The sequence below is a fragment of the Megalobrama amblycephala genome, linkage group LG1 (assembly GCF_018812025.1).
Source record: "Megalobrama amblycephala isolate DHTTF-2021 linkage group LG1, ASM1881202v1, whole genome shotgun sequence".
NCBI classification, from domain to species: Eukaryota; Metazoa; Chordata; class Actinopteri; order Cypriniformes; family Xenocyprididae; genus Megalobrama; species Megalobrama amblycephala.
This window is the reverse complement of record NC_063044.1, coordinates 10,684,231-10,787,788: the sequence shown is the minus strand read 5'-3', so window position 1 is coordinate 10,787,788 and position 103,558 is coordinate 10,684,231. Positions and strand designations below refer to the sequence as shown.

Genomic DNA, 103,558 nt, shown 5'->3' with positions numbered 1-103,558 from the left:
AAATGAATTTAGATATTTGAAGTAAAAATGTCTTCTTTGGCAAAGTTGCGTGTCTTTAGAGGCTTTACTCCCTTCAAACTTAAGCTGAAATGTCAAGGAAGGTTCAAAAGGTTGATATTTTTTCAGCACCAATGAAAGCAGTTTTTGAAACTCATCTTGCGATTAATCAACAGCTATATCGGACAAGAAGGAGAGAGGACCAAGACGAAGATGGAGCATGGAAGTATGTCCAGATTGTAAGTGCAAAGACAAAGTCCATATAATACCTTCTTATAAATCCTTCTTACCATTATGTCTGTTGTTTTAACACTCTGTCATGACAAATTACAAATCTTGCTTTTCATCTTCAGAAAGATCTTTCTTCCTCCCATATTGCATAAGAACTGTGACTTTCTTAATAATGTGGAACAATCTCCAAGTAGGGTTTCCATAGACCTGGCAAATTATTTTGTCTGAGATTGATACCAGTTATCTAAAAAGACATGGATAAATAAACATCTATTTTCTTAGAAAAACTAAAATCTGAAAGTTCATTGTACTGAAATCTTACTGATATGTCACTTGCATAATAATTTGGAATGTGGTGTACTGATATTAACATTGCAAAACTTCTGTCACAGCCACATTGATAATTAGCATACAGTTTGGATAGTTATGTTCTGGGCAAGAACGCTCTGCCGTCTGCCCATTCATGCAGCCCAGCATGGATAAAATCAGGGAGCGCAGCTATAACTGCCACAGACACGCCAGGTTCCAACATCACCCAATCACAGCGCACTCCCTCACCAGAGTACTGATCACACGCACATGCACTCAATCAACACTCCAGTCAGTCACCAGTTAAAAGACACTCACACACTTAGTCACTGTCCGGTCTCGTTCGCATCAAGACTTACCTTCATGCTTACCTCAAGGACTCCGTATACCACTTACCTGTCTTCAGCGTGTTTCAAGTCTCCCGTCTTTGTGCAAGTTATCCAGTGTCTTCTCTGCTCTGCTTCGCCAGCCATTCATCAGCCATCCCAGCTCACCATCACTGCAACACAAAGGACAGTATCACTAATCTACTAGTCACCATTCACCTGCATTATAACCGTTTACTCACCTGCATTCCTGTTGTCTCTGCTGGTTGTTCAATAAACACCCATTACCTGTGATCCTTTGTCTCTGACCCTTCTGTATTGTAACAATAACCCAGTGAATCTCAACCTTTTTTTGAGTAATGGACCCCCGTCATATTTAGAACCGTCCTCAAGGACCCCAGAATAATGTTGTCTCATTGGTATCATTAATGTCTATGTGACGAACAAATGCAATCAAGTATAATTTACCACTACGTAGTTGACTTGTCCAATATTCAGTGATATTGTCAGTTATATTATACATATAATATCTTCTTCTTTTATGGGAACATGTCAAATGTCAAAATATACAAATATTCATATTCAGAAATTTTACAAGGACCCCCTGGCATTATATAAATGATGAAGGAGGGGAATTAACTCCTGATCAATGCAATGAAGCAGATGAATAATACTGAATTCATCTTATATATATGGGGATGCAATTATAGGCATGGATCAGCTGATCCAAGCTTGACTGACATAATCTGCCAGAACTAATTCTACACTTGAAATCTTTGGTCCTAGTGTCTGAACTAAGAATTTGGTTATTGGGAGAGAACTGGGATGAAAAAAGCTCATTTGGAAATTTACTCTTGGAAAGAACAGCTTTTGACGAAAGTGAAATTCCTCCATGGCTTCAGCAGTGTCCTGAGAGAGCCAGAGGATGCTTTGAGACTCAACGCATATCTGTGATCATCACACCAAATCTCTTTGACAGACAGGTTCCTGAAGCCCAAAATTCTCAGGCACTGAAATGTTGTGAGGAAATGTCTGCTCCAGGTCCACACGTGCTTCTGCTGATACAGCATCCAGAGCTCACTGAGAAGAACAGATATATGTTGGAGTTTATGAATAACTTGTCAGAAGATACCATAAAACATACTATAGTTTTGTTGATGAGCCAGATGAAATTCAGCAGTGCTAAGGAGAATGAAGCTATTCAGAGCTTAAACAGAGAAGGATGGATGTACTACGAATTAAAAAACAAAGGCAGAAATTCTATGGTTGAGTTATTTCAGAAAATCAAGACCTTGGAGACAGTGGAAAAGGGAAAGCATCTCACCCTGGAAACTTACAAGTCACTACCAGATATGCCATCAATATCATTTGAACAGCCACATTATGAGACTAAAAAGATGGAAACAGCAGAACAAAGAGGAAAAGGTCAGTTAAGTTCCTTAAATAAGAGTTAAATCCTTAAATATGTGTTATGGCAAGGTATTACGTAAAGCTTCATGTTAATTATACAAATAAAGGCAATATAAACAAAGCTGAAATTCATGATTTTGAACTGTATTTTCTCCTCCAGGACCTAAGACCACACAAAAATGGTTTTCATTTATGAAACCCTCATCGCATCAGAGCGCAACAGATGCAGACAGTAAGTAATCATTGTCATGCAACCAATCCTTGAATCTCAACACAATATCCAACAACAATCGAACAATTGTTTTGTCTTTCTGTTACACAGGATTTATTCAGTTAATACATAAGATGAAAAGTGTTTAATTTTGATTAATATTAAATGATAAACTTTAGTGCTAGAAAAGTTTGTGCTACAAATCCTGCAATTTGTAAAAAATTCAAAGTAAGCCCAGTAAACAATAAAACAATATCATAAAACAACACTGTAAAAAAACTATCCTGATTTTAACAGTTACAGGCTGTAAAAATGCTATGGTAAAAACGTGTTAATTTGTTAACAGTAAGATTTTTCATGTTGCAAGAAGTAGGAAAGAAATGTTTAATGTTTTTGAACTATAGTAACAGGAGATTTACTTGTTTGTTTCAGTGCAAATCGAATTCTTTCAAAATCTCAATCTGGTGATGTTTGGAAGGAGCAGCGCTGACAAGACTTTTACAGCAAATACAATACTGCCAGGGGTGTTTAAATCTGAAACCATCCATGAATGTGTGAAGAGAGAAGGTGTATGCTACACATCTTCTTCTGGATATAAGGTCACCTTGGTTGAAATGCCGGAGCTATATAATACGTCTCTCTCTCAGAAGGATGTGCTGCGTGAGACATACTGTGCTCTGTCTCTATGTTCATTTAACATAAACACATTTCTTCTGGTCCTTCCTATCAGTCCTCTCAGTGATGATGATAAAGGAGAAATCGATGTACTCAGTGGCATATTTGACACAGCAGATGGAAAGTTCTGGGATCATCTAATGATCTTGTTCATATGGCAGGGTAACAGGATGGACAAAGTCATCAGTGATTTCATACATGGAAACAGAGATATTCAACAAATTGTTCAGAAATGTGGGAACAAATACTACACACTTAGTAGTGAGCAAAGACTTGACAGTGAGCAGCTCTCAGAACTGCTCGTTATGATTACTAGGAGGAATTCTAGCTACTCATCTGCTATATATCAGGAAGCACAGATGGAGAAGATGATTCAGCTGGAGGGCAGAATTAAGGAAATGGAGGAAGAAAACAGAGAGTTAAAAATGATCAAACAAACAGGTAAGACAAATCCTAGTACTTTAATATGTAAATATCTAAATATATATTTTCTATTTAGCTTACCATCAATACTCATGTAATGATGGGTCGACAGAATGGGGATCCATTTGCAGCTTTTATTAAGATAATGACAAAGGGCAGAGGCAAAGACAGAAACAGGGACAGGCAATGGTCGAGGCACACGGCAGGCAAACAGAGTCAAGACACAAACAGAGATCAGGGCAGGCAGCAAGCAATCACAGTCCAGTAAACAGGCAGAGATCAGGGCAGGCGGCAGAGAATCACAGGAGATAAACAGTCCTAATGGCAACAGAATAACAATCCACAGAAAAACGCTCAGAAATGATCTCCGGCGCAAATCAAGACTTCGCAATGTGTGAATGCGTGTGAGTGGCTTAAATAGTGTGAGTGTGATGTGGTGCAGGTGCTTACGCAATCAGTCCCAGGAATGAGGGCCTATGAGAAACATAGTCCGAATGAAAGAAAGTCAATATTCAGGTGACGGCTCCCTCCGGTGGTGCAGAGGAGAAGACGCGGGAGCCACATTCGTGACAGAGTGTACCTGATAAGCCTCCTCGCCTTCGATCATCAGGGGTGGGGGGTTGCGTGCTTCGGCTCCCTCCGACTCTCCCCTCGGACCACCAGAGGGTTTCAGCAGCGACACATGAAAAGTAGTAGAAACATGATAGTTAGCAGGTAAATCTAAACGAAATGACAGATGTAATTTGCTTAACAATTTGGAAAGGCGCTACAAATCTGGGACTGAGCTTTCTGCAAGGAAGTCGTAGGCAAAAGTCCCTTGTTGACAGCCAGACCCATTGTCCCATGGTGTACTCAGGATTAGGGTGATGATGCCGATTGGCCTGTTCCACTTGCCTTTTTACTGAGCGCTGTAGATGGTGATGGGCCAGATCCCAGGTCTCCTCCATTCATTGCATCCACTCTGCTACCGAGGGCAGGTTGGATGGTTCCCCGAACGAGGGAAAGAGTGGTGGTTGAAAGCCCAGAACGCATTGGAAGGGTGTTATACCAGTGGCAGGGTTTCTGCAGGAAGTTTTGCGCATATTTAGCCCACAATAGATAACGGCTCCAATCGGATTGGTTTTGTTGACAGTATGTGCGTAGGAATCTGATGAGTTCTTGGTTCATGCGTTCGGTCTGTTCATTAGATTCGGGATGATATCCTGATGTGAGGCTGATGTTCATGTTTAGCTGTTTGAAGAAAGCTGCCCATACCCGGGATGTGAACTGTGGACCTCTCTCTGATACGATGTCTTCTGGAAGGCCATAGAAATGAAACACATAGTTGCACAGGATCTCTGCTGTCTCAAAGGCAGTGGGTAGCTTGAGGAGTGGTATAAGTCGACATGCATTGGAAAAGTGGTCAATGACCATGAGAATGGTGATGTGGCCACAGGACTCAGGGAGGTCGATGACAAAGTCAATGGCTATGTGAGACCAGGGGCGTTGAGGAATGGACAGAGGCTGTAACAGACCAGCAGGTGCTTGATGAGGAGTCTTTGAGGTTTGACAGGCTGTACAGTTTTTGATGAATTGGGTGGTGTCTGTTAACATGGTGTCCCACCAAAATCGGTTTTGTACCAGATGAAGTGTGGCAGTGATACCTGGATGTCCAGAGTTGGGGAGATTTTGAATTTGGTGCAGTAACATGTTGCGGAGGTGTGCAGGTACAAACATGCAATTTGGTGGGCATTCTGGTGGTGGTGCAGTCTGTTCGTTGATCTGAGGGTTTTTGGTCATGACGTCCCACTGTACGGGAGCAACCAGAAGCTTATCAGGAATGATGTTTTCCTTCTCCGTTCTTTCTACCTCCTCTGTTTGACGAGACAGCACATCCACCTTGACGTTTCTTGAGCCTGGTTGATAAGTTACAGTGAACTGAAAACGAGTGAAGAACATGGCCCATATAGCTTGCCTAGGATTCAAACATTTAGCAGAACAGAGATATTCCAGATTCTTGTGATCCGTGAGTATGGTGAACGGGTGTTGTGCTCCTTCCGCCACTCATCCAAAGCCGCCTTCATTGCTAGTAGCTCCCGATTGCCTACATCATAGTTATGCTCTGCTGCTGATAACTTTCTGGAGTAGAATGCACATGGGAACATTTTTTCAGCCCTGATGCTGTACTGGAGGCGTCAACCTCAACAATGAAAGGGAGCTCTGGGTCTGGATGATTGAGAATGGGTGCTGTGGTTAACCATTCTTTCAATTCTTGAAAATCGTGCACAGCCTCGTTGGACCAGGAGAGGCGTGTGGAGTGCCGTTTAGTCATGGAGGTCAGTGGAGCCGCTATGCCACTGAAGTTTCATATGAACCGCCTGTAGAAGTTAGCAAACCCCAGGAATCGTTGTAGCTCTTTTAGGGTGCGGGGTTGTGGCCATTCGAGCACTGCCCTTACTTTACTATCGTCCATCGCCACCCCCTCCTGACTGATGACATACCCCAGAAAAGATGTGGAAGTATGGTGAAACTCACATTCCACAGCTTTGGCATAGAGTTTATGTTGGATGAGTCCTTGTAATACTGCCCGGAAATGTTGGACGTGCTCCTCAAAGGTATTGGAATAAATGAGAATATCGTCAATGTAGACTATGACCCAGCGATTGAGCATGTCCCAGAAGACATTGATGAAGGATTGGAATACGGAGAGACTGTTGGATAGCCCGAACGGCATAATGGCTGGTAGTGGTGGAAAAGGCAGTTTTCCATTCATCCCCTTCTCTGATGCGAATCAAGTTGTAAGCACAGCGGAGGTCCAGCTTGGTAAAGTACTTGGCCTGTCTTAACTGTTCTAGGGCTGCGGGAACCAATGGCAGAGGATAGCGAAACTTCACAGTAATGTCATTCAATCCGCGATAGTCAATGCAGGGTCAAAGGCTGCCGTCTTTCTTTTTAACGAAAAAGAAGCCTGATGCCGCCGGGGACGTAGAAGGCCGAATAAATCCCTTGGCTAATTCTTCCTCGAATGTATGCTTTCATAGCAATAGGGGATGTGTTCCTTGATGTGTTGTGTTCCTTGATGAACGTATCAGACATGAAATTGCCCGCTGCCCCAGAGTCTAAGAGAGCATGAGTGGATATGCGTTGATTGTTAACTGTTATTTGAATGGGTATTTTGAGGCTGTTAGTGGAGTAGTCGGTGGAAAGTGGGGCGACAGCGGCAAGGAACCCAAACTCCAACAGGTGGAAAACAGGTGGCAAATAGGTGTTAAAATGGAGAAATAAAAGAAGACACGGGAGCCACATTCATGACAGCTCACTTATCACATCATGTTGTTTCATGGTGCTGTAAGGTTTTTCAGATGTCTGTACGTGCAGTTGTTGCTTTAAGGCAAAACATAGGCTACAGGCTAAAATGCTGTTTTTCAATTTTGAGATTTTGGGCTTTTTGATTTTGAACATACATTTGAATAAAGCATGAAAATACAATTATTAAACACATTATAGATATGCTTATAAATCAAGAACAAAACATTTATAGCTGTATTTATAAACTGCTTAATAATGCATATTAATGTTTTATAAATGATTAATTAACTAACACTTCGTGTTGTTGGTTTATTTTGTAATCTTCAGAGTTTATCTTTTTATTATTTGTATTATTTGTTGAGTGTTACCAATGTTGTGTTTTGTATGTCTAGTATTGATGTCTGTGCATCATTAGGTGATGAAAGAAAAAAAATCTTGTGTTGCAAGATGATGTCACATCTTTTAAGGATAAATCTCAGCTGCTGCTTCACTATTGTGAAATATCAATCTGCAAAAAATTGTGAATTTGAAATAAGATATTGGTAAATCTTTATGCAGAAATAATGCTATTAATATTATAGTTTGACTTACTTAAAATCATCCAATTAACTTATTTATATTCTAGCTTGTCATTGTTTTCACAAGTGTTTTCATTTGTCACACTTTCTGACTTGGCTAGATCAGAATTTTAAATATGAATATACAAGGTCCAAGATCCCAAGCAAATGCAACACTGATCACCATAACGGTGACTTCAAGACATTACAATACTAAACAATATAATTTCTTACAGTGGCATACTTAAAGACAGGTTTATCATGTGAATTCACAGTAAAACAAGAGCAGGAAATGACTGTGATGTCAGCATAATTTTGCTGTTGATTAATGGTCATTTGTAAGAAAATTAATTTCACTGTAAATTTCTGACTACAATAATAATATTTTTCTTCCTCTCTGTTCCTCAGCTGAAAATGAGAGGCAGATAACAAGAGCAAACTGTGTAAGGATTGTACTTGTTGGGAAAACTGGAAGTGGGAAAAGTGCTACAGGGAACACTATTCTCAACAAAGAAGTCTTTAAATCATGTTGCAGTATGAAATCAGTGACATCTTCGTGTCAGAAGGAAGAGGGGTTTGTTAATGGAACTCCAGTAGCTGTTGTTGATACTCCAGGCCTATTTGACAAACATGTCCCAAATGATGTGGTGAAGGAAGAGATTCTGAAGTGCATCGGTCTCCTCTCTCCAGGACCTCACGTGTTCCTGCTGGTGATTGGAATCGGAAGATTCACAGAGGAAGAAACAAAAACTCTAAATATAATCAAGGAAACCTTTGGAAAAAATGCTGAGATGTTCAGCATTATAATATTCACACATGGTGATATGCTAAAATCTCAGACATTTGAGAGTTACCTGGAAGAGGCTGATTTAGATATGAAGATGTTAATCAGAGATTGTGGAGGAAGATGTCATGTGATTGACAACACAAAGCAAGATGATTCTCAACAAGTCAGTGACTTACTGGAAAAAATCAACAGAATGGTTGCAAAGAATGGAGAAGGATGTTACACCAATGAGATGTTCAAAGAAGCCGAAGCTGCCATAAAACAGGAAACAGAAAGAATATTGAAAGACAAAGAGAAGGAAATGGAGAGAGAGAGAAAATGTTTGCATGAAAAATACATGCAGGAGATTGCTAAAATGGAGAGGAAAATGAATGATGAGAGAGAACAAATGGAGACAGTTAGGAAGAAACGAGAGGAAGTACTCAGACTGAAGGAAGAGTTTTTGCAAAATGAACTTAAGAGAAGAGATGAACAAGAACAGAAGGAGAAGAAAGAAAGACAAGGAGCCGAAGAGCAAAGAAGAATCGAAGAGGAGAGGACACAGAATCAATGGGAAAAGGAACGGCAAGAAATAGAAGCAAAACGAATAAAATTAGAGAATGATCAAAAAAAGAGAGACCAGGAATATAGAGAGAAGTATGAGAAAGAGAGGAGCGAAATGGAGGAACTTCACAAAAAGAGACTGAAGAGAGAACATGAGGAGAAATACCAGAAAAAACTGAAAGAGGAGAGGAGTGAATGGGAGCTGAAAGAAAAGAAAATGATAGAAGAATTTGAATTGGAAAAAAGAAAAAGAGAAGAAAAAGAAAATGAGAGGATCAAAAAGGAACATGAAGAAAGAGAGAAAATAGAGAGAGAGTATGAGAACAGTAAACTAGAGATGAGAAAACAAAAAGAAAAATGGGAAACAACATGGAAGGAGGAGTGGCAGAAACGAGTGAGAGAGGAGGAGAAGAGAAGGGAAGAAGAGAAAGAGAAACTGAAAAAGCTTGAAGAGGCATTTGAACAAGAGCGTAAAGAGGAGGAGGAGAAGAGAAAGAGAGAAGATAAAGCCAGACGAGAACAGGAGGAGAAAGAACGAAAAGAGATGGAGAAAGAGTATAAAAAGAAATTAAAAGAAATGAAGAGAAAGTTTGAAGATGACGCTAGAAAACAAGCAGAAGAATTCAATGAATTCAGAGAGAAATATAGGATAGACTTTCATGCTCTCATGTTACAGCATGAGTTAGAGGTGCTGAAGCTGAAGTTAAAGCATGAAAAAGAGTGCCTTGAGAATCAAAAACAGTACAGTGTACTGAGTAAACTCTCATATCAAAAAGACAAAAATCTGAATGAACAAATGAAAGAAATGGAAGAAAAACACCAAAGAGAGATTGATGAGCTGAAGAAGAAGTATGAGGATAAATGTGTTTTACTGTAAGATAGTGAGGCTAGGGACTTCCGGCGGCAAGATGAGGAGGTAGTCGCGTTTCGTTTGCGCTCTCACATAATTTCATTTTATTTACACTAAAATACGATCAAGTATACTTTGAAATACTACCCTGGATCTCTATTAACCGATCTATTATAAAATGACAAAGCAAAAACGTGAAAAAATCGACGACAAGACAGACACGGCTTGACAGTCCCAACCTAAAGCAAGCTAGCATGGAGGCCGCTGCTAGCAACCGCGCGGAGCTATCTTTGACACCAGAAGACAATACACTTCTTCAGCTGGTTCAATCTGAACTAACATCCTCTCACAGTCAGATGTCAGACACCATCAAAACAGAGATGGCGAGCTTCCGCTCAGAGATTGGATTGATTGTCAAAAACTTTCGATCGGAGGTCAAAACCAAAATGGATGCTTTTACAACTGGAGATAACGGGGCAAATCTATTCCATTCAGACTAAGCAAACCATTATGTCTGATACTATGGAGAATATGGAAACAACCCTCAATTCCCATCACGACTCGCTAGAAGCAATGGTAACCACAGTCTCAACGTTGAAAGATCAAATTCTGAAGTTGCAAGAGCAACAACAAGACCTCAAGAATAGGATTCGTTGCCAAAACCTGCGGATAATTGGCATACCTGAAGATGCGGAGAATGGCTGGCCTACTGACTTGATGTCTGGCTTCTTCTCAGAGGTGCTAGGTGAAGATCTGCCTGATCTTCAATCAGTGGTGTTAGATTGCGCTCATCGTGCCCTCGCTCCAAAGCCTCAACAGGCACAGAGCAATGATTGTTTGTCTGAACTACTTCTCTGATAAGGCCAAAATTCTCCAAGCCTCCAGGAAACAAGGTGAGCTTACATTTCGCAGTTCATGTGTCCATATTTCCCAGATATGAGTGCCGAACTGAGCCGTAGAAGAGCTGCCTTTAAAGCCCGGGTATACTTCACTTTCCACGCCCGGACGCGTCACGTGCGCGGACGGGGTGTGCGGCCGGCCACAAGCCCTCCGCATGATGAAAATTACGTCATGCGGATGGTGCACGAACGCGGACGGCTGAAGTATACCCGGAACTTAACTCCGTGAAACTTTTTTTGGATTTCCTATGGCATCCACCATCCGGCAGATTTACGGTTCACTTATGACAACACTAGACTTTCTTTTAAGTCACCATCGGAGGCGGAGGCTTACTTCGAGCAACACATTAAACCAAAAATGGATGCATGTGTTTCTGAATAGTTTTTCAGGACTCCTCGATGTTTGATACAGCGTGTTCGGTGCTATGCGGGACATAGCAGTGCCTGTCCACTTTATGGACCTTTTTGTTAAACTGGACATTATATTCGTACTGTCATTGAGCACTACATTTTTATTATCATTTATTATTATTAGTACTGTCATTATTATGAATTTTTTTATTTTTATTTTTTTTTACCTCGACATTGGGGACACCTACTGGTTAAAGACTAGATTGTCTTATGAAACTCTTTTCAACACGATAAAAAACAATTGTGTGCTAAAGAATATTTTGTATGTTGAGCGTTTACAAGAAGTCCAATGCGTTTGGGAACGTTGAAGGTTAGTTACATGTGGGATGTATTTTTGCTGCTTGTTTGGGGAGCTGCATGGTGGGTGGGTTGGGGGTCAAGGTGTTTGTTCAACATTCAAATTTGTTCATGTACACATGTGCTATTGTGTACAATTGATAGGTAAATTTCAGAAGGAGGTTGACTCGTCAGTTTTTGTCCATTAAACAATGCTATAAAACCTAAAAACAAAAAAAAGATAGTGAGGCTAAGCGAATGCACACCTGTAGAGGTGCAAGTTGAGGGAAAAAAAATATTATTGAAGGAGAACAACTGAACACTCACTTAAGCATAGGCTTTTTATTTACCAACGTTTCGGATAGTAGCCTTTGTCAAGGTATAGTTTCACAAAATGGAGAATAGTATAAATAAAGGGGATAATTGTACACAGAGTGGTGACATCCAAATCATCCAATAATTAATAATCACTACGTTATCTACATAGCACAGCTGATTGGTTGCTGCTGTATTAGTTGTTTGTTGTTAACAGTCTGCAGAGTGCTTTCAGAAAACATCTGAAATCAGCAAGGATTTGCAGTTCACATGTAAAGTCTTTCTTTCTTTAATAAAAAATGACTAGAGATTAGATACAAGATTTTATTTTCTTCTAAAGTTAACATTGTTTTATTATACAGAATTTACAGTATAGTAGTCTGTTTAAGGTCAAGTTTGTAAAACATACTGACTCTTTCTATAGCGTAATGATTATATATTTTCACTTTGTCATGGTAATGATGCTGCCTCAGATAACTATCTTAATGTATTTTAAATAAACATTCAATTTCCTTTAAATAATATGTTTTCATATGTTTTGTCTGGTCTGTCTGGTTTTCGTCCATTGCATAATACAGAGACAGTCATGGAAACATATAGCTAACGATATGTAACGCTGTGCTCAGATTATTGTCCTGTAGCCTGACAACAGCAAAGCTAGTATTGGTCATCTAGGACTGGGTCATCTAGTTCCCAACCACATTTGATGTTATCCATTTAATCTTTCCTTTTCATATTCGTTCAGAATCAGGAACACGTGGAAACATGTAAGAGCCAAAGTGAAAATATTTATAATCAAAATATTCTTCTAAGTCATAAAGAATGAATTGGAGATCTTTCGCGTTTCTGTCAGTATTTAAGGATCAAGACCGTTTGTCTGTCACCAGATGGCGCTGTAACACTGACAGCCGAAAACACCCCACATTTCACATTTCACATTCACCCACAACAGCCCGAGATCTGGTGGTTTCACTTCGTGACTTTCATCATATTATTGTAGTGGAAAATAACAGGACACCTCAGCAACCTCAAAACTGAAAATGCTTAGACATGTGTGTAGTGTGTAAACAGTGAAACAAAACCAAAAACTCACTTCCATGTCTGTTCTGAGCAGGATTGTTATTCTCACACGTCCTTTATGATGACTAGCTTTTGCTGTCATATATTCCTCCTTTTTTGAAGTCGTACTCTTACTTTTATGTTCTGTATTTTAATTGTGTAATATGTGCACGTTGACAGTTTCACTCTGCCCCCTAGAGGAGAAACTTAACAACTTCTCCTGTAATTCATTTGTTCTTTTGCACTTCTTACATAGGGCAGCAATGTATTTTATAAGTCAATGTCATTTGCAATGCACGAGTTTAATGCGTTTCATTACCATTCTTTCATTACAGTTTACGTTTTAAGAGTAAAATTAACTGATTACTACGATTTTATGTTTTATGTTCTTAATTATTTATTTACTTGATTTTTTGCAACTGCTATTGTTGTTGTTGTTATGATCAGGTGTAACTGTGTGATATGAAGTACTAGGTGAAAGGTCGAGCTGTCTCCGGGTTTGACTGTTTGACGCGCTTCTGCTTGTTACGTGCTTACGTGACGCATCCGAGTTCCATACAATCTCGGTAACGCCCCCTTCACGCATGTGACCAGATTCCGCGCGTTTGATTGGCTGAGGCGGACCCCCTCCCCAGGGAGGATAGTGCTGCAGAAGGAACCACATGTGCAGATTCATTCACACTCAGCAGTGATCATGTAGCCTGCAGTATATACTTTAATCAAAGTAGATACTCGTCAGTATTGACTTCTTTATCTTTCGGTTTCAAGAAAGAGGAGAGACTGTGTCTCGTTATATTCTTATGCATTAACTCATCTTGAGTCATTTAGAGTCTTATCTGTAGCCTATTTAATTGTCTTTTTGTTTTCTTTTATTGTTATTATTATTATTTTTTTAAATATCTACTTCAATTGCTGGACAAGAAGAAATGGATATAAAGTCTCGTGTAGCCGGAGGTCGAAGGGTTTTGTGCTTGTTTGATGTGGACGGAACGCTCACACCCCCTAGAGAGGTATGTGTTTATATTAGGATACTCTTTTTTTTACCCACGTGATAGTTGCGAGATATCATTAAACGTTATAGATAACAATTAAGTTGTTATAAAAGATGCGTCTTCTCAGCTCTAATGGGAGTAAAAATATCAGTTATGTAACATAATGTTTCTATTTCCAGCACGGATCTGTGTGTAGGTGAAGCTTGTCTCGTGAGTGCGTGCGTGTGTGTGTGTTAATGATGAATGAGTGTGTTTATGTGTGTTTGTATGGTACACTCGTTCTGCACGTATACATCAGCTAACAGTGGTTTCCCATGCAACGTTATGGGAATGGTTAAAAAATCTACAAAATATCATTTTTAGAACCTAATTGGTTTGTAAACATTCAACAAAATGCCATACTAAAGTAAGGAACACATTCTGTGTTTTTGGGACAGTTTGTTGGAACGTTGTGTTCCGTCGGATGAGAAGTCCAATGAATAGTGAAATCTGTGGCTTAACATGCCGTTCTCCTCATAGTGTTTATTTTCATTGAGATGAATTTAGTAACCTACGGTATCGATGTCCTGTCCTCTTCAGTTACCCAGAAAGCAATTCCTGGAACGAACGTTGTAATGAAAAATAAAACTGTCACACATAAATTGACAATGTTACAACGTTAAAGTCACGTTCACACTAAGACCGATAACGATATCTAGCATAAAGTTTTTAAAATGCTAAGCGAACGTCGTTGGAATCGTTTGTAGAACGAGTTAGAATGTTGAACAACCCGTCAAAATCCTTCCTACTTCAAAGCGCGCGCTGAAATTACGTCCACAGAACGTAAATTGCCGCGCGCGCGATTAAAATACAGAATTTTCAGTTGGCTTGGACGCTGATATATTTATCAACAAGTCTGTAGCATGAGTGATGAACTGCCACACCTTCACGATACTCTTCAACTCTCATTATACGCCTGAGCTTTTCTATTAATATTCACTCCTCCTAGTGCACGCTGTTATTAGTCACAGATTACTACAACATCTGAATGTATTGTTATTGTTGTCTGCAGCGCTGACAGAGGAACACAGATCTCTGTTACGCAACCTGCCATTAAACAACAGTACTGGAGTGAATTCCCATAATAACCAACTCACTGCCATTAACGTGACTAACGTGCAATTTAAACGTCTGCTGAAAACATCAACATACAGAGCTGCTGCAGACATGATGTTTCACGAGACTAATGGTGCTCCTCCCAATGTATTGAGGCCATTTGTCTTGTGAGGCAAATATTCTGAAACAGCTGGATGTCACTGTTTAATGGACTCATAAATCAGGGCACTGAGGCCACAGGTCTCAACAGAAACCTGATGTAATACTATGTGTGTGTCTGCAGAAGATTGACCCAGAGCTGGACGAATTTTTCCAGGCCTTGAAACAGAAGGTGAAGATTGGCGTGGTGGGGGGTTCGGATTATTCCAAAATTGCAGAACAGCTCGGAGATGGAGATGAAGGTTAGAGAATGTTATTTATGACACATTTCATTATGATCATTGTGAGTCTTTAGGATCGTTATCCTCACATGTTTAAAGGGCTTTGGACATTGCATCAGCTGAAGAATGCAGAGAAACCGGTTTGACTGGATAACTGAATCAACACAAATTTAAACACAAAAGCTGATATCCCATAATTCCTTCAGTCTGGAACAGCTTGAATTTTGAGATGTTAAGTTGTTGATATTCACCCATAAAAGGTTTACCCAATTGATAAAATTAAAGGATTAGTTCACTTCCTGATAATTTATTAAACCCCGTGTCATCCAAATGTTCATGTATTTCTTTCTTCAGTCAAAATGAAATTATGGTTTTTGAGGAAAACATTCCAGGATTTTTCTCCATATAGTGGACTTCACTGGTGTTCAATGGCTCTACATGATCCCAGACGAGGAATACTTTTTGTAAAAAATAAATAAATAAATAAATAAATAAAAATTATATACTTTTTAAAAACAAATGCTCATCTACCTCTGCGATGTGCCATGTATTGCGTAATCATGTTGGAAAGGTCACACGTGACGTAGGTGGAAGTAAATGGAGTTGAGTATGGCACTGGTAATGCCAAGGTCATGGGTTTGATTCCCAAGGAAATGCAAGAACTATTCAAACATATACTTTAAATGCAAAGTAATTCGCTATGGATATAATCATCCGCCCAATGCATATATGTAAAATGTAAATATTAATTTCATTGCAGTCAAAGTTGTGATATTAAAGAGATCTCATTAGTGATTTTCTCTCACCTGTGGGTGTTCATTTCAGACCTGACTTTCTGTCTAAGTTTTATATAGATAATTGTTTGTATAGATCAGTTTCTAATGTCATCTCCAGTGTTTGATCATTGTCGTGAAGTGGCATTATATAATTGTGCAGGTCTGATTAGATTAACACTGAGATTAGTGAGATTGTGATTGAATTACAATACTGAGTTCAACACAGTTCTGAACCGAATCCATCCGCATTCACACACAATCTAGAGAAGAATCTGGATCAGATATTATGACACTGACAGATGTGATGTTGGCACGAAGCATAAAGTCATTTAGTTGATGATTAAACAGGACTGTGTGTTCTTGAATGAATCTGAACAAGCACTGAATCTCTGAGAAGGGAAAACAAGCCTTTTGTTTATGTCGATGTGTGTGTGCGTGTTGTGTAATACAGGTAAAGGTCATCAGGATGATGATAAGATGTGTTGAATCAGAGTGCTTTGATTGCGTCTCATTCTGTTGTTTTGCTCATTCTCGCTGCAGTCATTCACAAGTTTGATTACGTCTTCGCCGAAAATGGAACAGTGCAATACAAAGACGGCAAACTCATCTCCAAACAGGTGTGTCTTAAAATATTAAAGTGTCCTAAATGGTTTTAAATACCATAGAAGGTCTTGCATGTCATTCATGGAGGACTTAAATGAAGAAGCAGCTTCACACTGTGCAGTTAAAGGGTTAGTTCACCCAAAAATGAAAATTACCCCATGATTTACTCACCCTCAAGCCATCCTAGGTCTATATGACTATCTTCTTTCAGATGAACAAAATTGGATATATATTTAAAAATATCCTTGCTCTTCCAAGCTTTATAATGGTAGTGAATGGGGGGTGAGATTTTGAATTTTTGTTAAACACCACAGAAGTAGAAGATTTTAAGTAATGCTCAGGACACACCAAGCCAACAGTCAGATGTCAGGCAATGTCGGACCATTTTTGACTGTTGATCGGCTTAGTTTTTTTGGTGTGTTCCACATTGTTGGCTCTAGTCGGACATCGTCTGGGTTTTTTTTGGTCGCTTGTGCTTGTTGACAGTCACCTTTTAGTCCTTTTGGTGTGTTCAAGCACAGCTTTTTGGCCGAGACGCAGCCGACTAGAGGTGACAACACAGCCGGCTTTTGTCGACACTAGTTCTTTGATGCTGGCTTAAGACAGGGATTGTTAAAGGATTAGTTCACTTTCAAATAAAATTTTCCTGATAATTTACTCACCCCCATGTCATCCAAGATGTTTATGTCTTTATTTCTTCAGTCAAAAAGAAATTAAGTTTTTTGATGAAAATATTCCAGGATTATTCTCCTTATAGTGGACTTCAATGGACTCCAAATGGTTGAAGGTCAAAATGACAGTTTCAGTGCAGCTTCAAAGAGCTTTAAACGATACCAGACGAGGAATAAGGGTCTTATCTAGAGAAACGATCGGTCATTTTCGAGAAAAATACAACTGTATATGCTTTATAAACACAAATGATTGCCTTCTAAGTGCTTCCGTCCGTATTCTCCAAAAAGTTTATGCTGAATGTCCTACGCCTTCCCTATTCAACTTACGGAATGAACGCAGCACCAGTTCCGTTTTTTCCATAAGTAGAATAGGGAAAGCGTAGGACATACAGCATAAGCTTTTTGAAAAATACAGAAAGCGGAAGCACGTGCAAGGCGATAATTTGTGTTTATAAAGCATATACATTTACATTTTTTTTTTTTTGAAAATGACTGATGGTTTCTCTCGATAAGACCCTTATTCCTCGTCTGGTATCGTTTAAAGCTCTTTGAAGCTGCACTGAAACTGTCATTTTGACCTTCAACCATTTGGAGTCCATTGAAGTCCACTATGAGGAGAATAATCCTGGAATGTTTTCATCAAAAACCTTAATTTCCTTTTGATTGAAGAAAGAAGGACATGAACATCTTGGATGAGATGGGGGTGAGTAAATTACCCGGAAATTTTTATTTGAAAGTGAACTAATACTTTAAAGTCTAACTATTTGACTATATTTGATTTTTCAATCTCTGGATTGTTACAACATTGGTATCTTTTTGGTACATTAATTCTTTTTAGAACTTTAAAGCTTTAAATTCTTCTTTTAAGTTCAGTCTCTGTTTCTCAGGCCATTCAGAATCATCTGGGTGAGGAGTTACTGCAGGACCTCATCAACTTCTGCCTCAGCTATATGGGGCTCCTCAAACTGCCCAAGAAACGGTAACACAAACACAGAAACACACTCCAGAGATGATGATCTGTAATGTCATTACAGCACAGTAAACCAAATCTTTCTCTCTCAGAGGGACGTTCATTGAGTTTCGTAACGGCATGATCAACATCTCACCCATCGGACGCAGCTGCACGCTAGAAGAGCGAATCGAGTTCTCTGAAATCGACAAGGTATTCTCAGTTAATTCTCTAGAATTTGCCAAAAGTTGTTGATCTGTTCACACCAGACCCTATTATTTTAAATCACCAAACAGTTTGTTCATGTAAAGAGCAACAAAACAGAAAGTAAAACAATTTGCCAATGAATGGTCTACTACATGAATATAGAGTAAACCTGGAATAGTGACTGCAGTTACTTGACTTAAAGGGATAGTTCAATCCCAAAAAAAAAAATTATCCCATGATTCACTCACCCTCAAGTGAATGAATAAAAAAGTGAATGTGTTTAAAGAAATTCACTGTTTTTAAGGGGTTATTCTTGTTGTCAATAAACCTAAAAGCTCTTTGGCTGTATTAAAACAACCCAAACTCTTCTGTCCCGCAGAGAGAGAAGATACGTGAGAAGTTTGTGGCGGCTCTGCAGCAAGAGTTTGCAGGAAAAGGCCTGCGGTTTACCAGAGGTGAGCAGGAAATGACATCACAAAGCTTTCTGATGATCCAAAACAAATGATCCGTGCTGAAGCAGCGCTGTTTGTACCTGCACAGGGGATGAAACACACACACTCGCACGATATCTATGTTAAAGGTGATAAGCGCGCACTAACGGATGCACTCGTGTGTGTTTACAGACCACTGAACCGTGAGAGAGAATGAGTGTTTACTCAACAACCTGTTTGCGTTTGTCGCGTATGCACACACACACACACACACACACACACACACACACACACACACACACACACACACACGGACACGCGTTAGCTTTGACGTCTGGAGTCAATCTTCAGCGGTTTTGCCTCTCAAGTTCAGCTCAGTTTCGCACACAGTGGCTTTGTTATTTCTTTTTCTGTTTGACGGACAGTCTGAGGGGGAAGGGGAGGGGCCAGGGGGTGTGAGGTGATCAAGCTCTCTGATTGGCTGTTGCTCTAGCAACTGTTGAGTCAGTGGTGGAATGTAGCTGCAGTCCAGTGACGGGACACTAATGTATGTATGTGTGTGTGAAGATAATTAATTTTTAACAGCTGATTTCTGTCCTCCAGAGTTTCTCAATCACTCGGTGGACAATCAGTCACGCAGTTCACGTCTCTGAAGAGACACACACACACACACACACACATATATGGGTCATTACTGTGAGAATGAGCCTCAGGGCTCTTAAACTCTTTAAACTCTCTGTAACAAGATGCAGTTTCACTGCTGAGCGCGTCACTACGGCTTTAAAGGAGCTGGAAGAGGTTGGAACAGACATAAAATGTGTGTCTCTGTGACAGATTAACCTATAAAGCCTGCTGTGTTATATTTGATTTGCTTTTTTCATTCGACATGATCAAAACTTTGCTTAAAAACCTGTTGCACTACTTCATGCTTCTGTCGTCTGATTGTTTAGACTATTTTTAGCAAGTAAAGACTTTTAAGTTTAATTGTACAAACGTCCACCTTCAGCTCGTGGTTTATGTGTCTTTCTGCTGTGAAATCTGCACTGATTTATATAAAGTAAACATAAGAATAGCTTTGATATTGTTAGTAATATTTCAAAATGAACACTTACTGGACTGAAGCAACTTCAGTTTACTTGATTATTATCCATACATCATTTATTAGAAAAGTCACGAGTCTCAAATATGATCATCAGGCTTTTGAGGAAGGATCTCTTTTGAATGAAATTGTATTTCATTGCACCAAAATGTTTGTAAAACTACAGAGCTTTGATCATAAAACTATGCATTTAAATATCATCTTATTAAGACATATTATTTGACAGATATGATATTTATATGCCTTTTATGTTAGTAGTCTGTTATACTGTTATAAAGATCTCAGTGATTTACATTACAATCTTACTTTTTGTCCATATAAACATCAGAATCTTCACAAAACTGTATTTTTGCTCAGTTTGGGCCTCTGAATAAAATTAAGTTGTTTTTTCCACCATTTTCTCACTATATCAGACTAAATGAGCAATAAAAGCCTGATGTATTAAATAATGTGATCCTCAACAATTTTTTTATTTATTATTTATTATTATTATTATTAGATTTTGTCTAAATGTTCAAAAACTGATCCATTTTTCATGTCAGGCTTTACACAGTGAGCCTAAAATTAGCCTATTTTCAAAAAAAGTGGAGTGTTCCTTTAAATAACTTCAATAACTGCACAGCTCCCTGGTGAATTTAGCAAAAAAAAAAAAAAGAGTTCTTATTTTTTGCCATATAAATATCGGTATCTCTTTACCAAACTGCATATTTTTGCTCAGTTTGGCCTGCTGAATAAAACTGATGTGTTTTCCCCACCATATTCTCACTGTACAATAAAAGACTGATGCATCAAATATGATACTTCCATTTAAAGACACACTATGTACATTTTCACCACTAGAGGTCGCTTATTCAAAACAAAGGCGTAGCTTGATGACGCCTTGATTTCGCAGAATCATAGGATGTGCTGTCTTCACCTCACAGCCCGTTGGAAAGAATCAGGATGGGACTCAGGCAGAAATCCTGTTCATGGATGAGATTATTAATGTAACTGTAGTATGAAGCAGAGCAGGACCGAGTGTTGCGAGAGCAGAAACAAGGCCGCTAGAGCGATTGCTAATGGGAGACGTTTTTTTCATATGTCAGGCTAGAGGATTAATATTTTCTAAACAATAAAACTAAATCAAAGAAGAGGTCTGAATTTATTTAGCCAATCAGAAGCACTCAATAGCTGTTATTCATTTACACGGTCAGGTTTGCTGGCATCACATTGGCTGGCATGTGTTAGGAGGGGTGGGGTTTGGTATGATTGATGGGATAAAGACATTTGTAAAAGGCTGAAATCTTTCACTACACCTTTAAATTTCTTGAACATTATCTCCAAATTTTTCGCTTCTGGCATCCTAAAACTTCTGATAGTCAAAGGTTACATCAGTGTTTAATTATTCTGAATTTCCCCTTAATTGTGTGATCTCAGTCAGGAGTAAGTGTTTCTCTGTCTGCTTTCAGGGGGTTTGATCAGTTTTGACGTGTTCCCGGAAGGCTGGGACAAACGCCTCTGTCTGGATGTCCTGGAGCAAGAAGGATTGGACGCCATCTACTTTTTCGGCAATGAAACCTCATTGGTACGTAAACAAGGTTTTGCTTAACAAGAAAAAAAAAAAAGAGGGAACATTGCATGTAAGTGAATGACTGTGTATCTGTACTGCTTTCATTTATTTTTATCATTTGTTTCCTGATCAGGGAGGAAACGACTACGAGATCTTCGAGGACCCTCGTACCATTGGCTTCACCGTCTGCTCTCCTGAAGACACGGTGCGGCTCTGCAGAGAGATGTTCTTCAGCGCTCCACCCAATGAGGCGTGACGGCAGCCGCACACGCACAACAGACTGCCTGAGTGCGGTTCTCCTGCGCCCTCTGCTGGTCACTGTGGGCACTGCAGGCCGTCAGATTCAGACAAAACCAAACCAAACCCACTGCTGGCCATCAGACTAAAGGGACTGTATGTAAATATCACTGATGGACCACTCTCAGTGCGTGTTTATAGTTTTGTAATGTTCAAACATTAATTTTAAGTCTAAAGTTTTACAACTTTTCACAATTAAAAGTGTTTTACGGTGGACACGTTCACACTGCAAAGTTTCCGGAGTGACAGATGCATTAAAATACAGTGAATCCTCTGGATGATGGACAGAACGTAGGCGTCACTCCAGAAATTATGATGATTGACATGCAACATCTCACAGCTGTAAACCACATGGACGACAAAACCCCTCTGGAAGACCTGTTTTTAACCAATTAGCGATCAGTATTAATAAACCTTATTTATTAGTAAACCTTCTTCGGTAGAGGCGCACATTCTGTTTTTAACTTGCTCCGTCACATAATAGTCCTTTCTATTTAAATGGATTGAAGCTAATAGAGAAAAAGGATTATTAAGTTGGCCTGAGAAAGCCAACTTACAGAAATGCTACTTAAACTTATAGATATTATTATTCTTCTGTGACTAAAACTTCTGACTCTAACTCCTCCTAGAGTTTTAACTCTACAACCACCAATCTCAGACTAGACCTTGTGCGCTATATCTTAAGTGATAAGTGATCCAACTTAAGGTTTTCCTAAAAATGACAATTAAAACTCGGAAAAATCCCATAGACTTACTTCTTCTGATATACTGTATATTGCCTTCAAAACCATCCAACTTTAAGCTTTAAAACTTTCTGGTCAGGCTTTCTCAAGCCAACTTCAAAGTTTGTCTTGACAAACTTTTTTTATCTAGTTGTATTTACAATTTAATGTGAAGTACATAAAACTTTTTTTTTTTTTTTGATAATATGCATACTTTCACTCCTAACATCTTCAAATCTACTCTTTCTTGTCTCATTACATTAACAAATAAGCAGTACAAGAATAATATAAACACTGGAAAAAAATATTTTTCGAAGTTGTATATAAAAAGATTATTGGACTTTACAAGAAAATACTTTCTACTTCAAAATGTCATGTTTAATTCTATGCATTACTTGCCTTTTCTTTGTAATTATTTGTTAAATTTACTAGCAAGAATTAAATTTATTTCTTGAACCTTTTTTTTGTGAATGATATAATTTTATTTCAAAACCGCAAAATTTGACAAAAAGTAGTAGACGTCGAGTAATTTGTGCCCCTGAATATTACTGTCGATCATTTAACATTTCTGTCGAACAACAGTTGTCACATAAATGTTTATCTTACCTCAAGATGCGATCACATTCTTCAACCGTTAAAACTGAAGCGTCGCGTTTGAATTCCCGCTCGTGAAAATAGTAAACCCCGCCTCCTGATTTGATTGGCCATCTCAAACATTGATGAGCGTTGTAGACCGACAGACTGAAATTTAAACTTTTAAAACTTTTGTCATCCTAACGGCAAACAGAGCAGTGTGTAAGGAACTTCAGCAGAGCAGCACCAATAATGTCAGAAATGAAAAGACAATTTTGGCAATATCTGATTATTAATCAGATGACAGCGGTGTTTACGACCTTGAAGACACATCAGTTTCTCGGATGAGCCGTCGTACTCGTGTCCCAAACCAGTTAAGTGTTTCAGCTCGGTTCTGTGTCAGATAATGTTTTGAATTATTCAGGAGATCATTCGGTTGGCACTGCTGTAAATGACGGACATCTTGTGTAATGTCAATCAAACATTTATGAATGACAAAGTAATTTCAGTGTGAACGTGACCGCTGTATTCGTAATGAAACGAGTGATAAATTCCGTGTTAATCTCAGGTTTTGTGATGGTCTCGTGATCTTATTTGCGGTCACACTTGATTTCAGACTGAGTTTATCAGTGTGTCCGAGTGTTTGTGATTGAATGCATTTCGATTATTCACTCTTTGATCTCAGACTGGACTCTTGAGATACAACATCCCACATATTTATGAATGACAGAGACAAAGATTAATGTTTGTATAGTGAAGAAACATGAAATTGACACACTGATAATGAAAAAGCGGTGAGTTGATTTAAATTTTGTTGTCGAAATCCAGTTATTGTGATTGGGAGTTTTGCTGTAGAGTTTTTCTTTTTCTTTTGGTAATGCAAAGAGTGTATACGGAAGAGGATTAGGGCCAAGTAATAATAAAAAAAATAAAACCATCTCGAGATTAAAGTTAAATTTCGAGAAAACAGTCGAGATAAAATGTTGAGAATAAAGTCATTAAATTACGAGAACAAATTCGTTAAATTACAAATTTGTTCTCATAATCTAACGACTTTTTTCTCGTAATTTAATGTCTTTATTCTCAACATTTTATCTCGACTTTTTTCTCGAAATTTAACGAGTTTTTTCTCGTAATTTAATGACTTTATTCTCAACATTTTATCTCGACTTTTTTCTCGAAATTTAACGAGTTTTTTCTCGTAATTTAATGACTTTATTCTCAACATTTTATCTCGACTTTTTCTCGAAATTTAACGAGTTTTTTCTCGTAATTTAACGAGTTTATTCTCAACATTTTATCTCGACTTTTTTCTCGAAATTTAACGAGTTTTTTCTCGTAATTTAATGACTTTATTCTCAACATTTTATCTCGACTTTTTCTCGAAATTTAACGAGTTTTTTCTCGTAATTTAACGAGTTTATTCTCAACATTTTATCTCGACTTTTTTCTCGAATTAACATGGTTTTATTTTTTAATTATTGCTTAGCCCTAATCCTCTTCCGTAAGTGTAACAGTTGGGTTCTAGAAGTAAAAACTCTGTTCATTTTCTCCATAGGGAACTTATAAACCTTTTAAAGACAGTCTTACTGTAAACTACGATTGTTAATTGATAGTATTTGCTTCTGCTTATGCCGTCAGCCCACATTATTTCAACTTAGTTTTCAAATAATCATGTTTAACAGCGGGATTTTATGGTGAAAACTACATTACCCATGATGCTTACACCAATTCTACCAATCAGAGAGTTGAAACAAGCCAAAAGATCTCTTTAGCCCCACCCAATCCCATGAAGCAATCAAGTCAGTCTGACTTCATTGTCAAAATATGTGTATAGAATCAACATTTCTAAAAGCATAGTTGTATAGATATATACTTCATGGGATTGAAGTTCTTTAGCTCACTAAAGCTGTTAAGTACACAGTCCAATCTTTTTGTCAGATTTTCAAATACTTTTTTGCTTCAAATCAAGGTTTGTAATGTTGATTCACCTCGTAGCTGGTTGGCTTGGTTCATGGCTTAAAACGCTTTAATGAAGACTTTTTTTTTTTTTAAATCCCTATGAATGGAAAAAATACGGAACCAACGTCGCTGAAAAAGTGGGCGGGCACTAATGCACTCTATTTACCAATAGAATGCTGCTTGATTTGAAAATGACTTTTGTAGCTGTGCTTCATACAATGATATACTATTGACAAAAGACAATGGACCTTTTTTGCTTGCAAAATTTAATGTGACGGCACCTTAAGAATCAGTTCAGATGTGATATTCACGTGTTAATCATTCCAGAGAGAATCCACGTAATCACTGAAACACTCCTGTTGACCTCTGAAAACATGATGCTGATCTGATATCAAGGGCATTTATTAAGTTTTTAATCCAGACATCTCTGGATCAAGTGTTTCTAATTGTTTTAGATTTTAATCCAGAATATGTTGTCTGTTTGATCTCATGGTAATATGAATGTTAATGCATTAGTGTTTCATATCTGATGGCATAAATGCACTTTAATTTTAATTGATTCATTTGATAAAATGATATTGATGTTGTAAAGGGTGCTGGAGTGGCTTGTCCGCTCCTTTAGTTTCATCTGCGAGTTTGTTTTGCTGGAAAGGTCTGAATTTTGATCAAGAATTCACCTCAATTCCAACAAGCAAACTTAATCTATTACACAAACTCATTTATTGAGGATCTTTATCAGTTAATTGTTTTTGGTTACACTTTAGTAGAAAGGATGTTTTAACACTCGAAAAATGTGATTTACATGATTCAGTCTGTGTGAAAAATCCATGTGATTGCTAATAATACTAATATGTCTTGTGATGAATCATGAACATGTCTGTTTATTATAAATACACATTTTTTTTCTGATCTTTGTTTATGGATGCAGCATGTGTATTATTTGTATATGTGCAGATGTTGTGGTCAAAAGTTTTGTGCAAATATTATTTTTGTATGATTATTAACACCCTTTGCTTTGCAGTAAGACACAAACGTGCGAATCATAAATTAATTTTATTAGTCCGTCAAAGCTCACAAGGAAATGACGTCGACCACAGTGATCTTAGCTCTAAAAAGTGCAGGGAAAAAAAACGACATTTAAAAAAACAAACAACAGTTAAAACCCAACTGAGGGTCCAGAAGCTTATAGAAATCTGACAATCAAATCACAAGACAAACTCAAGAACATGCAACAGATCATGTGACCAAACATTTACCGCAACAGTGCATCACTGTCATTACCTCATCACAAACGTCGTCACATACATAATAGCAAAAATAACACAAGATCTTTGCTGTGAAAGTTTGTTTAAACTGTTTTGCTAGCCTACTGTTATTCTTCAGCTTGTCTACAAAATGCTGCTTGTTTTACCCTGAAAGACTCCCGAGAATTCTGGGGAGATGTAGTCAGTTTGGCAGTACATTTATATTTGGGGTTTCAAGTTTCAAGTGCAATATTAGTCCATGATGCTTCAGTTCCAGCATATATAACAGAGCTTAATGGACGAAGCCCTCCAAACCTGTCAAGATCATGTCCGACTCGTATTTCACTCTGAAATCAAATGAAAATATTTTGCATAATGAAAATTAAGGTTAGTTTTAGGACCATTATGATTTTTGCATTGCAACTTTAATGAGAAAGAAACATTTGCCCCCCTAAATTCTCACTACTGTAAGTAAAACATCAGTGATAATTCTCATTATTTTGGTAAAACAATGATTTTAAATTAAAATCAGTAAAATGCATTTAAATCCATAAAGTCAGTACAACAAAAGTACAATTACAATGTTTAAACATAGCTGTAAGCAGCAATTACGGGGCCAAGCACAGAGAGCACGATAAGCCATGCCAACATGGCTGGCAGCGTCAGACTAGCTGCAATAACAGGAAAGTAACATTTTAAGATGATTTTAGGCAAATTGGCTGAAAATCATGAATAAGATCAATAGAAATATGATTGAAAGGTTTATCACAGTCAACCAATTGGATGGCGCTGTGACCAAACTGATGCGGTGTGGTCAGAGTGAGGTGACAATGAAACATGCAAAGCTTGGTGTCAATATGTCAAAGCATTGCAGAGATACAGCTTCAAGAGTCGTTTTTGCATCATGCCTCAAATTTGTTGCTGTGCTATATAAAAAAGGTTTTGTCTATTGACACAAAATCCATAACTTTTTGCCGGCATGGTCTGAAGGTGATTCGACTCAAATTTGGTGAAAATCGGGATTAACAGTCTAGGAGGAGTTCGAAAAAGTATATTTTTAAAGAAAATCAAAATGGTGGGCAGCCAACTATGGCAACACTGGTATCAATGTTGTCACCATGACCCAAGGAATCTATTAAGTGTCATGACAATAGGTTCAATTACTCAAAAGCTAACAGCATTTTTAAAAAAAAATTCATTATAACATTTGACCACAAGGAGGTGCTGTCACGAAACCTTTTGAGTACCTTCAGAGGATGGTGCCAATGGCACATACTGAGTTTCGTAATGGTACACCAATGAATTCATAAAATATAGCATACTGTATTGTAGTTAATGGCAATTTCATGTTTTGTTCAATTATAGCGCCACTAAGAGGCACAATCACACCACTTTTATTATGTGTACTCAGAGTGAGCCCATACATGTGTCTCTCAAATTAGTTGAAAATATCTAATTCTGCTTTGGAGTTATATACATGTATATCTATGAGAAAATAAAAAAATGACAAATTGGCGACTTTGTTTGCGTTTTGTTGCCACTATCAATATTTTGACATTTGTTTCTGAATTTCCTACAGTGGTTTCGTCTCGATCAAACTAACGGTTTCGAAGATATTGGCGAAAGTTGTTTTAACGCTAAATCGCCACGCCGTACAAACCATGATGTGAAACCTAGCATGTTTGATATCGTTGGTCTCGGCAAGGATTTAGGTGTCCCATGAAATTAAATCAACCACACCCAAAGTTATAAGCATTTGAACATTTGATTTATCACTAGGTGGCGCTGGCTTCAAACTTCTCAGGCTCATTCAGGGCATCATGCTGATGACCCATATCGAGTTTCGTAATGATACACTAATGCGTTCATAAAATACAGTGTTTTAGCACAAAATTCAAAATGGCCGATGGCCAAAGTGGCCAATATGGGAAAACTGGATATCATTTGACTCGGCATGATGCCCTGAATCTAACAAGACCACTTTTTGGACAAACTGTTCAGAAGTTGTAAGCAAAAACAGCCATTTTTCATATCTCCGGACCAGTAGGTGGCACTGCGCCGAAACGCAGCATGTAACCTCAGGTCATGATTGTGATGACATGGACCAAGTTTGAATACGATAAAGTGTTGAGGAGATATAGCATTATGTCTATTTTCGCAAGTGCTACATACAATTAGTTTGCGCGTTTTTTGAAAATGGTTTGACTAAAATTCCATAACTTTTTGTCGCCATTTGAAGATGATCTGGTTAAAGTTTTGTGAAAATCAGAGCAATGGCCTAGGAGGAGTTACAATAGGTACACCTTCAGTGATTGGCCCCTAAATACTTTACAGTTTAAATAGCATATATGTTTTTCTGTATTCCAGTAATAAGAATTTGAGGGTAAATGTGTTTAATTGAGAACAATTTTATGCAGATTATAATTTCTGAACCTTTTGATTTTGAGGTGAATATGACGATGAAGGTTTTGTGAGCTTCGCCCTATCAATTTAATACAGAATTATCACAATTCAATTACTGCATAAATAAACAAAAATAAATATAAGAGCCAAAACTAGCCACAAGTGTAGCATTTGTGCCTCTGGATCGATGCGTTCGATTCGTTCACAGTTCAGCTTGAGGATGTTCAACCATCATTTCACAATCTCTCTCTGTCTCCACCTACAGGTAACTCGTTTAACCAGAAACACACTTTATGCAAGTGCACAAACGCACTAAAGCATTGGCAACAAACCTGAATCTGTTCAAACAGCACTGTAAATTGGCTCTGTGAGCGTCAACAATGCAACAGAAATGTGTGAAACTGAGTTTGTGTATTTGTGCACTTGCACATAGAGTCTGTTTCTAAGCGTTTCTCATAACGCAGCCTGTCGACTTTAGACGGCTGAACTCATGTTACATTCTCTGCACCCTTCAACTTTCAACAGCCTTGCTCCCATGATGCTTTGCTCTCACAACAATCCTCTCTTGCGGGCGGGTCCTAGGAGCTGATGATCTGGCCCGACCAGGTCTCGTGTTTGGTTCCTGGCTTCAGGTGCGTGATGAGCACCTCCACTGCCTGGACCTTCACGTTCTTGGGCGGGATGGGACAGACCTTGTATGTGACCTCGTCCCCCTCCATAGGAACGTACTCTCCTTCAATACTGTGAGAGAGATGCATGAGTGACTCACACAGACACACACCAGCTCAAAAACAGACGGTTTAAAGCTACTGCATCTGACAGCATTTTACAGTGATTCTTGGAGATTTCAGCAAACAAACATGACATTTACTTCTAAGTGATACATTTAAGATTATATGTAGAAACATACAAAAAAAATAAATGTCTAATTTTTATTAAAAATATAATGGAGTTTTCTGATTTTACAACAGATTTAACAAAAACCATAAGCATTTTTTTTTTTTTTTTTTTGCTATTGTACAACTTAAAAAAAACAGGAATTGCTCACATTATCTTAAAGATCTATTTCCTAAAATCACAGACAATAAAAATTTAGTGGAAAAGTATTATTGTTATTATTGTATTTTATAATACTATTAGTATTATGCTTTATATTATTGTTGTAGTTTATAATGTACTATTATATTTTAAAATGATTATTAATAATATTATTCTTTATAAAATTATTATATTTTAAAATTATTGTTACTGTTTATTAAAATTATTATTGTTATTAGTATACTTTATAAAAATATTGTCATTGTTACACTTTATAATATAATAATATACTTATTATAATTATTTTATATTAAAATTTTATTATATTTATAATAATTGTTATATTTTTAAAATTCTTATTTTATTGGTGTTTTATTATATATTTTATTTATATAAATTATATTACAATTATATATTTATTTAAATAATTATTAATATAATTATTTTTCACTAATATTCTATTTTTAAATTATTATTTTTATTTTATTATTTTTAAATTATTGTTACTGTTGCTTTTACACTTTATAAAATTATTAATATTATTACACTTTATAATATATATGTTATGATATAGACACGGAGGCAGAGATAAAAGCAATCCAGGTGAGTTTATTTGAATAATATGAGAACACAGAGAGGTTATGACTGTTATCAGGTACTTGAGAGATGAATTGAGAGTAATACTGTCCTTGTATGGCTTGTTTATCCAGGAGCTGAGATGAGATGAAGAGAGACGTTGGAGACACTCACACACACAGAAGGGTAAGCACATGAAGGGACCAGGAGACGAAGGAGATGAAGGAGATCGCTGGAGCAGGTAAGTCTGATGAAGGGGAGTCCTTAAGGTAAGCATTAACACAAGGTATTGCAAACGAGACCGGACAGTGAGTGTGTGTGAGTGTGGTGGTTTTGTAGTGCTGGTGATTGCAGAGTGAATGAGATGCAGGTGGCGGTGATTAGTATGCTGGTGATTGGGTGCGTGGGTACTGTGGTGAGGTGGAGCCTGGCGTGTCTGTGACAGTACCCCCCCTCCCACGGCCCGCTCCTGAGGGCCGCGGACCCCGACGTCGTGGTGGTCTTCCCCTGGGTCGTGGGGCAGGTCTGTCTGGATGGTTGGTATGGAAGTTCTGTAACAGAAGAGGATCAAGGATATCGTTCCTGGGAATCCATGAGCGTTCCTCGGGGCCATAGTCCTCCCAGTCCACGAGGTATTCGAGTTTACCACCACGGCGCCGGGAATCCAGGATCTCGTGGACCACGTAGGCTGTGCCGTCTTCTAGGAGAAGTGGAAGGGGGGGCTCGGCGGCTGCCACGTCAGGCTCTGTGGAGGGAACAACAGAAGGGTGGTGAGGTTTGAGTAGGGATACGTGAAATGTAGGATGGATTCTACTATACTGTGCCGGGAGTTGGAGACGATAGGTGACGGGGTTGATCTGCCGAAGGATGGTGAATGGGCCAATGAAGCGGGGACTCAGCTTCTTGCAGGGCAGACGCATCCTGATGTCCCGTGTGGACAGCCAGACCTTCTGCCCCGGCTGGTAGACAGGAGCCTCGGAGCGTCGAAGGTCGGCTGCCATTTTGCGTCTGCGCAGGGCCCTCTGCAGCTGGTGGTGAGCTGAGTCCCACACCCTCTCGCTCTCCCGGAACCAGTAATCGACTGCCGGAACGTTGGAGGGTTCCCCGTCCCAGGGGAACATCGGGGGTTGGTAGCCGAGTACGCACTGGAAGGGTGTTAGTCCAGTTGAGGCTTGGCGGAGGGAGTTCTGTGCGTACTCGGCCCAACCCAGGTACTGGTTCCAGGAGTTCTGGTGGCCGTGACAGAAGGTACGCAGGAAGCGGCCGATCTCCTGGATCTTCCGTTCCGTCTGCCCGTTCGACTGAGGATGGTATCCAGACGATAGGCTGACGGTCACACCCAGGAGGGAGAAAAAGGCTTTCCAGACGTGGGAGATAAACTGGGGTCCTCTGTCGGAGACGATGTCTTCAGGTAATCCATAATAGCGAAAGACATGATTAAACATTAGTTCTGCGGTGGCCATGGCGGTAGGTAGACCCTCCAGGGGTATTAATCGGCAGGACTTTGAGAAGCGGTCTACTACCACCAGGATGCACGTGTGACCGTCAGACTCGGGGAGGTCAGTGACGAAGTCCACTCCCAGGTGTGACCAGGGTCTCTCAGGAACGGGCAGAGGAAAGAGCTTGCCGGTGGGAAGATGGCGTGGGCTCTTGGAGATGGCGCACTCCCTGCAGCCCTGCACGTACCTCCTGACGTCGTTGGCCATGTTGGGCCACCAGAAGCGTTGTTTGAGCAACGAGAGGGTCTCCTTGACCCCCGGGTGACCAGTGCCAAGTGAAGAATGGGTGCTGTGCAGGAGTGGAGTGCGACGTGCCCGTGTGATGTACTGCAAGCCCGGTGGGCAACCCGGCGGAGTGCGTGTGGAGGCATTGGCGGAGGGAATGGTTTCTTCGGACCACTGGATAGGATTCACGAAGATGGACTCCGGCAGAATAGTATCAGGCTTTTCAGGCTTTTCCTCAGGGGCATAGAGGCGAGATAGAGCATCAGCTTTCGTATTCTTAGAACCAGGACGGTAGGAGATGGAGAAGTTGAATCTAGAGAAGAACATAGCCCAGCGAGCTTGGCGAGGGTTGAGTCTCTTAGCGGCCTTCAGATATTCGAGGTTCTTGTGATCAGTGAGAACTTGAAACGGGTGAGTAGCTCCCTCCAACCAATGCCTCCACTCCTCAAGGGCAAGCTTGACGGCCAGGAGTTCGCGGTCACCGATGTCGTAGTTGACCTCCGCCGGGTTGAGCTTGCGGGAGAAGAAGGCGCATGGATGGAGTCTACTTGGTGTCCCCTGCTGCTGTGAAAGGACCGCTCCCACTCCGGTGGTAGATGCGTCCACCTCAACTATGAATGGGAGGTCCGGGTTAGGGTGGACGAGGAGGGGAGCGGTGGTGAAGGCTTTCTTCAGGGTCTCAAAGGCGTTGGTGGCTAGTGGAGACCAGGACAGAGACTTGGGCTGGTGACGGAGTAGGTTGGTGAGTGGACTGACGATAGTGCTGTAATTCCTGATGAACCGGCGATAGAAATTGGAGAAGCCTAGGAATCTTTGGAGTTCTTTGATAGTAGTAGGAGTGGGCCAGGACTGTATGGCGGAGACCTTCCCCTCGTCCATCCGGATGCCACTGTGATCAATCACGTACCCCAGGAACTGGACGGAGGGTTGATGAAATGAGCATTTTTCAGCCTTGAGGAAGAGATGGAACTGCCGTAAGCGCTGGAGGACCTCCGCAACGTGGTGGCGATGTTCGGCCAAGCTCCGGGAGTAGATGAGGATGTCATCTATATAAACCAGAACGGACTTATGGAGAAACTCCCGGAGCACCTCGTGGATGAAATCCTGGAATACGGAGGGGGCGTTGACCAGGCCATACGGCATCACGAGGTATTCGTAGTGTCCTGTGGGCGTGACAAAGGCGGTCTTCCACTCGTCCCCCTCACGTATCCGGATGAGGTTATACGCGCTGCGGAGGTCCAACTTGGTGAACACAGTGGCACCGCGGAGATGTTCCAGGGCCGCTGGGACGAGGGGAAGTGGATAGCGGAACTTTATGGTGATCTTGTTGAGTGCACGGTAATCGATGCAGGGCCTCAAGCCTCCGTCCTTCTTTGCCACGAAGAAGAAGCTTGAAGCAGCAGGGGAAGTAGACGGGCGGATGTAACCTTGTTCGAGTGCCTCTTTGATGTATTCCTCCATGGCCTTCTCCTCCGGTATGGACAGGGGGTATATGCGTCCCCTGGGCACTGGTTCACCCGGCAGCAGATCGATGGCGCAGTCCCATGGCCGGTGTGGAGGAAGCTTGGAGGCGCGTTGCGGGCAGAAAACGTCGCTGAAGGGGGCGTAGTCAGGGGGAACATCCACGGAGCGCTTCTCAACAGGGCTCTCGATGGACGTGGCATTCACGAGAAGAGACTTGGAGAGTGGAGGTTTCGGAACAGGAAGCGCTGGGAAGCAGTCTGGGAAGCAGTGATCGCCCCACTTCAGGACTTCGCCCGTGCGCCAGGAGATGTTGGGGTTGTGTTGTTCCAGCCACGGGCGCCCTAGAACCACGTCAGCGGTGGATTCCTCCAGAACCAGCAAATGGATGTGTTCAGTGTGCAGGATACCGATGCTGAGTTGAAGTGGACCCACGCAGTGACGGATGTGTCTGCGGCTTAGGGGTTTGCCCGTGATGGAGTGGATTTGATAGCTCGTCGGTGAAGGAGAGATCTTAAGGTTGAGTTGTCTACAGAGGGTGCCTGAGATGAAGTTTCCGGCTGACCCTGAATCAAGGAGCGCCACCACTGGAACAGAGATGTTAGCAGCAGTAAGGGTTACAGTTGTAGTGAGTGGTTTCATTTTCTGAATGGAGGGAAATATTGCACTCACCACGGGTCGAGGAGGACGGATTGGGCATGTGGAGAGATTATGCCCCATAGTTCCGCAATAGAGACAGAGATTCAGGGCCAGCCTTCTTTGTCTTTCGTTTGGGGTGAGACGAGAATGATCTATTTGCATGGGCTCGTTGGCTGGTTCTGGGGAGCTGACGGGTTCGGACCGACGGAGGAGGTTGGTGGTGGATGACTGGCCCTGGTGTTCTTGAATGCACGACTGCATACGGGACCCCACGCGGATGGCGAGTTGGATGAAGCGTTCTAATCCCATGGAGTCCTCGTATGCAGCGAGATGCAGCCGCACGGAGGGTTCCAGCCCCTGACGGAACGTGGTGATGAGGGCTTGCTCGTTCCATCCGCTGGTGGCGGCTAGCGTTCGAAACTGCAAGGCATATTCGTTAACAGATAGGTTTCTTTGCTTTAGATTATAAAGTTTCTCACCAGTCGAGGAATCAGTCAGAGGTTTCCCGAATACTTCCCGGAAGTGGGAGACGAACGCCGAATAGGATTGGACGACTGGGCCTTTCTGGGTCCATAACGAATCTGCCCATTGCAGAGCCTTCCCTTGCAGTTGTGAAATAATGAACGCTATTTTAGCCGTGTCTGTGGTGTAGAGGTGCGGCTGCATCTCCAGGACCAGCTCACATTGGAGAAGGAATCCGCTGCATTCCTCCGCCGATCCAGAGTAGGGCGCCGGTTTGGCCATGGGACTGGCGGTGAATGCAGGTGAAGGAGTGGTGCTGGTGGGTGCGGAGACAGCCGTGTTGAGGGATGACGATGTTGAGGGCTGTGGTGTGAGTGCTCGACGCAGCACGTCCACGAGTTCCTGGAATGGATCGTTAGTACTCATGCCGTTAGTTGTTGGGGTCCGGTCTTCTGTTATGATATAGACACGGAGGCAGAGATAAAAGCAATCCAGGTGAGTTTATTTGAATAATATGAGAACACAGAGAGGTTATGACTGTTATCAGGTACTTGAGAGATGAATTGAGAGTAATACTGTCCTTGTATGGCTTGTTTATCCAGGAGCTGAGATGAGATGAAGAGAGACGTTGGAGACACTCACACACACAGAAGGGTAAGCACATGAAGGGACCAGGAGACGAAGGAGATGAAGGAGATCGCTGGAGCAGGTAAGTCTGATGAAGGGGAGTCCTTAAGGTAAGCATTAACACAAGGTATTGCAAACGAGACCGGACAGTGAGTGTGTGTGAGTGTGGTGGTTTTGTAGTGCTGGTGATTGCAGAGTGAATGAGATGCAGGTGGCGGTGATTAGTATGCTGGTGATTGGGTGCGTGGGTACTGTGGTGAGGTGGAGCCTGGCGTGTCTGTGACAATATACTAAATATAATTATTTTAGTATTATATTATAGAATATATAATTTATTATCATTATATTTAAGAATTATTATTGTTATTGTTACTGTTATACTTCATAAATTATTATAATTACTATTGTTGATATTTTTAATATGCTTTATATTATAAAGTATATTTAGTATACTTTTTACTTTATAAAAATAATAATATAATATTTTTTAAATATATTTAATATTTCTTGTATTGTTGTTTTATTATTATATATTATATTTATATAATTCATAATTATTATTACTAATATTGTTATAATTTTATTATTGTTGTTTTTGTTGTTATTTTACCTTTTAACAAGTATTATTAATAATTGTAATAATAATAATTGTAATATTATTAATTATTGGATTTAGAACTATTATTAATTGTTTCTGTATGTAAAATACAAGCTGATTTCTTGTATTTTGACTCTTGATTTTGAGATGTGTTGTAGACCTGATTCAGAAGATCACAGCATCAGTCTGAGCAGATACTCGTGAACTCTGACTCACTCTGAGATGTGAACGAAGATGTCCTCTCCGCCGTGAGCCGGTCTGATGTAGCCGTGACCCTGCGAGCGTGAGAAGTTTTTACACACGCCTTTAAAGACAGGACCCGCGTTAGCGCGCACAGTCCTGCGGACACACAGACACAACAAAACAATCTCATGGCAATTCATAGCTATTTTACATTTGTCAAATCGGTGGCAAATTCATATGAATTCGTACCATCATCATTCTTATGATTAAAGAAACCGAAACTAACACAGAGCGTTCAGACAGGGGGTAAAAACAGGTGCTGCAACAATGTAATTATAGAAAAAAAACATTAAATCAATTTTTTACATTAAATCATATAAACATAACATAACATATAAACATTGTAAATGAGCATAATATGACCACTTTAAGTTTTTCCTTGAGTTCCACTTTTTTTCCGAATACTATGGAAGGCCATTTCCACAAATGAAAAAAAAAAAAACTGGAGGGTGTGGCACTTGCAATACCAAGGTAATGGGTTCGATCCCTATGCAGGGAACACACTTACTGATGTATATTTTGAATCCAAGTGTCCATTCACACAGAACATGTTTTTGCATTTCACTGTGCTGCTTTTCCATTGTTTTTCTAAGTAAACACGCTTTAATCCCAAACTGTACTTCAGCCACCTGCGTTCCGCAATGGTCCACGCACAGTCTGTGTGACGTAACTTTTTGTCATCAGGAGGGTCTGCGGCAGTGTTGCCAAAATCTGAGGTTTTACCGCAGAATTGGACTACTTTAACACTGTTGCCGCCGATTGTTTTTCATGTCCGCGGGTTAAAGCAACCCCAAATAACATGATATTTAGTCCCTGGAAAGCAAATTTTACCAGGGGGGAACCCCACCAAAAAGCTAATTTTAAACCCCCAGAACACGATTTTTACCGGGGGACCCCTCCAAAATGTGATTTGGCTAGTTTTGGGCTACTAATTTGGCAGATTTGGTTGTGAAAAACTGGCAACACTGGTCAGCAGAAATCCACACACAGCCCAATTTTTGTGTCCATACAGTCGGTGGATGTACAATGGTGCATGTGCAAGTGATTTGAGCACTTGAAAACAAACATCCACTACATAGTGCTCATGGTAATTGTTTACTTTGAAAGGCGCTCGCACTCAACTGTGCATGAGATGGAGCGGAACGCAGAAAATGAAGTATAACCGGGGCTTTTCTGTGTCCGCTGATATTGAGACAGAAGAGACCACTAGGTGGCAATACGAGAGTGCAGAAAGAACGATACGAAACAACACTCTGTTCCAAGAACAGTGAATAAAGCAGCATAGCCTTCTCCATTTTTTTTGGTTCTTGTTCTAAACTTTGCACGCAATGGTGAATCCACTGCTTTTCTTCTTCTATCCTTCCGAGCAAATGTCCTGTAAATGACATGACTCAGTGCTGCCCTCTGACGTCTGGTAGAGTATAGAAAAGCAATTGTACTGTGCATGTGTCAAACTTGTTCATCGGCAGTTGAGTTCTCTTTGAAATCTGTGTGGGCAAGACTGTTTGTGAGACGGAGCTGAACGTGGAAAATGAGGTATACCCAGGTCTTAAAGCAGAAAGTATACTTCTTTTTTTTTTTTTTTTTTTACACGTATGCTAGTGCACAGTCAAACACACAGCCTTGCAAAGTATACTTGACTTGTACAATTCCAATACCTCTATGAGTTACAACCCATATAAACATCTTTGTATTCTTTCATGCTAGAGTTGTACAAATGAGGGTAGTTTCTAACCTCTTAACACAATCTCTCTTCTATGTAGGCCTCCATTGTCGCTGTAGCTTGCATGTGTTCTGCTCTGTTTTGTTTATGCACTTTTTCTTTGACTACCTTGTGAATTGACGCCCCAAGGCATGGTTGCCACCTTGTGGATACAATAATTACTGCAAAAAATTTAAATGCGCAATGTGCGACCAAAAATTTGGTTGTAAAAATCTGGTGGTGAAAAAAACACGTTATGTGTGAACCTGAGGGAGGAGGTTCTAGCAGACCAATCACAGCGCTTGCGGTCCGCATAGAATTGCCGCGTTAAGGCTGATTTGCATCGGACTTACGCCGGAGCCTCTGCGGCGTAGATTATGCGTCTGTTTTTATTTATACTTCTGCGTCGTTGTCTGCGTCGACATGCATGCAGAGACCGCTAGCAGGCAGTGTCTGCAGTCATGTTGATTATCAAGGCAAAAGCCGAAGAAGAAGTAGCTTGTCACGTACGTTGTCAGAGAAGCTTCAGAAGTGATGGCGGCAAATAGACGACTTTTGTTGCAGTTTGATGGCGCGTGTCCCCTGAACCAGAGCGTTTTTTCATTCCTATAAAATAGAAAACACTCGCTCTTCTCCGCTTGCTCCGCGCTAGTTTTTTGACATGAGGGAGAGGTTCTACCAGACCAATCACAGCGCTTGCGGGCTGCGTAGAATTGACGCGTTGTTACGCTTGATGAGGTGCAGGTCAGGCTACGCGTGCTACACACAGCCTACGTCGTAGCTATGTACACTTGATGCAGAAGTATAAATCAACCTTAATCGAGCTCAATGTTTGTCCAGCATGTAAACAGGCGTAGGGTTCAGGTCGTGGCTCGTGCGTGTTTGACTTACGCGGAGTACGTGCGGGTGCGTTTGGTGGGTAGAGGGCTCGGCAACTCCCCGGGCTGCAGCGCGGCTCTCTCCCAGATGCGGCTGCCCTCGCGCAGGAATGGGAAGGACAGCGAAAGTGGCGCAGAGCGCGGAGACCGCAGGGACGGGTCCGCAGGGGACGACAGCTCCGGTTCTGCCATGATCAAGTCTGTTTGCTCTCTGACCTCCAGAAGCTTGCAGAAGACAACCTGCTGTGGGAGAAACACTAAACTCACACATCCATTGCTGCTTTTCCCAGTGACGCACATGTTAAACAGTGTATTTATTGACAAAGGCTCTGTGTGCGTACTTTGCTCTGTTTTTTATTTGCAGGGGCAGATTTTTCTGCAAGTAGAGACGTGCAGTAACACAGCTTTTGAACTGATATTTACTCTGTCCTCCACAAAGGCTCTATGTGTGTGTGTTTGTGTTTGAGTTTACATGCAAGACAGTTTGTGCCCGGGGCGCGAGGGGTGCGTGCCCAGCTCCTCGCGCACAAAACCCTGCATTGTGTTCAAAGAGGCCTTTAAGAACACAAGGAACCATTCCGAGATCAGCTCATCACTTGTGTATATTTATCACATCTACATTAAAAGGCTGTGTTCACAATAGCATACTACCATACTATATCTGCAGTAGCCTACACGTGTATTGTGTGTGTGCAAGGTTAGATAATGTATCCCACAATGCAATGCAGTGTAAAAAAATGAAAATCATACATTATATTTAACATGTCTATTTTGATTACATAATTGCAGTTTTTATAAAATTGGATTAAAAACGCAAAATAAATATTTTTTTCTGAGATAGATTACTGAATTAAACATGCAATATAATTAGGTCATGCAACAATCTACAGTTTGAAAAGTTAAGAGATGACCCTAACATATTTTTTAATATTAAGCATACAGTAGTTGTGCCCCAAATTACATAATATACTTAAAGGATTAGTTCACTTTCAAATTAACATTTTCCTGATAATTTACTCACCCCCATGTCATCCAATATGTTCATGTCCTTCTTTCTTCAGTCAAAAATAAATTAAGGTTTTTGATGAAAACATTCCAGGATTATTCTCCATATAGTTGACTTCAATGGCCTCCAAACGGTTGAAGGTCAAAATTACAGTTTCATTGCAGCTTTAAAGCGTTGGAAATTTCTGTGTGAACACACTATTTATATGCCATAAAAAATAGGTCATATGTACACAAATTGAGGTTAATAAGTTGTAGCAGTAGATACATATTATTATAGGAAAGCACACTGAGATCAGACCAAACTGTACATCAGTTATCACATTATTTATGATTTCTTGGTTTCTGTATGGTTCGCGCGCAGTGACGCGAAATCTGGCATCGTGACGTCAGAGCCGCGCTGCTGGTTCTGCTGTTATTATGCAACACGCGACTTTAGCGTCATCACGTACTATTAAATTCAGCGCAAGAAACATCATAGTAGGCTACACTACATAAGATCCACAATCACTGTCCTGCTTTTGGCTAAAACTGGACCAAATTCTCAATGACATCACTTAAAATAAGAATAAGAGACAGTGTTTACAATATGACGCGATGGAATTCTGGCCCAAAATTTCGCGGCAAAATAACCAGAACAGAAGTGACACATAATTTACGTTAAGGAACGTTTAAATGATGCTATTAATTTTCCAGGTTTCGTTCAAGTCGGCGCCACCCGATTCCAGAATGTTCTTGATGGAGGGCAGGGATTGTGCCTCGAAACCTCGTCGGCTGACTTACTAGACAGCATTTTGAGGGCGTTATATGTGTGATTATATAAAAAAAATACTGTCTAGGTAGGGAGTGCGCTAAGTTTTAAAGCACGGCCGGTGTTCTGAACAAAGGTAGGAGACAAGATGGGATATCATCTTGAAAACAATGTATACAAGCACTAACTTTAATCTTTTTATTTGTTATTTAGATGTGTAGAGCACACACATTACAGGATTAAATACAGGTAAAATAAGCGCTAGAATTAATGGAGCAAATGCAGAAACTTACAGCTGGAGTTCACAGATGCTTCTGTCCCGTCCTGTCGACCGCCGTTATATAAGATGAAGTGAAAGAGAGCGCGCGAATCCGCAGTGAGGAGCTCGTGTGATGGAGGAGATCCCCGTTCACACGCTTTTACCGGGAGAACCAACGCGTTTAGTGATGATGCATCACCGAATCCCGCTGATGACGCGCTGAACACGGTAAATGAGTCACTCCCATCAGTGAACCGACTACATGTCACGAGAGATTATGTAAACAGCAGCCAGCTGACAATACATGAATGATACAGTCTTGATGAATAAAAACAATACATTTAAATAAATACACAATATGTAGTCTGTACAATTTTCCAAATATTTATTTATTTTATTTTAATGTAGTAAAAAAAACAACCTTCCATTCAGACCCAAAAAGAAACATTGTGTCTTGTAAAACTTCATCTATATTTATATATAAAGTAAACTCTGACTCAAAATATCACAATCCTCCAAACAACAGCAGAATTACAACCCAATATTCTATTTTAAATCATTACAAATGACTCCCTTTGTTGGCCAGCACCATCTGCTCACTGATTGGTCCACAGAGTTTCAGTTCATCGTGAAGGAGTAGCTAATGAGTCTTGTGAAAAGCTGCGGCCGATGTTTCACAGTTTATATCGAAGAAGAGACCGTTAATTGTTCCACCAGGACAAAAGACCCAGACCTGGTTCACTAACGGATCCCTGCGAAAGAAAAGAGGAGACCGTTAGCAGACTGTGATGACGTGTTTTAACGGTCATCAATATCGTAAATCCTGCAGTTTTTTAATATTTTCATTTAAAAAAAAATGTATGTACATTTTCAACACTATACTTAGTATTATATTACCATTGCATCAAATTACAAAAAAAAAAAAAAAAAAAAAAGTTAAAGGTGCCGTAGAACGTCTTTTTAAAAGATGTAATATAAGTCTAAGGTGTCCCCTGAATGTGTCTGTGAAGTTTCAGCTCAAAATACCCCATAGATTTTTTTTATTAATTTTTTTAACTGCCTATTTTGGGGCATCATTAAATATGCGCCGATTCAGGCTGCGACCCCTTTAAATTCTCGTGCTCTTCGCCCACGGAGCTCGCGCTTGCCTTTAACAGCATAAACAAAGTTCACACAGCTAATATAACCCTCAAAATGGATCTTTACAAAGTGTTCGTCATGCAGCATGTCTAATCGCGTACGTATGGTATTTATTTGGATGTTTACATTTGATTCTGAATGAGTTTGATGGTGCTCCGTGGCTAAAGCTAACATTACACACTGTTGGAGAGATTTATAAAGAATGAAGTTGTGTTTATGAATTATACAGACGGCAAGTGTTTAAAAAATGAAAATAACGAGTCTTGTCTCTGAATACAGTAAGAAACGATGGTAACTTTAACCACATTTAACAGTGCATTAGCAACATGCTAATGAAACATTTAGAAAGACAATTCACAAATATCACTAAAAATATCATGATATCATGGATCATGTCAGTTATTATTGCTCCATCTGCCATTTTCCGCTGTTGTCATTGCTTGCTTACCTAGTCTGATGATTCAGCTGTGCACATCCAGACGTCCTGCCCTTGTCTAATGCTTGAACATGGGCTGGCATATGCAAATATTGGGGCGTACACCCCGACTGTTACGTAACAGTCGGTGTTATGTTGAGATTCGCCTGTTCGTCGGAGGTCTTTTAAACAAATGAGATTTATATAAGAAGGAGGAAACGATGGTGTTTGAGACTCACTGTATGTCATTTCCATGTACTGAACTCTTGTTATTTAACTATGCCAAGATAAATTCAATTTTTAATTCTAGGGCACCTTTAACGCTGCTGTGAGGGTGTTTCTAATACAGCGTCTGACTGCAGTTATCAATCGCTCTCTATTTTTTAATTTTTTGAAAGTTATGAAAACACTATTGTCTTTTTCTTTTGCTATTTGTGCAAATGGAAACACAAAAAATATATTTAATGAAGTCTCTCATTCACCGCTATAAAAGTTTACCCAACTATGACGACTTCCGCTTCTGAGAAAAATGCGAAAAGGGTCTATTATAAGAAACTTATCAACGCATCCAGGCTAACAAAAATATGTTCTCAGAATGTTTTGCTAATGTTCCAATTAAGTTACGAAAACGTTATTTCCGAGTGTTCTCAGAACATTCAAAATGTTACTCTTTATATGAAAATTAGAGAAAACATTCACGGAATGTTCAATTTCATAATTTTTTAAACATGATAGGAATGTTACTTTTGAATATTCTCAGAACATTCTGAAACAAGTAACATTTAAAAAACGTTAGATTAACATCCAACTAAAATGTTTCAGAATAAAGCTCCATAAGCGATGTACGAGTAGCGTTTTTGTGCTAACATTTTTGATAACGTTATTAAAGACCAGATAACTTTGAACAAACATTCTATTAATGTTAATGGAAGAACGTTTGTTCATAACTTTGAGAGAACCTTGCCTTCCTAAGAAAAATGGTGGATGGAACAGGTTTAAAATTCATTCTAACTATTTTATTCAAAATAATCTCACTATGAGTGTGTAGGGAGCCTCTTTCTGCAGTGCGGCATCCTCCGGGCCTGCAGGTGGCGCTGCGCTGGTTGTGCCGGCTGCACTCGGGGCTTCTTTCTCTGTGCTGGGACCGGTGGGCGACGTGTCGATGAAGACCTCGTCCACAACCCGGAAGCGGATCTCTTCGCCCTGGTCCATGTAGAGGTCATGAGTGCCCTCGTCCGTTTCATACTCCCACACCCACACCTGCTCCGCCTCATCGCTACGGCAACCGTGAAGGAACAGTGCATAGTGGGCAACTCATTTCAGGTAATTTGCTATTTATATAAGATTAAATAAGGTTAAATGTATATAATATATACTAAAATATTAAATTAAGTTCAGAAGTGATAATTCAGGATACAATTTAGCCGGTTGCTGTAGAGACTCTGGCGGGATTATGATGTCATCAAAGAATCCGAGGCTCACTGTGGAATCGACACACATAAACTGATTATTTACCTCATAATGGCCATATAATCATTTTCTAATGATTTTGCAGTTTTCCATTTCAAATTAGGTTCTAAATTCCAATTAAGCCATTATTCCGTAAACTAAGTTCTAAAGCTTCAAAACTTGGAATAAAGGCTTGACTATGAATATGATGTGCATGTAAATGTGCTCATTATTATTTTAGCTTTTTAGCATTTTAAATTGGTTTTATTTCAAATAAGTTTTCATTTTTATATTTTCCATAAATTTTACTTTTATGTAAAGGTTTAGTCATTTTTTTACAATTTTATTAAGTTTTTACTTTTTAAAAATATTTTTATTTAAAAAACATATTTAAATATTTTTGTTTTTAGTTATTTTAGTAGATCAAGTTAAACTAAATGAAACTGATAAATGTTGCTGAAATAAAGTTTTTTTTAATATTTTAATTTATTTTATTTTAAATTAGTATTCATTTTAATTTATTTTATTTTAAATTAGTTATTAATTTAGATATTTTCCAAAAATTTAAGTTGTGGTTAAAGTTTTAGTCATTTTTTCCCCTAAATTTTCATAGTTTTTGCTTTTTAAAAATATTTTTATTTAAAAAAATGAATTTAATTATATTTATTTTTAGTTATTTTAGTATATCATGTTAAACTAAATGAAAAAAATATTTTATTTTAAATTAGTTTTCAATTTTATACTTACTCTTAATTTTAGTTTTAGTTAAAGGTTTAGTATTTTTTTTCCCCAATTTAATTAGTTTTTGCTTTTTAAAAATATTTTAATTTAAAAATGCATTTAAATATTTTTTATTTATTTTAGTAGATCAAATTAAACTAAATGAAACTGAGAATTTTAAAAAATATTTTATTTATTTTTGAATGGTTTTAGTTAAGTATAATAACCATGCCATTGAAGAACAGCACGAGAGCATCATGGGTGTTTTGTGTGGCCTCTCTCACCATGAACACCCTCTGCACTACAGCCTTTGATCTTTCCCACCAGAATGGCATCCAGGAACGGGTGGAAAACCACGTATCGAAAATGAACTGCAGGAGAGAGAGAGAGAGAGAGAAGAGGAGAGGTTTAGCTCGACTGTCTGAACGCAGTGAGTAACAGTGACTCTTGTACCTTTAGTGTGAGACGCTCCGTCTCCAGGAAAGATGTAGGAATCCTCCAGTTTAGTGATGTCATACAGACAGATGCACAAACCCACGTTATACACCACCTGCAAACACATGAGGAGTTAGACGGGTTCATGGAAAACTGGATGTTTATATAAGAGGTCAATGTATTTGAGATAATGATTGTGATTCCTGAGCACACAAAATTGGAATTATTAACAACTATGTAAAAACAATATTGAGTGAGAAAACATTTACCACATAAAGATCTGATCAAGGGCATTTTCATATTGTTCATAATGGCACTGGGCAAGTTTTGCACTTGCTAAAACAACAAGTTATCTAGCAGTAAATTTATAAAAATAAAGAAATGATTGAATGTCATTTGCATGACAGCAGTATGGGTACAATTCTATTATATATAAAAAAGACAGATTTTATATTCTATTATATATAAAAAATATTTATATTCTATTATACTGTATGTATTATTTAAAATTATAAGTGCAAAGCAGAAGTTTCCCTATTTATTTATTTTACTTTACAAATTTACTATTGAGGAAAAGTTTAAAAGTCTGGATCAGTGACAACCTAAAATAGAGAAATTACTGAAATTTAAAGCTTTCAGCACTCTTATAAATGACACAAATGTGCTTAAAAACACTATAAAATATACATGTTTATAAAGCTTTGAACTTTGATATATATTTAAACACACTACACATTTTAGGTAATACTTTTTGTTTACTTTTAGCCATAACTCGTTTATCATTGTGCACTATATTGATGTACAAATGCAAAGAAATAAAATTATTTTGAAAACATTACATTCCAGGTTTGATGTTGATGAAAAGGTAATTAAACCATAAATATTTAACATTTTAAGACAATCTAAATAAACACAAAATGATGAAATATTTCATTAGTTGTTATTATTTATTGTGTAGCCTCCGACTTGTGTAATTCCACAAAACTGGAAGACTTTCTGAACATAAATAAGCAACAGACAGCTTTAGAACGGACCATTTGAGAGAAATGAATGAATGATTTACTTAAAAATGAATTATTTACTGCCACTTTGTGAAAATTAAGTAATCAATAAAAATATCTGTAGACTGATTAAGAACATTTTAAAACGTAATCTTATTACAAGTATTATTTTTTTGGAATCTGATTATGTTAATCAGATACTACCCCGTACTATATATTCATGAAGCATGTGTTTTTAAGGAAGTACCAGTAATGACAGATAAACATGACTTCACCTTGTTGGCGAGTTTCTTGTTGAGCTCTTCGGCGATCGCGTCGTTCAGCTGCCGGTGGAAACTCCACGGAGGAATCCGGACCGTGTCCACCATCTCCACCAGCACGAACATCCTCGACCTGAACTCTAAACCCGGACTGAACGACCCGCGAGGAGCTGCTGGACCCAGACAGCAGTGTGAGGGACACATAAACATCTATCAGTTTATGAAACTGTCACTCTCTGCATGTGATATTCTGCTGTACTTTTACCTCAGTCCTCCTGAAGATTCGGCAGCCCGAGTGTGTGCAGACAGATGTTATCCAGCTGCTCCGGTTTACACATTTACACCTTTAATAATGTATAAACACTCATGATTTTAGCGCACAGCATGATAACAGCTACACATGTGCTGAATCACGACAGCGGCTGACACTTTACGGCACTGACGTCACGCGACCACATTCAGTGAAAAAAGTTTTTTTTATTTTCAAAAAATAGCCTATGTTGATGCATAGGCTATTTGAATTCTTTAAAGGACTTCTTTAAATTGACTGCGATAATACTTAAGAAAATAATATGCTAGCTCATTTCAGAATTTATGTTTTGTAACTTTGTCAGGCTGATTGTTTTATGTTTTAATGGTAGTGATTTTATCTTTAACATTTGTCAGATATTAAAATCATGTGTCATAAACATCTGTCCAGTGAGTTAAAAAAAAAAAAAAAAAAACATACATTTTTAAAAAAGAAAAGAGATTTCCATCCTAATAGTTAAACATTTTTAAGGCATTGAGGCTGATTTTAAGGCGAGACACCAGGTGAATAGGGTTAAAAAAAATAAAAAAAATAATAGATATAGATATCACCATACTTCCCCAACTGATTGATTTACATTAAAAATTGCAAACATTTTTTGTATTACAAGTTTTCTAAAATGTTATGTTTAAATGTGCAAATGAGGCATTATCTAATTAAATATGCGCTAATTTGCATACATTTCTAGAATAAAAATCTGAAGTATTGGATGACGTCAGGTTCAAAATTCTCATTTAATTTTTTGGACATATTAAATTCAAAGGTTTTTACAGAGCGAATTTTGGATTTCTCTTTTTTTATCACTCCATAAATCAGAAAATACTATCAACAGCCAGCCAAAAATAATAATAATAATAATTTTCACCATTTTTTTAGGAATAAAATGTTGTATAAAATCAGGCAAATTATATATCAACAAATCCCTCTGTAAAAAACCTTCAGAATATAGACTGAAATAAACTGGAATAAAACTGTAAAGTTTGGTGTATGTAAGTGGAGATTTCTGACTCAGAGCAGGAGAAAAAACTCATTTTGAGAAAATGGCCTTTAAAAATATTTACTGATTTGAAATCTATAGATAAAAATAGATAAAGTGCTATAAAACATACACTTAAATGTGTATTTTGGATGTTTTCTTTCCACCAGTCTGAAAAAAAAAAACACTTTATGACAAGCCAAAAAGTGCAAAATCTCAAATTTGACAGGTGCCTGAAAAAACAGTGTTTTGCCTGTTGTATCCCCCCTTAAGGGATCATTCACCCACAATTGAAAACTCTGTCATCATACTCGCCCTCGAGTTCCTCCAAACCTGAACACAAAGGAAGACATTTTGAAGACTGTCGGTAACCTAACAGTTGATGGACCCCAAAAATAATATGGAAGTTGTTTTGTAACCGGTGACATTTTTCAAAATATCTTCCTTTGTGTTCAGCAGAACAAAGAAATTTATACAGGTTTAGAACAATTTGAGGGTGAGTAAATGACAGAATTTTCATTTTTGGGTGAACTGTCCCTTTAAATGCCCTTTTGGCTAATTCTTATGTTTACATATCTGATTTTCACTTTCCAGATATGAATCTGCAGTCTTTAAATGATCGTTCCTATGTATTTGTGCAGAAACATTGTGCTCAGTGTTTGTTCTAAAAGGCCCGCGATTCATCAACAATGTAGTATATTTTGCATCAGTAGAGGGCGCTGCTGAAAAAACATGTTTATTATCACAGTTTATTCTGTCAGAAATATATCAGAGACGGTGTAAATGTTTAGACGCTTGGTTCAGTGCAGCACCGGCAATTAAAATGTCAGTTTTACAACAGATACTATATTTTGGTAAACATGTGAACATTTTGACCAAAATAATTCTTTAAAATCTCTGTATTATGAGACATCTGATGAGCGTCTGAATATGTAGTGAACAAACAAGACAAGATAATTTACTTAAACCCTTAATTATTTGTGTGCGAGTCTTTAGGATGACATCAAGTAACGTTATATTTCATTTTCATTTGCATATACCTTTTTAAAATTGAGGTACTGACTTTGCATGCAGCCTATTGCTTTGTTTTGTACTTTGGAAACTCCAATTCCCATCATGCACGTTGTACACGCTGAAGCAAACGTCACCACGCCCCCTATTGAGTGGACGCTGCTCTCGACCAATGGCCAGCCGCGCCTCGCGCTTCCCAGCCAATACCTACATTGTTGCTATGACATCTTTTATTTTTAGCCTTCCGCAGCACAGCCTCACATACGGAAACATTATTTCGCCTGATGAATTAGAGACGAACTGAAATAACCATGAAACAGGAATATCTCTGAGACAAAGTGTTAAATCGACAAAATTATGGATACTACAACTGTTAAAAGGTGATAGGCTATATTAAAAGTAAACATTGTTGTAGCCTGTTTGCTTGTAAAACGAGTATAATAATAATATTATTATTTTTTTAAAGTTTCATGACTTTAGAGAATTTTATAAAACTTATTATTCATCCGAGTGGGTTGAATTATATAGTGCTCATACTAATACACAAAACGTAACGACAATAAAAGCATTGTTAAAATAATGCAAAGAAAAAAAGTCAATTCGCTCATGACAGTAAAAGAACAAGAAAGATAATCGGAAAAACAACAACTTAAGAAATTAATTTATACATCAATTAGGCTATATACACCCATTGCCAATTGAAAACGCTCTTCTTGCTTTCTTATTTGCTGAAAATTAAATGGTTTTGAAATACAATCTTTTAAAAATACAAGAAAAATTGGTTTGATGTTGGTGAACTTGTTGATATAAGAAGACATTATAACAAAGCATAACTTTATACTTTAGTAGAGTCAGATTCATAGTGTCCTGAAATATTGTCATTAAAAGTTATGGTTACATCTTGCAGGATAATATTATTACTGCGCGCAGATCTAATAAGAAAGTAGTTCCAGCTGAAATCACGTCACGGCGAAGGGCGGAGCGCGCGCGTGCGCTGCGATATAAATGCACGAGGCTGTCAAACAGTGAAGTTTCCACTGGCGCGTGAGGGAGAGGGGAGACGTCACGCCATGAATAAACATAAAATTAAATAAAATCACAATAAAAGTGCGTTTCAGTCAAACGCAACATAACGCAGCGGTTCTCTGTGAAGGATTTCTTCAATGCATAGTTATTGATAATTATGTAATCAATGGAAATCATAAACGCACGATAGAAACACAAGCTTTGAATCAGTAAGTACTTGATTTATAATATTTAAATGATCAAGAATAACAGCAGAATGTGTTTGTGCTTGACTTCGTGTTCATAGCTAACATTCATAGCTAATCTTTGTTTTTCTTTTGAATGACTGATGAGTTGTCGTCCATTTTAGGCTGTTGAGAGGAAACTAATCGAAAGGTACAATAATGAAATAACCCACTAATTGATAGGCCTAATTTGAGGCATTTGTGTGCAACTCTTTTGTGTTGGCATTTAATTCAAGATGAATGTGTGTTTGCACAGATGTCCTTGGCTTTAATGGTGTGCTGAGAGGACTAAAACAGGCCAAAGGTTTGCAAAAGCTGATTATTTAGCTGTCTGCTGTGAGTGTGTAACAGATCTGCTGTACATTTATAAGCTCATTTCATGTCTGTCAGAAGTAACTAAGTAACTTAATGGAACATGTTGTTCTGTAATAGTTTTTGTGAATTGGGAAAACAGTGCAACGTGAATTGTGATTCCCAGGATTTGCAGATTGTGAATTAGGTTTCTCTTGGAGTTAGATAATTCAGTTTTCATGTTTCATGTGTTGGAAAACACTCTTCAAGGGAACCCCCAACACACACACACACACAGACACAGCGAGCATCCCATCAGAACAGTGTGTGCTGCTTTAGTCGTGTTTCTTTTATGTAACACTATCATCATTGTGTTTGAATGTGTAGTTCAGTGTTTGAATCCCGTCGTGTGCGTTTCCTAGAGTACCAGTAACAATAGAAGTTAAATTCAAGAGATTAATGAGACTTTGTGTGTGCTGAACCTGATGTGATTGTAGTTTAGGTTGATAATGTGAATCTGCTGGATGTGTTTTGTATCTGATGGCGCTTTGGGGAATGTAAACAATCAACCAGACTTTTGGATAACTATGTTTGGTCAACTATGTTTGGTCAATGAAAACATATTTTCTCTCAGATGCCTATGCAGTTATGTTATGGCATTTGATCAAAACTTTGACATTGAGTGACATTGAATGCACGATATGGGTTTTTAAAACCGATAGGCTACGTGACTCGTTTAGTTTATCATACAATTAATATCAACACATTAATTAAATGACCGCAGAGAATATCGAGCAAAGATATTTTATTTCTAAACGTTACAATTGGTATTATTAATCTATTGATACTCTGTGAATAAGATAATTGCACATGGAAATGGTCAAAACAGTTTTAATCCTTTGTGTTCATATGTCTAAAACGCGTTTTAAATTTGTTAATGGCTGTATGCGAAGAAATGGGAATAACTGTATTTATGATTTATTGGCCTGTCTCTGTATAACGTGTTTCTTTTATGAATCATGCGTTTCGTTACATTTACCGGCAGTGACTGTCCTCATGTGTGTTGAAATTCATCGCGGTTTCGACTTCTTTATAGATAAAACGATTGCAGTGCGTTTAATGTAAGGGATTTAACGGAGCTTATCAGTGTTTTGAAAATGCGGAGGCGTCACATCAACATGTACACGCGTGGTGATGACGTCTAATGCTATGGTGTGGTGCATGCCGGGAGGTGTAGTTTTTTTTAAACGTGCCTTCAACAGCACCATTTTAACGGCACTTTCTAAGGATTCCCCTTAGATTTTTAAGTCTTCAAGTGGAAAATTGATCTTTAGTTAATCATAATATAGTCTATTACAGATAGTGTATGTTACGTCATTAGATGAGTGATTGTTTCTTAAAGGTCTCATTTAAAAAAAAAAAAAAAAAAAGAGACATGCTTTCTCCCTTTTCAGTTTCATGTGCAGGTAAACTATAAGCTATAAATGTTTGGTTAGTTACTTTCTGAAGAGTGTAAACTCTGGCATGCTCTTGTTCTTTTTTACTATTGGCACTTTAAATTCCCTTTTATGGTTAAAAGGGAATTAAAGCTACACTTGAGCTAGTGTGAGTGGGCCGAGTGCATTTGGTGTTGAAATTTTCCTCTCCTAGCACATGTAATCCTAAGTGCTTTAGCCAATGGGACAGATGAGGGATTTCATGAAGATAATCATGGATTGGTACCTTGGCCTCAGCATCTGCTGAAACAAACGCACATTGCACACTGACAGTCAATGAATTGTGTATTTACAATTCTTTAACTGCTCTATCTTTGTCTTTCCTCTTTGCAGATGCTTTGAAGAAACTGGATCTTGGAGAGTGGCTGTCCAGTCTTCATACATCAGTGCTGATTCTGGCAACTTCAGAGTGAAGATTTTTTTTAAAAATCAAATGGTCTCTGACAATCACTTTTAAGCAATTTCTAAGCAACGATCCTAAATCAGAGGCCCTTGCTTTTAAATTTACATTTAAGGCTAAGACTAAAGACTTCCACCCTAATATTTGCAAGAGATGTTAAGAAGGCCGTAGGTCCCTATATCACTGAAATAACTTTGAAGAAATAGTCTAATTCATCATGCATCTGGAGGTGAAGGTTGCGTTGAACTTTATCGTGTCGTATTTGTACAACAAGCTCCCGCGCCGCAGGGCTGATCTGTTTGGCGAGGAGTTGGAGCGTATCCTGGTGTCCCGTTTCAAAGGTCACTGGTACCCCGAGGCTCCTTTACGTGGTTCAGCCTTCCGCTGCCTCCATCTGGGGGCTCCCAGGGACCCCGTGGTGGAGCTGGCAGCCAGGAGAAGTGGTCTGGACACAGAGGAGGTCCGAGCCAACGTTCCCCCCGAGCTCAGCATTTGGATTGACCCTTACGAAGTGTCCTACCAGATTGGGGAAAAGGGTGCAGTGAAAGTCCTCTACATGGAGAATCCGGCAAGTTTAGCTGGTGACGCCGAGAGGTCTGACATCATGCTCAAAGGAGACATAGAGTTTGAGGAAGTCAAGAATCTGGGCTTTAACCCAGAGGCTCAGGTGTTTGTTCCCATTGGTGGCCAGGTGTCGCCAGTCATGCTACCATCGCTCTCCAGTTCGCCGACCCCACTTTCTACCTCATCTTGCCCAGGGCTGTTCAGTTATGCCGCTCCCAGCACTCCCACCAACCCCAGCACTCATTCCTCCAACACCTCCACCCCGTCGCCGCCAAGCGCCAGCCTCATTTACCCTCCGTCCAGCTCCCGTCCCACACCTCAGCCAATCACCTTCACCACAGCCAGCTTCGCCGCCACCAAATTTGGCTCCACAAAGATGAAGAAGTGTGGGAACCCTGGAGTTCCCTCCGGTTCTGGCGTCGTCGTGGCTCCCCAGCAGAGGATGATCACCCGCTCACCCAACACTATCTCCCCACCAGGGCTGGTCAAGCACAAACCCCTTTCCCTCTCCATGCACTCTCTGGCTGGACCCATCCCAAGCCAACTGTCTCCTAATGCCAAAGAGTTTGTGTTTCCCGTTTCCCAGAGGCCGGTCTACTTCGATGCAGAAGTTGCGCCAATGAACCCGTTCCAGGCTCCGCACCCACATGCTTCGTTCGATCCATTCTCCAGCCCCCCACCAGGCCAGGCTGTGGGAATTGTTGGGGGCAACAGTGGCATTTCCTTCATGGATAAACCTCCATTTGTGGAAGGACTTGGATACAACCTGCAGTACTCTGGCCAGGCCTTTCAACCTGTGGTGTTGGCCAACTAAAGTCTCAGAGTTGAAGAGATCCCAATGCTGAAAGACTTTCCTTGGACACTTTTTTTTTTTTTTTTTTTTTTTTTTTTTTTCTTTTCCTTCATGAATCATTGTTACTACCACCATGACAAATCAAGAGTATTATGACTACTAATTGAGTATTACTTGTGATTGCTACTTTACCATCCATTTGTTTGTTTCATGATGTTGTTTTATTATTAGTTGGAGTAACCATCCTCCTGTTGCACAGGTGTTTTTGCATTTGTTGTTTTTCAGTAATGAGTCACTTGATTATGGTGTCCCAAATGTTTGTCTACATAATGTGGTGATTTCTGCTGTGACTAATGTTAATTTTTAAAATTGATTCTGGGAAAAAAAAAGCTAATATTCTTATGGAAGATTCTAGATGCTAAAAAGGGATTTTTGGGATGGTGTTATGTTCAGAAATAAGACTCTCTGGAGATAACAGCCATGTTCAGTCGCACCTCAATGGTCATAATTGAGGATTTATGGTAATTTTATGACATGTTCTCTGAACTGATATGCATCTTGAGCACATGACTAGCACATTCTGTATGTTGGCTCAACTTTAGGATTCTCCTTTTCAGTTTGAATGCATCAAGCCAAATCCTGATGAAACCAGCCAGTGTTTGAACCCTTTTCTAGTGTCGTCAAGAGTCAGATTGAGGATTGATGCACATTCTCAAAGATCTCGTAAATTCAGACACAGAAGAACAGACAGAATGATTTGGAGGATTGTTGTGCAGGTCTGATTGGTTTCGCTCTTGGTTTTCAGTCAGAAGTACAGCAGAGGAGGTTTTGATTAAACCGCTGTATGTCTTTGAAGGGATGGGGCACGAGATAAAAGCTCATTGGTGCAGAGATCCTCAGATTAGCTTTCCAGCATGTTGAATTTAACGCACTCTTATTTTTATATGTTCCAGAAGTCATAAATCGTGGTTCGGAAGAGATCATACCCTGAAAATTGCACTTTGTTTTCTCCGCTCTAGGACTATGAATGTTACCTCATATATTCTGACTGCAGTGGCTGTGTTTTGTTAACCGTTTTATTGTGCTAGGATGGAGACTGGTGTTCTAGAATTTTCTTGAAGGTAGGAGCCTTATGACGGCTTCCTTTTATGACATCACTTCCCCCTCAGCGTTCCGTCCCATCCTGGCGCGTTGCACTTTATGCATCGGGCCTTTGGAAACTCCCGTAATGCCTCACGATAAACTCTATATGCTAGATGCTAAAGGTCCTTTACTTGCCCTTTAATGCCAATTATGTCTGAACTATAGCTTGGTAATGTAGTTTAAAGATTGTATTAAAAAATGGAGGGGTTTGGGTGAGACTGTATACGTCCTGACCCTCTTGTGACGTCCCTCCCTGACATTGAAATGTGAACGTTAGCTTCAAATATTTCAATCGTTCCATTGATTTCATTTGGGGTGGGTGGGGTTTAGATTTCTCTATAAATGCTATGACTGGGTGTATTTTTACATTTGTTTGTAATTTATTTACAATTTTTCTATATTTTTTTTGTTTTTTCAAAAGAGTTCTCTATGGCATTTATAAAGCAAATTAAGAGATATATACGATGATGACATGAATATGTATATATTTCTTATGTTTGAGATCTTTTGTTTAGTTTCTTACGTGCTGAAGTTATTTTTTCAGAAATAACTATATGAATATAAAAATATGCAAGATGAAATGACTAATAAAATGTTTAACAAAGTGCTGAATGTTTATTGTATCTGTCATTCGATCCAATATGGGTAGTTTTGCGTTTGTTGTTTCTCCAGTTTATTGGAGGAAGCTCTTGTAGGGTTTGACTTAATGTTTTAATTTCATGAAGTATTAATTATTCCAAAGCATGACATCCCAAACTTTCAAACCCAAAACATTCAGTTAGTGATTTCTCCTTTGGTCAGTGTAGGTTTATCTTACATTATCAATATTTTTGACCCCTTAAATGTACAAAAATGTATAATTTTGTTAATGTATATACTAATTGGTGAGCATTCCTAATAAATATGCAATTTAAGAATTTTCTGATGGTATCACAATGTAATGCAAAACAAAACAGTTCCCAAAAATGTCAATATGTCTTTCAGGTTTATAAAACAACTCCAGCTCTGGGTTTGTTTTAATTTAATTTGACTTGAGATGGCTTCCTACAGGAAAGAGTATTGATTCATATTGAAAGAGTTTATGAAACCATAAGATCGGACTGGACAAGCTTAATTTTTGACTAGTTTTCTGACAAATATCCAGCTGAACTGTCTTCTCAGCAGGTCATTGTTTTTCGACACTATAAGTGCCAAATGAAAACATTTCAACACGTCAAACTCAAGGAGATGCATGTTATGATAACCTCGGTTTTGTTCTCGCTCCGTATTACAGACCAGCTGTATGAACACCTGTGTTGATGATCAAGCTCAGTGCCATGACCTCTGAACCCCAACCACAGCCAATCAAGACAAAGAACTGTTTACATGGGGTCGTTGTAATGTCGTTTCCTAATAGCATTCTAAACACATTGGATTTAAAAAAATAAATAACTTCTATTGGAAACAGCAAGTTTAAATCTCCATTTGCACATTTTTTTCATGGCTGTTTAAATGTCTTAATGTTTTCCTTGTAGTGACTGACAAACACGTCTACAAGAAGTTTGTGTGTGTGATCTTGGTTTTAATCTGGATCAAACTCAGTTTGTGTGGTTAAAAAAACTTTAAATTTAGTCAAAAATACATTTGTATCATACATTTGTCTATGTAGGTTATTTTCAATTTTGCTCTTGATTAGTTTAACTGTTAAAGTAATAAATTAGAAGTAGACATTAGGCTACCTATTAAGTACAGTAAAGTAAAAACGAGAGATTTTGGCACCATAAAATAATCCCATCAAAATAAGCACAGTCATCAGAGATTAATGAGTCAAAAGTAGTTTCTAACACCTTATTGCATGTATATATGTTTTTGTCGTGGGTCACATGAGGGTAGCTACGGAAGCTCTAATGGTAACAGGACAAATATGATAATATTACATACTGTAATGTTTAGTGTCTCTCAGCAGCTAATGAACTAAACCAACCTGATCTCATTCACTTGCGTTTGATTAGTCATAAAACTATGAGATGCTGAATATGAGATGCTGATTACATTCAGATTGTGTCTCTGAAGCAGATGTTACGTAACATCACACTGAGAATAAATGAATCCGAAGCAATGGAGGAGGGAAAACAAACACAACTCCCAGAGGACAGACGTGCAAATCAAATATAAACAAAAGCGGATGTATAGAGGTAGGGCCGGTTCACACATCGCGCTTTTGCGGTTAAAAACCAAAACGCGGGTCAATGAAACGAAAAAAAAAAAAAAAAACTTATTTTAACTTGAGCTCCGGCGCGTTTTTAGAACGCCGCGTCATGCGCGAGCGCGGCCGTTAAACCCGCGTTTACATTGAATAATAACGAAAAGGCAACGCAGTGGAATCTAAAATCGCGCTGTAGCCTATGTATATATTTCTCCACAGATGATCGCGTAAGGTCATTCATCGTTGCAGCGCGAGCCGTCGCCGCCACCGCAGATGTCTCGCTCACGTGATGCCACCGGCAACAGCCAATCGCAGCGCAGATTCATCATGACCTCAACAAGGTCAAATCATTTATATCTCCCTTTATTAACATACATGATACAGGATACAGTCATAACATACTGCATTACACGAGAGGAAATTGTCTTTTTATAAAAACAACATCACTGTTTAAAAAACAAAACAGTTACATATTTTTAAAAATGTAAGTTAAATGGTTTATTACAGACCAAAACGAGTTTGCTACATTTGAGCTTTATTGAGTCCAACACAGAACTCCACTTCTGGAGTTTATGTAACATATTTAAATGAAAAGTAAAGGCCAATGTCACAATTCAGTTTAAATCACAAAATCGGCCTAGAAAAACAAACAAACAAACAAGCAAACTTCATTCTCGTAGGCCTACATTACATATAGCCTAAACAGTGACAGACAGAAGAAAGTTTTGTGTATTGTTTGGTTTGTAATATGGAATGAAACTGGATTGAAAAGAGCAGCACGCTATACCAATTAAAAACACAATAGAAAATACCAAAATGTGTTACTCTCTCTTTATATAGACGGTTTAAACAGACTCACGCGCGTTGCCATGGTTACGCGCCTAGCCCGAAGTTAACTTCCGGTCTGTGTTTGTTGAAGGGGTCTGGTATTAACTTATTCGCATTTAAAGGGTTAGTTCACCCAAAAATGAAAATTATGTCATTTATTACTCACCCTCATGACGTTCCAGACCTTTGTTAATCTTCGGAACACAAAATAAGATATTTTTGTTGAAATCTGATGTAGGGCTGGGCGATATCAGTAAAGCTGGTACCCTGATTACCGCTAAATTGCCATCACCTGCTTTCAAATGGAGCGGCATTTAATAAACAGAGCCGTAGTTCACTGATAAGCTACACAATATCGCGTTCATTATCGAAGGCGATTCATCCGCGATAATGAACGTGATATTGCGTAGCTTATCAGTGAACTACGGCTCTGTTTATTAAATGCCGCTCCATTTGAAAGCAGATGATGGCGATTTAGCGGTAATCAGGGAACCGGCTTTACTGACGAAATGCGCGTGACAATTGCATGCGATATATCGCCCAGCCCTAATCTGATGGCTCCATGAGACCTGCATAGGGAGCAATGACATTTCCTCTCTCAAGATCCATAAAGATACTAAAAACATATTTAAATCAGTTCATGTGAGTACAGTGGTTCAATATTAATATTATAAAGCGACTAGAATATTTTTTGGTGTGCCAAAAAAAAAAACAGAATAACGACATTGCTCCCTATGGAGGCCTCAGAGCCATCGGATTTCATCTGAAATATCTTAATTTGTGTTCCAAAGATTAATGAAGGTCTTACGGGTGTGTAATGGCATGAGGGTAAGTAATAATTACATTATTTTCATTTTTGGGTGAGTAATACTTTTCTTCTAACCCAAAATAATACTGGTTAGACATAGTTTCAACTTGCTAGCTATAATGTAATGTACGTGTTATTTATATGTTTTGCTTGTTTTCAGAAATAATCTACTCTAGAGGGACTCTGATATTATTGATTCTCTGTGGAAGTCTACCAGAAGTTAAGTTTGGGCCACAAAACGTTTGTTTGTGTTGTTGCTGTTGAAACAGTCTATATGTATGTATGGAAGATAAAGACACGCCTACTGCACAGCATCACTATGACATCAGCATGCACTAACGTCTCATTAATATACAAAATTTTTGCCTGTAAGTGCTTGTAACCCGTTTTACAGAAACACAATCCTGACAGAGTATTACATTAGTTTTATATATATATGAAAATTAAAATTATGTTTTCATAGCTTCTTCTTCTTCTTCTTCAAAAAAAAAAAGGTAAGCACACTTTGTGGCGTTCATGATGTTTATGAGGACTGAAAACAAACCTACATAACTAATAATCTATCAAAATCCATAAAACACTGGAAGCACATTATGACATTTTGTCGTTTTTAGAAACATCCCTTTGAAAAACCAACGAAAAACTAGCGAGACTAATGTCATCAACTCACGGTTTACATGTCAAAAAAACCAATCACATTTATGCCACAATGATTTTACAAATGCAAGAATTGATCTAACACTGCATCATTATTATTATTACTACTATTATTAATGCATTAAATAATGAATAAATGCATTAAATTAGAATAATTGCACAGAAATTCATTCTGCTTGTGTTTTATGACTGACGCTGAGCTGCCTGACTATATAGCAAACAAACATAACACCAACATTTGAAGTTAAAAATAATAAAAACATCCACTAGATAGAAACATCTAATCTGAGGTAAAGATGAATTGTGTATTATTGCCCTGGATTAAACCCTGAAAACAAAACAGATCCAGTCGATTAGTTGCTCACAGTTAAAATCCTCAAACAATCGCCCGAATCTCTTGCTGCAAAGATGCGTTTGAACAACGCCCTCGGAAAGATGTGATTAAAAATGTCACTTTAATATGGCGAGATCAGTCTGGAAGAACGACGACACTTGGAGAAACGTGTAGCAGACAGACACAAGCGTATTTACAGACTTCTGTCTCTTCACGTCATCAGACATGATCCGCACTTGCGCTCGTTTTTTTATAGAATAAAGAAAATAATTGCTTCATATTGTGTAGCATGCGCTTGTTCTCTGCGACAAACCTCCTGTACACAAACATAAATGATGTGTCAAGTGCAAACAATGGGAGGAAACACGCTAAAAACTAGCCGAAAAGAGCCGTAAGATCACAGTTGCTGTGACCGAACGCTCTCGGACTCTCATTTTCCGCCAACATTTGATGTGTGGAAACTTTTTCCGACTTCTTCGTTCAGCTCACGTTGCCGTCTTCATCTCTTCTTCACACTGAATAAGCTCTAAACTCGCTGCTCGGGCCACATTGAGGGTGGTGGAGAGGGTCAGAATGAGGTATGAGGGGTCAAAGGTCATGCTGTGGTATTTTATATTGTGCCCTTTCACTTCTAGATCTTCTTAAAAACACTATTGCTCGCGTCGCTCTCGTCCACCTCCCACACGGCCCGGCTGAGTAACGGTGTGAGTCATAAGGGAGACTGATGTGTGTCCGGGGTGAAGTGTGTCCCTCACAGCGCGCCGTATTTGGCCTCGTACAGCGACATGATCTTCTTGCAGCGGCCGAAGTCTTTCCGCAGCTCGGCCACTTCCTGTCGCAGCGCGGCATTCTCCCGCTCCAGGAAGGAGGCGCGGACGGCGATCTGGTTCTCCTTCAGGCGCCGGGCGTCCCGCGAGCGCTTCGCCGCCACATTGTTCTTCTTCCTCCGTGACCAGTATTTATCATCCTGTGGAGAATAAACGTGAACATCTTGTTACCGAAATGGATAAAAGCGGAAAAAATGTTAACAAAAACATGCTGTAAATGATTCTTTTCATAGTCTGTCATCTCATGTATTTTAAGAACACATCAGCCAAATACATTTTCAATGTGAAGTACAGGCTGACATACAGTGTGTCCCGCCTACTTTTTCAATAAAAGTATTTAATTTTTCCTAAAGGTTTTTTTAGTCTTTGTTACAATCCATGAACCAAATCAAGCAGCTACGAGGTAAATCACAACATTACAAAGTCTGATTTTAAGCAAAAAAGTATTTGAAAATCGGTCAAAAAGATGAATGCTGTGAACTTAATGGTGTGAAGTATTAATAAAAAACTAAGATATTATATTAATGAAACTACCGGTACAAATATAAAAATAGAGATCACTGCATAATTTATAAATTGAATATAGATTAAAGACCCGTTCACTGGTTCACACCAAGAACGATAACTATATTTGCGGCCACTCTAATGAATAATAAACGGTCTGTTTATTCTAAACTTGCGCGCTTCTGTTTCAAACTGTAAAACATCATTGAATCTGTGTTTTGCTGTTCTTGTTGCATTTACAGGCTTTAACCAGCAGATGTCCTCGTCATGCTACGTTTCGAGTGAATCTACTAGTGTAATCGATCTAATCTAACAGTGAATTTAGCTGACGAAGTCAATATAGTGGAATAAAAACAGCGCCTGGTCTTTTTCACTGCAACTTCAAAGGACTTCAAACGACTATGTTGTCGAAACTACCGCTGGAAACCTGAGGTAATTTATTTTACACTTTGCTGTTTGCTAGCCTGGCATAATGATCTCATCGTTAATACTTCTCACCATTTATTCTGAGGGTATGACCGATTGTTTCCATATATCCATATATGCTTCAGAAAGCATCGGATCATAAATGAATCAGTGTATCGAATCATGAATCGGATCGCGGGTCAAACCGCCAAACTGCTGAAATCACGTGACTTTGCCGCTCCGAACTGCAGATTCGACACACAGATTCACAATGTTCCGAAGCTTCCTGAAGCAGTGTTTTGAAATCGGCCATCACTAAATAAGTCGTTATTTCGTTTTTTTGCCGCACCAAAATATTCTCGTCGCTTTATAATATTAATATTGAGCCACTGTACTCACATGAACTGATTTAAATATGTTTTTAGTACCTTTATGGATCTTGATAGAGGAAGTGACATTGCTCCCTATGGAGGCCTCACGGAGCCATTGGATTTCAACTAAAATATCTTAATTTGTGTTCCTAAGATTAATGAAGGTCTTACGGGTGTGAAACGACATGAGGGTGAGTAATAAATGACATTATTTTAATTTTTGGGTGAACTAACCCTTTAACTTCTCCACAGTGCAGAGGTGTAAAGTACTTGAGTAATTTTACTTGATTACTGTACTTAAGTATTATTTTGTGGTATTTTTACTTTACTTGAGTACATTTAAAAATCAATACTTTTACTTTTACTTGATTACATTTTTTGAGAAAAAAGACTACTTTTTACTCCTTACAATTTTATTTACAGTCAAAAAGTACTTATTTTTTGGAGATCACTTCATTCTATTTTCCCTTGCTATTACCAAACCAATTGAATTGCGCTTATGACCAGTTTAATTTAATGGTTATTTATTCAATGAGATTCATTTTCACATTCCATAAAATTGGTCAGACATGTTCATTGGTCCTTTGGAAGTGACGTCATGTTAGCCTGGTAATACCAGACTCTGCTACTTCACTTTGCTTCGTAGACAGAGTCTGGAATGGCATAATAGAGAAGTGTTTTCTCTCTCGCTAGGGGACGCTTGTCTGAAGTTTAAAATCATTGGTTACCCGTAAGCCAATCAGATACGTTTAGTTATGACGTATGTTATCCGCCTGTACAGCCGCATCGAAGCACAGACATCATGCATCTAACTCAAATCTATGATTGAACTTCCACTGTAAACCTGTTGTAAACACATGATGATGTGAGCGAAATACCGGAGTGAACATGGCTGTAAACGACTTTTGCAGATTATGCGAAGTTAATGCATCCCGAAGTTTGCATCCCGTGTCTCGTTTCCCATTTCCGCGGTCGTTTCGGTTTTCGATTTCTCTAACCTACAATGTAAAACTCGGCGCTTAGCATCTACGTCACGGCTCTCAGCCCGCCCTCTGTTCGTTGATTGGCCCGGCTGTTTCCAGACCGGTGGCAAACACAAAGCTATGACGCTGTATCAGACTGAGTACAGAAGCGAAATGAAATTGAGCGGAAGTAGGAAGTCTGACGTAGTCAGGCTAACGTCATGTTGCATCAATTACCACAATGCACAGCACCTTGACCTCAAAAAATATACACTAACAAGAAGCGACACTCAACAGAATGTTCCATTGCAACACCAGCGCCCAGCAGCGGCCTTGCATTTCTGCCATTTTGGGGTGAAGGCGACTTGGCTGTCCACTAGTTTCTATGGCAATATCAGCTGCTTTGTTAAAAAAAAACTTTTTCACAAAACCTTTTTGCTCTCAGTCAGTTTGGGTTAAAACTCTTTAAAAGATCTAGTATTAGTATTAGACTTATAAACACTGAATTAATACAGTCAGTGGAAGAAAATGGAGGAAGTCAAAAATCAGCCACAGAATCAAGAGCACCCGTGGCCAACAGTTCATCTGATGATGAAGATTTTTTCGCTTCTTTGAAATGGACAACACATGAAGCCAGCAAAGAGTTGGATGGATATCTGGCCTGTGTTTCGGACATCAGTGTTTCAGGCACTGCAGGATTGATTTTTAGCCCCAAAAGAGCTAGGCTTGACACTCACAATTTTGAAAATCAGCTTCTGCTTAAGTTAAATCCGAGGTTTTGCAACTTTGAGTAGCATGTTGCATACTGGCATTAGGTAGTAGTCTTATAGTTTGATAATTAAATACAATTAAACACAAACAGTTCTAAAGGATGATAAAACTTTGTATGTGGTTCATTCACCATGTTTTTAGAGATTAAAAGCTTAAAAAAGAATCTCTAGTTTTCATTCTTGCTGTTACTTTTACTTTTTTAATACTCAAGTACAATTTTAATGTAGTACTTTTTTACTTTTACTCAAGTATGATTCTGGCCAGATACTTTTACTTTTAATTGAGTAAAATTTTCACTCAGTACTTGTACTTTCACTTGAGTAACATTTTTGAGTACTTTTTACACCTCTGCCACAGTGTCGTCTGACATTTTAAATGCACGAGCCCTTAAATTAGAATGGATTCTGATTGGCTGTCAGTGTTTTATTGCTCAACAGCTGGAAAAAAATCATTCTGAAAGTGATCCCAATGTTATCGTTTCTCTATATCGTTATTGTCCTTGCTGTAAAAGGGGCTTAATCCTTATTAAAGCTACAAAAGTGATTCAGTCAAGTGAATAATTTTCTCTTTTTCTTTTGTTCTTTGAAAATATGAGTAAAAACTAGAATTAATAATTCCTAAATGACACTGATACTAATATAAAAGAATAGATATTTCTATGCAAGATCATGAATAGTGTAGTTCTTCAAGTTATCTTAAGAAAGCCAAAAGATTCAGAATCACTATTATTAATATAGAGATATAGAAGATCAAACATAAAAACAAAGTATATACTGTGTTTTTATGTTTGAGCTTATATATCTCTATATTAATAACAGTGATTCTGAATCTTTTGGCTTTCTAAAGATAACTTGGTTACGTGTCGAGCCAGTAGGACTCGTGTTCAGCAACCTGTTTATTTTGAGTTTGTCATTCATGCAGGCGAACAAAATAGCAAATAATACAAATAGCCTTGACAAATGGGGCACCTGAGAGGGGATTAAACAAGATTTTAATAAGATTATTAAAACAAATTAAGTGAATTGATGGATTAAACAGAAGTAGACTTCACTGATAAACAACCTCAGAGCTCACAGTACATCTGTCTTTACAGGCTTATGAGATAAAAGTCAATCCACCTATGAAGAAAATGATTTTCACTTCCAGAATATTTTACCTTTGGCATCTTTCTGTTTTTTAAAAGCATCTTGCTTTTTTAGACATTGAAAAAGTAGCTCATTGTTTTGATCAATAAATAAAGTCAACATAATAAAATTTAGTCTAGGTAGTTGGTCAATTGGGAATATGATGATTAGCTCTCTGGCTCCACATTGGTATCAAACGCCCACTTTACTTGATCCAGTCAATTCATGGCGGATATAAATCAAATCCAGCCCTACACTTTATGTCCAGTTTTACCTGGAAATGTCAGATAACAGAAGTGAAATGGATTGTAAAGAGTAATTCACGTTGACTTTAAGACGACAGATCAATCAGTGAACCAAGAGAAATAGATTTTGCATTCGTATTATGATTACAGCAGTGAAGAAAAACAGTTAGCATGTTAATAAAACATGTTAACTTGTAAAAATCAGATTTGTAATCATTATAATTAAAATATTTTTTCCTGATGTTAGGCCTGGGTGTTCAAACGTGTCCCGCGATCGTTCTGCTTTTGAAGAGCGCATTCTAAATGATTAAATTGAGTCTCACCTTCGCGTCTTCGGGAACATACACTTTCTTGGCTTTCTTGATCATGGGCTGCGGTTTGAGCTCGTCCTCTGAGAAGCGATGTTTCCGTGGATTGAAAAGCTCTCCTCCAGGAACGCTGGACAGGACCAGATCCGTCGGGTCCGGCTGGAACGCAATGTTCACCTCAATCTCCTCCGGGTCGATCGGGGTGGGCGTCACACGGTCGGGTTTGGAGTCTGGCAGGTAAAAACAGAGTGTCAAATTAAACACATCACCAGAGAAAATAACTGTTAGTGACAGCATACAATCATCATGTTTGTAGCATTGAGCACTGTTGAGCGGATCTGTAGATCATGGGATAATTTTCATGTTTGGGTGAACTATCCCTTTAACTGCAATTTAAGATATCAATGAAAGTAGCCACATTAAAGATTGGATGTAACTGAAGCTGTTTAAGAGGCATATATTATTGTGCAATCAGATGTATTTACCTTGTACAAAAACAATAAAACACGCTTTTGTTTGTCGCCTCACCTGCTGTCGTCTCATCGCTCACTTCCTGTTCCGCTGCATCACTCACAGAGAGCGAATCCTCCTCGTCCTCATCGCCCTCCGTCTGCTCCTCCTCGGGCATCTGTGGGACGGCCGCTGGCTCGTCCGAGGTCACAGAGGAATCCTGCGAATCTCCGCCTCGGCGCTCGGGTACCAGACCCTTGCTCAGCTCCTCCTCCAGCGTGACGGGAATCCCGTTCTCCAGCAGGAACTCATCCAAGTCCATGTACTCCAGGTGGAAGTTCTCGCCATCGTACGGGATTGTCTTGTTCCAAATGGTGGGCGTGAGAGAGGCGGAGACGCTCTCCGAAGCACCGCTGCCGCCGGATGTCCCATCGCCAGTTGAACCCTGTTTCTCCTTCTCGATATCTGTGAGAGGAACTACAGGTTAGTCAAGTATCAAAGAAGTAGTAAAAAATTGCAATGCCAGCTTCTGTGATCCAATACTGTACATTTACTACCATTAAACAAAATAAAACAGAAAAATACAAAATTGAATGAGATGTTCATGATTAAAAATTCTAAAATGTTTTCTGGAAGGAAGTAAAATTACACATAAAAGCTGAACAAATTAAAGAATGTAAAACGCCAAGAAATAAAACAACACTTAATTGAAAATGCTCACACAAACTTGATGGTCCAAAATTAAATATAGAGATTTCTTAATTTTCCTCTTGTTATCACAGTGAAATTTGAGCCACATATGTTCCTGACAGGTTTTGTAAAATTCAGCCTTTAGACATCAATCTGCATTTTCTGCAGTATAAACTGTTGTTAATAACTTTAATTGTGCATCACATGGCCCAGATTATTGTTTGTTATCAGTAACTAGCTGTTAGTTGCTAGACAGAAAGGATTTTAGAAACTAAAACGAGATTGGAGTCATGAGTTTAACACATTCACATGCAACAGATGACCTGATGTGGGTTATTATCATGCAAAATGATTAGAATATTACTATTATTAATAATGTCCATATAAGGTAGATCAGTCTTTACTGTGGTAAAACTACAAGAATGACATTGTTAATTAAAACACTCTTTGAATTTCTTTGTTCATTAATTCATTTAGCAGACACTTTATGTATATTCTTTGAACATGATTGATGAATCTGACAATCCTACGCTACCATGGTACGTTGTTCCCACATCTTTCATTTCCAGGTTTTCCATGACTGTGGGAACGCTGATGGTACAACATCATGTTACTTAGATGGTATCAGATGATAACACCATGGTAACTTGATATAAATGGACAGTAATTGTGCCAGAATTCATATACACTGGTGTTTTGATACATTGAGATTCTTTAAAAAATACTATGGTACTATCACAGAGAACATGCCCAAATAACCATAGAATTACCATGGCAGCCTACCATTATGATAATGCACATGATAATAATAATAATAATAATACATTGCTTTTTCATAGTTTTAGCACGTCATTCTCAATGTCTTACATTAACAAGACATACCATGGTAATACCACGGTTCTTGGACATGCAGAGTTTATTCAATTGGAAGTCAAATAAAAGGATGTACAAATAGGATTTTATGGACATGTAGCATTATATTTTAAGCAATCGATCAAGTAAAAACATGAATACGATAATATTATATTAAATACCGCGGTATGACCTGATACCGTCAATAAAGCAGCACTTTTTTCGCAGGGAACTTTCTGTTCTTTTGAGGAACCAATGAACGCGGCAGCTGTGGAGGTGAAGCCAAGTACACGACTACAAACACACACAATGAACACAATAACGATCTGTCTGATTTACACACTGGCATGTTCATGGTTCTTACCGTCGTCTTGATCCGCCAGTATGTTTGGAGGCGGAATATTCATGATCTTCTTTAAAACAAAAGCGGATGATTTCTGAGGACCGATGGCCACAGTTACCGACGCCTGTCCGGGCATGATTAGTTCAATATTACCCTGGAAAATATACAAGTGTATGAAACTTCGCTTATATCCGTTAAACCTCCTGTTCCTGTTTGAGAAAACACAGCCAAAACAACACCGTAGCGAGACCCACTCCAGCGTACTGGGCAAAGCAATCACATTTTCATGAGGAACGCCCCGCTCGAAGCGCTGATTGGTTGTCTGGCCAATGGAAAAATGAATATTTAAAGAGACAGGACGTGTAGTACTGTAGTTCTTAAATGGCGCGGGGCGGATCCACGCTCCTCTGATTGGTCAGCTGTTAATCTGAGCCACAACAATGAGCGAAACGAGGCGAACGAGTCTCTTTGTTCCGAGAACAAACGAAGATTGTCCTTATAATGACCCTGAACATATGAAACAGGCGAAATATTCAACGACATGCATAAAAAAGGCAAATTATATTAAACTACTTGCTTATATTTTCATAAGTTAACTACCATTATGGCCATGCGCCTTTCTTGGTACTTTAAAACATCTCCATTAAGAAAACTGTCTATGTACTCATGCAGTTGTATTTTTCCACCCATAGCGGTGAGTTCGTGCCTCCACACGTGCTACCAGCACGCGCGCACACACTGGGTGGGCGGGGCTTCTGCACGTGCCGAGTACAGCTGATCAGGAGCGCGCCTTTGCTTGGCAAGACATCGCGTGTATTTATAATCACTACAAAGGTGTTTACCGTCGCATTTGCCTTCAGGGCTGTTCCCTATGAGCCAGATGCTTCAGATAACAAAGACTGAACCGGGTAAATCAGGCGGTTACATTCCACACATCAACAGCTTGCATAGTCTAGCAGGATATTTAAAGGGATAGTTAACCTAAAAATCATGCTAAACTCTTAACTTCTGTTTTGTTGAGCACAAAAAGTGTTTTTTTGGAAGAATATACTCGGTCAGTTTTTCATTTTGAGTGAACTAACCATTACCCTTTAAAAAATAGAATAGTGTTTTGGTTGGTATAAGGTCACCTCAGTGTTTTTAGCTTCATGCTAGTAGGGACTCTATTTGATACAACTTACAGTATTAACATGAGCTAAAATGATATACTAGGAGTTTAAACAACATTATACTGTGCAAAGAATAGCATATGTATGAAAGCGTGGTTCAAGAACAAAATGTTCCCTTCTAACCCTCTGTGTAGCTAGATGGGAACATTTTGTTCTTGAACCACGCTGAAATGAGAGTGTGTTAGAACTGATTAGAAATAACACAAGCTTTCGCATCAAACGCTGTGCATGTCAGATTCATGCATTAATGACATAGTTATAATCAAACATTCTGCAGAGATCAGCCCATCAAATGAAGGATTATTTCAGAGACAACATCAAATGTCTTTGATTCAAATAATCTTACAGCTAAATCAACTAGTTTCCATTGACATGAATGTGATATGACTTTTACTTAATGTGTAAATTACAGAGGACTGATAAGAGCACTTATACTTTATTCAATATTTAAAGGTCAGTGGTAATTTTACTCAAATATTTAGTCTGACATTTTACAAATCTACAATTTTGGAGGAATGCAGCTTCTTGTTCCCATACAGAGTATTGAATAATTATTTGCAGGTTACTGTTACTGGAGAAACTTCTCGAAACAATACACTAATCCATGATTAGTTTACAGGTGTTAGTTCACCTTGACATCTTTATTCTCATGATACAGCAGCTTTTCAAATCCATTTCTTTTGCTGCACAAACTATTTTAGATAGATTTTCAAAGACTTAAACATTTATTTGGATCTGTAATCAGATAATTATTTTAATTTTACCCTAGTGAGGGATTCTGGTACTTCTCAACTGTTTTTGTTTCAGGCAAACAGGCTTAAATATGAAATTAGATTATGTATAAATTACAATATATAAATAATTATATAAACTAATGTTGACTTTTTACTCCATCAAAACCTGTTCATTCCTGCTTTACTGATTCATGACTGTTTTATCTGCTGGCATTTTCATAAAATACTGTAACATTAACTACATAAGCATCATCTGTAACCACTGTTATTAAAACACAGAATCTTTAATACAAAATCAAATTGAAGTACAACATCAAAAAGTAGACAAAACAATGACTGTAAATGCATTCATTAGAATCTGATCAAATCACCTCGATTTGTGATGCACATTCAAACTTTAAAAACAATTGGTCTCTTTATATTTCTGCTTGCACGACATTCACACTACAGTCAAGATACAACAAAACAAACTGCACCATATACAACAGGTGAAAAGTACAAAATGCATAAATTAAGCATCGGAAAATAAGTGAATTCTTACCACTGTCATTATAGATGGACAAGAGGGGATTTTCCAGGTAAGTTTTGAAAACTTGTTGGATTTCATTCGGTGTAAAATCACTCATGTTAGACATGTTGAAGTCCAGCGCTGAATAAAGTCAGACAAGGAAGAAGAACCTCAGCTGATAACAGCAAAGTTTGTGTCGCATTTGTAAAAACAAACGTAAGACCTGCGTGCGCCTGGCCACGCCCCCTTCATGCATATGCAAATCAGCCATGTGATGTAAATGTGTAATTGGCTCAACAAAAATTGATCATTTTGTGATGTGTCCATGTGCAATGCAAGTTTGCAACAGTTAATGAGATGCGTTTAGAAGATACACAATTTTACAAATTATATCAGTGACTTCTAAAGGTTTGAAAATAACATGAATATATTATAATTTATTGACAGTAAGAGATGACATTTGTTAAGATTTCAGATTTACATCAATAACGTGGGTGAGGTTAATTTGGTGAAGAAATACATATAAACAAATATTATATACTTAATTTATGTTGGTAAGTCAATTAACAGCCAACAATGTAGATTTGAAACTTGTGCTTTCTTTTTCTCTTTTATAAATATGCTGAAACATGGTCAGAATAATGTAGTATTCAAAAAGTTTAAAGATGTCATTAAAATATATATGTTCAATATTTCTATGTTTCAATGCTATATAGTACAGTCATATGACCCACATAAACTTCACAGGTGTAAATATAAATAAAATACTACTACTGTAAAATCTGGAGCTGCAGTTCTGCATTCTCACCGCCAGAGGCCAGTGTAGATTTACATGAGAAACGACTCTAGTTATTTACAACTTAAAACCAAAACACACTTTTAGAAATGTGTTGTTTACTTGGATTTAAAACATTTAGAGGATACTGGAGATTTAATGTGGGCTTTAGATACATTTGTCCTATAGGCCTACAAAAAAATATAAAGGTTTGTGTTTATGATACTTAATTGGACTTTTCATGCTGTTTTTGGGTTTAATGGAAATGAATTACTAGTTAAGAATGATTTTACTCCATCTACATCTATTTTGTTGTTGAATATTTTTTATGGATAGCTGCTGTTTTCTGTCATTTATTCACATTATGCATCAGAAACTAGCTTATTTTTTTTACCTGCTGTTGTCAAACAAGACGGACAGAAACTGGTTTTGAAAATGTCCTCAAGCTTTCCTGTTGGCAATAAAGAAAGAAAATATATAGAAAGCAGTAAAGAAAGATGTATTCATAATTTTACTGTTAAGTCACACCTCTGGAGGGCAGAACAGATATTTTTGTTTTTCTTCTTTTGAGAGGTGATATATTAATGGCTTGAAACAGATTAACAGGCCTGTGCTGCAGTTCTGTGGGTGTTTTGCCCTCCAGGTCTCCACATCATGTGACTGAAAACTATGTAGAAGTGTGTTGACGTGTTCAGTTTATGTTCTCTTACTACAAATGTAAGCATTTAGAATTTGTGTTGCAACAACTAATCGATAAAATCAATTGTTATCAATAATGAAAATAATCGACAACGAATATGATCATCGATTAGTATAATTCTATATTTATTATTTGAAGTGTAATTGAATTGTTTAGTTTGTCTCACGTCCCATTAGATTGGGAGATTGCGGAGTTTATGACCTATTGTATGACCTAGTTATGTGATGCTATAGAAAAGGGAGTGTGGTGTCATGATTGACAGCTTCTCTGAGGCGCCAACAGACTTTTTTCGGTATCTTCGGGAGGAGATTGGCGCTATAACTTTAATTTCTACATTTTTCCATTACTGTTTATTTAACACCAACATAAAGGGGTTGTTCAACAGTAATTTTGTGCTTGCAATTGACTCTGCGGGAGAGTGGGCGGGACCTTGATACTGCAGCTCCACTTCGCTCTACTGCGCAGACTTGGTTCCTAATTAGCGTAAGATGTCAGCGCCATATTGGGGACACTGGCGGCTTCACTTTTCTGCAATGGGAGAGTGTGAAGGTGCGTTGTCCATCTATGGTTAAGACAAGCGAATGTGTGTTCTTCATACCTCGTACAAGTTTTTGTGCTTTTGTTTTTGTTTATTATCATTTTTAACCCTTTCGCATGTAAGTTTTAAATATTCTGGCTGACCCCCCAGCGTGAGTTTTTTGAAGCGACCGTTATTTAGAACGTATCACTTTATGGTTTCCATGGTGACTCGTCATTGCTTGTTATGTGACACACCGCAGCACTGTATGAATGATAATCTGCTTTCATTTAATTTTTCCTTTGTTATTCAAAATATTCACAAATTTGTTGACTATAGCATGAAGTATCTAATATTCCGATTGACAAATATGTGCAAGTGGATGTGTTTTGCAGTTTAAACACCTTTATAACGATCGCGTTAGTTGAGCCATATGAGCGATGGGCGCCGCCATGTTAGTTTGCACCGCGCAGAGAATCAGATCTGTTGGATTTACAACCCGTGAATTTATCCACTTCTCCCGAAATACATGAAAGTAAGTGAGTCGGTGAACTGGGGAAGAACAGAGTAAGCTTTAAAGTTACTTTCACAATGTGTATCTGATATGAATAAAACGTGTTGTCTAATTATAATGGAAAGGGTTGTTATTTCCGCTTCTATAGACATCATTGTGTATTTTACAAACTCTAAATATATTGTTTTGTTAGTACTCGTGTGTATTTAAATGTCTGAAATCTACAATAAACATTATTTGGTTGAAAACACTGCATATATGTGATATATGAAAAGCGCTGCGCGCGTCCGTCTCTGGTTTAGCGCCAGCCAAAGCGCGCACACACATTTGAATTTGGCAGTTGATCACGTGATGCACTGAACGTTCTAATCACACCGGTGTGATCGTACGTGTTAAAGGGTTAATTTAGTTTGTCTGAATTTCTGCTTTAAAATAGTAAGCAATCAGTTGTTGTTTTTTATGTTTAGAATGTAATGTTTGTATTTTATTTCTCAAAATTATCTTTTCTGTTTCACAGAAGAAAGTCAGTCATACAGGTTTGGAAGGAGTTGAAGGTGAGTAAATGATGAAAATTTTTCAGTGAACTATCCCTTTAACAAACAAGTTAACTCCTAATGTAAGAGGTAAAACAAGGCTCCTCATTGCCATGGGTTAGGGATGTGCGATAAACCTGTACTGGGAAAATACTGATATATATGATTTTAAACGGTACAATATCATGATTTTGCTCATTTCGGTATATGCTGCTGTTCCGAAGTTCACTGCTGGGTGGCAGTGTGCTACCCAAACTGACACGAAACCGGCAAACATGACAACATTGAGGGACAAAATGGATAAAGCAGTTGAATCTCACTCAACACGCCCAAAACTAATTAACAATGAGAGCGATAGATGTGAAATTACTTTGCTTATAAAACTGATGAAGCACCATCAAACATTGCCAAGCATCTGTCACTTGCCCATCCTGACTTGTACAAGACAGGTCAGTGTGTCATTCAAACGATCTAATTTAGACATTTATTTTCTTCAACGCTTCAACTGATCAACGCATGTACATATGATCATATTGTTTAGATAACACGAAAGCTACAGCGTGCATTTGAACCAAATATGATTATATCTCATAATATTTGCTCTTCAGTTTAGGTAGGTCTAACAGTAGTATTCATGTACTAAAATTTAATAAAGTAATCAAATGTAAAATAACACTGGATAGTCACTGTTACATTAAACAGGTAAATCCTTAAGATTAAAGTTACAAATGTTATTTAGTGACAGGCAGCTATTAAGGCTTCACAGATCCGATATACTAATACAATTGTTGGTAAAAACAACTTAATTTCGAATGCTCAAGCTCTATACAGGCATTGGTCGCAAAGAAAATGTAGGAAACCCCCCCATCTGCCCAAAAATGGAATCCGACGGTCTGGGCGAAGGTTAACGCCTGACTCCAATTTCAAATGATTATTAGTCTTAGGGTGTGTTTCCAATTAAAAAAATTAATCATTAGTTATGTATTAATTTAGATATTTGTTTATTTTGGGTATCCCATACTTTCAATTTCATTACATTACATTATTCGTTCATTACTGACTCATATCGCTTAGAGTCACACGCCCTGGGTTTGTGCGGATCTCACGACACAAATTCACCAGATGCACATGCTTGTTCATACAAAAACACAGTTTTCTTATCATGATACTGCAACTTGCTAAGTCAGTGATAGACAAAATCAAAATGTCCCATGATGTGCAACATGCTCCTTTCATGGGCCTTTAGTTTGAATCTATCCTGACGCAGATTTGTGAAAATATGGACTCCAAAAATCTACTGGTCAATCATAATGATTTCAGAAGAATCCAGAGTAAATCCAATATAACATTTTATTTGTCAAGTAAAACTGTATCATGCCAATTACATAGTTGGACAATTAGAAGCCAATTCAGAAATAATAAATGCATAACATCAATTGCTCAAAGAAATGCATATACACACAGCGATGTGTGTGTGTGTGTGTGTTTTCAGACATTCACCCATCTCTGCATGGGGGTTTCTGGCTACAGAAGATCCCACATGACTGCTTTGCACTTTACCTTAAATACCCAGACCAGAACAACAGGATTGCAAATATTTACTACACCAACACCTGTTTTGGGGGGAGAGGAGTGGCTTATCAGATATCTTGAAGAGACACCACCCAAAAGGAGGACAGAATTCTCCTTAGTTTTCAATCTTCCTCAGTCAGGAGAAAAGGAAGGAGGGTTTTCTGTGTGTGCGTGTGTCTTTTTCTCTCTCTTCATAAATTCAAACGTTCAAAAGGCCATGACACTCGGCCCAAACTAGTCACATAAGGTGCTCTACTCAGTTAGTGTCTCTGGACATCTTCCCATCCCTAGAAGCATGCGTATGAGTGTCACCCTGTTCCTGGGTTGTGTCCGTTGTGTCCGTTGTCTTGTAACGCATGTTGTACCTGTGTTGCTGTCTGTCTTTTGCCCACTTGTCTGTTTCCTTAATATTCGGCCAACGAGGAGTTAGAAAGGTAGGAAGCAGTGGTATGGTGGAACGCAGTTGTCTGCCCATTAAGAGTTGTGCTGGAGAGTAACCGTTCTCCAGAGGGGTAGACCGATATGTCAGCAAAGCTTTAGTTCTCTCAGAGTTTTCCAGAGTCCTTTCACTGTAGCCACTGCACACTCTGCCTCCCCATTTGCTTGCAGATATCCTGGGCTGCTGGTAATGTGTGTGAACCCGTATTTGCTGGCAAAGTTCTTAAAAAGTGCACAGCTGTACTGTGGTCCATTATCGGACATAACAGTCTCTGGGATTCCTTGGCGGCTAGACACATCCCTTAAAGCCGCAATGACAGTGTTGGCTGTGGCTACATTTAGGTGTGCTACTTCAATGTAGCGTGAAAAATAGTCTACAACCAGAAGGTAAGTATTTTTCTCCCAGAAAAATAAGTCTGTGCCCACCCGCTGCCACGGTCTCTCTGGCACTGATGTGGTTAACAGAGGTTCTCTGTGTTCAGCCCTGTGCTGTGAGCATGTGCTGCAGTTTTCCACAAGCTGATTGATGTGCACAGACAGTCCTGGCCACCAGACGGCCTGGCGAGACCTATAGCTTGACACTTGCCTATTCCCTGGTGACCCTCATGTATACTGTGGAGGATTTCTTGCCTCATGCTGTAGGGAATCACAATTCTTTGGCCCCTTAAGAGCAGCTCTCCAACCACAGTAAGATTTTCTTACTGAACAGAGCACAACGGGTCATATTACTATGAGAAATGCATTAGAGGGGAACGTATTCAGGGACAAGTGAAATAATTCTTTGACATGGTTAAAAATAATGAATGGTTTGTTTTTGTTGGTTTGTTTAGCATATGTTGTCGCCGATTACGTTCCCCTCCAATGCATTTCTTATAGTAATATGACCCGTTGTGCTCTGTTTCACTGCCTGTATCCACTTTTATGTCCTTAAACATTCGTTTTTTGGGGTCGACAGCTTATGAAAACTTATTTCTGGGTTTTTTAGCTTGTTAGCTGTACACCTTGTCACACAGCAGCTTTTAGTCATTGTTCTGTTTTTTGTAATAAGTCAGAAAAGACAATGAGGCAGCCTCACGCAATACAAAGTCAATGGAGACGGTTGGATTGTTTTCCCCCCCGGTGGGCGTGGTTTTCAGACTATGACGTGTGTCGCTCTGTCTCTATAGGTCGTCCTGCTGACTTTAAATGCGACATCGATGCACTGTATGCTGATAAGCCATTTGGTGCTGTTTTCCCAGTCTTCTCTTGTCACAGATACAGTAAAGCAACCCCGACTGACCATCCACCTGATCTCTTGAGTGAATTTATTCCATCTAACACACACACAGTCACATATATTATGGTAAGTAACCTACTGTATCTAGAAAAATAAGCTTATTTAATTTCTATCTCTATAGTATTTGTTGTATTGTTTGTAATTGGTTTGTAAATTTCTTTTTATATAACAACAGTTATATATATTGATAATTATCTAGCGTTAGCGTCAGTTCTGGCAGGTCACGTCAGTCAAGCTTGCATCAGCTGACTCCCAGGTGACTTGCGTCTACCTATAGGAATACGACGCCTATTACGGGATCTATATATAAGCTCCTCAGTATTATCAGCAGCTATTGCATTTCTCAGGAGCAAATTAAATGGCGAATTCGACAGGCAAACAGCATCATCTCACTAGGAATTGTGCAATCGGGAATTTAGCGAGAGGGATTTGTGGATTTCACCTCTCATTCACTGCATTGATCATAAGCCGACTGATTGGGAATGACTGAGTTAAGGTTAGCATTGCTTCTCGCATCGCTGCAATTAGATGGCCTGGCAGTTCAGATGATCTGCACTCCCCACATGAAGAAACGTTTCAAGACAAGATCAAACATCCACGTTACAGCCGGCTATTTCACTCTCCTTCATCTCTGAATCTTTCCACGAAGCTAAGCTAAGTTCCTTTTAATGCTCATTGTTTTAAAGCTAACTCATGATGTTGTTAAAGCTATCACTCTTGCTTAGGCTTCTAGTCCTTCTCAGTAAAAAATGTTTTTGCAAAGCTTTTGCGATCGTATTTGGCGATGTGCGTTACTATCTGTTGTCATTGGCAACCGGCTTAATCGCCGCACACGCTGGTCTGGGCGCTTTCGTTTGTATAGCAACATACACGCTGGTCGGATCGCCGTGTTTAGCGCTATACATCGCAGATTCAAGCAGCTTTGCAGTAGAGACAGAAAAACAAAGATCATGGTGCAAACGGCTTTTCTGTTGTGGTGCAGCGCATAGTAAACATCGTTTTTCTTAAAGCTATAATGCCACTGGAAACGCTCGTTCTTAAAGGTTAGAACAAGCTGATCTTAAGGCTATCTAAAAAGTTGCTTGTTACCAAAGCTCTAGTGTCATTGCTGCATACTATAAGCACTACTGTGGTAAGTTTATTCAGGTACATGTTATCTTAAGCTGTTGTCTAGACTTATGCTCTTTATGATATCCGATCATATCGCAACATTCTGCGATAAGTGAACAAACGTCTGTGGCTTGAAAACTTATCAGAGTACTGTAACATGATTTTCTTTAAATACACAGAGGTTTCTTATTCAACCCTAACAATGTCTAACTTGATGGTCCTGTAAGGAGTGTGATATCATGGGAGTCGCCATCTTGTCTTTCATAGCCAAAGGAATCGGCCCGACTGGAGCAGAAATCGTGCTCATGATGAGGAAGCACTGCATTTCATTTCTTAGCTGCACGCTGCATCTAACTCAGAGCTATTGCTGCGGGTGTATGCTTCCCCAACCTGACTACCACTAGTTTAATACTAGTCTGTGATTTACAACATGCTTGTTGTAACAGATTGCTGCCACTAGGGGTGTAAGCTTCCCCAATAGGAGAGAGAAGAGAGAAAAAAAAAAAAAAAAAAAAAATTATATTAGGCAATGGGTGTATGCTTCCCCGACTAGATTGCTGCTAACGGTGTAAGCATATATGATATATAAAAATCGCTAACTAAATGCGCTACAACATGCTTGTTGTATCAGATTTGCTGCCGCTACGGGTGTAAGCTTCCCCCATTTATTTATTTAAAAAAAAAAAAAAAAAATTTCAGGTCATTCAGGTAACTGCATTTTGAGGAAAAATGGCATTCAGATTTTCGCACTCAGTTTGTGTTGGGGGATATCAGCATATGGTTTGTTTTAGGGGTTTATTGCTGCTCTCCCTGCTCTTATCCATGCTAGGCTGCATGGATGCGCAGGGAGTTCTTGTCCAGAACAGAACCATACCGCCAATACAAACTCTATGCATTATCTATCATATTTGACGATAGTGGTCCTGACAGAAATTCCCTTTAAAGGTTATCCGACACTGTGAAATTTTTATTCTTTAAGTTTGTGACAAGCACATAAAAATTATTACTTTTTTTATAAGAGTAATAATAAAGAAGCTGACCTACAGGCCTAGGTATTGGTATCGGTATCGGCGAGTTCTAAAAAAAAATATCGGTACTCGTACTCGGTCCTTAAAAAATGGTATCGGTGCTTCCCGAAAATCAACTCATCAGCTTACAGTGTCTCCTCAGCTTTCATGGTCAATTGCGCTCTCTCTTGTTGCATGTCCTCAAGCTGGCCACCTGCATCTTTGAACGAGGGGGCGGGGCAAACAATATTTTGAATTTGGACTGCAGTACCTATTTCAACAACTGGGTGTCATTCCTACATAGAGCCCCTTTAACCCACTTATATAGACAAAAGCTTATGGAAAATAGCGGAGAACACAGAGCATTTATCCTCTGAGCATCAATCACAGAGAACACATGAGAATGCTTTAAATTTATATAAAGCAAGCGTCTTTAAACAAAAGCAAGCATTTACTGCGTTTGCCCTGTCGTTTGACAGATGAGTGTGCTGTTTAATGCCTTTGACGCGTGTTTTCCTCAGCGCATAACTTACATAGTTGTCTTTATCTGTAAATGTTAGAAAGTCCCACAAACATTTCCATTTTGCATATTCTGACAACAAGACAAGATCTTGTTAAACTTCTTTCTGACTTCTATGAACCAGTGCCAGTGGGCATAGTAATAGGAGTGTAATAATTCTGATTAAAATACACATTCTGTGGGTGTGACCTCTGAGGGGGCACAGCTCATAGATTCCGGTCTCTCAACCAAGGTTTTTGAGACTATACTCCAGTCCAGAGCTCCCTCCACGAGGAAACTGTATGCCTTGAAGTGGAGATTATTCACTTCCTGGTGTGAAGATCACCAGTGGGATCCTGTTAACTGCCCAGTCAGTGCAGTTCTGGATTTCCTGCAGGAAAGGTTTTCTTCAGGGTTATCCCCCTCCACACTAAAGGTGTACGTGGCAGCCTTAGCTGCTTACCACGCTCCTTTCAGTGGAGTATCCCTGGGGAGACACCCACATATATCTTGTTTCCTTCGTGGCACTTTGCGGCTCAGACCTGCAGTACGCACGAGAGTACCGGCTTGGGATTTGGCCATTGTATTGCAGGGCCTGTCTATGGCACCCTTCGAGCCCCTTTCTAACACTTAAAACAGTGTTTCTATTAACTATTTCGTCTCTCAAGAGAATTGGAGACATTGAAGCCCTGCCGGTTTCTCCATCGTGCTTAGAATTTGCGCCTGGAAATGTAAAAAGCATTTTTACATCCCAGGATAGGGTGCATCCCTAAGGTCCTCACTAATCCTGTGAGACCTATTGTGCTGCAGGCATTCTGTCTGCCTCCGTTTAGGTAACCGGACCAGGAAAAACTTAATCTGCTGTGCCCAGTTCGAGCACTGGATGCTTATGTCCACAGAGCTGCCATGTGGAGAAAAAGTGATCAACAATTTGTGTGTTTTGGAGCACCAAGGAAAGGTCTCCCTGCGTCCAAGCAGAGAATGAGCAAGTGGGTGGTTGAGACCATCTCATTTGCTTATGAGTCAGTTGGACAGCCTTCACCATTGGCTGTTAGGGCTCAGTCTACGAGGAGTATGGCTGCCTCTAAGGCATTTATTTCTGGGGTTTCCCTAACTGATATCTGTGATGCAGCAGGATGGTCATCACCACATACGTTCATTAGGTTCTATGAACTAGACCTCGGCTCCACTCCAGGGGTGCAGGTGCTTCTGTAACGTGCACCTCGGCTTCACACATACGGTCACTTGCTCATATGGCGGAAGTTGGTATTGTCGTTCCCATAGCGACTACGCAGCACGAGTTCCCTTGAAAGGGAACGTCTCGGTTATGTATATATTCTTAGTTCCCTGAATAGGGAACAAGACTCCCAGCGTGCCCGTAAGCGACTTGCTTCAGTATTTCAGAAGCTGAATGTAAGTGTCTTTGGGCCGGCCTTATAGTTCCTGGTCAGTGACGTCACCTGCCTATGACGTCTCCTGATTGGACAGATTTCATACGTGCTTCATGACGACATCATGCAGAGGCGTTCCCATAGTGACTACGCAGCGTCTCGTTCCCTATTCAGGGAACTAAGGTTATATACATAACCGAGATGTTTATTTTTGTTCTGTCTTGTATATAATCACAAACACATGCATACATACAGGTCTAAAATTTGCACTCATTTAAACCCCATAGAAAGTTAGAAGGGCAGACACAAAGATACACATTTGGAGTTTGGATAGAACTGAAAGTACTATTGGGTATCTGTGATGTGTTTCAAAGTGTGGAAGGAAGAAGGCAGGGTCGGAGTGACTGGGACTTGTTTTTTAATTAAAGTTCTCTGGTACAAACAAAAGAAGTGGCACTCACTGCGCTTTCTATCACTTAGCAAATAACTTAAAATATAAGTCAGCATACAATTCCAGCTCTGACAGACAGTCTCTCTGCATTGCACAAGTTCCCAGTCAGTTTCTCTCCAGCTTCCCATTTCCTGGTGGCTTTTAACTGGTCTCTCTGCATCAAATACTGAAATGAAACACAGGTGTTTTTCATTTGCACTTGACCTATTACGCACCGCTCGTCTCCTGCCTCTCTCCCATTGCAGACCTCGCTGAACCACGCCCCCCTCGCCACACAATCATATTTTTAATTTAAGTAGATTTTAGAAAGTAATTTCAAACTAAAGTAATTAGTAAAACATTTAAATCACTCCACAACTATCTAAAATAAAAATGACAACATATGAATTTTTAGTTAAGATATACAGTATATCATATATTCATATAAGTTTAAAAACATCCCGCCTTCATTGCCACAACATAGTGATAACTGTATTAAAGTGCAATCTAGTGTTAAACATATTTAAATAATCTTAAATCACAAGTTCACATAATCCTTGAATGGAAGAGAGGGTAACTAATCATATTTGGCTTGCTGTCTGTGATGGATGGATCCAGCTCGAGACTTGACCTGAGCCAAGCCCGAAGTACGAAGATACTTCCTTAAGTTTAGCGGTAAGCTAAAAAGAAGGCATTTGTGTAGAAAACTTTTTTAGGACTGAGGAAAGCAGTGGCCTATACAGTATGTGCTTATTCTGGCAATGATTGCTTGGATTAAAGAACCTTTTCCTCCTAAAATTTTGTTAAACCGTAATTTAAACAATTTACTTTGGTACATATAAAATACTAAATCTAAAATAAAATGAAATATAACTAAAATAAGAAGATACTGAAAAAATTAAATATCTATGCTAATTAGTAGCAGTATCTTAAGTCAGGGTTGATTGAGCTGCATTCCAGTCGTTTTGAAGTAGAAGGTGGAAAAACTTTGAGTTCAAAGCTGTCTGGAATAGAACATTTACGTAGAGATCCCTTCACACTTGCGGATATGAGGAATATACTTTTAAAACAGAACTCTTCAAATCTTTAACTCATCTCTGATGTATTCTGTGAACTGAGGTTTATATTTCAGACTCACTGAAGCAATGTACAGGTACTTATTTCAAAGTGTTCTGTGAGTCGAAAACCAAAAGAAACTTATTTTCCTTGTTCAATTACATGTATTCATCCAAACTCTCAATAACGTCCTGTTTTGTGTATTTTCTCCATTTTTCTGGAATCTCCCCCTCTCCCTCAAAAGTTTTACTGTAGTATTTTTCCAGATCTTTCTGGAATCTGCACACAAACCACTTCCAGTAGGGCAGATCAGAGAGATCAGGAGTGATGTTCCAAATGGCATAAACTCCTCCTGCTCCTCTGTAATCTCTCCAAAGAACGTTATCATCTGAATCATTGAGATGAAAATATAGAGTGCTGCTTGCTACTGCTGATGTGCAGATATAAGTAGACAAGTTAGATGTATTATTGTAATATATTCCATTCAGACCAATACTACGATGCAAAGGCGCACTGTGATCTCCATCATGGTTTTCTATGTTGTTGGTGCAGATGGCTCCACAGAACGGACACTGAACCCAACAGCACTGACAGAAGTGATCAATCAGAAGGTCATCTGGTCTGAACCTATAGTCCAACTTTACTGGAAATGTCTCTGTGTTAAATCTACTGCTGATGTCAGACATTATAGCAGGAAGTTTTTCTCTTATCACATCTTCTAGGAGTTTGAAATCATCCTCAACATCATATTTCACTCCACTGAGGTCTTTTTCAGAGAAGATCACCACATTTGAGAGCTTCTGTGTGAATCTCTTCAACCATAAACCAACATCTCCTCTGTTCACTTGAACATGTTCTGTAGATAAATGTGCTGCTTTCATGATCTTCTGCTGCAGGAGTTTAATGTTCTTCTTCATCTTGTTTAAAACACTGAAACTGAACTTATCAGTGATGTACTGACTGACTTCATCCCTGATGAAACTCTTGAGGTGATCTCTGGGATTATTAATGTAGTTCATGTATTTGTTAAAGTCCTCCTCTTCTGCCAGTGTCTTCAGGATGTGTTTCTCCAGATTTGATCTGTTTCCATTCAGTGATTCACATTTTTTCATTATTTCATATGTCAGATCTCTAGCAGTCTTCTTGTAGACACTCTGCTCAATGGGCTCTTTCAGTTTCTGACAGATGATCTCTCCAAAAATGTCAGGTGATGTTGCTTCATGGTAGTATTTCTGGAAGATACTATAGTACTCTTCTCTCTTCTTCTCAACATATATAACAGGATCATTGGCTTCCCTGAACAGTCTGTGTTGGTCAGTGATCATCTTGTTTGCTCTTGTACAGATAGAATAAACCAAATCCATAAAGAATTCATTCTTAAACTTATATTTCACTGCTTTTTCCTCATGTTCTGTTACTCTCCTCTTGATGTAATGTATGAGTTGTTGAATGCAGCTTTTGTTGTAGCCCATCTTTGAAATGTTAAATGACTGAATCATTTTGTTTGTCTGCTGAGCAACATCTGTGACAAATGACTTTATTTCAGCTTCCTTCTCTGGGGACAGAGTTCGACTGTATCCAATTGTTTCTTTAACTCTTCTGTAAGCACCCTTTAGAGCCTCTTTAACCCCCTTTTTTGTGGAATTTTTGAAAATAATATATTCACAATAACTCGACATAGAGAAAATGTTGATGTACCCTCTGTCCTCTGTAATGTGGTCAACAGGGAGATGCCCCTCATAAATGTCAATGAGGATCTTTCTCACATCTCTCATTAGGTCAACGTCTTTAATTGGACAAGTGTTTGGGACATTCAAATCCTCACTTTGTTTACAAAACAAATCAAACTCTTTCTTCAGTGTTTCTTCATCTTTAGCTTTGTGTTTAAGTTTTAAGGCAAGTTCTTTGCTCTTTTCAAAGAGTGTGTTTTCATGATTTATCCTCTGAGCATCAATCTTTTTCTTCAGGTCTTGCTGATGAAGAATCTCATTTAATTTCCTCTTTGTTTCTCTCACAATGTTTTCCTGAAGATCTATGATTTTGATTTCAAATGATTTTTTCCACTGAATCAGTATATCTGCATATGTGTCTTTCTCAAAGAATTCAGACATTGATTTCTCCACTTCTTCACTTGTCTTCTTCAGTTCTCTTTGAAGATCAGTTTCTTCAACCTCATGAATTGCTTCATTTTCTATTTTGTTGTGTAGTTTGTTCTCAGTTTCCATCATGGCACTGCGAAGCCTCCAGGACCACTTGCTGTATTCAGTCTCCAGTTTCCTATAGGCTGAAATCTCCAGAGAATTTCTGAAGCTGAAGACGAATCGTTCATTCAGTAAAGCCTTCCAGAGATCTTTAATACGATCTTTTAATTCAATCAGCTGCATTCTTTTTGATTTTTCTGCATGAAACTTAATTGTTTTCTTTAGTTCTTGAATATTCTCACAGTAGATTGGGTTTGGTGGTGCCATCGGTGGGCTGCCCTCCCAGAGCTGAGCAAAATACTTCACATCATTCTGAACATCAAATTCAATGACATCTCTGAAACATCCTGCATCATAAACTTCCTCTTCAGCAGCGAGTTTTGTCATCTCATCCAGTTTCTCCTGCAGTCGTCTTCTTCCCTCCATGTTTTTCTCTCCAGCTGTGACTTCTGAGACGTTCTGATGCACAAACACACAGCTGGGATTCAGTTTGACTTTCTTCATCCTCAGGAAGGCCTGAACAACAATCTGAAGAATGTCCTGCATCTCAGATGGGTTTTCTCCAAAGATGTTGATCAATGTCAGATTTGCAAGACCTATAACAAATGTGGCCAATTCATTGTCATGATCTTTTGTTGATCTTCCAGCCAGTTCTAGAGCACGAAGACCCTCAGTATCTACAACCAGAATATAGTCAAAGTTCATCTGTGTTTTCATCTCATCTGACACTTTGACCAGCTGCATGAAAGCTCCTCTGGTGCACCTGCCAGCACTGACGGCAAACTGGAGTCCAAACATGGCATTCAGCATGGTGGATTTCCCAGAGCTCTGAAGCCCTAAAACTGACAGCACAAAGACTCTCTGGTCTCCCAGTTTCTGGATGAGTTCATCTAGAACAGCAGAGATCCATATGACAGGAACATGAGCAGCATCTCCATCCATCAGCTCCAGTGGAAATCCAGAGATCATCATTTCTGCTGCAAGACTCGGGAGAGAAGAGAAGTCAAACTGCAGGTCTTTCTTGTTCTTCTTCACAGATGAACATGATTCATAGATCTGACCGATCTCCCGCATGATGTGCTCCAAACCAAAGGCGGCAGCTTGAAGATCCTCAGATATTCTCTCAAGTTCCATTTGTTCAGCTTTGAGATGTTCAGATTCATCATGATTCTCTTTCATTTTTAAGACTGCTGACCATTTCTCATTATACTTATGATGTAGAGCATAAAGGTCAGATGATGTATATTCATCCAGGACGATTCCAAGCCATTTGATGAAAAATGTCTTCTCTTGTTCAACATCCGAGTTAATTTCTTTAATGAAGAGCTTCATAAACTCACTGATGTCAGATTCATATTGCTGTTCACGGATTTTCTTCATTTCTGTTTTTTTTTTACTGATGTCCATTTCTGTCTCATCTGCTCGAGGTCGATGTAGTTCTTTGTTCTTCTGACTCCACTGATGCCACAGTTTCCCCTGATGAGGCAGAACTGATTCTTTGATTTCTGTCAGATCTTTCTTCTCCAGTAAACTCATCATCTGCCTGTGCTGCTTCTCTTCCTCTCCTGCAGTCTTCATCATCTTCCTCATCTACTCTGATGTCTGAGTGTTTTAACACATCTTCAAGTCTGAAAGTGGAAGATGATTCTGAGAGACAGTCGTTTATAGCTCTTCTGATTTCTTCTGATACAGCTGACTGACTTCTGTCTTTCAGACAAATTCTATATTTTTTCTTTATCTTTGTTAATGTGGATTCATCCTCAGTAAAAAGACAAATGAGAGGCTTTAAGTCCTTGTAGAGTTGTTGAAGTTTTATCATGCTTTTGTCATTCCGGTCAAGTTTTGGTAGAAGAACAACATTGACTGAGGCCATTTCAGTGAGGATCTGCAGTTGTTTCTCATGGTCTCCTGCATCACCGTGTAGATTACAGAACGCAACACAGTCAGTGAATTTATCCATGTTTTTTCCAGAGGGGCAGAACCAGGCGATCTCCACCACTCCATCCATCAGGACTCTGGTTCTGCTGCTGCCTGGGCAGTTCCTGTGGAAGAACGTGTTGTGTTTCTCATTGATCAGACTGTTTATAAGCTGAGACTTGGATGAAGACACAGAGCCAAACCTGAAGAAAGACACCATTGGAGTTTCTGCCTTGTAGATTGGCTGGGTTTGACTGATTTCATTGTTGGGGGTTCTGATCTTCCAGCTCTTGTTGATTTGTCTGAATGTCCAGAGAGGAAACTCAGTCTGTTGTGTGAATGGATCAGGAACAAGCAGAGGCAGAGCGTACTGACACTGGGACAGTTTAGTGACCATCAGCTGCTTCAGGAAACTATCGGCACAATGAAACACGGCCATCTGAACATCCATCGGGTGGATTGCCTCATATTTACTTATTCCTTTATTTGACACTGACCTTAAATTGAAAAAAAAGTCATCAGAATCCAACTCTTGATTAAGTGGATCATTACTGCCTTGTTCATTGTGATCTTCCTCATTGATCTCATTAGTTTCAATGTATCTTGCTCTGTAGTTCATCATCAGTAGTTTTTGTATGAAAGTCTGAATCAGCTCCTCTTCAGCACAAGACTCATGGGACTGTAATGAATGTGCAGATAACTGAAGAACATCTGCAGCTCTCAGTTTGTGATGTCTGCCTTCAAGATGAAGTCTGTGAAATGGATTCATTTTTTTAGTCAGCACTTCCTGTTGTAATGGTCGATCTGTACTGACTTCTGATGTTCCACAGTGCTTGTTTTCTGCCTGTTGAAAAAATAAACATTTCATTTACTTTAATCATTTTGTTTGGGTCTTTAAATTATAATATCACTCTAGTCTGAACTTTACATTTTACAGTTGATAGCATTTAGTGGATTTCACTTTTAACCTGTTAACTCTTAGTACTTTTAGCATCCCAGATAACAGAACAATCGCAGAACATTCTGGCAAGTTTCTCCCAAATTATGAAAAAACATTCTTCCAGTAACATTAGTAGAATGTTAAATATGCTCAAAGTTTCCTGTTCATTAATAATGTTCTTAAAAATTCAACACAAAAACATTATTTATACATTGTATTTTTTATGTTTTTTTTAATGGATTTTTAAATGTCATAATATTGGAATAAAACAATCTTAGAACATCCTTGGAACATCCTTCGAAAATGTTGTCATTAATTACTCGCCCTCATGTCGTCCCAAACCCATAAGATCTTTGTCCTCAGAACAAAAAATAAGATATTTTTGATGAAATTCAATTTGATCCACACATAGGCAGCAATCCTGCATCTTTTGAGGCTCAAAAACAAAACAAAATAATGACTTTATTCAACTAATTAGTTTGAGCCTATTATTCGCGGGCTCAGTATTGGCCGGCGCATGCATGCCTCATTCTGCTCACGTGATCAGAGCTGGCGAATACTAAGCCCATGTTTGTACATAAACACGGAAGCTCTACAACGCAAATAACGTATCAGAATAACGGGGCAGGCAAATTAGTTGAATAAAGTCATTATTTACGGTCCAAGCCACTAAGGCGTAGGGCCCTATTGTTTTTCTAAGAATTAATTTTTTCCCCCACCATCCAGGGCTTTTTGGGGCCTTAACATGCTCAAAAACTCTTGAAAATTGGCACACACATTGGAATCTGTGGCCATTAGGGCACCGTAGAGGCTGGGACCTGGGTGTGACACAGGGGCTCTATGATGCCCCCTTGAATGGGGTCTGAAGACTTGGTCTGTATATCAAACACACTTACATGTATTAGTATGAAACTCGGTACACATATAAACCTCATCGGGCCAAACAACTTTTGTGCTCCAAGTTATACGCCAGCTCAACAGGAAATCAGTTATTATGGGTTGTTTGAAAAACACATGCAGTGGAATTTCATATTCTCTCTCTCTCAGTAGCCCCCCCCCATTCCCCCTGACCCCTCACTCTCACAGTCTCTCTCTTTGTGTGTGCGTGCGTGTGTGTGTGAGCATGTGTTTTTTAACCCTTTTACTGAGTAATAATTTAATGATGAACTTAAAAACAATTAAGTGCAAATGATATCTTCACACTCATTTGACTAGTTTTCTAAATGTCATTTGAGTTACAATTATTATTACTTGACACCTGTGATTTTATGTACTGATTCATACAAACTGAATCAGTTAAGGAGAGTGTTTTCTAGACATGGGTGTTACAGAAGGTCATGTGCTGTGTTTGCGAACATCATGCATGACACATATGTCTTTAAAATATTATTTATTGATATAATTCAAGTTTATTAAAAACCCCTATTTAAAAGAATAGTTCACCCAAAAATGAAAATTTGATGTTTATCTGCTTACCCCCAGGGCATCCAAGATATAGGTGACTTTGTTTCTTCAGTAGAACACAAATGATGATTTAACTCCAACCATTGCCGTCTGTCAGTCATATAATGCATGTCAATGGGAACTTCGTCTAAAAGAGTAAAAAATACATGCACAGACAAATCCAAATTAAACCCTGCGGCTCGTGACAACGCATTGATGTCCTAAGACACGAAACGATCGGTTTGTATAAGAAACCGAACAATATTTATATAATTTTTTACCTTTAACAGGAAGAATGGCACTGGGGGCAGGACGCTGAGGACCAGAGCGGGCTGCCCCGAGATATCAATCATCCAGCCTAGAAGGTCGGGCTCATCTGGAATCCTCCACCACGTCCCGAACCTTCTCGGCTGGATGATTGGTATCTCGGGGCGGCCCGCGCTGGTCCTCAGCATCCCGCCCCAGTGCCATTCTTCCCGGAAGTGCATGAAGAGGTGACCAAGTCTTGGAGAACGCCCTATAGCGTACAGGCGGCCCGGGAAAGCATAGCCATCAACTCGGAAACTGCCTCAGGCAGCGCTACAGTCCCAGAGGGAGGCAACGCAGACGAGTCTTCATCTCCCGAGGACTCTTGCTCCCCTTCCAATGCCGCAATTGACATCTGGTCGTTCACAGGTGCACCAAAGGACACGACTGGTCGCTCCGCAGAGGGACCAGCGCGATCCATCGACAACACCACAGGCTGCAGTGTTGTAGAGGAGGCAGGGGCCCTTGGAGTGGCACTCGTCAGGGAAGCCCTGACAGTAATCCTCAGATCACCCTACCTACGCCGATGCACTGTCACCCCGGCCGGAGCCAGAGAAAACGGCCGCACGGGGCATAGGGGAGGGGGACCCCCGCTTTCTGAGAACCAACTATTCTATTTGTACAAGATACGAAGTGAGCTCTCTGTTACAACAGCAGGGGATGTGGTGCTAAGAGGGACAAAGATAGTGGTGCTAGTGTCCTTACAGGAAAAAAAGCTGTTTCCCTTGCACATGAAGGACACCAAGGTATAGTAAAAAACAAAACAATTGATCCGTGAAAAAGTGTGGTTTCCTGGTATTGACAGACTAGTTGAGAGAATGATAGAAATCTGCATTCCATTTCAAGCTGTTGTGCCTACTAATAACAGAGATCCACTGAAAATGTCTGCATTGCCATTTAACAATGGGATAAAGTTAGAGTTGATTTCTGTGGCCCATTTCCCTCTGGAGATTACCTCCTTGTCGTAATTGATAAATATTCCAGCTATCCTGAGGTTGAAATTGTTCAGTCCACATCAGCAAAAAGCACCTTTCCTAAGTTAGATAAGATTTTCTCATCTTTTGGTGTGCCTTCGGAAGTCAAAACGGACAACGGACAAACGGACAATCCTCATATTTAGGATTTAAACACAGGAAAATCACCCCACTATGGCGGCAAGCAAACGCGGAAGCAGAGTGGTTTATGCGGACGCTAGAGAAAGCCATTCAAGCAGCTCATGTGGACAATTTACCATAGAAGCAAGTACCCTTTCCTTCACAATTATCGTGTCCACCCCACATTGTTCAACAAAAAAGTCACCTGCTGAAGATTTGTTTGGAAGGCCCATACGCACAAAGCTACCTGAGCTTTCTCCGGAACAACCAAGCTGTTGTAACATGTTTCGCCATTCAGATGCTGCAGCAAAAGAAAAAATAAGCTGGCATGCAGATGGGAAACATCACGCCAAACCTTCAAACCTAAAGGTGGATGATTTCAGCTTTTGAACCTCAGCCATACAAGGTGATTTCTGTAAAAGGGCCAATGATCACAGCAGTCTCTGGCACTCGTAAGATCACAAGAAATTTGTCACACTTCAAAGTTCTGTGGTCCTCAAACATTCACACAGAAGGAAAAGAAGAGGGAAGTAAAATGGCTGGGTATTAAATATTCCAGGTCAAACCAGAACAGTAACACCCACAACACTTTCATCAGCAGTTGGCCTGCAGTCAAAGACTTGAGAGAGAGAGAGAGAGAGAGAGAGAGAGAGCACAGAGGGCCTCCAAGGAGACTAGCGGATTATGAAATACACATAATATAAAATGAGGAACTCTTTGGATACTGAGTGAAATGTTCAGTGTTTAATGTTAATGTTTATTTGATTCATATGCAAATGTCTGAAGGTGAAGTGGGTTGTAATGATTATTGTTATGTTAATTATAGACACTAGGGGGCTGGAAAACATAGTTTAGGGTTGTAGGGAGAGACAACAAGAAAAGACGACGTTAAGTGTGTTGAAATGGATGTGTAAAGTGGAGGGAGACTACTGGAGGAATAAAATATGTTAATTCCTACACCAGTCTTGACTGTGATAAAGATAAGAACATTATACCAATTACTAGACAATCTCTCTCCATATGTTAAGTCACATGTATTTAGGTGTTATCATTGACTTTGAGCTTTGTCGTGAAAAACTAATTTGCTCAGTTGTTAAAAACAGTTACTATCAATTGAGAATCATTTCCAGACTGAAATCAACCGACTTTCCTTTCAAGATTTAGAGAAAGTTATTCATACATTTATCACATTACGGCTGGACTATTGTAATTTGTTATACCTTTCTCAGTCTTCATTGGCACGTTTGCAGATGGTCCAGAATGCAGCAGCTAGACTGTTATCTAGTGCAAAAAAAGTTGATCATATCACTCCAATTTTAGCTTCTCTTCACTGGCTTCCTGTCTTTTTCAGAATTCAAATTCAAAATTTTGCTGATTGTTTTTAAAGCTTTTAATGGACAAGCACCATTCTATATCTCTTATTTATTTGAACTCATCTCCTAAGTCCCTCAGATCTGCCAATAAAGCTCTCTTGCATGTCCCACGGTCACATCTTAAATCGAAAGCTGACCGAGCCTTTGCAGTTGCTGCTCCACAGTTATGGAACCAGCTGCCATCTGACATTAAGAGTGCTTCCTCTATTTCTGTTTTTAAATCTAGACTGAAGAATTATTTTTACTTCTTAGCCTTTTCAGATTATTGAATTATGGATTAGTAATTGTAATCTTTGTTTTACTGTTATTTCATTTTATATTTTATTGTATTTTATGATTGTTTTGTACAGCACTTTGGTCAGTGTAAGCTGAATTTAAATGTGCTCTATAAATAAAATTTACTTACTTACTTGCTTTTTAAACCCGAGTACTGACGTCCTCCATCTCTCTATCGTCAATTCGACTGCATCTGGAAACTTCTCTGTGAACTGTGTCTATATATACACGATGTGGAAAATGTTTTGCATTCTTAACATTACCTGTTGTGGCAAAAGTGAAAATAAAAAGTGGTTTAAAGGTTATTGACTTTTGTGGGAAAATCTTTGAGCTGATTTGAGATAAGGTCACCTTTTTTGCATGTACTAAAGATGTAAATGTATATTTGCTCCGATTTCTGTTTTTTTTTTTTTTTAATTCACAAACTACATGTAATGATTGTTTTAATTATTGATATGAACAGAATGATTGAGAATATATGTAAATCTTAAAAAGTTGGCCTTAACTGGAATGAAATGTTAAACTATTTCTTTAGAAAAGTATTTCCTTGTTAATTAAGTCAGAAAGTCAGAACGCTTCTCAAGATTGCTGAAAATATATAATGGTAGAAACCCAGATAACAAATTGTGTTTAAAAATGTTCTAAGAACGTTTTCCAAACATTCTATTTTGGTTATGGGAATGTGAAAATGTTTTCTTAATGTTAGTGCTTTTTTTAATTTTTATTTATTTGTTTTTTTTTAATGGATGTTATCATGTTCCTGAACCATTCTTTCAACTTACTTCTATGTAACAACTCAACATTCTAGGAATGTTGATTTTTAACATTCCAAGAACACAAAAATGTCCGGTTTCCATTAATGTTCATAGAATGTAATTTAAAGAATGATATTCCTGAAGCATTAATTCAACTTAATTTTTTGTTAACAAAAGTTATCAAAAAAGTTACTAAATAATCCACAGACAATGCTGTAACAACGTGGTATGCAGCAAAATCCTCAGTGTTAAATGAACACTACTCGATGTCTACATGGGTTCAATCTACATAGAGTTGAATTCACACTGCATTAGCAACTGCAGTTAATGAGAAAATTAACTCTTTCCCTGCCTTTGACAGAATTTTCCATCAATTTGTGTTTTCACTGTTACATGGTAGGGGGCACTATTACACATCTTCTGAAAGAGTACAGAATCTCCAGATCAAAACAAAGGAGTATAAGAAGAAGAAACAATTGATAGAAGCATTGCTTATGTACTTGTTATAGACTTTGACATAAATTCGATTTTCTCAGCTTTTTGTTTAAAAAAAAAAAGTTGCTTTATTTATAAAACTTACTTACATTCAAGTGTTACAAAAAAAACACAAAAAACGGTTTCTTTATATCTGTCATATGTCTACAAAAGCTCTTATTGAGAATTAATAGAGGTTTAGATGTTATGTTGAAAATGTTTTGTTTGAATGTTTTGTTTGCTTTAGTTGGGCTCTTGACCCTATGGGGCTGTCACAGGATGAACAAATGACACAGGCCTGAAGACTCAAGGGCTGCATTTCTGAAAGTCTTAATGCACAGATCCGATCTTTTGACCATATCCGATTTTTTGGCCAGTGTGTTTACATTGACTTTAAACGCGACTGTTATCCGATATCTGTGTTTACATGACTTCCTGCTCCAAAATGATTGCCATTGATAGTTTTACATGCACATGGTAGACCCTCGGGTTTTGAATGGTCATGCTATCAAAATTATTTATATATTTCACGTCGGGTGGCCATGATTACGCTACCTGTCAGAATGGATAGATGAAGTTAACAGCTGTCAGTGTCATGGATGTATTGCAACGCGAATTCTGACTGAACAGATATAGACTGCAAAATAAAGGTAATTTGCGTTTGATATTTTATCTACAGTTATCAGTTTTAGAATTGCATTTTTTAATGAGTTCGAGTAAGCTAGGGAGAGCGCACGAGAGAGAAAGAGAGAGAGTAACTAGAGTGAAGCATTTTGGCTTACAAGAAAAATGACAACACAGCAGTCTATTTTAAATTAACCGGGCAAAGTTTGACATTCAGCTGCTGAATGTATGTGTGTGTGCGCAATTTCTTTCTAGAAAAATAGATAACGTTAGACATATACAGTTCCCACCTCAATAATAAAGCTTTGAATTTTCAGTGCGAGTGCATACAAGCACGTCTGCTTCATAATACAACATTAAAGCTACCTTTTAGTGAGCAAACGTGCCGCCCTCACCGTGTGATGGCTTGGAAATTCAACGGGAATCGGATATGCATGTTTAGACATAGGTTGCATGTCCACAGATTGGATTGGATATGTATCGGATTTAAAACCACATTTGGAAGTGGCTTAGATCGGATGTGAAAAAATCGGATCTTGTGTGGTTTTTTGTGTTTACACATGTGCACCTAATTCTGATCTGTGTCAGATGTGAGCAAAAGATCGGATTTTTTGTGCCAGTGTAAACGCAGCCAAGAGGTGAACTAGTTTTTAATAATAATAATAATAATAAAAATATAGCTGCAAGCAGCAATTACGGGGCCAAGCAAAAAGCGGCACAACAAGCCAGACAACATGGCTGGGAGCATTAGACCAACTGCGACAGTGAGCAATTAAAGACCTATTAAGATCAATTTTAGGCAAAACAGCTGAAAAATGATATATACAGTCAATTATAAAAAATTTTTTATCACTTTCGTCCAATAGGTGGCGCTGTGACCAAATTACAGTTTTTCTCAGTCGCTTTGGTACATTTCTCACATCACCATTTACATTTGCACAACAGTTAATGCAGTTCTCAAAACAATTAGTACAAACTGCAAAACCTAGTTGATAACCTGCAAAAGCGTGTCACTTGCTCAAAATGGATAGGTCATTCCTCAAAAGCAAGTATTTATGTCAATGAAAGTGTCAGTGTCATCAATATGAAAAGTCCAGACACCATTGTTTATGAACAAGATAGTCAAATGGCTTAGTCATGTTTTCATTATGACAGTTTACTCTGTCAATGTTTTCCAGTGCAAAAAAAGTCAGATCTTGGTGACACTACCTGAAAATGCTCAAGACAGCACTATATACTATTTGCACAGCCATTTGAAAATTACAGTAAATATGGCAAATCTTTACTGTAACACTACTGTACAATACACTAAATGTGTGATGCAGTAAAGCTGTATGTCTAAATGTAAAATGTACAGACAAGTTCTTGTCCCACTGCAAGCTTCATGTATGACACAATGACAGTAGTGCAGTGCAGATTGTTTAGTGCTGAATTACTGTCCATTTACACAAACCTTCCGACGAAATGTTTGAATAATTGAATTTACAGTGGTTCTCCCAACATTTGGCAGCACCCTTCGACCAGCCTCAGCCATTGTGAGGCCGTGATTGACAACATGATCCACAATTGTAGCCCTGATTTCATCAGGAATCTGCCTACTTGGCCTCTTCTTCCTCTTCCCCTGTTTTGTCCCCTTCCCCTTCCTCCCCGCACCCTCACCCCATGAGGCTGACCTTCCATTTCTGTGTCACAGTATTGTAGAAATGGTACACACTATGTCCTGCTTGGTTCATATATGCTTGTAAAGTGGGGTTTTATGGGATTCAGCTCTGACAGTGATGGTAGAGAAGTGGCTTATCATTGGTTGCAACTAATACTTCACACACCCCGTCTCATCAGTGAAAGTTGAGATTCACTTGAGAGAAATTGTTCAATTTAGGAGACATTTTCAGGAAAAAAAAAAAAAAGATTTAAAAAAAATTGTAAAATTTGCTTGACAAACTGCTTTTGCTTTTTGCTTTTGACAACTAGTTCAACATTTTTGTATGTAATGACTCAAGCAATGAAATGAGGACTATTAGTTTTATATGGAATGACTATTCAGCATTCACAAGTATAGTTAATTTTGACTGACATGACATAAGCAAATGATAATGTTATAAAACAGCAGAGAGTTGTATGAAAGCAATTGATGAATGTCCAAAAGCATTTGCAATTTGTTCGAAGGAATGAGAAACTGCTACTATGATGTGCACAAATGACTAAATGTTGTGGATGTTGAACTAACTGTTGTGCAAATGTAAAGAGTGATGTGAGAAATGCACCAAAGCGACTGAGAAAAACTGTAATGTGGTGTGGTCAGAGTGAGGTGACAATGGCACTCACTAAGGATATGACTCCCATGAAAATGTCAACTAGATCAAAATGTATAAGCATTTGAAGAAAAAGAAAAAAAACACTAGGTGGCGCTGGTTCGAAACATCTCGGGCTCCTTTAGGGCCTTGTCCTGATGATCCATACCGAGTTTGGTAACAATACGCTAATGCGTTCATAAAATACAACATTTTTGCTCAAAATTCAAAATGGCCGACAGCCAAAATGGCTGATATGGGAAAATTGGATATAATTCGACTTGGCATTATGCCCTGAATCTGAGAAGACCAAATTTATGATTTTTGCCAAAATAGCCATTTTATGTATCTCCAGACCAGTAGGTGGCGCTTCACCGAAACTCAGCATGTAGACTCTGGTCTTGCTTTGGAGGATATGTACGAAGTTTGGTCTGAATGTGATAAAGCTTTGCAGAGATACAGCCAGGAGTCCAAATTGGGTGCTCTACGTTAAATTAATTTGTGTGTTATTTGAGAATGGTTTGATTTACTGAAAAGCTTTTGATAACTTTTTGTCAAAATGGACTGAAGATGATCTGATTTGATTTTCATGACGATCAAATGAAGCGTCTAGGACGAGTTCGAAAAAGCAGGTTTTTCACAAAATTCAACATGACGGACAAACCATAAGTCAAAACCTAGCATGTTTGGTACCGTTGGACTCAGAAGGGATTCAGGAGTCTAAGGTCATGACTCTTTTGAAAATAAGTCAACCACAGTCAAAGTGATAAGCATTTGAATATTTGATTTTACCACTAGGTGGCGCTGATGCGAAACTTCTCAGGCACCTTCAAGGCATTATGCTGATGACCCATACCGAGTTTTGTGTCGATAGGCTAATGCGTTCATAAAATATAGCATTTTAGCACAAAATTCAAAATGGCCGACGGCCAAAATGGCCGACATGGGAATATCAGATATTATTTGACTCTGCATGATGCCCTGAATCTAACAAGACCATTTTTTGTATCTCTGGACCAGTAGGTGGCGCTGCACCAAAACGCTGCAGGTTGCCTCAGGTCATGCTTGTGATGACATGTACCTAGTTTGGTCTGAATACGATAAAGCGTTGTGGAGATATAGCCTTAAGTCTGATTTTGCGAGCTTTTCGTCAAATTCATTTGTAAAGTTTTTGAGAACGGATTGTTATATCAAAAAGCTTTTTATAACTTTTTGTCGGCATGGTCTCAAGATGATCTGGTTCAATTTTCATGAAAATCGGAGTTGGAGGAGTTCGAAAAAGTAGGTTTTTAGAATAATTCAAAATGGCGGGAAAACTTTCATGACAATTTTGTTTCTAGCCTGTATGGTTCAAAAGTTACTAGCATAAACAGAAGTGCAACTTTGGACAGGTGGTGGCGCTAGAGAGATTGAGTTAGAGACTACAAATTTGCTATGGACACAGTTCAGACTGTCCTCTATCAGTGTGCCAAATTTCACAACTTTTTACCATACGGTTCTATGGGCTTCCATAGACTCCCAGAGCGGAAGAATAATAATAAGAAAACTAACAATTTCAATAGGTGCCTACGCACATTCTGTGCTTGGCCCCTAATAATTAAAGCTGCAAGCAGCATTTACCAGGGTTCAAGCATTTAATGCCTTTAAGAATATATAAAGTTATTATATTTTATTCAGCAAGCATGTAAACACTTAGATCATAGATGGAAAAGACCATTTACAGCCAATACAGGCAATTCAGTAAGGAAAAACATGGCAGCTTTTTAAAGGTTTTTTGACAGTTATAACGCCATCTATAGCCCGATCTCCACCATTTTTTTTGGATGTCCTCAGAGTGTGTCCATACATATGTGTGCCAATTTTGGTGAAAATATCTAATTTCGTTTTGAAGTTAAAGACACTTATATATAATATAAGTATATAATATAAGTTATATATATTTGATAATTATTGATCTAGAGAGACTAGAAAATTGCCCTGCACTGGTTTTCCTCGGATCGGGCGAAAAACCTAGGACTAAGTTCACAAAAGTAGGTTTTTCAAATATTCGCAAATAATTCATGAATGATTAGATTGACAGCATTCGTTCTTGAGGCAAAGTTATTCAGCATGAGGAGATCTATCAAATGATATGCATATTTTGTGAACCTATGAAACACCACGTGATTACTGAGGCATAAAACATGTTAGCGCCAACTGGTGGCCGATTTGTTTCAAAATTCTCACAGACCTCTAGGACGGTGAGTCGAACATGCCCAACGAGTTTGGTTCCCGTCGGCCTCCATTAACCTTGTCTAATAGGTGCTCAAACTTCATTGGACGATGGCGGCCATGTTTTTTTTTTTTTGGTACGCCAATGTCCTCACAGGCTATCATGCCCCCTTGGGCCAAGACACTGCACGCCAAATTTCAAGTCGATCAGACTAACGTTTGCGTAGTTACAGCTGTTTTCAAGTTCCCTTTTGTGGGAACTGTCGACGCTGCGTGAAACGCATTGGGAACCTTCTGCATGATATCGTCATTTGAAGCACTCATGTATCCAACCAATCGTGTAACGAGATGTCAGAGGCGGGTGACGTCACGGACCAGGAAACTATAAAGCATGCCCGGATGCAAAGAACGCCAGCTTCTGCTATCTTCAGCAAGCGCTCTTTGTTATCTTGTCTGTCTTATTTAGTGTTTGTCTGTCTACCACCATTATTTTGGGTTTATCTCTTCGTCTGAGGACAAGAATTGCAGCAACACACTCGTATATATATATATATATATATAAGACGGTGTAATGGCGGAAAGCAAGTGCTTCTCTCATTGTGTTCCTCCCTGTACCCGCTATATTCCGGACGGGGACACACACGAGATGTGTGTCGTTTGCCTGGGGGTTGAGCACGCACAGGCAGCTCTCGAGGGAGCTGTCTGTGTGCACTGTGAAAAGCTCACCCTCAGAATTTTGAGATCTCGCCGGGCACTCTTTGACAATAAAGAGAGTACTTCAGTTGGTGTTCCCCGCGGATCGGGTCCCGCTGTTGCTGAGGCACAGCGCAGACTCCATTCGTGGGGTTCACAAATGGATCTGGCAGCGGGGGTTGAGACGGGCCCCGCCCTATCTCTCCCTTTACCTGCCAGACCCAGTGTTTCTCCGCTGGCGGTGGAAGCATGCGCTGCGGTTTCTTCCCCCCAGGGAGAGACATCAGCGCTTCACCTCTCTTCCTCCGAGGAGGTTGATGTGGTGAGCGTTGAGACTGGGGAAGAGGACCCGCCATCCTCTTCCCCAGCATATGAGGAGCTCCTGGAGGTAGTGACCAGGGCAGTGGCCAAATTAAAGATCGATTGGCCAGCAGAGCGGGGAGAAGTAAAACCTAAGAGCAAGCTTGATGAGCGCTTTCTCCCCGCGCAGCCACTACCCCAGCGTCGGTGCTTGCCTTTCTTCCTGGATCTCCACACCGAGGTATCGAGATCCTGGAGAAGGCCAGTCCAATACCGTGTGTTCAGCCCCCAGACCTCGGTCTATAGTAATATCGTGGGGCTGAAACAGCATGGATATGGGGCGATGCCTCGGGTAGAAGAGACGCTCGCAAGCTATCTCTCGCCCGAGTCAGCATCGTCCCTGAAAGCACCGACGTTGCCCACCAAGCCTCTTAAAACAACTTCAGGGTTGGTGGGCAAAGCTTATGCGGCAGCGGGTCAAGCAGCAGCGTGTCTACATACTATGGCGTTGCTGCAGGCTTATCAAGCTGACCTGCTGGGGGAAATTGATACCAGCGGGGAGGCCACATTTGAGTGCATCCAGGAACTGCGCATGGCAACAGACCTGGCTCTCCGTGCCACCAAAGAGATGGCTAAAGAAGTGGGCCGTTCTTTGGCAGCCTTGGTGGCTACGGAGAGGCACTTGTGGCTGAACCTCTCGGACATAAGAGACAGAGATAAGGCTGCCCTTATGGATGCGCCGCTGTCTCCTGCGGGCCTTTTTCGGCGACGCTGTTACAACAGTCGTCGAGAGGTTCCAGGAGACCAAAAAACAATCTGCGGCGTTCCAGATGTTCCTCCCCCGCCGGTCTAAGATCCCCGCTTCGAGCTCCTCAGCGCACCACAGAGCGCAACAGAAAATAAGTGTGGCCTCCCGTGCTCCCCCGCATAAAGACTGGGGACTGGGGCAGTCCTCACAACAGAAGTCTTCCAAGGGCAAGACGGACCTGCGGGCCGTCATTGTCGCAAGGAAGGCTTCTAAAAAGCGGTCCTGATATCTGTGGGTCAGGACCCGGGAGGGCGGGCCCCCTCCGGAGGGAGCCTGGTGTTAAAATATCTGGCACCTGCTTCCCTTCGGCGCCCTCTGGGGACCACGCTAACTCTGCCACCCAGTGTGCGTCAGGGCACGGCGGTCCCCACCGATCTTCCGAGGAAGGTTGGTCATCACTTGATTCGGCTGACTTCTGCCGGTGCGCCGCTTCAGAGCGCCGGATCAAGTGCTCAAAAAACACCAGAGGCCAGTCTCGAGAGACTGGTTCCCTTAGTAGATTGTCTGGCAGAATGGAAACTTCTACCAAATATATCGAATTGGGTGCTGCTTATGATAGAAAAGGGTTACAGAATACAGTTCGGGTCTCGCCCGCCCAGATTCAACGGGGTCCTTCCCACAGTGGTGACCCCCAAGCAGTCTCTGGTTATGGAACAAGAAGTTATGACACTTTTGCAAAAATGAGCTATAGAAAGGGTTCCTCCTCCCAGCAATCTGTCAGGTTTTTACAGCCGCTACTTCATTGTTCCAAAGAAGGATGGAGGACTATGTCCTATCATAGATTTACGTGTGTTAAATCGGTCTGTACAAAAGCTAAAATTCAAGATGCTTACACTCAAACAGATTATCCCTCAGATCAAGTCCGAGGACTGGTTTGGGACGATAGATTTGAAAGATGCATACTTTCATGTGTCCATCCATCCTTCTCATTGGAAGTTCCTCAGGTTTGATTTCGGGGGCGAAGCTTACCAGTACAAGGTTCTTCCGTTCGGCCTATCGTTATCACCCCGCACATTCACGAAGTGCGTGGATGCAGCCCTGGCTCCGTTGAGATTCCAGGGCATCCGCGTACTGAATTACATAGACGATTGGTTGATTCTAGCTTGCTCAGAGCAACAGGCAGTTCAACATCGAGATGTTGTCCTGTCTCACATGAAAAGGCTTGGGCTTAGGCTCAATGCCAAAAAGAGTGTGCTGATTCCGGCTCAGACCACCAATTATTAAGGTGTCGTTTGGGATTCCACCACGATGCGGGCACATTTGACTCCTGCTCGTGTGAGTTCCATTCTCGCAGCCGTGAAAGGGGTGAAGTTAGGCCAGTCTCTCACTGTAAAACAGTTTCAGAAACTGTTGGGTCTATTGGCAGCTGCGTCCAACGTCATACCTTTTGGCCTTCTGCACATGAGACCCTTACAGTGGTGGCTCAGGACCAGGGGGTTTTCTCTGAGGGGAAATCCTTTTCGCATGATCAAAGTCACGCGGCGATGCCTTCGTGCTCTAGTCATGTGGAAAAATCCCTGGTTCCTGTCCCAGGGACCCGTGTTGGGGGCTTCTGGTCGTCGTGCAATGCTTACGACAGATGCTTACGACAGATGCTTCTCTCACGGGCTGGGGGGCGATCATGAGTGGTCGCTCAGCTCAGGGTCTTTGGGAGGACCATCAGCTCTCCTGGCACATAAATCGACTGGAGATGATGGCGGTGTTTCTGGCATTGAAACACTTTCTCCCAGACCTCAGAGACCATCATGTGTTGGTCCGCACGGACAACATGTCAGTGGTCTCGTATATAAACCATCAGGGGGGGGGTCTATGGTCTCGCCAACTCTATTACTTGGCCTGTCGGATCCTCCTGTGGTCCCAGGGGAAGCTGCTCTCACTGAAGGCAGCTTATATCCCAGGGAGTCAGAATTTGGGAGCAGACGCCCTGTCGCCCTGTCTTAATATAGCGGGGAGTGGAGACTCCACCCAGAAGTGGTGGATCTCCTATGGAAAAATTTCGGTCAAGCGCAAGTCGACCTGTTTGCATCGGGAGAGTCAACCCAGTGTCCTCTCTGGTACTCCCTCACGCATCCAGCACCTCTGGGTGCGTCTGTATGCATTTCCCCCGTTCGCCTTGCTCCCACGAGTCCTGGAGAAAATACGCCAGGAAGGGGTCAGCCTAATACTGGTAGCCCCATACTGGCCAACCAGAATATGGTTTTCGGACTTGGTGTCCATGATAAACGGTTGTCCAATGGAGCTTCCCCTCAGGCGGGATCTCCTGTCTCAAGCGGGCGGCACGATAGTACATCCTCGCCCAGAACTGTGGAAACTATGGGCCTGGCCTCTGAGGGGGCCAGGTTCATAGAGGCTGGTCTCTCAACTGAGGTTGTTGAGACCATCCTTAGCTCCAGGGCTCCCTCCACGAGGAAGCTTTATTCCTATAAATGGAATTTATTTTCTACTTGGTGTAGACAACATGATATGGACCCTGTCCATGCTCCTATTAGCTCTGTGCTATGCTTCCTCCAAGAAAAATTCTCAGAGGGTTTATCTTATTCAACCTTGAAGGTTTATGTTGCGGCTATATCAGCCTATCATGCTACTGTTGGGGGGGGTTCCTCGGTGGGTCGAGACCCCCTCGTGTCACGCTTCCTCCGTGGTACACTGAGGCTGAGGCCTCCAGTGCGCACAAGGACTCTGGCTTGGGACTTGGCAGTGGTTCTACGAGGATCAGCTGAGGCTCCCTTTGAACCACTGGAGGAGGTTTCTATAAAGTTTTTTTTAAAGACAATATTTTTACTTGCTATCACTTCTTTGAAGAGGATAGGAGATCTCCAGGCCCTTTCAGTGGCCCCTTCATATCTTGAATTTGCTCCAGGAATGGTAAGAGCATTCCTTTACGCTAGACCTGGCTATGTGCCAAAGGTCCCCACCAATGTCCCGGGTCCGATTGTGCTTCAAGCTTTTCATCCTCCTCCATTCACATCTTCGGATCAGGAAAGACTGAATCTGCTTTGCCCAGTGAGGGCTTTGGATGCATATGTCCACAGAGCTGCCTTGTGGCGGAAAACAGAGCAACTATTTGTCTGTTATGGGTCCCCTAAAAAAGGGGGACCGGCGTCCAAGCAGAGGATGAGCAAGTGGGTGGTCGAGGCCATCTCACTTGCGTATGAAGCGGCCGGACAGCCTTCTCCATTGGATGTCTCACTCTACAAGAGGTATGGCGGCATCAAAAGCTTTGATGTCTGGCATTTCTATTAATGATATTTGTGATGCAGCTGGATGGTCATTCCAGCACACATTTATCAGGTATTATAACTTTGATGTTGGCTCCACTCCGGGGTCCTCCGTACTATCAAGCTAACATTAGCAAGCATTTGAAGTTACGGCACAGTTGGGATTGCGTTCCCAATGCGTTTCACACAGCGTCAACAGTTCCCACAAAAGGGAACGTCTCGGGTTACAGATGTAACCCTGGTTAAACTTAAACTTAAACTTAAACATAAACTTCACAGGTGTGAATAAAACACTACTACTGTAAAATCTGGAGTTGCAGTTCTACATTCTCACCGCCAGAGGCCAGTGCAGATTTACATGAGAAACGACTCTCAGTCATTTAAAACTTAAAAACAAAACAAACTTTTAGAAAAGTGTTGTTTACTTGGATTTAAAACATGTAGAGGATACTGGAGATTTAATGTGGGCTTTAGATAAATTTGTCCCATTCAAAAAAAATATAAAGGTTTGTGTTTATGATACTTAATTGGACTTTTCATGCTGTTTTTAGGTTTAATGGAAAGTAATTACTATAGTTAAGAATGATCTTACTCCATCTACATCTATTTTGTTAAATATTTTTATGGGTAGCTGCTGTTTTCTGTCATTTATTCACATTATGCATTAGAAACTATCTTACATTTTTTACCCCCTTGTGTCAAACAAGACTGATAGGAACCGGCTTTGAAAATGTCCTCAAGCTTTCCTGTTGGCAATTAAGAAAAAAAATATAAAGCAAAAAAGAAAGAAGTATTCATGATTTTACTGTGAAATTACTGTACACATTTGTAGGAACGCCAATCTGTAGGACAAAACAGATATTTTTTGTTTTTCTTCTTTTGAGAGGTGATATATTAATGGCTTGAAACAGACTAACAGGCCTGTGTTGCAGATCTGTGGGTGTTTTGCCCTCCAGGTCTCCATGTCATGTGACTGAAAACTATGTAGAAGTATGTTGATGTGAAGTGTTCAGTTGTTATCAATTCAGTGTTATCGATAATGAAAATAATTGACAACTTTAATTTCTGCATTTTTCTATAACTGTTTATTTAACACCAACATGAGGGGTTGTTGTACAGTAATTTTGTGCAATGGAAGAGTGTGAAGGTGCATCGTCCATCTATGGTTAAGACAAGTGAATGTATGTGTTCTTCATACCTCGTACAAGTTTTTGTGCAACATGTTGTGCTTTTGTTTTTGTTTATTATCATTTTTAATTTAGTTGTTTGAATTTCTGCTTTAAAATAGTAAGCAATCAGTTGTTGTTTAGAATGTAATGTTTGTATTTTAACATTGCTCAAAATTATCTTCTTTTCTGTTCCACAGAAGAAAATCAGTCATACGTTTGGAATGAGAATTTTTCAGTGAACTATCCCTTAAGCAAAAAAAAGTTAACTCCTAATGTAGGAGGTAAAACAGGGCTCCTCATTGCCATGGGTTTGGGATATGCAGTAAACCGGTACTGGGAAAATACTGATATATATGATTTTAAACGGTACAATATCATGATTTTGCTAATTTCGGTATATGCTGCTGTTCCGAAGTTCACTGCTGGGTGGCAGTG

The 103,558-nt window shown here is 39.4% G+C and overlaps 7 protein-coding genes across 12 annotated transcripts; 3 read left to right on the top strand and 4 right to left on the bottom strand.

The window, feature by feature from the left end:
• The first annotated feature begins 210 nt into the window (after window positions 1-210).
• LOC125250052 (GTPase IMAP family member 8-like) lies at window positions 211-12,037 on the top strand. Its single transcript, XM_048165832.1, has 5 exons — window positions 211-223; window positions 1,617-2,288; window positions 2,434-2,505; window positions 2,917-3,600; window positions 7,836-12,037. Exons 1-5 carry the CDS (start codon window positions 211-213, stop codon window positions 9,632-9,634), a joined length of 3,240 nt encoding a protein of 1,079 aa, XP_048021789.1. The 3' UTR covers window positions 9,635-12,037.
• A 1,186-nt stretch (window positions 12,038-13,223) lies between these two features.
• On the top strand, window positions 13,224-23,720 carry LOC125262673 (phosphomannomutase 1). Its single transcript, XM_048181495.1, has 8 exons — window positions 13,224-13,577; window positions 14,938-15,055; window positions 16,351-16,427; window positions 17,972-18,063; window positions 18,147-18,246; window positions 18,620-18,695; window positions 21,219-21,334; window positions 21,453-23,720. The coding sequence occupies exons 1-8, from the start codon at window positions 13,494-13,496 to the stop codon at window positions 21,573-21,575; spliced, it is 786 nt and encodes a 261-aa protein (XP_048037452.1). The 5' UTR covers window positions 13,224-13,493; the 3' UTR covers window positions 21,576-23,720.
• A 2,187-nt stretch (window positions 23,721-25,907) lies between these two features.
• Window positions 25,908-40,701, bottom strand: csdc2b (cold shock domain containing C2, RNA binding b). 3 transcript variants are annotated; one of them, XM_048181517.1, is made up of 5 exons: window positions 40,518-40,701; window positions 39,490-39,523; window positions 38,482-38,711; window positions 35,862-35,984; window positions 25,908-29,261 (listed from the first exon to the last, which is right to left on the bottom strand). In XM_048181517.1, the coding sequence occupies exons 2-5, from the start codon at window positions 39,511-39,513 to the stop codon at window positions 29,099-29,101; spliced, it is 540 nt and encodes a 179-aa protein (XP_048037474.1). In that variant the 5' UTR covers window positions 39,514-39,523; window positions 40,518-40,701; the 3' UTR covers window positions 25,908-29,098. The 3 variants fall into 3 exon arrangements, with proteins under 3 accessions (XP_048037474.1, XP_048037480.1, XP_048037471.1); XM_048181523.1 differs by lacking the exon at window positions 39,490-39,523; XM_048181514.1 differs by lacking the exons at window positions 39,490-39,523; window positions 40,518-40,701 and having other exon boundaries at window positions 38,482-39,463.
• Window positions 40,702-40,853: 152 nt separating this feature from the next.
• polr3h (polymerase (RNA) III (DNA directed) polypeptide H) lies at window positions 40,854-46,324 on the bottom strand. Of its 2 annotated transcripts, none has more exons than XM_048181504.1 (7): window positions 46,169-46,324; window positions 45,919-46,076; window positions 44,661-44,757; window positions 44,492-44,578; window positions 43,456-43,519; window positions 43,074-43,314; window positions 40,854-41,235 (listed from the first exon to the last, which is right to left on the bottom strand). In XM_048181504.1, exons 2-7 carry the CDS (start codon window positions 46,027-46,029, stop codon window positions 41,185-41,187), a joined length of 651 nt encoding a protein of 216 aa, XP_048037461.1. In that variant the 5' UTR covers window positions 46,030-46,076; window positions 46,169-46,324; the 3' UTR covers window positions 40,854-41,184. The 2 variants fall into 2 exon arrangements, with proteins under 2 accessions (XP_048037461.1, XP_048037465.1); XM_048181508.1 differs by having other exon boundaries at window positions 45,919-46,073.
• Window positions 46,325-49,218: 2,894 nt separating this feature from the next.
• LOC125262645 (protein Tob2) lies at window positions 49,219-54,744 on the top strand. Its single transcript, XM_048181471.1, has 2 exons — window positions 49,219-49,435; window positions 51,571-54,744. The coding sequence occupies exon 2, from the start codon at window positions 51,855-51,857 to the stop codon at window positions 53,013-53,015; it is 1,161 nt and encodes a 386-aa protein (XP_048037428.1). The 5' UTR covers window positions 49,219-49,435; window positions 51,571-51,854; the 3' UTR covers window positions 53,016-54,744.
• A 3,229-nt stretch (window positions 54,745-57,973) lies between these two features.
• On the bottom strand, window positions 57,974-69,422 carry tefb (TEF transcription factor, PAR bZIP family member b). 3 transcript variants are annotated; one of them, XM_048181482.1, is made up of 5 exons: window positions 69,246-69,422; window positions 66,823-66,955; window positions 64,995-65,381; window positions 64,482-64,696; window positions 57,974-59,916 (listed from the first exon to the last, which is right to left on the bottom strand). In XM_048181482.1, the coding sequence occupies exons 1-5, from the start codon at window positions 69,309-69,311 to the stop codon at window positions 59,701-59,703; spliced, it is 1,017 nt and encodes a 338-aa protein (XP_048037439.1). In that variant the 5' UTR covers window positions 69,312-69,422; the 3' UTR covers window positions 57,974-59,700. The 3 variants fall into 3 exon arrangements, with proteins under 3 accessions (XP_048037439.1, XP_048037435.1, XP_048037445.1); XM_048181478.1 differs by lacking the exon at window positions 69,246-69,422 and adding an exon at window positions 67,402-67,428; XM_048181488.1 differs by lacking the exon at window positions 66,823-66,955 and having other exon boundaries at window positions 69,246-69,421.
• A 10,533-nt stretch (window positions 69,423-79,955) lies between these two features.
• Window positions 79,956-86,657, bottom strand: LOC125242787 (interferon-induced very large GTPase 1-like). Its single transcript, XM_048155485.1, is given in 3 exon segments — window positions 79,956-84,773; window positions 84,775-85,992; window positions 86,628-86,657. Coding segments are annotated over 3 exon segments (4,833 nt in total). The 3' UTR covers window positions 79,956-81,188.
• Window positions 86,658-103,558: the final 16,901 nt, after the last annotated feature.

What these genes read in the sequence shown, in the direction of transcription:
- csdc2b (XM_048181514.1), bottom strand. Translation starts at nt 38,768, where the DNA reads ATGTGCGTCACTGGGAAAAGCAGCAATGGATGTGTGAGTTTAGTGTTT. An exon ending in CGCACCCGCACGTACTCCGC is followed by an intron (nt 35,985 to 38,481) that starts GTAAGTCAAACA and finishes GTGTGTCCGCAG; the next exon opens with GACTGTGCGCGCTAACGCGG. An exon ending in ATCTTCGTTCACATCTCAGA is followed by an intron (nt 29,262 to 35,861) that starts GTGAGTCAGAGT and finishes TCTCTCTCACAG; the next exon opens with TATTGAAGGAGAGTACGTTC.
- tefb (XM_048181482.1), bottom strand. Translation starts at nt 69,311, where the DNA reads ATGAAATCCAACAAGTTTTCAAAACTTACCTGGAAAATCCCCTCTTGT. An exon ending in GTCCATCTATAATGACAGTG is followed by an intron (nt 66,956 to 69,245) that starts GTAAGAATTCAC and finishes TATATTTTCCAG; the next exon opens with GGTAATATTGAACTAATCAT. An exon ending in ATGTTCCCGAAGACGCGAAG is followed by an intron (nt 59,917 to 64,481) that starts GTGAGACTCAAT and finishes TATTCTCCACAG; the next exon opens with GATGATAAATACTGGTCACG.
- polr3h (XM_048181504.1), bottom strand. Translation starts at nt 46,029, where the DNA reads ATGTTCGTGCTGGTGGAGATGGTGGACACGGTCCGGATTCCTCCGTGG. An exon ending in ACAAGAAACTCGCCAACAAG is followed by an intron (nt 44,758 to 45,918) that starts GTGAAGTCATGT and finishes ATGTGTTTGCAG; the next exon opens with GTGGTGTATAACGTGGGTTT. An exon ending in CTACAGCAACCGGCTAAATT is followed by an intron (nt 43,315 to 43,455) that starts GTATCCTGAATT and finishes CGGTTGCCGTAG; the next exon opens with CGATGAGGCGGAGCAGGTGT.
- LOC125250052 (XM_048165832.1), top strand. An exon ending in AGCAGAACAAAGAGGAAAAG is followed by an intron (nt 2,289 to 2,433) that starts GTCAGTTAAGTT and finishes TTTCTCCTCCAG; the next exon opens with GACCTAAGACCACACAAAAA. An exon ending in GAGCGCAACAGATGCAGACA is followed by an intron (nt 2,506 to 2,916) that starts GTAAGTAATCAT and finishes TGTTTGTTTCAG; the next exon opens with TGCAAATCGAATTCTTTCAA.
- LOC125262645 (XM_048181471.1), top strand. Translation starts at nt 51,855, where the DNA reads ATGCATCTGGAGGTGAAGGTTGCGTTGAACTTTATCGTGTCGTATTTG.
- LOC125262673 (XM_048181495.1), top strand. Translation starts at nt 13,494, where the DNA reads ATGGATATAAAGTCTCGTGTAGCCGGAGGTCGAAGGGTTTTGTGCTTG. An exon ending in GCAAACTCATCTCCAAACAG is followed by an intron (nt 16,428 to 17,971) that starts GTGTGTCTTAAA and finishes TCTGTTTCTCAG; the next exon opens with GCCATTCAGAATCATCTGGG. An exon ending in CTCAAACTGCCCAAGAAACG is followed by an intron (nt 18,064 to 18,146) that starts GTAACACAAACA and finishes TTTCTCTCTCAG; the next exon opens with AGGGACGTTCATTGAGTTTC.